Raw genomic sequence first — 144179 nt, 5'->3', positions numbered from 1 at the left:
AAGTCTACAGTGTCTGGGTGGGTGAGTCTCCAAGAGTCTACAAGGTGAACCTGGGTAATGGTGTCCAAAAATTGCTTGTGGGGCTTGTGAGGGGTAAAACGAACAGAGGACTTGCGATCTAAAAAGGGATCAATGATCTGATTACAGTCTCCACCTAATAGGAAATAGTCGTCTTTGTGTTGGATGCATTTTGCAGTAATTGATGGCCAAAAAGAGGAGTCAAAATTTGTAGGACCATAAACATTAAACAGAGTAATTGGAATTGCATTAATAAGCAACTTAGCTAAAATCCAACGACCCTCTTCATCCTTTTCCTCTAGGACCACCTTGCATTTGAGATGTTTGTGAATCAAGATAGCAACACCATTCTTTTTGTGAGAAGCCGGAGAAAATAAGACAGTACCAACCCACAGTCTCTTTAACTTCAGGGATTCAATATCAGAAAGGTGGGTTTCTTGGATAAGGGCAATATCAGGGTTATAAGAGGAGAGGTGGGACAGTACTCGCTGCCGCTTAATAGGATTATTAAAACCTTTCACATTCCATAAAACAACTTTAAAGATCAAAACATATTAAACTGTTCAAAATTGATAAGTGCGAAGCATACTGTACGAGCAATAAGCCAACCATTAAAAGATTAAAAAGAAGAATGGGGGAAGGAGAAGAAAAAGGGGAAAGGGAAGGAAAGAGAGTAAGGGAGGGGAAAGAGGGTCTGCAAAGGGAAGAAAAGGAAGAAAAGAAAGAAGGCATAGAAGACAGTACAAATCCATAAGGATGACTGCAAGAGACATACCTGAAGGGGGAGATACACAAAGGGAGATGGGGAAGTGGTGATGCGTAACAAGACGGGTAGACCAGGATCAGAAGCGTAACCGCACCGAGACCTCACAAAATTACAAAGGATGATACATGATGAGGGGAACAACTGATACATATCTGTATGAGGGAAGAAAGAGAACAATTAATACATAAAGGAACATGTGACACACATCATATAACTATAAGACAGGACATAAGTATTATAGAAATCAAATATTGAGGAGGTCAGTTGAGAGCATGTTTCGACGATATACAAGAAAAAGAAAAAGGACGAATTGACAACGGGAATCAATGAGAAATAACAAGAATATGTAAAAACAAGGAGAGCACTAAGGAAATAAACACGGAAAACAGAGGAACAGCTAAAGACCATTTTCAAGAGTACAACAATATCATTCAGCCACTGTTTGAAGGAGAAGAGTCCATTCCATCGTTGTTATGTAGAAGGATGAAGTTTCGCAGTTCGCCAGGATCTTGAAAGGACCATGTCTTATTTTGATGAGTGACTCTGAAGGTACAGGGGTGAAATAAACCATATTGCGCTCCAAGGGAGCACAAAGAAGGGCGGAGAGCTAGAAATTCCTTACGCCTGGAGGCAGTAGCATTAGAAACGTCTTGGGACAGGTACACTAGTTGACCAAGCCAGGATATCTGCCTCTTGGCCCTTGCCGCCGAAAGAATTGAGAGAAGATCTGTGAACTTCAAAAAGAGAATAATAACACCCCGAGTTTTTGTAGAGGAGGTTGTACGTGCTCCCAGTCTATGAGCCCTTTGGATGCTAATGGATGTGGAAGAGGGCATATCCAGAAGTTTCGGAAGGAAGGAGGTAAAGAAAGTCACTGGATCCTCACCCTCAAGAGTCTCTGGTAAACCATAAATACGAAGGCTGTTCCTCCTATTGCGATTTTCCAAATCCTCCGTATGTTGTTGCAGAGAGAGGACAGTCTTTTCCAATGCTACAATGCGTTGTGTATTGGATTGAACCTCGGGGATTTGCTGTTCAATTGAGGAGATTCGGGCATCCATGGTCTCCCATTTATCTTTTAAAAGTTGCATATCCTTACTCATCTCCTCAATGAAAGGACGCATTGCACGAATCTCTTCCAAAATTAAATCAATGGAGGATGAGGAAGAGGGTTTGTCTGGTGAAGAAGAATCTTGTTTTAGCCATTTGACGGAGGTAGCGGGAGGTGAAGATCTATTGGGCGATGCCTTCCCCGAAAGGGAGCGCTGAGAAGAAGGAGTCGCCATCTTGGAAGGTTGAGTAGATGTAGGTAGGTTAGTGGAAGAGCTCACCGGGGTAACCAAAGAGGGAGTAAAAACAAACTTTGGTTTGCGTAACCTCACCATAGGAAGCCTGCACTCCAATCAATTGAATTAACCACTGTGCTCTGAGGTGCGGCCAAAAGGGCGGGAAACACAAGCCCCTGAAATTAAATTAAGTGTGCATCAAAGGCCCATTCCAGGAAAGCTTAGACCATTGCCAGTATACTGTAAGACGCTTCCAATACACCACAGTGAAACCGCAGCACACTTGAATACACGTGAAGAACTCCAGTAGGAAGATAAATATCAGCGCGTAAAGCCTCCTAAAGAAGAGCTAGTCATTGAGCATCAGGCATCTACAGAAGGAGAATAAGCACCTCAGGAGCAAAAAAGAGCCTTGATTACAATAGGAAAGGCACATTCAGTTGGTGAGGAGGTTCAACATGGAGACTAGAAGTGAGGTAAAGGTAAAGACAAAGCGCAGGGCTTCACAAAGCCAGAGGAGGAAGTTCAGTTCATTTGTGAAAGTAGTGTGCACATAATGAAAACGGGATATATGCTCATAAGTAAAGAGCATTAGTAGAAAAATATGTCCAGTGCACCATAGGTACGTAGAAATGATGCGTGAGGCGTCTGTGTTAGGAGGAAGGAAGACGCAGGCACCATAACAGCATCGCGGGGAGAAAGTCGCAGCTTCCAAATCGGCCGCGGCACTTAGAAAATGGCGGCGTCAGTGCGCAGATAAGAAAAAACGTATCGTAAAGTGAAGTGAAGTGAAGTGGGGCACATGAAGAGTGGCAAGAAGTCCCACATCCTCACCCAAAAATCCAGCGTAGGAAGTTAAGACTCCAACCAGAACATCACGGAGTAGCCGCAGAGGCTGTGGGTCAGCAAAGCCGGCAGCGCTGAGGAGGCAGAGCTCATAAAATGGCGGCGATGTGCTGAAGTGGAATCCTCATCTCGGAATTATGTTGAAAGGCGGCACCTTGGGAGTTGCAAAGCAGCTCACGAAACTCCCCAAGTGCTCCGGTTCCAGAAACAGGATGGCGACATGAGCAGTAAATCCCCTCACCGGGCGAAAACTGCAGCGAGGCGTCTCAGTGCGGCGGAGCTCCACGCCTAGCCAGCCATCTTGCGCGGCACCCAAGCCACGCCCCCCGGAATTATTGTAATTCAATTGTTGTATTTTAATTATAAGACCAGTTATGCCATTTGATATCCCCTCCTCCCTTCCTTTCTACCTCCTCTCCCTTCTCCTGTTCTTCCCCTAATATGAAGTATTTGTATTACATTGTATTTCTATACTGTATTTTCACTGTTGTACTATCTTTATCTTTATATCAAGTAAATTCTCTTTTAAAACTTTTTAAATAAAAACATTGGAAAACCCCCAGCATTCACCTGAGTATGACTCCTCAGCGAGACTCTGCAGAACAAGTGCGGTGGTGAGCCAGAAAATACAAAACATACCATGCCAGGGTGCGGATAACTGCTTTATTCTTTTGTGAGTCGCAACCTTCACAGACCAGCAGTCTAAACATTTGTGCCAGAACTCTCACACCCCTCATATCAGGTAGGGTGTGACAGCAGTCTGTCAAACATGTCGCAAGCACTTGCACGCTAGAGTTAAGGGACCTCTAACAGCTCATTTTAAGCAAGGAGGTGTGCTTGAGTTGAGGGAGTTCTAATACAGGGCTGCTGAACTGGAGACAATGGTCTAATGTGGCATAATGTAGGCAATTGCTTATGTACCAGTAACATACTTAACATAGCTAGAACTATTCGCTTTTTCCATGCTTGCTTCTAATTATGTGTTTCACGGGATGCAAGCACAGAAAATCTTTCCTTTGCTTGCTGCGTACCTCCCATGGCTGATCTTATTTTCAACTGATGTGCAAAAGTTGCTTTCCTGTTTTTTTTAAGTAAAGAAAACAAAAGATACATGGCTAATACAGTGACATCCTTTCACAGAATGCAAGATACATTGGTTCAGTAATGTGTGAGTTAAGTAAAAACGTACTCGTTATTAGCCCGATTGCACCGATCTATTAATTAGATATGGTACAAGCAGATTGCTCAGCAACGCACTCTGATAAAAACTCCATGCGATAGGAAACTGCGGTCCCCAGCACCGCGCATTAATAGACCCTGAAAAGGTGTCTTGAAAGGTCTGTGTCCTACATGTTAATGCGGCCAAGTGCCTGCAGCAGAAAAATAAGCAGCCTTTATTGCCTTCCCGAAAAACACACAGCCAAATTACACATGAAGGAAAGCAGTCCAGAACTTCACACTTGCTCAGCAACGTATTCAACTGACTTTCCAAATACCAATGACATACTTCTAACGTTCTATTCGCCTCAGATTTATGCTCTGCAGGCATCCTGCTTTGAGTAAGCACGGTCAGCAGCCAACCCATTAAGCTAATTGGACCATTGACAGAAATTTTGTAGGGCTTTCATTAAAGGGAAGAGCAACGCGGAAGATACATAAACACATTCATGATTTGGTAGGCATGGGGTGATTAAGGAATTTGCACAGAATTTCAGAATGTTGGGCCGATGGCGGACCTGGTTCCGGTTCCCCAGTTCCAAGCAGCTCTGGCTGTTAGGGCACATCCTCTCCAGAGACGAATGAGAAAAGGTAGAAGAGGTTGAGATTTAAATGACGATCGGGACAGGTACAAATTAGTACAAGGTTGAGGTGCCCACGGAAATGTAGAAGTGCAAAACGACAGGCTGAAAATGGGTCCGAAACAATTGCCAAAAGATGCGACTGGAATGTTGAGGATGGGGTGAGGATTCAGAAGCACAAAGGGTAACTGAAGTGCAATGGAGGAGGAGCCTCGTGCATCTTCACTCTGCAGCCGTTGATCTTGCCTCTAAGTTAGTCGAAACACGGCCTATACCTCTTGCAAACCTCTAGGCATTAGTAAAGGCAATCTGAAATACTGATGGTTCCTTATTAGTGCTACACAGCCGGGCTCATTATATCTTCGAGAACCACGGAGCAGCTCCAACAGCGTCACAAATGTTGCGTCTGTCACCAGCACTTCCCTAGTTCTCTTTCACCAAACCTGTTGCAAAAAGCATTCTCCAACACACACCACCACAGTCGCGGGGGGGGGGGGGGGTTCGCTCGGTGGCCAGGGGTTTAAAAATAAAGTAAGAAAACTTACCTGACCCGCTCCACCTCTGCAGCTGGGGTCCCGCGTTGGCGCCTTCAACGTCTTCTGCCGCTGCGTCACTGGAGTGGCTGGCACCCCCTCTCAGCCAATCAAGATGCTGCTACTGCAGCGCCAGGATTGGCTTGAGCAGCGATGCTCCCTCCCCATTAGGAGACCAGGCTTGCGGCATGAAGCAATCCTCGCTCTCCTAAGGGGAAGGCTAGTGCGCAAGTTCGGACTGGTCATAAAAATAACCAGTCCAAAACCGAACATGCGCACTATTGCTGTCTAGTGCGCTGTCACTCAAACCTTGAGTGCTGCCACAGCCCCACCCCCTTCAGCGTCCGGTCCCTCGTTCTACTTCTGACTCTAAATCCAATCAGGATTCCTGATTGGCATAGCGTCCCAAAGTAGAACGAAGAATGTGTTATTCGCAATTAATTAAAATGATGAATGGTGAGGCCGTGGCATTAGTAGGGGAATGCCCCAACTCCCCAAAGGACCCACCACCACTGGCCTCACGGTCATACGCTGGGCTCACCTGCAACCCACTTCAGCCTCACGGTGGTACAGGGGACTCACCTGCAACCCACCTCAGCCTCCCGTGGTACAGTGAACTGACCAGCAGCCCACCTCAGCCTCACTGTGGTTCAGTGGACCTCCCTGCAGCCTACCTCAGCCTCACAGTGGTACAGTGGACTGCAATGCAGCCCACCTCAGCCTCACAGTGGTACACTGGACTCCCCTGTAGTCCACCTCAGCCTCACGGTGGTATGCTGGACTCCCCTGCAGCCTACCTTAGCCTCACAGTGGTACAGGGGACTCACCTGCAGCCCACCTCAGCCTTACGGTGGTACAGGGGACTCACCTGCAGCCTCCTCAGCCTCATGATGGTACACTGGGCTCTCCTGAAGCCCTCCTCAGCCTCCCAGTGGTACAGTGGACTCTCCTGCAGCCCACCTCCGTCTCACAATGGTACAGGGGACTCACCAGCAGCCCACCACAGCCTCACGGTGGTACAATGTACTCACCTGCAGCCCACCTCTGCATCACGGTGGTAAAGTGGACTCTCTTGCAGCCCACCACAGCCTCACTGTGGTACAGGGGACTCACCTGAAGCCCACCTCAGCCTCATAGTGGTAAAGTGGCCTCACCTGCAGCCCACTTCAGCCTCCTGGTGGTTCTCTGGACTCACCTGCAGCCCTCCTCAGCCTCACGGTGGCACAGTGGACTCTCCTGCAGCCTACCTCTGCCTCACAGTGGTACACTGGACTTACCCGCAGCCTTCCTCAGGCTCATGGTTGTACACTGGACTTACCTGCAGCCCTCCTCAGCCACATGGTCGTACAGTGGACTCACCTGCAGACTACCACAGCCTCAAGGTGGTACGCTGGACTCCCCTGCAGCCCACCTCAGCCTCACGGTAGTACAATGTACTCACCTGCAGCTCACCTTTGCCTCACAGTGGTACAGTGGGCTCAACTGCAGCCCTCTTCAGCCTCACTGTAGTACAGGGGACTCACCTGCAACCCTCCTCGGCCTCACTGTGGTACACTGGAATAAGGCTATCCGCAGGTATTTCATAGCCGTGCACTACTCCTTTGGGTGTTTGTAGACTCCCATGCCGGTGAAGAGCAGCAGCAGGAGGGAAGGTTAAACAAGATGAGTCAGGGCATTATATTAGTCTCAGCCAGGAACAAGGGGGTACATACCGGCTCCACTCTCGATCCAGGTCAGCATGCACCAATAAGTTCTCAGATGCCCAAGTCCAGAAAGAGTTCTGTGAGCTTCAGGGAGTTCCAGGTTACAGTCACAAAAATGGGCACTTGGCAGAGTCCCGAAGCTCAATCCCTGTCACTATCCAAAGCTATCTAGAATCTCACAGGTTCACCCAGTCAGGTTGTGGCCAACTTTCTCTCTTATGAGCAGTGCTTAATGTGTAAAGAAATTAGAGCCAGGGCCCTCATCAGGAGACCACCACAGCTTGCACCACCCTTTCCACTGCCAGTGCTGCCAATGACAGTACCAACACAAGTACTAACCGTCACTCTGCTACAAGTGTGACATTTCAGACTATTCAATGCCCCCAAAGCTATAAGAATGGTTTGGGCAGCTGGTATTAGTTGTTATAATGTACATTGAATTAATGAACAACTATTCTTCTGTTTATCTTTTAATTGCACAATCGACACCTGTGTTAGACTTGGCATCTTTTGTCGTGTTTCCCCTGAGTTTTTGCTTTCTGACCGCCCGGTTTTGACTCTGTTTTTTCTGGTGCAGTGTTTCTGCGCATTTTTCTCACTGCTGATCAGTGGTAAAGTGCAAGTGCTCCTGTGGTAAAATGTGTTATGGATTGGTGTTTCCATGATTGGCCTGTTTGATTTATGTGTCAGTCCCTAGTAAAGTGCACTGCGAGTGCCAGGGCCAGTGAATCAAATGCTGTTGGTAGGCTGCAGCATGGGATTGTGCCACCCACACAAACGGCCCATAAAAGGTAATTCAGACCCGCCATTGAGCAGTCTGCTTGCAGTTTGTAATTGCCATGTCGACTTGGCCAGTGCACACACTTGCCTGTCCCTCACTTTCCCTTTTCTTACATGTCAGCCCCCCATAAGGTAGGCCCAGGGTACACCTGTGGGCGGGTGCAGTGTATGTGAATGGTAGGACATGTCCTGGTGTGTGGCATGTCCTGATAGTGAACTACGGCCAATTTTGTTTTTCGCTGTTGCAGGGATACCTCTTCCCCATAGGACAGAATAGGGATTCTGTTTATAACATCTTATGAACGTAACTGGCCCAGGGAATTAGGTAAGAAAATAAAGTTTAGTATTACTGAACTCAGAATCTAAAGATGCATCTTTTAGTGAAGGTGATTTTTACATTCTGTGTTTGAAAATACCACTTTTAGAAAGTAGGTAACTATTTTCTTGCTCAGTCATCCTGTGTGCCTCTACTGGAATGTGGGTTGCCTGTCTGGGTTTAGGATGACAGAAGATTGGGGAACAGGAGTGGCTCCAGATAGTCCAGGTGGGTCAGGAAAGGACTGAATAGACCTGGGCTGCAATTGGGGAAGGTGGAGGAGATATCTTTGCACCTCAAAGGGCCTGGTCTGCCTCTGACCATGCCGTCTCACCCTCCTGCCAGGAAGTCACACCAAGGAAGTCACACCAAAGAAGGCAGAACTGGTTCTGGCTGGGCACAGACACTGTCTGCCTAAGAGATCAAAGGATTTTGGGATATAAATATTGGGCCCCAGACCCCTGACTTTTAGAACTCTTTTCGATCAAGAAGACTGCCAAGAAGAAGAGCTGGAGAAGCTTTGACAAGGGATTACCACTTTGCTGTGTAGGCCTGCAGTGGTTAGTTCTGTCTTGGGCAGTGAAAGGACTGGACTGAGCTTTCTGCAATCTACTTTTGTGAGTTTCTCCATGGGCTTGAGGTAAAGCTTGCCCCCTGTTCAAGAAGTCTAAGGAACAGCAAAGACTCCAAGCTCTTCTGCCCTCAGCACTGGCGACTGTGTGTTTTGTGCTGCAACAGAGGAAAGAGCAACCAGACGCCGTCTACGACGTCGCTGCTGACTACATGTCCTGAGAGGCACTGCAGAGGGCACCACCGCAATGCCGCACTGCAACACTGGTCTCACCGCCGCCGCCTGCTGACGCCACCACTGAGCCACTGCTCGCACCACGTCCTGTGGGCACTGCACTCCGCCTTGCTTAACGACGACACCTTCTTATCCCCAACAACGCCACTCCATGCCGAAATCTAACCTGCTGCTTGCACCGTGGTTCGAGGGCACCGCTCGAAAGTTACACAACACACCGTCCTCATCCCGCACCGCAGCCCTGGCCTACTGACGCCAGCACCACTGACTCCAGTTCGTCAGCCGACGACAACACTTCAGCCACGGCGACAACGCTACTTGCACCGTGACCTGCCAGCACGTGACGAGCACCGCCTTCACCTAGCACTGCGACCCTGGTCTCACCGATGTCGCCATCTGATGCTGCCACCGAGCCGCTACTCGAACCGCAACCTGAGGGCACCACACACCGTACCGCTGCACTTAACACTGCAGCACCACACGCCTGCCGATGCCAGCGCTCCTAACTTCAACAGAGGGGAGTTCGACCTGCAACGCGTGTGACTTCAAGGGTCTCGACGACTCCTGCACCGACCTCCGGAACCAACGCCTGCGGACGCCGTGCTTTCAGAAGCTCAACGAGAGGTCGCCCACGCCCGGCATTTATAAAAGGTACTGTTTGCGGGTCTTCCTGACACCGTAGCTGGCCCGCTATGCCGCTGTCAGCCAGAATTATTTGGATTTGTTTTCTTACGGTGCCGTGATAGCCCCTAACACAGCTATCAACATCAAGGACTATTTTTTAAGCATATTTTGATAATTGAAGATTTTTAAGCCCTGTATTGTGGATTTATATCGTTTTTGGTCTTGTCTTAAATATATAAAAATATTGGATATTTTTCTAAACTGGTGTGGTGTCCTTTTGTAGTGCTTACACTGTATTACTGTTGGTTATGTGAAAATGCTTTACATACTGGCTTTAAGATAAGCCTGACTGCTCATGCGAAAGCTACCAAGGGGGTGAGCAGGGGTTATTTTAAGAGTTGAACTCCCTTATCCTGACTAGAGTGGTGGTTTCTGTCCAACTTTGGCACATGCCCTAGTCGACCAAAAATCCAATTTCTAACAGCCACCATCTGGCAGCTGTCATAAGTGCCGGTGTTAACAATTAAGTGCTGGTGACGAGCACCTGAAACCACTGGCTCAAATTAAGCACTGGTTATGAGAGGGTCTGGGATACCAGGAGCCTTTGCCTGTGTCAGGGGCTCAGGCTCAACACTCCAAGGCTTCCCTCCAAACTATATCAAAAGAAGAAAGAGTTGGAAGGAAAGGTGGGGTTTGGAGTTGCCCTCAGTGGCTAGCACTTATATTCTCTCCTCCAAATGTCTTTTCACATTGTAGGACAACTTTTCATGATAATTTACAGGCAGTGCTTAATTTGTTAAACAAATAAGTGCCAAGTCTCTCATCGGGAGGCCACTGTATCTTGCACCACTCATTGCCCTGCGAGCACTGCCAGTGACAGTATCAACACACCTACTAATCATCGCAATCCTACAAGTGTGACAATTCGGACTGTCCCAGGCTCCCAACGCTATAAGAATGGCTTGGGTGGCAAGTAATAGTAATTTTTTATATTTTAAATATATTGAATTAACAGTTGACTAATGTTGTGGTCATCTCAAAACTAGCCATACAGTGGCACCTTATGACACTCTGTGACAAGCACTGGTGTCGACAATTAAGTGCAGGTGCCGAGCACCGGACACCACTAGCTAAAATTAAGCACTTGTTGCAGGTACCCTAAAAGGGGTTGGATGTTTACTGATCAGTTCTGCTATCATAACTCATACCCACTAATATGCATGATGAGTTAGACTGGCGATGACCTCACATAGTGCTTCCAATCTTATATTTAGCCCAAAAATAATTACTGAACGTGAGCTGTGCCTTGGAGCATCTGTCACATAGGGAGCTGCTACCAGCCAAGCCTTAGTTCGAGGGGCTAACAGGGACTACCACAGTGTTGGAGTAGAAAAGAAAATAGGCCTATGCACCATAATAAAAGTGGCATCCATTAGAGAATCAGATAGATAAAAAATGTGGCTAGCATTTGCAAATCAGGTCTGTTTTTAACTTGTAAAGACAAGCATGGAAGATTGCATGCATTTGTTCTTGCTGCAGGTAATGTTTGTGGTAATATCACGCAAATCCACAGTAAAAATGGACCAGAATACCATAAACAGGCCCACGAACAGCCACAAACGTGGGCCACACACTGACCCGTTATACCTGCACTACAATCAGGCAGATTGCATTACAGGCCCGTCTGACCAGGGCCGGACTGGGAACCGAAACCGACACTGGCAAGGAGCTCGGCCGGCCCCCTGTGGGGAGAGTGGGGGTGCGGCCGAGCCGGATACGGTCGATTTTGTTACCGGGGGGCAAAAATGCCAACCCCCCTTAACAAAAATTGACCCCCAGAGTCCCAAAACTGGAAACCCACCCTGGCGGCTCACCAGGGAAATGCCTGGTGCCTGCTATGGCCAGTCCGGCCCTGGGTCTGGCCCTGGGATATCTATTTAGGAGTGGGGTGAGCAGATCAACTGGAGCATCTCTTCTTAGGGCCCCCCACCCCCAAAGGTGAACCAAAAGGCACCAATCTTCAATTTGGGGTGTCCCTATGGCTTGAGGAAACATCAGACTGTCATCACAAATCAAAAATCCAGGTGGAAACCCAAGGGGATAAAGTGAAAAAGTCAAGGTTGGGAAATCCAGGAGTGGGGGGCACCTGTCTTTTCAGGGAGTTCTGGCGTTCTAGTGCTGCTGGACTGGACAGGGAGCCCCAGAACTCTGGTGCTTTGTAGCAGAGACAGCTTAGCTTGGTCAGTAAGATTGAAGCATCAGATTTCCCGACCATCACACGGGCATATAACGTTCAATACATTATATGACAAGCAGGGCGCATGAGAAGGACTTAATGGGCAGTGGAAAGGGCGGGAAATATGGATTAATAGGAGAACTAAATTAGAGAAACGCAATATTTTGTAAAATAAACATTTTTCGGGCCCTCAAAACAGAGATTAGAGAGTGTGTGTGTGTTTTTTGTCAGTGTGTGTATTCAAAAATCACATTTGAAATCCAACAGACACCTCACCATACCCGACTGAAAGCACCTGCACCCAATTACTCATCTGAAAATAAAAAATAAAAATTGGGTGGGGTGGAGGGGGTGTTTGGGGGTATTACTCCCGCAAACTACGCCCTGGAGTCAGCCTGCTGCTGCTAAGGAAAGACAGTCCCTGACAGCCAGGAGGGCTGCCCCTCTCGGGCGCAATTTGTGTCAGACTCCGAGGCCTGGTCTTGTGAGTAATAATGGCAGATATATGCTCTGAATTAGATCACTTTATTCCTTCTAACACACACTGCGATAGCAGTTTCTGACAAGTACATTAATATCTCGCAGTGCAGTGACACATTGGAATAAAATCAAAGCGGGAAGAAAGCTTGCTTTTGTCATTTCGGGTCACGGACGAAGAGAGAGCCTGCTGAAGCAGTCAGAAGGAAAGCGTTTTCTTGTGCGTTTGCGTCGCAGGGACTGACAGACACGTCGAGCGTCAGAGAGGCGCGGAGGCAAAAAAAAGAAACATCATTTAACAAAATGAATTACCGAGTCAGTAGGGGTGAGCAAGGCTGCCTAATTGGAAGTATAAAAAGCAGCTCGGTCGGAATCAGTGCTAATATATGAATTATTGATACGGGCGCATTAATATTGTAAGAGCGTTGCGTGCGCTGAACTAAAGCTTTCATGTTCCCAGTTAAATTACACAGAGCGCTGCTTTGCGGGCTCCGGCAGGGCTCGCGCAGACGCGCGTTGATGGTTTAAACTCTTCAATGGATGCGGGGAGGCTTCCGCAAACAGGAAGGAGGCGGGGGGATTACGAGCGGTCTCTTTTAACGCCGGATGGAATCTTAAAGAGCGTCGGGCGGACAGACTAGCGTGGAAATATCACACTATGGGACCTTCCTCTCATCACATGCCTTGTCATTGCTCGCTTTATTTTTATTTAATGCCATTTTGTATAGCGCAAACTTTGCCCGGAGGTGTCAGAGCGCTTTACAATAGAACCAGTTACATTTCATAAGGATTTCTGAGTACATGAGTTACAGAACATATACAAACAGAAAAGCTCTAAATTCACCTAAGAATGATAGTAAGTACAAAAGTCTACTACAGAGACTCGTGGTTAGAGTTACATATATACAAGTTGCAAATTCAGTCAAGATTACATTTTAATGAGTTGAAAGGGTTAGGGTTGGACAAATATAAAATACATATTTACAATTTTCTTTGGTCAAATGCCAGTTTGGCTAGCTGTATTTCAGGCTGGTCCTCTGCTGCTTTAGGCCTGTAGGTGACCTCTTCTTAAATTAGGGGCTTGCTAAATAGTGATAATCTCGTACCCCAGTTGTGGAACATGCGTGCCATGGGCCCTGGGCCCACATGCTACGTAAATGAGTGACACTGACTGAGATGTGGTACTGATAACTGACCCAGGGTACGTGCGCTCGCCCCCTTTTAGTGGCAGGCGCCACTCACTCGTGACGCCTGTGCTGGTTGGGTGTGGGGTGAGTGGGACACCAGCAAAACACTAGAACGAGTCCAGCAGCAGTCCTCAGGACACGGAGACCTCTTTCCTGTGCCAGCCAATCTGGGCACAGCTTGCATCTATGTGGATTTGTATGGTGTGAACCTAGCCGAAAGGCAGCAGAGTGCTGTGCAGTGTCCAAGGTCAAAGGCGCACAGAGGCTGCTAGTAACTGCAGGGGTAGCTGGGTTCTGAGAGTTGACATGCATTGTACTGTGTAGTTATGCAGGGTTCTTCAAAGAGGTGTGAACCCAACTCTTTCCTAAATTGGTGCAGTGCTGGGGCATTCATGATGGAGTCAGGAATGTTGTTCCAGATCCTGGGTGCACGGACGGTAAATGTCTATTGCCTATTTTTTATTTTTTCCACTTTGATGTCTGTAATCTGATTGGTTGCAGGTGTGCAAATACTCATCTTCTCAGCCAGGTAGGCACAGGTGACCATCCTCATCGCTCTCTGGATAAAGATGCTGATTTTGAATATAGTGCAGGCTGACAAGGGGAACCAGTGGAGGTCCATCAGTGTAGGGGTGATGTGGTCTTGCGTTTCAGCGCCATGACGTCCAGGATGCTCTTACTGGGGAGTCTGGAGGCCACGGAGCACTGTACTGCTACCATCCAGATACGCACTGACATCATTACATATGAAATTAAAATGAGCCGAACTGTTTGTTTCAGTTTCAGTGCTTCGGTGCTTGTGGGTCTATCTCGACGAACTATCTCAGCCCCCTTATAGGTCTTTTGTTCCCCATAATAATGGGGGCTTAGTGAGTATTTCTGCCCCCCCTGGGAGTCAGATGGGGCAGTAGCCCCTAATCCGCCTCCCAGGGGGATGGGGGCAGAAAGTACTATAAACACTAGTGTTTTTTTCCTAATTCTCACGGGTGGGGCTGGACTAAAAAGGAAAGAAAGCTTACTAAGCACCAGAGATATGTTTATGAGCCTGCCAGCGAGCGGCCCCATAGGCAAGCATTGCTCACATTTTTAAGGTGAACACATTTTGGCTGATTCTGCCCCCTTGGGGGCAGATCAGTGATATTTTTAGGCAAACCTGCTCCCAAGGGGGGCAGAAAACTACTAGACACTAGCAAAAGTTTGTGTGTGTTTGTGTGTGAGAATTGGAGTTCAGCTGATGTTCTGTGTTTACTGGCATTTGGCTGGCTGTGTGTGAACCTACATTTTGCTGGCGGTGTGTGTGGACTTGTGCTTAGCTGGCAGTGTGTGTGGACTAGCGCTTGGCTGGCAGTGTACATGGATTGTTGCTTGGCTAGCGGTCAGCGTGGATGGCACATGTCTGATGGTGTGTGGGGACTGTCACTTGTCTGGCGATGTGCCTGGGTGGTTCTTATCTGGCGGTGTGCGTGGATGGCGCTTGCATGGATGGTGCTTGGCTGGTGGTATGCATGGACGGCACTTGGCTGGCAGTGTGGCTTGCGTGGATCCTCCCGTGTTTTCTTACCCATAATCCCCAGAAAACCTCAAATTTTGCTAGCAGTTCACACTTTCCTCGCTTTTCGGTGTGGAAATGCTGCTGGATCAGTGCGCTGGCACAAATTTCCCACCATAAATAACAAATGGGGAGAGAGAGAGCAAGGGGGTGGATTTCTTCTCCCAGGTAATATAAATAAACAACCAGAATCCACCTAACTGGGCATTGTGTTCCCTACAATGGTTGGGAGCACAGACTGTGGGGAGCACAAAGTGTTTGTAAAATACCCCTCACACACCAAAAGGACCCTTGGTGCCATGCTTCATCATTGGGGTCTTCACACCCCTCTACGGGATGCGGCATGCTACGACCTACGGCTACGCAGGAGCACTATCTCGTGTTGACTATGTGTGGTGTGTGTGAGGGTTCGGGGTGAGTATGTGGTGAGGTAATATGAGTGAGTGAGTGATTTAAAAAGGTACCTGGCTTGTGGGGTGAATCAGAACTATTTTATTGAGCCCCCAGGCTGGTACTGTTAAAAAGGGTGCAGGTTGAGGTGGTTATGTGATATTAAGCACATCGCCTCTCGGGTGCATCGACATGTTTCGGGGTAAGACCCCTTCTACAGGACAAGGTGCACCACACCCCACCTTACTCACGTTTTTCTAAATAAAAATGATTTTTACACAAAAGTGAAAGTGTAGTGCTGTAATATGCCTACACAGTTCATCAAGTTCTTTGCTAATATGCAATACATCTGTAATGGAAAAAAGGAGAAAAACCACAATGTAGTATGCCACTTCTTGTTTTGTACATAGTGCAGTGACCTGTAACAAATAAGTGGTAAGAGGTCACTAGACGTGAAATTATGTCATCCTACTGGTGCAGGTGACCCTGTAAAAAAGTGGGGATAAATACAACACAAACACACACATAACATAACATAAAGCACACACTCTAGAATTGTACATTCCTTCTGCCTTGTGATTGTAAAAAATCCAGGTCAAAATTCGTTATAGGAGGTGAAGGAGATGAGAATGAAAAAGACATACTTGGTGTTCAATAGTACAATGCCTCATGAGCCTCCGAACGTTGGGGGAGAGTTTGGGTCCACTGGCCCCTAGAAGTAGAAATAATGGATCTGCATTTATAGGTACTTACTTCACGCTGGTTTTAAGAGTTTTTTTGTCTCAGAAACTCTGCTTTTACTCACGGGTTACTGCACTGGTAACGTCCTTCTGCCCCCGAACGTGGCTCCGCTGTGAATGTGGTAGCGCCCCGTCGGGGTAGTATTTATAGTAAAATTTCCCACCACCTAGCATTTCCCTTGGAATGATACCTCACTTGTGTGGGTGCCCAAAGCAGGGAACCTAAAAACTTATCAAATGAAAAACCTCACTTGTGTGGGTGCCCAAAGCAGAGAACCTAAAAACCTGTAAATGTAAAACTGAGGGGAAAACAAAGAATGTCCAGAAGGGCAGTTTTTTTTCATACGTTTTTAGGCTGACACTGCTTTGGACACCCACACGAGTGAGGCATTATTTTTATCGAGGGACTGAGGGGAATGCTGTTTGGTGGGTAATTTGTGCAGCCGCGGTGATCTCACAACCTTCCCACACAGAAATGTGAGGAAAATATGACTTTTTAGCTAAATGTGTGGTTTGCAGGGGATTCTGGGTAGGAAAACGTTGGGGAACCACATATACCACACATCCCTGGACTTCCATGGGTGTGTAGTTTTCAGGAATGTCTGGGTTTGGTATGTTTCTCTAGATAGCCACCGAGCCCCGGACCAAAAACGTAGGTGCCCCCTATCTATGACAAAATAACCTTTTTTTGCAAGGGGGCACCTGAGTTTTTTGTCCCTGACTCATCAACCATCTAGGGAAGCCTAATAAACCCAGACATTTCTGAAAAGTAGACATCCGGGGGATTCCAGGGAGGTGTGACTGGCATGGATCCCCCAACATTTCTTTACCCAGAAAACTCTGCAATTATCCATTTTAGCTGAATGAATCACGTTTTCCTCACAGTTCTGAGTAGGTAAGTTGTAGAATCACCAGGCCATAAAAAATTATTACCACCCAGAATTCCCATCAGTCTCCCGATAGAAAATGCTACCTCACTTGTTTGGGTGAGCCAAAATGTATTGTTGAGACATCAAAATGATATATCACAAAATTACATGGTTTTGCAAGGGGGGCACTGTTAAAATCTAGTTTGCAGTGTCAACATTATCGGCGCCATCTTGTCCCTATTTATGCCCATTCGTGCGCGTAAGCGGCAGCCATTTTGAACGCCATGGCCTCTCTGCCCACTGCCGATAGCCAGCGCGTCTCTCTCTCACTCTCCTAACCTCGCAGGCATCCCCCCCCGCGCGCTGACAGCCCCCGCTCTCACATGCTTGGGCCATAAACCCTTCTCCAGCGCAGCCCTGCCTCGGAACGCCATCCTGTTCCCAGCTCAACACCTCCCTCCATTCCTTTCATGATCCCGTATCCTTTGATAAAACACCCTTTCCTCTGTGCCCGATTGTCCTGCTTGTTCCCAGGCCGCCACCTGGCCCTGCGGATGCTGTTTATTGCCCCCATACAGTAGGAAGCTCCCCCATCAAAGGATCCACGACTGATCAAAGCCCCCACCCCATGAGATCCGATCAACCACATACATTCCGGGAATCGGCGGAATGCCCAGCTGCGTGACAATCATCCCCTGTTGTGACCGGGGTGGGGACTTCTACTGTAAATGTGTGTGGGAACAGGCTTGAAGCGGGGATTCCGAGGAAGTCTTTCCGTACATCAAAGTGATGACAGAGATGTGCTTTATGCAATAAAGCAATAAACTTGTGTATAAGAGGCCAGGCCTCAGAGATGCGGTCAGAGCACCTCGAGAAGATACCCTGTTGTCTGAGTTGACGTGTTCTGCTCCGTCGGAATAAAACTTCTGTTTCCTGCCTTCCAGTCTCCAGCGCCTGCCTCTTTGTTTGTTAGCTTCGAGTGGTATGATAGGCGGTTAGCGCCGGGCAATACTGAAAAAGGTTCTTGATCAACATCTGCCCTACCTTTTTCAACAATTGGCGTCCCATCAGTGACACGTGGATCCAGTGGAAGAGGTCCTGACGACAGAGTGAACAACTGCAACGATCGGGAGAGCTCCTTTCCGATAGACCCTCATCTGACAGCCGATCATCCGAACTTCACTGGTCCTGAACAGACCTCTCTCAAGTGATCTACGGTCCTGACTGGGAACCATCAGGAGTGCCGTGACAGTCACGGAGAATAGAGGACGATCGGGCGCTGGATTTCGAAGACAAGAAACTGTCCATGTGGTCCGGGTAAGGTCGTGTAACACGACAAATTGCGAAATGATTTTTTGATTGTTTGGAAAATACTAGTATTACTCTTCGAATTGTTGGTTCTTTTTGGAGATTCGCTGTCTGCAAACGGAGAAGAATAGATTCTCTCTTCCTTTGCAGGTAGTGAAGGGTAGGTAACGCAGACTTTTGTCCCCGTTGTAACCTGTCGTGCCTATCTTTCTCCCCCACTGATTGATTGTTTGCCCGAACATTGTTGCTCGAGGATTGTTCTCTTGAAATTCTCTCTGTCTACAAACGAGGAAGAATAGAAATATTCTCTCTTCCTTTGCAGATAGTGAGGGGTAGGTAACGCAGACTTTTGTCCCCGTTGTAATCCGTCGTGCCTATTCTTTCTCCCCATTGATTGTTTGATTGACCGGACATTGACTGTTCGATATTGGTTCTTTTGAGGTATTCTCTGCCTGCAAATAACGAAGAATAGAAATATTCTGTCTAGTCTTTGCAAGCAGTGATAAGATAGGTAGTGCAGACTTTTGTCCCCGTTGTAATCCGTCATGCCTATCTTCTCCCCACTGATTGGTAGTTGGTTCAGCCCGGACCGCTTATTAGAGATGAACCATCCAGCTCCACTGGAAGGCACCCCTAACAAGGACATGTTCATGAAGCATGGATTAATTGTCATAGCCTATAGCAAATTATGGCATAAATATACAAAAAAGGATCAGAAAAGTCAGTGGCCACTGATAGGATCCTTTGATGAAAATAAAATAAGCGCGCTAGAAACAGCCCTTTGTAACAACAAGACAACGCCCACTATGCTTGATAGTCTCGGCATGTGGCGCAAAGAAACGGAACAACGTGAAAAGAGAAACGAAATTAGATTAGAGAAAGAGCTACGAAAGGCAGCCCACCTAACTGCTAGGAAATTAGAAGAAGAAATTAAGGAGAGAGAGGAAGCCAAACGGAAACAAGAATCCGAAACATCGAGTCAGTGTCCTGTTAGAACACCTTCTACGCTCTACCCTGAATTACCCTCGAAACAGAGAGCCAACGATGATCTTTTGTTAGGTCCCCCAATCATCTACATGCCCCCTCCATATGCCCCTTCCCAACCTTTAGCGCAGCACCCGTTGCCTCCAAGCACAGGCGAGAGTAGTGCCAGGGCTTCAGTCCACATGGCCTCCGCGCCAGCCGAACCCCTTGTACTAGATACAGCACAAGCGACAATGTTAGATGACCCTGAGGCCCGAAAGACAGATTCCACAAGAACGAACAGGTTAAGCAAAGATGAGCGAGCAGGGATTGACAAGGTAGTAAGGACACTAGTAGCAAGAAAGGAGAGTGAGGAACACATCATGGATATGTTCAACTCATATGCTGGGAGCCACAGACGGCATTTTGTTGTACGATTATGTTATCATGCCCTAAACGCGTATGAGGACCGATATCAAGACAAAGGTCCCGAGAGCCTAATGACTCTGTATAGAAAGGTTGATATCGGGGATGAGGGAGAGTGTGATGTGATGGACCTCCTTGCGCGTACGCTTGAGGTTTTCCGCCACCTCACTGAACAAGGGTTGGAAGCTAAACCTACGACTTCTGTAGCGACCAAACCACGAATAGAGCAAGCTGGCGCCATGATGCCAATAAGAGAGGCTGCCCCCTACTGGGTCCCCCCACGAGGTCAGGGAACACACTATGATGTTAACCACCAAGATGCAAGAGGGAGGGTGGTGTATAACTGGGTCTACTAACCATGGGATCGGCAAGATATTCTGACGTTCCGGAAATCTCTGCCCGATTTACGTAAAAACCCCACTGCCTTCTATACCGAACTAGGTACAGCCCTAGGTTCAACGATTATGACCCTAGCTGACATCGATTTGTTTTTCGGGTTATGTCTGCCAGCTGATGTGTGGAAGCAAATCCCGAAAGTCGACCACCTTGAGCTGTTTGGACATACCTGGTCACAACTCGATGGCATAGATAGACAACGAGAGCCTGGACAGAAGCCTTTGAAATCCATTTTAGAACTCCCAGACAAAATTGTGCAGAAACTAAAAACCCTGATCCCAGAAAAGAAAGTAGACTGGTCGATAGTAACGGCCTGTCGTCAGAAACCCCAGGAAGACGTATCGGAATATTTCTCCCGGTTTGAAACGGTGTTCTCCGACTACAGCGGCCAGAATATGACCACTGCAACCGGACACCATCTGTTTGTCCAGAACTATGTCAAAGGTCTGTCGCAGGAGGTCTCTCAGAAACTGCAGGCTAGCGAGAGTAGTTGGGCGGCCTCCAAACCCGCGGCCATCCTCCAGATGGCCCAATATTATGAGCATCAGAAGAACGAAAATGATAGGGCGACTGAGAAAAAGAAAAAGGACTTGAAGGAGAGGGTGATGATTGCACAGTTGCAAGGGGTGACTGTAGGTCGAGAGCAGTACAAGAGGAATTACCAGACAAATGCCCCTAGGAATCCACCCCCTAAAGACCGTACTCCCGCACCCTATGTTGGACGTAAAGATATTAGCGAAGACCAGTGTGCATTCTGCAAAGGATTCGGACATTAGAAATCCCAGTGTCCGGTTCTGTTGGAGATGAACAAGAATAGGGACCCTAAAGACGTAGCGGGTGGACCGAGAAATAGAGGACAGGGACGAGGGTCCACGAATGAAGCGAATAACGACAGATTAAGCAGACCGAATACATTTGACCGTCCCCGACAGAACCAGTACCAACAGTCTGACTGTGACGACACCCACAACTTCGCATAGGACTGGCTAGGGCAAGGGAGAGATCCAGTTGAGCTCCATGTTGACCAGCAAGGTCCTTATGTCACCGCTAAGGTCCTGGGCACGAAGTCTCCATTTCTGGTAGACACTGGCGCGACACATAGTGCGTTATCTAAACGACTGATTCCAAGGGCACCATTGTCTGGCTCACTTGTAACATCGATAGGTTTCGATGGAACGCCCTCCACTAACCCTTTGTCCACACCGATCTCCTTTGACCTAGAGAACAACACCACTGACACAACGTTTTTGCTTTCTTCCAATACCCCTGACGCCATTATGGGACTTGACCTGCTGAAACATTTCCGAGCTACTATTAGATGTTCACAAGATGGAGTTCGGGTCTTTCTGTACGACAACCCGGCTCTGCACAGACATTGTCCTTCCCGATGCATGTTTTCCATTTCTGACACTGACAAGTCCCTACTTGACACTCTGCCTCCGTATCTGTGGGCCAAGACTGACTCGGACGTAGGACGCATGATGATTGACCCGGTGCACATAACTGTTCGACAGGATGCAATACTCCTGAAACTTCCACAATATCAGATATCACCCGAGGGCGAGAAGGCATTGGTAAAGATTATTCAGTCCCTGATAGATGCAGGAGTGGTAGAAGAAGTAGTTAGCAATGTTTGCAACAGCCCTATCCTACCCATCATAAAGAAACAAGGAGAGGGACATGAGAAAGCATACCGCTTCATCATCGACCTACGAGAGGTCAACAAAGTAGTTGTACCTCAGTACCCCGTGGTCTCAGACATCACCACTATTCTGACTCTGATTCCTTCTACTGCCACCACCTTCACTGTCATTGATCTCAAAAATGCTTTCTTCTCTATCCCCATCCACCCAGACAGCCGATACCTCTTTGGCTTCACCCTAAAAGTCCGCTCATATAGATTCTGTCGAGCACCCCAAGGCTACACAGAAAGCCCCAGCATCTACAGTCAGGCCCTCAAGAGACAACTGGACGAAGTCCAGCTACCCGATGGAGTGGTATTGATACAATACGTCGATGACATCCTTTTGGCGGCCGATACCACTCCACTTGCAGTCACAGCCACCATCCAACTCCTGCACTTCCTTGCTGAAAATGGCCACAAGGTCTCCAAAAAGAAGCTGCAATTCTGCCAAACGCCAGGTCACCTACCTAGGCCATCTTCTGTCCAAAGACGGAAGGAAACTTACTCCCGACCGAATCCAAACCATTCTAGAGACCCCTGTCCCTAAGACCCAAAAACAAGTCCGCTCCCTACTAGGCCTCACTTCCTTCTGCCGACAATGGTTACCGAATTTCAGCCTCATTGTAAAACCACTGCTTTCCCTGCTAGCTAAAGATGTCCCTTTCCCACTCCTGTGGACCCCTGAATGCCAATCCTCCTTCATAGAATTAAGGAATGCCCTTTGTTCAGCCCCTGTTCTAGGAACACCCGATTACACGAAGCCCTTCTCCCTCTACACTCACGAAAGGGAGGGATGTGCTTTGTCTGTCTTGACCCAGTCTATTGGCCCAAAGCAATGACCATGTGCTTACTTCTCTGCCACTCTTGATCCAGTAGCCAGAGCTTTGCCTGCCTCCCTTCGAGCTGTAGCTGCCGCTGCTATCTCTATCCAACAAAGTGAGGGGATCGTACTCTCGAACTCCCTCACGGTGTTAGTACCCCATGCGGTTGACACCCTCCTGAACCAGATTAAGACGAAAAACCGACGAGTGCACGACTGACTGGATACGAATTGACTCTGCTTGCACCCCACATCACCCTGAAGAGATGCACCACCCTGAACCCAGCGACTTTGTTACCCCTACCAGAGAACGATCCCAATGTGTCCTCTGTACATGACTGTGTGACCCTCACGGACGAACAGACTAGGAGTAGGGTCGACCTCAGAGACACAGTTTTTTCCTGACCCCGACGGAGAGCTGTGGGTGGACGGTTCTTGCATCAAACTCCCCGATGGTACCACCTCAGCTGCTTATGCAGTTACCACAGCTCGAACTGTAGTAGAGACAGCTCGCATCACACAACGATCTGCACAGGCAGCAGAACTGATTGCCCTCACACGAGCATGTATCCTGGCAGCAGGAACCACAGCAAACATTTACACCGACAGCCAGTACGCCTTTGGGGTGGTTCACCATTTTGGGCTCCTTTGGAAGGAGAGGGGATTCTTGACCTCACATGGCACCCCTATCTTGCACGGAGATCTAGTCTCCGCCCTAACTGAAGCAGTCCTTCTTCCCAAACAACTTGCAGTAATAAAATGCCAAGCACACAAAAAGGTGACAGACATCATTGGACAGGGGAATGCACTAGCCGACATGACTGCCTGAACCACAGCTGAGAATAGGACGACAACACGCATGTATGTGACCAGGTCACAAGCCGAGAAATGGACAGACGCTAGGGAAACTATTAGGGACATCCAAACGGCCAGCTCACAACACGAATTGACTGAATGGGCACGGGTGGGACTGAAAGACGATGAAGGCTGCTGGTGAACAAAAGACACAAACAAATGGTTGCTACCTGATTCATACCTGATTCCCATACTGACTATGGCACACTCCCCTGCACATATAGGATCAGCCCCTATGACTGAGCTTGTCTCCAAAGTTTGGCACAATGGCAAGATCGCAGACTCCGCCAAACATCTGGTCCAACAATGCCTGATATGCCTGCAACACAACCCTGGGAAAGGAACTGTAGTACCCCGGGGAGGGCTTGGGGATCCCAATCACCCGTTTGAAGTCCTGCAGATGGACTACATCCAGCTAGAAAGATGCCAAGGCCTGAAGTACGTACTTGTTGTGGTGTGCGCATTTAGCAAGTGGGTGGAAGCCTATCCAACCCGTGAAAACACTGCTATGGCCACTGCAAAGGTACTACTAAAGGAATTCTTCCCTCGTTACGGCCTTTGTCGAATTTTGTGGAGCGACAATGGCCCCCACTTCGTAGCCGAAGTTATCCAACTCATCTTGAAGGGGTTGGGTGTAAAACAAAAGTTCCACGCAGTCTTCCACCCCCAATCAGCCGGACTAGTTGAACGACATAACGCCACCTTGAAACTCAAGTTAGCTAAGATAGTGGCTACCACAGGACTGAAATGGCCAGACGCTCTCCCACTGGCATTGCTCTCAATGCGTTCCACCCCCACCAAACACCACTTGACACCTTACGAGGTCGTTTTCGGCCAGCCCAAGAGCGTCTGGTCTGCACCAAAACCGACTTCCATTCATGACATCCCGGACGTCCTAATGCCTGATTACTTTTACCCGTTGACTAAAACACTGTCTGTTATCCACCAACAGGTGCTGCATGCCATTCCCGATGCTTCCAGGGGTCCCGGACACACCATCCAACCTGGGGATTTCGTCCTAATCCGCAACTTCCAGCGTGCCAAGAGTCTGGAACCCCGGTGGACGGGCCCCTGGTAAGTCCTGATCACCACCCGAACAGCTCTTTGAGTGGAAGGAAAGCGCAATTGGGTGCATGCACACCATTGCAAGAAGATAACCTCGACTCTGACGACAACCGAAGACGTGGCCACCCAGGAAGAGCTCCTGAACAAAGACCGACCATCACTGAACTGCTATCCTGATACAGAGACACTTGAAGTAGCAAAATTTCCCGATCCCACTGTGCCGTCCAGAGGAGGGTATAACCTGCGACGAAAGGAGAGAGCTTCGGCTAAGCAGACCATTGACTAAGTCGTAATTCTCAGAACGGTGGCCTAACACTACTAAGGCTGTCAGGAGAGAAGCCAGACGAAGTTTGTGGTACTGCCCACTACCGAGCTCCCTTGAAGATGATGGAAGCGCTCGATAAGAAGATGATGGAAGCACCCGGCACGAAGATGATGGAAGCAACCGGACATCCGAAGATTCGCTACAGAAATCCAAAGACTGACAAAATCCACAGTTCAAAGACTATTGCACTTTTTATCGCCCTTCTCTTTTGCCTCCTCCTCATGACCACCCTCTGGATTGTGGAAGAAAGCGCACCAGCTCATGAGACTTTCCTGACCACTGCAAAGCCTACCACCATGAAGGAACATTATCTGATTTCTCTTTCACCCCAACTCCGAGAAAGACGTAAGGAGTTTTAGAACAACTCCTTTGTGCAACTGCTGCACCAGCACAATCTTGCTACCAATGCCACCAACTGCTGGATCTGTGGGTTGCTACCCCACGCCACTGGACATTCTATACCCTTCATCCCTTCACCCTTCTCAATTCACGGCTCCTGCCTTGCTTGGTTGATCCTCTTGCAAGAACACTACAGGGATAATACCACCTCCAGCAAAACTATGACACGTTTCTTTCATGAGGTCTGGCAGAACAAAACGAAGAAAACTGCTGCACACTTCTGCCCACAGACCTCCAACGATTCTATCCACATGGACATCCCTGTCAAAGAACGGATTGAAATGCAGGTGTTTAACAATCCGACCAGACCCACCTTCTCCTATTTATTTGTTTATTTATTTGTGATTTTGTAACGCGCCAGAATCACACCAGGAGGTGTATCTCCGCGCAGTGCTGTCTGAGAGTGCTAGGAGAGAGAGGCTCTAGTCCTGAAACAGAGTGGTCTTAAGACTCTTCCTGAAGATAGAGTGGCTGATACACTGCCTGAGGGAGAGAGGAAGGCTGTTCCATAGACGTGGGCCCATGACAGAGAGGGCACGTCCTCCCTGTCTGGTCTTGCTAGATCGGGGGATCTGCAGTAACAACTGGTTACTAGAGCGCAGATTGCGTGGGGGGCAATGATGGACACATTTTTCTGCAAGATAGGACGGCCCTAAATTGTGCAGACTTTTGTGCACTACACAGCAGGTCTTAAATTCCACCCGTTTCCGGAAGGCCAGCCAGTGGAGTAGTTTGAGAAGGGGCCTGGGATGGAGTTCTGGGGGGAGCATTAGTCACCAGGTGTGCTGCGGTGTTCTGCACAACTTGGAGCTTGTTTAGTACGCCTTCATTGGCCGCTAGGAGAAGACCGTTACAGTAGTCCAGGCGACTCAATACGAGTGCGAAAATCAAGAGGGAGAGAGAGGACCAGAAAGCTAGTCCAGATCCCCGGTTATATGTTTGTTTATCAAAAGGAGACTAGCTAAAGAGCAGAGGTTAATCTGACATTATTATTATTGTTTTCATAGCGACTCAGTATAGTTTTGCCAATTGGCAGTGGCACCTGTTGGGTGTCTTTGGAAAGCCCTCACCCACCAACCTAGTTGGTGGCATGCTTCATCATCGGGCCCACCCAGTAACACTTAGCGTGTCCCGGGTGTGCTTCGACGCCTGATTACAGCGGAGCAGGTATGTCACTGTGTGTGCGGTGTAGGGTGTTCAGGTATGTGAAGTTTAAAACGGCTTGGCGGATGGTCCCTGGGGTGAGGATACTTTATTAAAAGGGCCTCCGTCAGCGGTTAAAAATAAGGCTGTGGGACGTTAGAGGCGGGTTACGACCTCCTACGTCCTTAGAGTGTCAACATGTTTCAGCCAGTGCCTTATTACTAATCTGGCTTGAGAACCGGTTCTGCGAAGGAGGCACAACAGGTCCCACGCTACTGCTGGCCAGAAATCCTGGCCACTCCTTGCCACTTCAATAACCTTGGAGCAAAAACAAGCCTTGAAAGCGTGATCTTGAGAAGGGAATCCCCCCTCTCACAGTTAGATACACTTTAGGGCGTGTAGACACATAGACTACACTACACAACCCCTATTTTAACCCACACATATTTTACAGTCCTGATGAAAGCCAGATTAGTAATAAGGCACTGGCTGAAACATGTTGACACTCTAAGGACGTAGGAGGTCGTAACCCGCCTCTAACGTCCCACAGCCTTATTTTTAACCGCTGACGGAGGCCCTTTTAATAAAGTATCCTCACCCCAGGGACCATCCGCCAAGCCGTTTTAAACTTTACATACCTGAACACCCTACACCGCACACACAGTGACATACCTGCTCCGCTGTAATCAGGCGTCGAAGCACACCCGGGACACGCTAGGTGTTACTGGGTGGGCCCGATGATGAAGCATGCCACCAACTAGGTTGGTGGGTGAGGGCTTTCCAAAGACACCCAACAGGTGCCACTGCCAATTGGCAAAACTATACTGAGTCGCTATGAAAACAATAATAATAATGTCAGATTAACCTCTGCTCTCTAGCTAGTCTCCTTTTGATAAACAGACTCAATACGAGTGCCTGGACCAAGGTCTTCCTCGAGCTGTCGGGGAGGAGAGGAAACACCTTCCGAAGGAGGCTGATGACATGGAAGCAAGACCCCACCGTAACGTTGACATGGTGTGCAAGAGTGAGGTCGTGGTCAAGGCGGACCCCCAGATTTTTCACCACCTGTTTAGGGGAGGGTGCCTCTCCCAAACTAGTGGGCCACCAGTCAGGGGTCCACAAGATTTTAGCTTCCCCGTAGCTGTTCGTTTCCTATCTCCGGAAACGAACAGCTGCCACCCTGACTGTGGCCCTATCCGTCATCAACGTCACAGGCCTTATGTGCATCGAAGGGCTTGGGACACAGCTGGTAGGCCGCAGCGCTTGCCGCATCACCAGAACTTTGGACTCCACTAATCCACCCTCTTTTGTCTCCTCTCCGAACATGTACTTTGTTTGTGGTACAAAGGCCTACACCTGGCTCCCCAAAGGCTGGGGGGGCACCTGTTACATTGGCTTCATCCTTCCTCCGACCTATGTGGCTCCAGCGAATCACCACAGACAAAAACAAGCCAAGGACATTGAGCAAGCCGACTCCACCGGAGCACAGTTCCTCGATGCAATGAAGGGACTTGTTCCACTCTGGGGCCCGATGGCGAACAGCCGTGCCATCCGACATTTGACCCAGGCAGTCGAAACAACGATGAACATTACAGCTGGCATCCTTGCGAACAATACAGCCGAGCTTCAAGAGGTCCACCTGGTGGCTCTCCAGAACCGCCTTGTTCTAGATGTGGTTCTAGCAGATCGTGGAGGAGCATGCCGCATCATTGGGTCCAGCTGCTGCACATATATACCGGACAATTCACCCTCAGTGTACAAAGCCATCAAACATCTCCACAGGCTTTCCTCAGAAGTTCACCAGGAGCAAGAAGAATGGTCGCTTGGTGGATGGTTCTGGAGTACTGTAAAGAACTGGGGGTGGAGGTTATTTACAATTATACTGATACCTGTTGTTGTGCTATGTGGGTTCTGCCTAGGAATCCAATGCCTGCCGCCTCTGTGTTCACTATGTGCGAATTGTATCTGCTCTAAGACTTTGGACTTAGAAAAAGAACGCATGAGAGCATTGTACGACGTCGAGGTTAGGAACTTGATGAAGATAGATATCGATTAAGACAAGCTGGCTAGATATGTTGAAGAGGGAGGACGGTTAAAATCTAGTTTGCAGCGTCAACATTATCGGCGCCATCTTGTCCCTATTTATGCCCATTCGTGCGCGTAAGCGGCAGCCATTTTGAACGCCATGGCCTCTCTGCCCACTGCCGATAGCCAGCGCGCCTCTCTCTCACTCTCCTAACCTCGCAGGCATCCCCCACCCGCGCGCTGACAGCCCCCGCTCTCACATGCTTGGGCCATAAACCCCTCTCCAGCGCAGCCCTGCCTCGGAACCCCATCCTGTTCCCAGCTCAACACCTCCCTCCATTCCTTTCATGATCCCGTATCCTTTGAGAAAACACCCTTTCCTCTGTGCCCGATTGTCCTGCTTGTTTCCAGGCCGCCACCTGGCCCTGCGGATGCTGTTTATTGCCCCCATACAGTAGGAAGCTCCCTCATCAAAGGATACACGACTGATCAAAGCCCCCACCCCATGAGATCCGATCAACCACATACATGCCGGGAATCGGCGGAATGCCCAGCTGCGTGACAATCATCACCTGTTGTGACCGGGGTGGGGACTTCTACTGTAAATGTGTGTGGGAACGGGCTTGAAGCGGGGATTCCGAGGAAGTCTTTCCGTACATCAAAGTGTTGACAGAGATGTGTTTTATGCAATAAAGCAATAAACTTGTGTATAAGAGGCCAGGCCTCAGAGATGCGGTCAGAGCACCTCAAGAAGATACCCTGTTGTCTGAGTTGACGTGTTCTGCTTCGTCGGAATAAAACTTCTGTTTCCTGGCTTCCAGTCTCCAGAGCCTGCCTCTTTGTTTGATAGCTTCGAGTGGTATGAGAGGCGGTTAGCGCCGGGCAATACTGAAAAAGGTTCTTGATCAACATCGGCCCTACCTTTTTCCACAGCACCTGCATTTTTTATCCCGGCTAGGCAGCCGTCTAGAAAAACCTACCAAACCCAGACATTTCTGAAAAGTATACAGCCAGGGGATTTCAGGGAGGTGTGGATTACGTAGATCCCTCATTTTTTTCTTACCCAGCATCACCTACAAACCTTTAGCTGAACAAAATGATATTTTCCTCACATTTCTGTCTGGGGTCACTGCATCAACACATATTTCCTACCAACCAGCATTCCCCTCAGTCTCCTGAGTACCATGATACCTCACTTGTGAGGTGGGCTAAGGCCAAAAACATAAATATTGAGGTGATAGCAAAGTGTGCTCTAAGCGCTATCAGGTACATGCATCAAAGGATTTAGGAATCGCAAACGGTGCGAATCGCAAAAATTGTCCGTTTGCGATTCCTAAATCACTATTTGGGATGCATCAACAAAAAATTACAAGAAATCGTAATTTTTTGCGATTTCAGAAAATGCGATTGCAATTAAGGAAATGCAATTTGGGATGCCTTAAATGCAATGCATTCAGAAAAGGGGGTGGTGATGAACAGAGTGTCTGAATTAAGCAGACCACTCTTACCCAGTCCAAAGATCCGGGCTTGATCCATCACCGTTATTTATCTCACTGCACCATCCCAGCTCAGAACCTGGCTATATGCAAATCAGTCTGTCCCTGGCCCAGTGCATCATGGGAACAGGGCAGACTAAACTACCAAGCCAATTCTTCACCAGAAAGGAGACAAGTTACCGGGGACCGGTTTCTGGCATTTCAGCCGTCTTCGGCCCGGCTTGCTTGAATCCTGATGGTGCAGTGAGAAAGGGACTCATGTCTGAGTATACCCTGCCACACCTATAGTGGCCAAAATCGATTCAGAAAAGGGGGTGGTGATGAACAGAGTGTCTGAATTAAGCAGACCACTCTTACCCAGTCCAAAGATCCGGGCTTGATCCATCACCGTTATTTATCTCACTGCACCATCCCAGCTCAGAACCTGGCTATATGCAAATCAGTCTGTCCCTGGCCCAGTGCATCATGGGAACAGGGCAGACTAAACAACCAAGCCAATTCTTCACCAGAAAGGAGACAAGCTACCGGGGACCGGTTTCTGGCATTTCAGCCGCCTATAGTGGCCAAAATCGATTCAGAAAAGGGGGTGGTGATGAACAGAGTGTCTGAATTAAGCAGACCACTCTTACCCAGTCCAAAGATCCGGGCTTGATCCATCATTGTTGGTTAATTATTTTGTCCACCATAAGCGTGGAAGGGTATACTCAGATGTGAGTCCCTTGCTCATTGCACCATCAGGATTCAAGCAAGCCAGGCCGAAGACGGCTGTAATGCCAGAAACCGGTCCCCAGAAGCTTGTTTCCTTCCCAGTGAAAGAATTGGCTTTGTAGTTTGGTTTGCCCTGTTCCCATCATGCACTGGGACAGGAACAGACTAATTTGCATATAGCCAGGTTCTGAGCTGGGATGGTGCAGTGAGCTAAAAAACGGTGTTGGATCTAGCCCTGATCTCTTGACTGGGTGAGAGTATTCTGCTTAATTCAGAAACTCTGTCCATCACCACCCCTTGTTGTTTAATTATTTTGTCCACCATAAGCGTGGAAGGGTATACTCAGATGTGAGTCCCTTGCTCATTGCACCATCAGGATTCAAGCAAGCCGGGCCGAAGACGGCTGTAATGCCAGAAACCGGTCCCCGGAAGCTTGTTTCCTTCCCAGTGAAAGAATTGGCTTTGTAGTTTGGTTTGCCCTGTTCCCATCATGCACTGGGACAGGAACAGACTAATTTGCATATAGCCAGGTTCTGAGCTGGGATGGTGCAGTGAGCTAAAAAACGGTGTTGGATCTAGCCCTGATCTCTTGACTGGGTGAGAGTATTCTGCTTAATTCAGAAACTCTGTCCATCACCACCCCTTGTTGTTTAATTATTTTGTCCACCATAAGCGTGGAAGGGTATACTCAGATGTGAGTCCCTTGCTCATTGCACCATCAGGATTCAAGCAAGCCGGGCCGAAGACGGCTGTAATGCCAGAAACCGGTCCCCGGAAGCTTGTTTCCTTCCCAGTGAAAGAATTGGCTTTGTAGTTTGGTTTGCCCTGTTCCCATCATGCACTGGGACAGGAACAGACTAATTTGCATATAGCCAGGTTCTGAGCTGGGATGGTGCAGTGAGCTAAAAAACTGTGTTGGATCTAGCCCTGATCTCTTGACTGGGTGAGAGTATTCTGCTTAATTCAGAAACTCTGTCCATCACCACCCCTTGTTGTTTAATTATTTTGTCCACCATAAGCGTGGAAGGGTATACTCAGATGTGAGTCCCTTGCTCATTGCACCATCAGGATTCAAGCAAGCCGGGCCGAAGACGGCTGTAATGCCAGAAACCGGTCCCCGGAAGCTTGTTTCCTTCCCAGTGATAGAATTGGCTTTGTAGTTTGGTTTGCCCTGTTCCCATCATGCACTGGGACAGGAACAGACTAATTTGCATATAGCCAGGTTCTGAGCTGGGATGGTGCAGTGAGCTAAAAAACGGTGTTGGATCTAGCCCTGATCTCTTGACTGGGTGAGAGTATTCTGCTTAATTCAGAAACTCTGTCCATCACCACCCCTTGTTGTTTAATTATTTTGTCCACCATAAGCGTGGAAGGGTATACTCAGATGTGAGTCCCTTGCTCATTGCACCATCAGGATTCAAGCAAGCCGGGCCGAAGACGGCTGTAATGCCAGAAACCGGTCCCCGGAAGCTTGTTTCCTTCCCAGTGAAAGAATTGGCTTTGTAGTTTGGTTTGCCCTGTTCCCATCATGCACTGGGACAGGAACAGACTAATTTGCATATAGCCAGGCTCTGAGCTGGGATGGTGCAGTGAGCTAAAAAACGGTGTTGGATCTAGCCCTGATCTCTTGACTGGGTGAGAGTATTCTGCTTAATTCAGAAACTCTGTCCATCACCGCCCCTTGTTTAATTAAATGCAATGCATGACACTTAAAAAAATTGCGATTTCGCAATTTGGAGGAAAAAATTACCATGAGGTTGGACCTCATGGTAATTTGCGAAAAATCTGAAAAATGCAATTTTGTGCATCTTTCAAACTGTCATGTTGTGCACACACATGCCCTTAGGGCATGTGTGTGCATAACATATGTGCATGGATTGATTACAGGGGTGCAACAGGGTGTCCTTTGGACACCCCTGCACCCTTGAAATCGCAATCTCAATTTGCGATTAGCTAATTGCGAATCACAAATTGAGATTGTCTTCCCATTCATTCCTATGGGCCTTTTGGCTCGTAGGAATCAATGGCAAGGGATTCCTTAATTGCGATTCGCAAATTGTGAATCACAATTAAGGAAAAATAAGGAAACGGTAAGTAAATTGCGAATTTTTGATGCATTGCCGTTTGCGATTCCTTAATTGCGATTCCTTAATTTTCGCAATTAAGGAATCGCATACGGCAACAATGATGCATGTACCTGTATATTTTTTATATACGTTTTTAGGCGATTCTGCATGTGATACCCAAACAAGTAAGGTATCATTCCCCTCGGTGTCTAGTTTTAAAAAAATTTAAAATGTACAGTTTTGCTAATTTTTCCCTATGTCCCGGCTGAGCTAGGGCCCAAAATCCACAGCTAGCCACATCGCAAAAAAGGGTCAGTTTTTACAGGAAAAAATTGATTTGTCAACATTGTGTTTTGGGCCATTTCCTGTTGCGGGCACTAAGCTTACCCACACAAGTGAGGTGCCATTTTTTATTGCAGGACGTGGGGGTATGCTGGGTTGGTGGAAATTTCTGTCTACCCACAGATTCCTAAACTTTATTTCACAGAAATGTGAGTAAAACATTTTTTTGACAAAAGTTGTGGTTTGCAAGGGATTCTGGGTAAAATAACCTGTTGAGAGCCACACAAGCCACCCCATCCTGGATTTCCCTCCGTGCCTAGTTAAACATACAGGTTTGCTAGGTTTCCCTAAATGCCAGCTGAGCTAGGCCCAAAATCCACAGTTAGCACACATTGGGAAAAAAGGGTACGCTCTCTTTGGAAATATGTGATGTGTCCATGTTGTGTTATGGTCATTTCCTGTCACTGACACAGGGCCTACACATACAAGTGAGGTATAATTTTTATTGGGAGACTTAGGGAAACACAGAATAGTAGAACAAGTGTTATTACCACTTGTCTTTCCATGCATTTCTGCCTTCCAAATGTAAGACTGTGTGTAAGCAAAACAGTCATTTTGAACAATACCCTCTGATTCACATGCTGGTATGAGTATTCACAAATTCAAAGATGCACAAATAACCACTGTTTCTAAACTCAATCTCTTCTTCCGATTTCAGAAATATATAGGTTTCCTTGATACTGATTTTTTCACACTTAACATTTTACCAAATGAATAACCGTATACTAAGTACACCATGGAAAAACTTTGCAAGGTGCAACTCAGTTGTTGGCTCTCTGTACATCGGGTGCTTGGTGAACCTACAAGCCTCATACAACCACACGACTAGAAAAATCCCACACACGTAACAGTATATTGCTTTCAATAATCTCCTCTAGTTAGAAGAAGATACAGATGAAAATATAGGCTATTTTTTCAACTAAATTTCGATATTCTTTTATTTCACCTGTTACATTCCATAAGAAAACCTTGAAGGATCTACACAAATTACCTCTTGCTAAATCCAGAATGTTGTCCACTTTTTAGAAATGTATAGGTTTCCGGTATCCATTATTGGTTTCATACCCATTTCTACCACTAACTGAAAGGAGGTTGAAAGCCCAAAAATAGAAAAATAGGAGAAATAGGCGATGTACCAGTAAAATGTCAAAACTGTGTAGAAAATGTTGGTTTTGTGACAAAAGATTGCCTGTTCCTGAAAGCTGAGAAGATGGTGATTTCAGCACCACAAACCTTTTGTTGGTACCATTTGCAGGGAAGACACCAGATGCTTTTTCTGCAGCACTTTTATCCAATTTTTCTGCAAAAACACAAAATGTAGCTTTATTTTGCATAATTTCTCAGTCCCTTCCAGGGGAATGCACACAACCCTGGTACCTTCAGAAACCTCAGGATGTTGGAAGAAAAGTATGCAAATTTGGCATGGATACCCTGTGTGGACAAAACGTTATGGAGGCCTAAGCGCGAACTACCCTAAATAGTCAAAAAAGAGCATGGCACGTGGTGGTGGGGGGAGGAGGCGGGGGCAGTGGCGGTGTGTCCATTGGGGGCGTTGCCCCACTAGCCATGGACGCACCTGCCAACAAGAACATGGCAATGCATAATTTATTAAAAAAAACGTCCGAACGGTACGGCCGGGAGAAGCCCGACAGAATCTGGCAGCGCATAAGGCAGTGGGCCGTGCTGGGGCGGTGCAAGCAGAATAGCGTTGCTGCGTTGGCCAGTAACTGCGCGCGGCGCGGGCCTGTCAAAATATTAAGGACTCGTGGGTTTCACATGCGCAGTGTGTACTACAGTAACTGTACACACTGCGCATGTGAAATCCAGGAGGCCTCGATATTTTGACTGGCCTGCGCATGCGTACTGTGGTCCGTCCACCCCCCCCCCCCCCCCCCCCCTTAGCACTCAGAGACTAGACAGGCATGCAGTCCCGGCCGCGGTCTCATTAGGGGCAAATAGCAGTCTGCTCGTAAGCCAATCCTGGCGCAGTGGCGCTGTTAATGCTGCGCCAGGATTGGCTGCTGCAGCAGGATGGTGCCACGCGTGGGTTTTGGCTGCTCTGCTGCGGCCTGCACTGCTTGGCCAATCACCGTGCAGCTGGATTCAGTCTTATTCCTGCTTCCCACGCTGCAGTTATGCAGGACGCCATTTCTGCACCAGTCAGACTCGTGTGGTTTTATGAGAAGCTGCGAGTGAAGATTGAAGGAGTCACCAACTTGAAATCTTGAAGCTTTCCCCCATTTCCGACGATGCCCCGCAATCTCACAACGAGCAGAAATGTAAAAAAAAAACACATAGCAGCCCGCCTCCGTGGAGAAACAAGTAAGCAACTCGCTCAGGCCTGGTCTGTTTGAAGTTTTTGCATAAGTTCTGTTTACTGTTGCTTCAACTCTACAGAGGCACTTTAGATTTAATGACACCTGTTCTGTTTTCCATGGCGCAGCAGAGCAATTAATATATTTATTCTTTATGTGCAGGCTTTTGCATTTCGCTTCCGTTTCAGGTCTATGTCATTGGAAATGCTTATAAATTAAATGGGCTGGTGCGGGCAAAATCGGAAACGCGTCTCCTTTTATCACTGGGGAAATAATTAGATTTTTTAAAATCAAAGCACAGAGTTCTCCCCTCTTTCCCTGTTGACAAAACACACTGCTTTGGCGCGCACATGAAACAGGAGGATGGTGTCTGAACCCTTCAGTGCATCTCCCATACTCCTAGTTTTCCTCACAGCCGCTCATGAAGATGGAGATAGATTAAGATTTAAAAAATGAGAATCGAGAGAACATATTTCCCCTTTTGGCTTGTACTGACTTGGGAGCAATTTCAGACCGCGGGTGAAAGATAAATGAAAGCCATGTTTGGCTTTCGAAATTCAAGCGTCTCCCACCTGGATCCGGTCTGTAGCTGCGTTGTATGCAACCCACAACCCTGCTCTGCTCTCACCCTGAGAGCATCATGTTACTCTTGGAGCCGTTAGTGATCTTCTTTATAAAAGCTCTTTTCTTATTTGCAGAATTGCAGGTTTAAATTGTAGCGCAAACTTGACCAGAACGTATTGGAGTACTTTACAAGTTACATTACACAAGAACGCATTTGTGTTTTTTAAGCACGAGGAGATTGTGATCTTCCCAGAATTAATCCTATGATGCTGTTGAACTGATGCTGAGACTTACACCTCGCTCTCTAGTTTCCACAGCTGCAACTCTCTCTATTATCTCATATTTGCCCTGCTCTCATCGGTCTGAGCTACACCCTTCTGGAGGAAGGTGAGGGGTCAGAGGCCTGGACAATACGCTTTCCCACGGTTAACTTCGGAGCAGGATTTCCCACTTTTATTTCCTTCCCTAGTTTAGTTTTTATACATTGGCCTAAACTTTCACAAGCAAAACTGTCTAAAACCATGTGGAAGTCAGCTGAAACAATTTTTAACACATCTTGGCAATGCAGACTGGCATATGTGCATGGTACTGAGAAGACGCCTTCAGTTTGGGCCTGCCCTTGAGGTAAGGGTGCTAACGTTTTAAAAAGTCTATGGTAGTTGCCCCAGCTCTGCGGTGCAAAAAACAAGCAAGGAAAATAGACCCCCATCATCTGTCTTCTCAGTTCAAAAACACCTTTGGGGTGGAGAAGGCCCTTGTGCCACAGTATCTGCTGCACTAATGCTATTTATGTTGCTGCAACCACCACGTGGAGTATTCGCATTTCCAATTTCACAATTGCTTTTTTTGACCTTCTTGCTTATGTCAAGTTTGTTTGGAAATGCACCAATTGCCCACTCTTTGTTCATACTTTTCTCGGGGGAGACCCTGTGGAACACCTTTAGGGCAGTTGGCCTCACTCGCTACTCTCACTCACATGGGACACTCAACCCAAACGTTTACGCCACACCACTTTCAAATGTCACCAGCCGCCACTGGGCGGGGGTAGGAGGCCTGGCAGTGAAGGGGTTAACGTGTTGGCTCAGTAAGCTAAACACTCCTCTTTCACAAAATGCACTGAGCTTGACAGAGACCCAAGGCTGCAAAATGTCACTGTACAGTAAATAAACAGACATACAAACAGGGCTTAAGTTGCAATTTGGTGGTTGGATATGCGGTCAAAAATGTGACAGCTATCCTGTCTCCCTTATTACAAGTGCATTATATCCTATGGCACTTGTGAGCCATCACGCTTGTGATGAAGTACCTATGCGCCAAACTCTAAATCAGGACCCTAACATGGGTATAACTTCAATGATCCCATGCACCTCAAAGGAAAGGTGCATGGAATCTCCTGTGACCATATGGCAGCCGCTCATGAGTAAGAGGAGCTGTGCATTCTTGCTCTGCAGTAATGAAACCACACACTATCTATGTAGCCGGCAGCCAACGTTATCACATACAATGTGTGAAATACAGAAAACTTCCAAAGCATCCTTATGTGGCTGCCAGGAATGAAGCTACCAGTGATGCAGATGGTGCAGTGGCACCAGGGCCCAGAGGGGTGAGGGGGACCAGCATGCCCTGAATCAATAATAGCTATAAAAACAGTTCCACACTTAGTTTCCTTTTCTAATATATTTTCACTTTCTTTTATTTTTCAGTGCCTGCCGGCTGCCTGTTTATCATTACACAAGATACTATAAAATGTGATGACCACAACGGCCGTCATCCAATCACAAACCAGCTCAGCTGTAGCGTAGAGATCTGCTGGCACGCGCGGATGTGGAGTCTGCTGGTAACTGGTCTGCACTGGGTATTGGTTGGTGGCATGGGTTGCAGTTGCACTGACCTATTAGCTGTCTTATCACCATGTGCTTCATTATTCTATTTAAAATCTGTTTCATTATTTTCCATTTCAGTTAAACACAAGCTGTGTTATGTTTTCAAAATAAAGCAATAATTATGCGTGACATGAACGTGCCATGTTCGGCATACTTTAGTTTTTTTTCAGATTCAGAGCACACTGCGGGCAGATAAAGAACAGGATGTGCAATCCATTAGCAATAGGTAGCTCAGTGGGATAGGCACCTACTGTAGAGCTTTGTGTGTGTGAACCCAACAGTGCACAGATTTGAACCTGGACTAAATGAACTCAATTTACATATTTTCCATTATGATAAAATTAGTGTCATTGCCATTAAAAGCAAATACTCCGAGATTCAGGACTTAATCGGCGAGATAAATAGCACTTATTACAAGTTGCACCCTTGAAAATGAGGCATAACCTGCACCAAAAACCACATCTTCAAATATTTGCTGGGCCTATTCCCTTAATAAATGTTGGCAGGTTAGACCTGTCAAAAGTGTTCAAGGGAAAAATCAAAAGATGCAGGGGCAGATTTACAAGCCCCTTGTGCCACTTTTGCGTCATTTTTAACATGGGAAAAGTGACGCAAAAGTGGCGCAAGGGGCTTGTAAATCTGCCCCGCAGCCTTTACTGCACCCGATAATTACAAAGTGTGATAAAGGTTACACCTCTTGTAATTGGAATCCCTGAGCAAACAAGTGTTCGTGTAGAGATCATTAATGAGCAAGGCACTAATAATAAAGGCCTTAGAATGGGCCCTCCTCAACCTTTATTGCATAATTGGGCAATGTAACTTAATTACCTTTGTGATAGCTTTACTTGTTTCAGATTGCTGCTAGAAATCACCATCTTTTGCCTGGTTTTCCACCAGATTTTAGCCTTCTGTAGCTGAAACCATTTTTGTTGGAATTAGGACTCGGTGCAATTTACCTCTGCCAACCAGTGGTAAGGTGTGTTTTCTCTTTCCTTTAAATAATGTAACATTACGATCCACCTGATTGCCGCATTCAATTTACTTATATGTCCTTAGTATATTGAACTACCTATACCAAGGGCTTTTATTTTTTGCTACTAGTGGGCTGCAGCACTCATTGTTTCACCCAGCCAAGTCGCTCCCTAAAGAATGTGTTATAACCTTGTTGACACCGTGGATGCGCTCCTCGCACCATGGTGGAATGTTGGTATGCCAGGATTCGATTTGGTGGGGGGCGCTCGCCCGAGTTCAGTTGAGCGACTGCTGGCTGAAGAGGTGGTGCGCTGATACTGTGTTTGTCGTGAATAAACCTGTTTGAACCAAAATATAATTCCCGACACCTTTCCTCTTCCCAACATAAATGAGCTGATGGTGTTACTCAAAGGAGCCAAATATTTCTCAAAGCTTGACCTTCGTCACGCTTATCATCAGATACGCTTACATGACTCCTCAAAGCACTTGACAGCCTTCATCACCACGGAGGGCATATTTCAGTTTACCAGAATGCCCTTCGGGCTATCTTCGGCTGCAAGTGTTTTTCAGAGGATGATCACAGAAGTCTTCAAAGATCTGAAAAATGTAATCAACTTCCATGATGATATTCTGGTCTTTGGAGATAGTGTGAGCAGTCACAACATAGCTTTGAAAGATGCCCTTGCCAGGATATTGGAGTCAGGTTTGACATTGCGCAGAGAAAAATGTTCCTTTCTTGCAACTGAGGTGGAGTACCTAGGACACTCCATCTCGTCTGATGGTGTTAAACCAAAAAGAGACTTCCTAGCATCCATAAAATTGGCCCCTATTACCATTAATAGAGACCAACTACGTTCATTCATTGGATTAATTGAGTATTATTCAAAGTTTGTGAAAAACTTTGCAAGTAAAACTGAACCCCTTAAGGTACTCATGAGGAAAGGTGTCAACTTTTGTTGGGGAGCTGATCAGCCGGACTGTTTTGATAACATCAAGTTAGAAATATGTAATGCAGGGATTTTGGGTCCTGTTGATGTAAATGCAAAGTCGGTTGTCACTGTAGATGCCAGTGATACTGGCATAGGTGCCGTATTATCACAGAATGATGGCACTTCTGAAAAAACTGTAGCGTTCACTTCTCGCACTTTGACTACCACTGAGCGGCATTACTCTGTCATAGAGAAGGAAACCCTGGCAGCCACATGGGGTGTTGAATATTTCAGGACGTATGTGTGGGGGCGCAGATTTCTGCTGCGCACTGACCACAAACCATTGCTAAAATACTGTCACCTGGTGGAACAGGGAAAGGGTCAGCCAGACTTGCTCGGTTGGCCTCAAGGCCACAGGAATATAATATTAACGTTGAATTCATTTCAGGTTGGCGCAATGTGCAAGCTGATTGTATGTCGCGTCTGCCCTTAGACTGGAAAGATGTAGACAAGAATGGCGTGTCTAAGAGTGAGAGAGAAGAAGCCATCTCCAGTGTTGATGATGTGGTCCAGTGAAGTTGCGGTGTAGTCAGAAAAGAAGAGTGGGCGGAGGCCATGTCCCAAGATGAGGTCCTTAAAGGAGTCCTCAACCTCATTTTGAAGGGCAGGCGTAGGGAGAGCACTTTGCCAATTAGCGTTAGACCCTTCAATGCTGTCATTGACGAATTATCCACTGTCGCAGAACAGGTTATCATGCGCGTTGATAAGATAATTCCCCCTTTCGGAATTCGCAAGCGTCTTTTCAACTTAGCACATGAAGGACACTTGAGCCAGACCATTACAAAAAAAACGCTTGAGGAATGAATTCTGGTGGCCAGGGATGGATAGTGAAGTGGTTGATTGGGTTGAGAGATGCAGGGAATGTCGTGAGAGTGAAAAAAAATTTAACGTGGGACCCCATTCTGTCCCGAGCTCCATCCATGACCCTGGGGTAGTTTGGCACAGCATTTGCCTTGATTTTATCGGACCTATGCCTGGTGTTCACCCCAGTAAGAGATTTGGCATGGTCATAGTAGATGTGCACTCAAGATGGCCTATTGTGCATCTTCTCCCTGAGATAACAACTAAAGTTACTATTAGAGTGCTACGCACCATTTTTTCAAAGAGGAAGGTTATCCCACTGTCCTCATTACGGACAACGGCACCCAACTTACTCCTCATGAAATGAAGGAGTTTCTCAAAGAGTTGTGTATTAAACACTCACTCACCACTTTGTACAATCTGCAATCCAATGGTATTTTAGAAAGGGCCAACCGGATGATTAAAGGAGCTATAAGTTTGGCCCTCACTAATAGTCTTGACATTGATGAAACTTTAAGCGAGCTAGTATGGGCCTATCGCACAACTGAGAATTCCACTACTGGGGTAGTTCCCTTCATTGCCATGCGTGGCAGAAAACATCTTCTGAATTAGTGCCTCCTTGGGTCAGAAAATTACTGGAAGGGAAGAATGTGAGTGGTAGTGGCAAAAGCAGTACCTCCATGAAAGGGAAGAATGTGAGTGATAGTGACAAGAGCAGTACCTCCATGCAGGCATCCTTCAAGGACACACCCGGTAGAAGACCTCACCTAACATTCAAGTGGGTGACTGGGTCAAAGTCAGATCCGGTCGTTGGGTCAAAGGTCTATGTAAGTTTTGTGGTCCTTTCAAGGTTCAGGAGGTGCATCCTTTTTATGTTGTGCTGGCTAATGGAGAGAAATGGAACTTACGTAGAATAGCCAAGTATTGCTCACAAGACAGATCTCCCAAAGCCATTGTCAGAAAGAATTCATGTTCAGGATATATGTTGGCTCATGATCATCAGTTAATCCACAGTGCTCGCCCTGGTGCTGAGACGAGAGCGCCAGGCCTGGTGGTGACAACTTGAGCACTGGCCAAAGATCTATTACGGAAAACCAAGAGTCTCATGGTCCTCAAGGCACTCTACCGTTTCAGAGACCCTTGCGGGTCAGGAAACTTCCTCAACATTTGCATGATTTCATGGTGGGATGACTCCCCGCTTTACGTTTTGCCTCCCTGTTTCTCCCTGTCCTGTTCCTTCCCTCGCTCTCCCATCCTCCCTTCGTTTACAGTCTCTTCATTTGCTCTACCTGCGCGTAGAGGAAAGGGGGGTAAGTTATAACCTTGTTGCCAATGTGGATGCGCTCCTCGCGCCACAGTGCAATGTTGGTATGCCTGGATTCGATTCGGTGGGGGGCGCTCGCCCCAGTTCAGTTGCGAGGCTGCTGGCTGAAGAGGCGGTATGCTGATGCTGTGTTTGTCATGAATAAACCTTTCAAACTTGCTTCCAGTGTCTGCGTCATGTTGTAATCACAACAGAATGTCTCACGCCTGCCATTGCAGCCTGTGGTGTAGTTTTAAACTGCCGTTCTGGCTTGGCATAATTATTCCATTGTCAAGCCTAAACCTTCTCTTTTAATACTTAGAAGCCTTCCCTAAGACAGGCCCTAAAACTCATAGGGCAGTGTGCAGGGTGGTATGTAACTGTTACCACAGATTTTTTACAACGCATACCATTACAACGGATACTATTACAACGCAGGTCATTTTACAACGGATACCTTTACATTGCATTACACTACAACGCACATACTATTACAACGCATACCATTACATCGTAAGTATAATTATAGGTAAATTTATCTTTTTTTTTAAACATTGGGTTTTGGGGTACAGGGGTATTTTTAGGTTTTAGGGTTGGGTTTGGGTTTTGGGGTACAGGGGTATTTTTAGGTTTTAGGGCTGGGTTTGGGTTTTGGGGTACAGGGGTATTTTTAGGTTTTAGGGTTGGGTTTGGGTTTTGGGGCACAGGGGTATTTTTAGGTTTTACGGTTGGGTTTGGGTTTTGGGGTACAGGGGTATTTTTAGGTTTTAGGGTTGGGTTTGAGTTTTGGGGTACATGGTTATTTTTAGGTTTTAGGGTTGGGTTTGAGTTTTGGGGTACAGGGTTATTTTTAGGTTTTAGGTCTGGGTTTGGGTTTTGGGGTACAGGGGTATTTTAGGTTTTAGGGCTGGGTTTGGGTTTTGGGGTACAGGGGTATTTTTAGGTTTTAGGGTTGGGTTTGGGTTTTGGGGTACAGGGGTATTTTTAGGTTTTATGGCTGGGTTTGGGTTTTGGGGTACAGGGGTATTTTTAGGTTTTAGGGTTGGGTTTGGGTTTTGGGGTACAGGGGTATTTTTAGGTTTTAGGGTTGGGTTTGGGTTTTGGGGTACTGGGGTATTTTTAGGTTTTAGGGTTGGGTTTGAGTTTTGGGGTAGAGGGGTATTTTTAACCTATTTTTACAAATAATAAAATTAAAATTAATTTAATTAATAATTTTAATTATAAAATATATAACAAATAATTAAATTAAATAATACATTAATAAATATTAACATTATATTTTAAAATTATTTATTATTATTATATACTTACCTATACTTACGTTGTAATGGTATGCGTTGTAATAGTATCTGCGTTGTAGTGTTTTGCGTTGTAAAGGTATCCGTTGTAAAATGACTTGCGTTGTAAAAAATCCGTTGTAATGGTATGCGTGCTAAAAGTACGCGTTGTAACATCATATATCCGTGCAGGGTATTTGAAAAGTTGGACATTTATTTTTAATCTTTTACATGTCCTGGCAGTGAAAACCCTTCAAAGTAGTTTTTCACAAGGCAGGCCTCCGATAGACTAACACTAGTTTAATTTATTACATGTAATACATGCTAAATCTAGTTTTGGGACATCCAGAGAAATAGTTCTGCCACAAATTTTTTGGGTAATTTCAAAATCCTCTATAACGGTAATGTCAGAATTTAAATTAATATTTTGGAAATACCACTTTTAGTAAGTTGGCATTTCCCTGCCTAAAGTTTCTAGGGCCTTTCTGTGAGTGGCCGGTTGCTCTTGGGCTGGGATGGCTCCCTCACTTGGAAATGTGTATTGGGGCCAAACAGCGGACAAAGAAGCCTGAGTGAAGAGGGGAGTAAGACTTCCTGAGAGGAGGAGCAGTGTCCTGCCCTGATTACACTTCAAAGGATAATGCCCCAGCGCAATTAAAGGAATCTGGTACTAGGCCTGCCCTTGCCTTTTGTCCCATGAGCCAAGATGGAGTAAAGCCCAGGGATGAGGAAAGATCTGGCTAGAACTAGTTTGGGAGTAGACAAAGGTTTGCCGCCTGAACCCACAGACTGGGACAGGGCATATTGATTGAGAATAATTTATAATGCGCAGAACAATAACCCGCAGGTATCAAGGCGCCTAGTAATAATATCAAAAAGTCTGAATCAATCATCATTACACATAGGCCTGCAAGAAAAGGCGGGTTTTTAAGGCACCTCGGAATGTCTGCAGGGAGGGTAGTGACCTAAGATCCAAAGGAAGATCATTCCACCATTTGGGAGCCAAAGTGGAAAAGGCCCTGCCACCCTATTTAGCTCTTCGCACACGAGGGGCTGACAGAAGTAGTTTCCCGGAGGAACGCAGATTCCTTCCAGGGATGTAGTGGGAGATGATAGAACCCACTCCAGAGTCACTGTTTCTTGCAATGGCTCTGTATGTCATGCACAGGACCTTGAACCGTACTCGGTACTCTACAGGAAGCCAGTGCAGCGTTCTTCTGGCCAAGGTGGCCGAGGAGCGCCTAGGAACATCCAGGACAAATCTGGCCGCGGCATTCTGGACTACCTGCAAGCGCTGCAGGAGGGTCTTGTTTAGCCCCGCATACAGCGCATTGCAGTAGTCCAGGCGAGAGCCAATGAGCGCGACAGCTATTTGCTTTCTGGACTGCACAGAAAGATATTTCCTAATCCTTCGCAGGGTATGGATAAGGCCCCAGCAGGTGGACATAGTCCTACTCACCTGTCTGCCCATATCCAGGGCAGGATCTATCATCACCCCAAGATTTTTTGCAGATGTAGTGGGGGAGGGACACACTCCGAGCGAGTCAGGCCACCAGCTAGAAGACCAGATGTTTTCGTTCCCACCAAACACCATCACCTCAGTCTTCTCCCCATTCAGTTTGAGAGAGTTCTGAATCATCCAGTGACCAACCGCCTCCATACAAGATCTAAATTTGGAGACGGTCTGCACGTCTGAATGGGAGAGAGAGACGAGTATTTGGGTGTCATCAGCATAGGAAACTACCTCCATCCCGAAAGTTCTTATTAGTCTGGCCAGTGGGGTCACATAGATGTTGAATAGGGTCGGGCTAAGAGCCGACCCTTGTGGGACCCCACATAGCACAGGCCGGGATGGAGATAGAAACTCACCCATCTTGACTCTTTGTTCCCTCCCAGTGAGGAAGGAGGTCAGGAGATCTAGGGCTGCGCCCTTCACCCCCACATCCCTCAGGCGAGATGAAAGAACTGAGGGAGAGAGGGTATCAAAGGCCGCAGTTAGGTCTAACAGGACCAGGAGGGTGGTCTGACCTCTATCCACTGTCGTGCGGATGTTATCAAGCACGACAGTGAGGGCCGACTCGGTGCTATGTTCCCTCCTGAATCCATGCTGGGAAGAGTCAAGACAACCCGAGCTTTCCACAAAAGCGGCGAGATGCTTATTCAGGTGTACCTCAAGCATCTTCGCAGGGGCGGGAAGCAGCGAGATTGGACGGAAGTTTTTCAGGACTTCCGGGTCAAGGGAGGCCTTCTTTAGCAGAGGTTTTACTACTGCTTTCTTCCATTCCAAGGGGAAGACACCATCTCTTATTGCTAGATTCATGATTTCTAGCAGAGGTGGCAGGAAGGACTCCCTGCACTGCTTGATGATTTTCAGAGGGCAAGTATCTAAAGGGGAACCGGATTTGATCTTATTAAGCAGGGCTTCAAGATCCTGCAGTTCTAGGGGTGGGAAAGAGTCCAAGGTGCCCAGAGGGGAAACATCGAGGGTGGACACATTCGACTGAGCCAGGGCAGTAGGCACACTAATGCAAGCTCTTTGTTTCTCAAGAGCTAAAGAGCATAAAAGTGGCAACCTCAGAACCTAAAGTCATAACTCCTTCACCTGAGAAGTATCGGAACACAGACTGTCCTGATGCATGAAAAAACAAGACTTGGACCTCCTTGTCTTGAACCAAAGCCCACATAAGTGGCTCCAAGGGTCAGCTGGCTGACCTTCTGTTTGGCCTACAGGGACATAACAATCTTCAGATGCCTTTCTGGCTTTCCAGCTGACCAGTACCAACTGGACCTGACCTGGTCCTCTCTGCTGGCTTCTGTGGTAGTGCGTTCTGACCCCCAAGTGCTGTCCTCAAGATCCTGGAGTCAGAGTTCACTTCTCCCTGTCTGGTTTTACGAAGCACATACTTTACATGAACTGATAAACAGCTCAGGTGTTTCCAACTTAGGTCCAGGAAGCCCGATTCAGGTCAGGTTGTCATGGTTAACCCTAACACTGCATAACGGTTCGAATCAGATCTGCTGTCTGAATATTTGTATTTGGAAAACCTTAAAATCTGACACGGAACTGGCTCTCCAGGACCAATGGCACCCCTATGAGGTATCAAAGGGAAAGTATCCACACGTTTCAAGGGTGGGAGTTTATTGACCACAGTCAAACAGCTCTCCCCACTGCATCCAACCATTCAAGACCCTTTGAGGGGACCTATGAGTGAAAGAGGGCATCAACTCCTATTTCCTCATCTGACATATCCCCAGTCCTGCCTCCAGATATGCAGAAACAAATTTGAAAGTAAAATACTTTATTAAAAATAGTGCTGTACATAGGATCGGTTTACTTAACACAACTAGTCCGCACTAACGAGTGCATGCCAGTTGCCTGACTGATTGTGCACTGTTTTCTCGAGCTGTTGTATTTTTAAAAATAGTTTTATCTTAAAAATTGTCATATTGCTTCTAATTTTCATGCTGCCAAGCTTTTAGAAATTTGCTCTGCCCACATACCTGCACATAAAATCTCGCCACTCTCACCTCGCATTTTAGGATTCAGGATTCAGGATCGCTGTGCTTTCTCAGCGCCATCTTGGGGGAGGATAGTTGTTTCACCAGGGTCGCGCTTCAGGGGTTGGGCTCTAGCATTTGCCTGACTATTTAAAACAGGAAATGCAAGCAATCAGCACGCGCGTGCAGCACTCACACGCAGCACGTATGCGCAGCGGGCGCACCGGCGCGCCGGAGGCAAACCCGTCTGCGCCCGTCCGCGCACCGACCGCGCTCAGCCTAAACCGAGGCAGGATACAATATTCTTGGAAAGAGCTACTTTACATTGGTAAGAGGGACATAGGGGGGAACTGCCCACTGCCTGTTGCTAAGGGATTAGACAGAGAGACCTTGAACCGTGGGCTGATTAGCAGCAGATCCCTGATAAAGAACTACCAAGAGGTGTCCAATATGCTAGAGAATATGGATTTAGACATCCTCTTTCTAACATAAACTTGGACCAGCCCGGAAACTCTGGTAGAAACGGCCTTTGCCAGCCCAGCTGGATATAAAATACGTCACAAACTGAGGACTGTTGGGAGAGGAGGGGGGTCGGGTTAATTTTTAAGGAAAGGTGGAATTTTGCACCTCTACAGGTAGATGAAGTTATAGGGATGGAATTGCTAGGCTTCTCACTTCAAGAGGACAAAGGTAGGATACTTACAGGAATGGTCTGGTATAGACCCCCGGGCTTGGATACCCACTATCAAACCCTATTTGACACCATTACCAACTTGAGTATAACCCACTCCAGAATGTTTGTTCTAGGGGATTTTAATTTGTGGGATAGCGACAAGCCAGATAGTCATCTGAGAGACTTAAGGCATACATGCGAGAATTCTAACCTTTATCAATTGGTCCATCAGCCGACTCACTTAGGAGGACATTTCCTAGATCTTCTGTTTGCGAACCAGAATAAGACTAAGGTGGGTGAGGTACTACCTCAAAATTGGACTGACCACTCCCTTATTCACTTTGACATCATGATATCTGGTGTAGAAGTTAGTAATATTCGGCAGGTAACCTACCAAAGAGAAGAGAATGGGACAAATTAGTGAGAAATAGGACCTGCATGCCACCCCCGAACCAGAATCCTTTTGACCCCTCCGTCTCCGTAAAAGAAAACTACCAACATTTTTATGTAGTACCTATTGGCCCCAGAAAAAAGACGTAAAAATAGAAAAAAGACTTCTGCCCCATGGTACAACGAGGAGCTGAAACTGCCACGCGTAGCATGTAAAAAGGCTGAGAGAAAATAGAGGAGGGCCTACTCTGAAACAGATAAAACTAATTTGAGATTATTACAGTTTCAGTATGAGGCGTCTATCGCTAAGGCCAAAGCTAACTTTTTTGCTACATCCATTCTACAAGCACCCAACAGCACAAAAGCACTCTTCAATGTTGTCAGACATCTCTCTAGTCCTGCCTGCATGAGCAACAAGGTGATTGCTACGCAGAAACTTTGTAACGAGATCGCCTCCCATTTTGAAGATAACATTTGAAAAATTGTTGGGGAACTTCAGATCATGGGTTATAGCAATCAGGATGAGTCTCCCAGGAAGGTGCATGAGGGACCTCGGATAGACACCTCCCTGGAATACTTTCAAACATCTACGGAAGAATCCGTTATTCAGCTTGCCCAAAGGGTGTCCTTGGGATCTCCCCTAGACCCCCTCCAACACAAAATTTGGAAAACTTTTGGGCAGGAAACCTTTCCCTGGCTGCGACAGATTTGCTGTCAGTCCCTGGAGGTCGGACAGGTCCTAGAGATATGGAAGCAGGCAGTGGTGACTCCCCTGTTAAAAAAACCTTCTCTGGACCCTACTACTCCAGCGAATTTTAGACCCATATCCCTTCTGCCTTATCCTATTAAGATTCTTGAAAAAACAGTCAGTAAAACTCAGTCATGTTATCTGGAAGAAAATTTGTTGCTGTATAAGGACCAATTTAGTTTTCGTCCAGGACATGGTACGGAGACCGCTCTGGCCTCACTAATGGACAACCTACGAATGCGTGCTGACAATGAGAACTCCTCAGTCCTAGTATTACTGAATATGTCAGCCGCATTCGATACGATGAGCCCTGCAGTGTTAGTGGACGCCCTCCCGACCCGCCTCCGCCTGACCCAAGACTACCTTGCCTTCAGGAAGCAGCTCAAGACCTGGCTGTTCGAGCAGTAGCAGACCCCCCCCCCCCCCATGCGCCTTGAGACCCTCCGGGTGAGTAGTGCGCAATATAAATGTCTTGATTGATTGATTGATTGATTGATTGATTGATTGACAGATTAGTGAGTATAGGGGTAAAAGGACGGGCCTTGCAGTGGCTACCCTCATATCTGTCGGGACGACAACAGGCTGTGTCTCTGACACCTTTTACTTCGGCCAAGTTAATAGTTCGTCATGGAGAACCACAGGGCTCCGCGATCAGCCCTATACTTTTTAATACCTACCTGCGCCCCCTGTTCCCCATGATTAGATCTTTTAGAATTGACCTGATCAACTATGCGGATGACACTCAATTTGGAAGGAAAACAAGCAGTATCTATGGAGACCTTCCAGGAGTGCATGTGTCAGACTGCTAGTTGGCTCAGGGAAATCACCCTACAGTTCAATGGGGGAAAACAGAGGTGGTGTTTTGTCCAGTTACTAGAGTGTCCCGCCCTTTATCGACAGAATTTAGGCTCACCCCTGAGGATGAACCTTTGACCCCTGCCAAAACAGTGCATAACTTGGGGGTCCTGGTGGATGGCAACCTCCAAATGGAGGCACAGGACAATAAATGTAAATGTAAATATCAAGGGATTTGTAGAGTGCACTGCCACCAAGCGGTTTCCTGGCGCTATTACTCATACTGCTGTGGAACCCTTCCTGGCTTTGCCTGTGATGTGTCCACTCCTGGGCACCCCCAGGGTGAAGCCAGGCATCCTAGCGCTGTTGGGGCCGGTGTGGAGGTTAAGCAAGCTACTGCCCAGAGTTGCAGCGTGGGGCCCATGATTAGAATAGGCACTGAGGCAAGAATTGTCAGGTCCAAGGAATTTGAGCCCAAGACCCGCCGAGGCAGGAATTGAACCCTGGTCCCGGGCCAGAACTCTGCATCAGGGTCTGCCTCTCTAACCATTGAGCCACACTCCTCCACCATCTGTGTTTGTCTCTCCCTACTGCGCATGCTACGGAAGATCCTTCTCCTACTACCAATGACTCCCGTTCCTTGGTAGTTAGGAGCATAATCTTAAGTAGACTGGATTATTGCAATTCCCTATATTTAGGAGCACAACAATATATTCTGCAGGGGTTGCAGAGAGTCCAGTCTATGGCAGCAAAGCTGGTGCTTAAGAGACAGCGTCGGTCTTCTACAGCCTTGGCCATGAGTGATCTTCACTGGCTGCCTCCTAAGGAGAGAATATGTTTTAAATCTCTCTGCATTGTATATAAAGCGGTCCATGGCTTGGGACCTGTTCCTCTGCAGGAGAGATTCACCTGGTACAGTCCCGGGAGACAGCTTCGCTGCTCCAGTACTAATTTGATCACGGCCACCAGGTTTAAGAGATCAAGGATGGGAGGCAGAGCTTTTGGTGTGGTGGCGGCCCGCCTTTGGAATGAGTTGCCCCAGAATCTCAGACAGATCAGCACGTCAGGTCAGCCTGAAAACATGGCTGTTCCCTTCGTTAGGAGCAAACATTAGTTCCTCTCTCGGATAGCTATCTCCACCGCTATATTGGCTTTCTTCACTCTAAGCGCCAGGATACCCGTAGGGTGACAGTTTTTTTGCGCTATATAAGTACCCACTTCACTTCACATTGCAGAAAAGTGCATGTTTGTTTGTTTTGCATGAGCTGCTCTCGTTGATGTATTTTGTTTGTTTTCAAATCAGCTGCATACCATGGTCTCAGTCCATGTGTGCAAATACAGCTTAAATCTCTTGCTTCCTCAAATTTTAACATTACAAGAAGAAGAAGAATTTATTGTTCAGTTAATTAAAACTTACAATATGACACAAATAAATCGCCATATAACCCATCGTGAATAAATAACATTTGAAAAACCACCCTAAAACAGCTCTAACCTTCATGATGTATTCAAAGCAACAGTACAAGATTATGAGCTAAACGTTCATTACCATGTCAACAATATAAACTTAACGGTTCAAAGACAGACATTCTCCTCCTTGGTCAGAAGGGGCTGTCCCTTTCACAGAACATCTGGCCCCCCCTGCCTGGGTGCGCCTCCAGACCCGAAGTCCGAGATTAAAAGTCTGGGTATTTGGCTCGAAAGAGATCTGTCCTTCACGACACAAGCCAAAAAAGTTGCCGGAACATGCTTTGGGCTTCTCAAGTCGATCAGAAAGATTCTGCCATTACTTCCTGCCACCTCTCAAAAACTGTTAATCCAAGGCCTTATCTTATCAAGGCTGGATTACAGCAACACCATCTACCTAGGCGCCCCTGAGGCAACCCTGAACAAATTACAAAGGATACAGAATGCCGCAGCCCGGATCCTCACCAATACCCCTGCCAGAGCTTCGGCCAAACCAGCCTTGAAGATTCTCCACTGGCTCCTGGTGAGAGAGCGAGTGAAATTCAAGGCCCTATGTCTGGCTCACAGACTTCTACAAAACAAAGGCCCCCCTATTTTAAGAAAATGTATCAGACCATACAAACCCCCAAGATCCTTAAGATCCGACCAGTAACATCTTATCATCATCCCTAGAGTCAAATTCAAATTCAAATCAAGCTTTATTCGGTTTTTAAGTTTAAAACCATAAAAGCAGCAGAGAAAAAAAAAAAAAAAAAAATACATGCATACATAAAAGGCACAATAATTAATTGCAGGTTTAAAAGAGGGAAAATAAATTTGACCATTTAAAACAAACTAGAATCAGTCTTGTGCAGAATAAAAGCGCATGGTACACAGGAACCCCCTTTCAACGGATTTTATAGTTCAATACTCTGGGGCCAGGATAAAAGTCAAACAAGTCACAAATACAAATAGGGCCATCTCCAGTTTTGGGCTGAGAGGATCTTAGGTAGGGGACAATGTTCCTGTGTTTGAATTTAATCAAAATCAGATCTCCTGGACAGTTTTTGGGCAACGTACCCAACCATCCTACCCTCCTGACGCTTACAATTCTGCCATCTAGGTCAGGTGGCAGCGGTCTATTGTTATTGAGCCAGAAGATGGCTTTGTTCAGCAGGTCCTGGTTTGTTTCAAATTTGCCCTGTCTAAGCTCTGGCACCCCAGAGAGAACAGTCACGTAAGGGGCGGCTTCAGGGGGTAGGTTGATACGATGCCTTCTTTCATGAAGAATCCTAGGTGCTATTAAAGAGACATGAGTCGATTTAGAAGTAATATTACATCTTTTTGGGATGGGTTTGCTAGTAGAGGGATCAATTGGTGGTGTTTTTCTGTGTTCTGTAGGCTTAGGTTTCTCATGGTTGGTGGAGGGCGTATAACATAAAGGAGAAGCAGTGTTTGCATTTGATGGATTAATCCTTTGTACTATTTTTTCCACGCTGGACAACCTTTCTCCCAGGTCCTGAATTTTTGAGACCAGGGGTGATAGGGCCGCGTTCAGCAATCGTTCAATGTGGGCCAGTAGGATGGATTGGAAGGGGGAATCAGAATCATTTGATGTGGCCCCCACCTTCTGTGGCGTTGAAATAGCGGGGGTGATGAGGGGCTACAGGACATTTTATCATCATTAGCTGGAATCTCCTCAAAGTTCGTTTTGGTAATTAGGGCCCGTGGCAGCGTGTTAGCTTGGGTGGGAATCATTACAGGCGATAAAGATAGTTCCTGGGGAGTGCTATTTATAAGGTCAGTATTTCTGCCAGATGTGGGTGGAGTTGATATGTTAGGGGCGTAGCTTGTGCCACACAAGGCATTCAGATCCTCCCAGATAGACATATTGATAGGACTGCAAGAGCACCAAAATAGACACTGGACGGGTCAGGGACAAATGACAATTGGAAGCAAAAGGGTTAGTTGTTTTCTGTACCTGCTTCTATGAAGGGGCCAAGTGGGGTGGCCCGTCCCGTCCTCCTCGGGTCCTCTGAGGGCCACAGAGGGCCCGCCCTTTGCCCGGGCTTAGCCCGGCGCCCGCCCGCGCGCGCGTCCTGCGGGCCCGGAAGTGATGGCTGACTTAAATAGGCTCCGGTAGCCAGGGGGTGTGGCCGCCGCCTCCCGAGTCCTCCCGCTGGCTCCAGGTGCGTCCTAGCACTTCTGTGTGCACGCACTGCGCCTCCCGCGAAGCGGGAGACGCGAGGTCTGTTTTGTTTTCCCCCGGTAGCAAGGGGGTGTGGCCGCCGCCTCCCGAGTCCTCCCGCTGGCTCCAGGTGCGTCCTAGCACTTCTGTGTGCTCGCGCTGCGCCTCCCGCGAAGCGGGAGACGCGAGGTCTGTTTTGTTTTCCCCCGGTAGCAAGGGGGTGTGGCCGCCGCCTCCCGAGTCCTCCCGCTGGCTCCAGGTGCGTCCTAGTACTTCTGTGTGCTCGCGCTGCGCCTCCCGCGAAGCGGGAGACACGAGGTCTGTTTTGCTTTCCCCTGGTAGCAAGGGGGTGTGGCCGCCACCTCTCGAGTCCTCCCGCTGGCTCCAGGTGCGTCCTAGCACTTCTGTGTGCTCGCGCTGCGCCTCCCGCGAAGCGGGAGACGCGAGGTCTGTTTTGTTTTCCCCCGGTAGCAAGGGGGTGTGGCCGCCGCCTCCCGAGTCCTCCCGCTGGCTCCAGGTGCGTCCTAGCACTTCTGTGTGCTCGCGCTGCGCCTCCCGCAAAGCGGGAGACGCGAGGTCTGTTTTGTTTTCCCCCGGTAGCAAGGGGGTGTGGCCGCCGCCTCCCGAGTCCTCCCGTTGGCTCCAGGTGCGTCCTAGCACTTCTGTGTGCTCGCGCTGCGCCTCCCGCGAAGCGGGAGACGCGAGGTCTGTTTTGTTTTCCCCTGGTAGCAAGGGGGTGTGGCCGCCGCCTCCCGAGTCCTCCCGCTGGCTCCAGGTGCGTCCTAGCACTTCTGTGTTCTCGCGCTGCGCCTTCCGCGAAGCGGGAGACGCGAGGTCTGTTTTGTTTTCCCCCGGTAGCAAGGGGGTGTGGCCGCCGCCTCCCGAGTCCTCCCGCTGGCTCCAGGTGCGTCCTAGCACTTCTGTGTGCTCGCGCTGCGCCTCCCGCAAAGCGGGAAACGCGAGGTCTGTTTTGTTTTCCCCCGGTAGCAAGGGGGTGTGGCCGCCGCCTCCCGAGTCCTCCCGCTGGCTCCAGGTGCGTCCTAGCACTTCTGTGTGCTCGCGCTGCGCCTCCCCCTAGAGTCAAGAAGGCACGCACAGGTGGAAGACGCTTCTCTGTCCACACTGCACGCCTTTGGAACGCGCTACCCCGCGATCTTAGAACAGAACAAGACTATCTCCAATTCAGGAAGCGGTTGAAGACTCATCTCTTTCCCTAAATGCTGACCCCCCCCCCCCCCCCCCCCCTGTCCCCACTGACCTGCAGTTGTATGGATCTTAGCGCTGGGATACTCAAGGGTGACTACGCGCTTTATAAAATTTAATAATAATAATAATAAAATTGTAAAGGCAGTTCTTTGTTTTCTAGTACTTTTGCATTAATAAATGTGCCATTACTTTTGTCAACAAATCATGTATTTAACAGTCAGTAAAAACAATGTGAAAGTGTGTGTTGTTGAAATAAATAATGCAATTAGTGCTCTGCAAGTAATATTTCTACTGCTACACATTTATGTAAAATCATGTTATGAATTTATATTTTTTGTTTGCCCAGAACATTATAAAAAAAAGTGCTATTTTAGGAAGAAGGAACTCATAACCATATTCTTCGTAGGGTTTCAGACTCTTTTGCTTGTTGCTTAGAGAGGACTAGATGCTTGTGTTTCTTTCTAGACACACAGGCCTATTTATAATTAATTGGAATAATTTCCAAATGTGCTGTGGCCACTTTATTTCATAAAGACACATGGCATTGTAAATTATTTGGATTTTTTAATGCTAATTCCCATCACTCCAATGACTTTTGCTTTATGTACTGGTGCACTATTTGAATAAATCTACAAATACTGAGAACTGAAAAAGGTCTTGTTGGGCAGGTTCTGTCAATGTAAAGGAGGGGAGAGTGGACATATGCAGGACTGGGTGCATTGGAGACTTGTAGAGGTCAATGATGCTGATCACGTGACCTTTAGTCTCTTCCAGGTTGCACATTTTCGTTCTGATACCCCCTATAGATGTCGAAATACTATTGTTCCGCCCCTATATATGCAGAAAATTAAAAAATTGAGTCTAAGGTGAATTACTCAAATTTGTATTCATTGGCTGTTTATAACATCAACAAGCTCCATGCCGATGCTGGGGGAGGGGGCAGTTCAAGTTGACAGAGGAGTTATAAGGCAGCCACCCGCACTCGGTGCTGTGTGGGGCGGAGGGACACAGTCCAGTGCTAAGGAAGTGTGAATCTCCCTCCTGATAAGGGAGGTGGGATCACTCATCACGACCCCTGGGCACGGAGCCTTTTCCTCAGTTTTACATCAGAGCTGATTGCCAGTTTCACAGTCAGGATGGAATATTTTCCATTAAGGGTTTTTTAAGCAGAGGGCAGGAAGCGCTCATTAGTAAATGCCGTCTGGTAATAGCTTCCTCCATCCAGTGATTAGTAATAGCTGTCAGACACGCAGTCACCGCTGGGCCCAATACACTTCCGGATTTTGGGGCTGGCTCATACTTGCTCCCTTCTCTTGTCTGCAGTGTGCGTTTTATTCCTGTTTCCGGTGTCTCCATCTCCTACCTGCCCAACTCTGCTCTGTATTTTCCTATGTTTGTATGGCTGCATAGGACCATGTGAAACTAGCTACAGATCCCTGCAGCGCTGGACAAGAGCACAGAGGCGGTGCTTAATTTGTACAGGAGTGAGTGGCAGTGCCCAGTGATCTGCTCAGAAGCCTGCAGCCGGTGCTGTTAAATGTGGGTGCTCAGCGAATCCACCTCATGATGCTTTAATCCCCCACCAGACACTCCTGGTCCTTTATCTCACTCTTACAAGTTCCTGCTTTCTCCCTTAGTGACTGTTTTTGGGTCTTTTCTTTCCCATGTGTCTGTTATTCTCTCTCTTGCTCTGTGTCAGTGTCTGGCCAGCAACAACAAGTTCTGGTCCCCAAAATGAGTTGCGGCAGCCACTGGATGAAATTATGCACTGGAGTGAGGGAAGGGAGGACACAGCCTTAGTAGGAATGGTTCCCACAGGAGAGAGGAAAAGGATGTGGGATGAAGCTTACAGGGAGGGTCAAAGCAGCAAGGGAGTAGCAGAGCGCGTCCATGAGAGGGGATGCCCTGTGGAGGAGTGTGGTGTCAGGTGTTACGGTCAGTTGTCTCATCCTTGTTCTGCAGCTTTATTTCTCCAGAGTGTCAGAGTTCTATATTCCTGTGGGTGGTGTTCTGAGATATTGATTGGACATCTCTGCCAAGTCCAGTGTGGTTTATGTGAAATGTATCAAAGATTAAACAATTGCAGCCTTTCATCATCATTAAGTTGATGATAAAGTACTCACTCCACTGGAGAACTTGTGGTTCTTTGGAAGACGCTGCTTTCACTCGGGGGCTGTGTTTTGCGGAGGTTGCTTATCCTTCTCTTTGAAGCTCCTGCAGCCACAAATGTAACTCTCTGTGATAATGTGCTGTGTGTGCCACAGGATCTGGGAATCATTAGAACCGGTGCCCACAGGAAAATGTGCCGGCAAACCACCAATTAGATGGTATTTTAATTGAATTTATATAGGATGTACTAACCCTGATGAGGCCTAGAAGCCCATTTCTTAGGTATAAGTAGCACGTTCTAAATTGCTGTAACCTTTACATTTATATGTGCTTTAAGCCAAGCTGCAATCTTCTCCGGAACTCAAAGTTAGTGGCTAATCCAGCGGTTACTGTTTGCTATTGAAATTGGTCTTATGCTCTTAAAGAGACCATTTATGCATTTACTCCTGTGTTTGTGTGGTGGACTTCATTAGTAGGAATTAGTCGATCATTAGTGGAGGTGTTTGTGAGTTTAGGCAGATAGTTGGTGGGATTTGTAGACGAGCTAGGGAGCCTCACACTGGACTCCATTTACTCCTCCAGTGACCGCATCAAATACAGCTATACTGACCTTGTCTGACCACTACATCATCCATTTCAACATCACCAGTTCCTGGACCACTACCCGAACACTACACAGTGCCCCTCATCCCAGAGGAGCAAATTCTCAAAGACCACTTGGACCAAATCCCTCAAAACCACCCAACAAGATTCCTCCAAAGACATAGACCACAACATCGGACACTTTAACAACTGGATCGTGAACAGCACAGACAGAATCGCCTCCATCAGCATCAACAGCCACAAAAGAGCCACCGAACAAGCAACCTGGAGCACTGACCATCAAATGCCGCTGCAAACAACTGGAAAGGAAGTGGCACAGTAGCAAAGACACCACAGACAGGACCTCTTTCAAAGCATCCCTCAACATCTACCACAAACAGCTACCAGAGACAAGGAAAACAGCACAAGCTATGTGCATCAAAACCAGCTCCAACAACAGCAATGAAGTTTCAGAATTGTAAGCAAATTCTCCTACACTGCGGCCACAGCAAGCTGCATTACACCCTCCCAGGAAATCTGCAACAACCTAACTAAATTCTTCCACATCAAGATCAGCAAGATCTACAAGAACTTCAAACAGCAGCCCAAACCCACTCACTTCTTCAATCAAACAATCAACTGGACTACCACCTCAGGAAACAGCTCACCCCCAAGGAAACAACCTCCATCAATCATCAAACTAGGAGTCACGAAGATCAGGCTCAAACTTACCTTCCTTTTTAACACATCTATAGCCATAAGCACCTTCCACAAGGACTGAAAGCATGCAGAAGTCAATGCTCTACAGAGGAAACTTTCAGCACACCGTAGCAAACCCAGCAACTACTGATCCATCTCTCTGCTCCCATTTCCGGCCAAGGTTCCACAGAAGGGAATCATCCAACAACTCACCAAGCACCTGGAACAGAACCACTGGTTCCCACCACACTCATCACAAGGCTGCACTGCATCGGCATTCCCGGAGCCAAACTCAAATGGATCACCTTCTTCCTGATCAGAAGAATACAGAAAGTCTGTCTACCCCCTTTCACCTCACAACCCAAAGAAATCACCTGTGGGTTACGTCAAGGCTCATACCTTAGCCAAACCCTCTTCAACACCTACATGACTCCACTGGCCAACATCATCAGATCTCATGGGCTCAACATCATCTCTTATGATTACAACACACAGCTCATCCTCTCTGAGTATTCCACCACCACCAGGATCAATTTCTGCAAATGGATGACCAGCGCCGCCAACTGGATGAGGAACAACTGCCTGAAGCTCAACTCGGACAAAACGTAGAGACACTTCAGAAACAACAGTTCCACCTGGGACGACTAATGGTGGCCAGCTGGCATGGGCACAGCACCCTCCATATCCATCCATGCCTGAAACCTCGGCATCAGACTAGACAGCTAGGTAACCATGACATCCCAGGTCAATGCCGTATCCTCCTCCTGCTACTTCATCCTGCACATGCTGCGTAAAATCTTCAAATGGCTCCACAGAGCTCAATACGCATTGTCACTCAAGCCCTCATCACCAGCCGACTGGACTACGGCAATGCCCTCTGCTCTGGAACCGCTGCCCACCTTCTCCATAGACTTCAGGTCATTCAGAATGCATCTGACAGATTCGTAATTGACCTTCCCTGATGGAACCACATCACCCCTCACCTCAAGGAACTCCACTGGCTCCCAATGCTGAAGAGAGGCCTGTTCAAGCTACTAACCCACACATACAAAGCCCTCCACAACTATGTCCCCGTCTACATCAACCACCGCCTGAACTTCCACCAGCTTACTGGACACCTCCACTCCGCCATCACCCTCCATATTCACTGATGCATAAGCGGTGGACGCTCCTTAATCTACATTGCAGCAAAGGCGTGTAACGACTTCCTCCTACATCGCAGACCTTCTCTTCTCTACTAGAGTTCCTGAAATCATTGAAGACCTGGCTCTTTAACTGAACCTATCAGTGCCCGGAATAACCCCCCGGCTGACAAGTAGCACTCTAGAAATCGACTGATTGATTCATTCATTGATTGACTTGGGCATTGCTAGGGTGCAGGGTATGACTTTCAAAGGAGGAGAGGTTGTGAACGTTGAGGAGATGCGAAGATGAGATGTAGCCAAAGATATGTGCGCAATATGCAGAAATACAATAACAGAGATTAATGCAAACATACACATGACTTAACAGGAGGTTATACTCAGAAAGTAGGCATGTAGAGGATAGAAAGTAAGGAGAGGGTCACTCAATGAAAAACGAGAGGCAACATTTGAAAGTTTTGCATCAAGGTAAGAATTCTGCTGCAGGGTTTTAGGAACTTAGACTAAACCTTTGAGGTAGCATTCAAAACTGTAAAACTCTAGAAAGAAATATCATTATTATGCATGTGAGATAGTACTATTTTAGGTACTTTTTGAAAGGCCCTAGAACTAGAACCAGGAGAATAATCTTCTACAGCCAAGCAACTTCTAGAACACAGTTTCAGCAAGGACAGCTGATCAGCTCAGGAGTTGGAAGTGTAGAAGTAAAGTATGGATGCATGTGTAGCAAATTAGCAGGAGCTTTAGCATGCGTTTGACTGAAACAGTAAACTTATGATCAAAGAAACTTGAGGAATATACAGGGCAAGTCATGCACACATTGGACAGGAGACTACCCAAATGCTTTAGCAGATGTCTTATGATGTTTACCCATAAAGTTTGCCTCACAGTATTAATTATCAAAGCAAAGTGGGCTACATTTGGATGTCCCTGGTTTAGCATGGACAACGAGCGGGTGAGGATAGCTCACCATAAAGTGGTAGTGTATTCTCTGCATTACTGTAGTTTTAGGAGACCCAGATACAGAAGTGAGGAGGATGAGACCAAGCTACCTATAGAAATTCCATGTGGTCTATTCTTTAAGAAGGATCTGCAGATAAACCTCCCTGAGCACTGTCATTTGGAGGATGGCAAGGGTGAGGTGGGATATATGGGTTTGTAGTCCCTTTCACATGCGTGGATGCTCCGGGGGTCATGTGCAGTTGGTGATATGGGGATATGGATGAATGAGGTTTATATAAAAATATGACATCAAGATTTTCTGTACCTTGCACTTTTGTGGGGTGCAAATGAATGGTTGGGTTGAGTATGAAGTGGATGTTATCGAGAATTTAAATTAAGATGTACAATTTATTATGGCGGTGCGGTTTTTCGTTGATACATGGTTGAATTGATGAATTTTATAGGTTGTTATAGGAATTGATGGAGTGGTTATTTGAGTCAATGCAGCTCTGACCTGACAGCATTAAATGGTGTTTGAATACGGAGAGGACAAAATTGTGGTGTACAATTGATTATAGTGGTGCAATAGGTTGGTTAATCTATATCCTTACAGTGTTTCAATTTTTTTATTAGGTGTCCATGATGTGGTATGCCTATTCCTAAATATGAGGATTTGGGTAGAAGATATCAATATTTGGAATTATTAATTGAAGAAATATATTTTTGGAAAGAAAGAAAAGAAGGCTACAAGTCACCACCTTATCTAAATAATATAGTGCCCACTGAACCTCTAATACATCATTGTGGTAATTGAATTCGAATGGTATGTGGCAATAACTCTATGTATTCATGAGAAATATAAGTATAATAATCAAGAATGGACAGTAAAACGATTATTGTATTTTACATCAAATCTTATTGGATGATAACAATACTCAGATTTACTCTAATAACACAAGTGGATAATCAGGATGTACATATTATTGCTGCTGCTCTTTACTCTTCTATAATTTTGAAGAGCTGGAGTAGTGATGCGTTTGAATTGTTCTTTTGTTAGGACGGCACACTTTGGATATTAATGATCTTTGTTGTTTAATGTGGTTTTAACCCTTTAAGTGCTGCCGTCGGCCAACGGTCGTTGCGAGCACTACCTTGCCAGTGCTACGCACGACCGTTGGCCGACGGGGCCGCACCCATTATTCGAACGTTCAGCACTGGGCGCTGAACGTTCGACGCTGCTAAGGTGTTAATTTATTGCATTTTTGTAGGTGAGGTATTTAATGGACATAAGGCTCATCACTTGCCATGGGGTTTCAGTAGAGTGCAAAGATGTTGTTTTTATGTAATTATTATATATGTATTGTATGTATTATATTGTATTGAAGGCCTGAAGAAGCTCACCGCTGTGAATGAAACACTTTGGCTGAGGCGACAACAATCTAAATACAAAGAACGAAAGTATCAACGTTTTTGGGAATATGGGATAAAAATGTAACAAGGAGCTCGGGCAACTTGTTTGCATTTTATTACTTTTGGGGGGAACTTCTATATTTATAAATTTGAATTATCTTCAGAGCAGTAGTACCTCAAAGCGGCGGACACCGCTAGGGTGTGTACCACATATATTTTAAGGGGGTGGGTGGTGAGATGTTCTACCTGCCGTTTTTTGTGCTTGTGTGAGGTGTGGGACTGCAGTTTCTGTTTTTCATGGACAGGAAGTTTCTAGGCCTGGCCTGTCCTTTGCCTGTCCCTGATTGGGGCTTCATTGTGCCAATGGTGTGGTCGCACCAGCTTGGAGTTAGTACTAGTGTGTTCTGCTGTGAGAAACATCACTTAACACAAAGGCTGCATCTGCAGGGCAGCTTGAGAAAGATACGAGAAAAAAACATTAAATAAATGAAATTGCTGAGAAATGTGACAGGGTCCATTTTAACTACCTCCAGAAAGATACATTTTAGAAACAGAAAAATGCCTCCAGGAGACCTGGGACACCGAAACATTCATGCATTAGTAACTGTCATCAGGAAGCAGGGATTTGTTTGTGTGACTAATATTGCAATTGTTCATTGTGTCAATCCATCTGAATGTGGCAGTTCCTAAGTGGCAGAGGGGATGGCAGTTTATGGCTGATGATGTGAACGAACAAGCAGCTTCAGCACCCTTAGGTGTAGGTGAGACTTGTTTGCTTCTGCTGTGTCTCCACGTGAAGCGGTTGCTCCTGCCCACCTCCCGACCTACAAGCGCTACTGTGGTATCGTAGCGCTGCCTATCCACTGCCATTTTCATTTTTGATTCAGCGCCCAGTTTCCAGCGTAGCGCTCCGCATTGCGTAGTTCATTGCTGGTATTTGGTCCTGTGTGCATTGCGCTGCTTACTCTCGTTTACCATTGCTTTCAGGGCTTTACAATATTAATTGTTGACCTGTGTTCATAGCGCTGCTGTTTGAGACCTCGCATTTGTTTGTTTGGATTTGCATTGCCCTCGCATAGCGTCCTGTTGTTGTTATTGAGCCCACCATTTTGTTGTGCCTGCAGCCCGTCCCTCCCCCTTCGCTACCGCCTCCCAGCTCCCCCTCCCACCCACGAATCACTAGGAACAACTCGACTGAGGAGCCTCTGTGACCTGCTGAACTCCACGTGAAGCGGTTGCTCCTGCCCACCTCCCGACCTACAAGCGCTACTGTGGTATCGTAGCGCTGCCTATCCACTGCCATTTTCATTTTTGATTCAGCGCCCAGTTTCCAGCGTAGCGCTCCGCATTGCGTAGTTCATTGCTGGTATTTGGTCCTGTGTGCATTGCGCTGCTTACTCTCGTTTACCATTGCTTTCAGGGCTTTACAATATTAATTGTTGACCTGTGTTCATAGCGCTGCTGTTTGAGACCTCGCATTTGTTTGTTTGGATTTGCATTGCCCTCGCATAGCGTCCTGTTGTTGTTATTGAGCCCACCATTTTGTTGTGCCTGCAGCCCGTCCCTCCCCCTTCGCTACCGCCTCCCAGCTCCCCCTCCCACGCTCCACCCCCCTCCACTTCCCAACTTATGTCAGTAGGACCTACGCGCAGCGTTAACGCGCAGCGGTCGCGCCCCAGTCGCGCCGAAGGTGCGACAAAGGTAAGCCCGTCTACGCCCGTCCGCGCCTGGACCGCGCCCAGCGCCAGACCCCCTGGTCCCCGTCCCACCCACCCCACCCGCATTACATACGACGCCTCTACCCTCTCAGCCCTAAACCCCGGTCGACTCCCCAACTGCGCCCAAGCCGCTCCTGGACACACCCATGGACCCTTCACATGCAACTCCTGCAAGTTTGACGGCACCAAGACCAACTCCTCATCCACTAACACCAAACAGAGACCTGACACCAACGACCTAAAATGCATCCTGCTCAACACCCGCTCGGTCCACAGACACGCCATCGACCTCTGGAATCTACTAGACACCATCTCTCCGGACGTCGCCTTCCTAACAGAAACATGGATGAACGCCTCCTCAGCCCCAGACATCACCATCGCCATCCCGGAAGGCTACAAAATCATCCGAAAAGACCGCACCAAGCAAACAGGAGGAGGCATCGCTATCGTCCACAAGAATTCCATCCGCATCTCAACCAGCTCTGACGCCAACCTTGCTAGCGCCGAACACCTTCACTTCCAGATCCACACCGACCCCAAGACCACACTCAGAGGCACCCTCCTCTACAGGCCACCAGGACCCCGTGCACAATTCTGTGAAGACATCACTGACTTTATCACCCCACACGCCCTCCCCTCCGAGGACTACATTCTATTGGGAGACCTCAATTTTCACCTGGAAAAGAGCATCGACTGCAACACCACCAACCTTCTGGACAATCTCGCCAACATCGGACTCAAACAACTTGTTAATACCCCCACCCACATTGCAGGGCACACACTCGACCCCATCTTCACCTCCAGCAAACATATCTCCTTCAGTCACACCACTGCTCTTCACTGGACGGACCACAGCTGCGTTCACTTTGTCTACAAAAAGACCACTACCCACAACCACCCACAACCTACTCTGCGAAGAAACTGGAACAAAATCACCATCGACCAGATCTCCTCATCGCTTCTTCAAAACCCCCCTGCCCACTCTTCGAACACCAACCAAGCAGCCATTAACCTCACTCAATGGCTAACCAACTGCGCCGACATCCTAGCACCCCTGAAAAAACGTCAAAGCAAACTTGGCAACAAAAACGCCCCTTGGTTAAACGATGATCTTAAGAAATCCAAGAAACTCTGTCGCTCCCTTGAGAAGGCCTGGAAAAAAGACCCAAACACCAGCACTAGGGATGCCTTAAAAAACGCCACCCGCATATACCACCAACTGATCCGGACTGCCAAGAAAGCCGCCTTCAAAGACCGACTTGACAACAACGCACACAACAGCAAGGAACTATTCAACATCGTCAAAGAGTTTACCAACCCCACTGCCAACTCCAACGACATCACTCCCTCTCAAGCCCTTTGCGACTCCTTAGCTTTGTTCTTCCACGACTAAATTGCAGATATCCACAACAGCTTCGACTACCAACCCGGAGACCAGCCCACCCAACCTTCTGCCGTACCTTCACCCCCCTTGAACATCCTTAATGACTGGAACCCAATCTCCACTGAGGACACCATCCGCCTGATGAACTCCATCCACTCAGGATCCCCCACAGACCCTTGCCCTCATCACATCTTCAACAAAGCTGACTCCGTCTTCGCACCCCACCTTCGAGATGTCATCAACTGCTCCCTCAACTCCGCCACCTTCCCGGAAAGCTGGAAACACGCCGAACTCAGCGCCCTTCTGAAAAACCCACAGCGGACCCCACCGAACTCAAAAACTACCGCCCCATCTCGCTTCTTCCATTCCCGGCCAAAGTCATCGAGAAAGCTGTCAACAACCAGCTCGCCGCCTTCCTCGAAACCAACAAATCCCTCGACTCATCACAGTCCGGCTTCCGAGCCAAACACAGCACTGAGACCGCACTCATCGCAGCAACAGACGACATTCGAACTCTACTGGACAATGGAGACACAGTCGCCCTCATCCTCCTCGACCTCTCCGCAGCCTTCGACACAGTCTGTCATAACACCCTGTTACACCGCCTCAGAAACATCGGAATCCAAGGAAAAGCACTGGAATGGATTACCTCGTTCCTTGCCGGAAGAACCCAGAGAGTCCGCCTCCCACCATTCAAGTCAGAGGCCCCTGAAGTAATTTGCGGCGTGCCACAAGGATCATCACTCAGTCCCACCCTCTTCAACGTATACATGAGCCCCCTCGCGACCATCGCACGCCAACACAACCTCAACATCATCTCCTACGCTGATGACACTCAACTGATCCTCTCTCTCACCAAAGACCCTAACACCGCCAAAACCAACCTGCATGAAGGAATGAAAGAAGTAGCCGAGTGGATGAAGCACAGCCGTCTGAAACTGAATTCCGACAAAACTGAAGTCCTTATCTTAGGCACCTCCCCCTCTGCCTGGGACGACTCTTGGTGGCCAGAGTCCCTCGGAAAAGCACCCATCCCGACGGACCATGCACGGAACCTGGGCGTCATTCTGGACTCCTCACTCTCGATGACCAGACAAGTCAATGCCGTTTCATCTTCTTGCTTCAACATTCTTCGCATGCTCAATAAAACATTTCGCTGGATCCCCACCGAAACCAGAAAAACGGTCACCCACGCACTGGTTACAAGCTGACTGGACTACGGAAACACCCTATACGCCGGTACCACCGCAAAACTTCAGAAAAAACTCCAACACATCCAGAACGCTTCAGCCAGACTCATACTAGACATCCCGCGCAATGACCACATTTCTGGTCACCTGAAAAGCCTCCACTGGCTCCCCGTCAATAAGAGGATAACATTCCGCCTCCTAACCCACGCACACAAAGCCCTCTACGAACTTGGACCCGAATGCCTCAACACACGACTTTCCTTCTACACCCCCTCCCGCCAACTACGCTCCTCCAACCAAACCCTGGCTGCTGTACCTCGCATCATCAAAACCACCATGGGAGGAAGATCCTTCTCCTACCTGGCGGCTAAAACCTGGAACTCACTTCCCATTCACCTTCGCCTCACTCAAAACCACCTAGCTTTCAGAAAACAACTTAAAACCTGGATATTCGACAAATAATTCCCCACCCCTCCCTAAGCGCCTTGAGACCCTCTGGGTATGTAGCGCGCTATATACATTTCTGAATTGAATTGAATTGAATTACTGATTCATGTGTCAGTGTCAAGCATCGGGTAGGCAAGAGCCGAGAGGCAACAAGAATGTGTGTGCCAAGTCCTACTTCTATCTCCATGCATGTGTGCAGTTGTTGTACTGTTGTGTTGGGGTGTTTTTGATACCGTGTTTCTAAGGGGTCTATTTACTAAGATTTAACGCTGTGTTTGCATCACAAAAGTGACACAAAATCTTTTCACTAATATAATTAGCGCTCACAAGTAGCGCAAAGCAGCGCATAGTGCTGCTTTGCGTTACTTAGCACTAAGGGGGCGTACCATGGGTGGTGCATGGGCATTCCCATGAAACCACCAAAGCTTTCTTACGCTAAGCCCTATTTACTTAAAAAAGTAGACAGGGTTTAGCATGAGAAAATAGGACTCTTTTTAAATAGGCACTATGGAGGAGAGATGCCTTCCTTTCTCCTTTTTTACAACTTTGTATGTGTGCAGCACTTAAAGTTAGTCTAATCATGGTATTTTGTACTGGAAGATTTCCCTTCCAGTAAAAAACCTATGATGGACTCAAGGAGATACCCTTGCACAATGGTGTAAAGGTGTGTCTGTGGCGCACGCCAGCATATTTCTGTACCGGCGTCATTGAGAGTGGAGGAGAGTGCAATATTTCTGTAAATATGGTGCTCTCCTGCTCTTGCCTTCTCACGCAGTGCAGAACCGCATTTGAGACTGCTACACTGCGCTCTGTGAGAATCTAGTAAATCTGCCCCTAAGACCCAGATTTCCAAACAAGGCATGAAACGCAACGCAAGGAGGGAGCAAGAGAGTGCCATATTCATAGAGATAGGACTCTCTCCTCCCCACCCCCTAGCGCCGGACCTTATTTAAGCTGGCTGCGCCAAGCACACACCTTTGCGCCATAGCACAAGTGTGCATGCCTGAGTGTAACATAGGTTTTTGTACAGGAAGTGCATTGTTTCTGTACAAAATACTATACTTAGACACACTTTAGAACTTTTCCTACATTGTATGTGTGCTGTACAGTGCAGCACCCATGAAAAGTCATAAAAGAAATGAGAACTAAAAACATTTCCCCTCTTAACGCCTCCTTTTAAATGGTGTTAACTTTTTATGCTAAAACCTGTCTACTATTGTTTGTAGATAGGATTTTGCATCAAAAGGCATGGGTGGTAGCATAGGAACGGCCGTGTACTACCCATGTAACGTCCCTTTGTCACAGTGCATTGCGCTGCTTTGTGTTACTTTCAGGGTACTTTCCAGTGCAAAACAAGTTATGAGCTGTAAAGTAAATTGGGAAAAAACTTTTTGTGTTGGTTACTGTCACTTTTGTGACACTAACCAAGTGCAAAATGTTAGTAAATCTACTCCATTGTGTACTAAAGGACATTGTGATTTTGGGATGAAAGGGTGGAGCGGGTCGTGCATAAGTATGCAGAAAACTTTATAATTCTAGATTGTATGGTGATAATAAATGACCTTACTGCAATGTCTGTTTACAGCTATGATCACTGCATTGCGTGACTAAAAATGACCTTACTGCATTGTGTGTGTAAAAATTAAATCATGGTGTTGCGTGGTCTGGCTGACACACTTATGCTTGTTTTACAGCACGTGCAGAACATATGGAACCAGCTCATGCTGCTTGTCTTCAATCAAAGGGTCAGAGAAAACTTGTGATTAAGCATGGTAGCGTATAACCAGCAGTGTGTGAAAGGGAGCGCACACACAGATAGGTGTGAGTAGTGTGTGCAGAGACTACTTCAATGCATAGCTGCCAAGGTTTCAGTTTGCCTACTTGTGACATTTTCATGATTTCAGTCAGTGGTTAAATTGTAATAGTAATAATAATAATAATCCACATTTATAAAGCGCAAACAATCACCCGTAAGGGTCTCTAGGCTCTGGGGGCTGTTGGGAAGATTAAGCAAACTATTGCCCAGAGTCACATAGTGCTGGGCTAGCCTGCCACTGGAGCCAGGGATCGAACTGTGATCCCCCGATTCCAGCGTCAGTCACCCTGGCCGCGGCGCCACACCTCTCCTCTGTAAAAAACATAAGTACTGAGGCTCTCGTCAAGAGGGATCTTGCACCAGCCCATTTCACCCGTTAGAGCGGCCTGAAACAAAACCAACTATTAACCATGAAAGTGGGGAAAGGATGTTGGGTAATAGTCAGTCCTGCCGACTTTGGAGCTGGTGAACCGATTCGAGACTCTCAGTGTCGGCTCAACATCCTGTGATTCTGGGCAAATCACTTAATCTTCCCGTGCCTACCAGAAATGTGTTGTTAACTGGTGCTCATAAAAGTGCTGGTGTTGATGATTAAGTGCCGGTGCTAAGCCCCGGAAACCACGCCTCAAATGATGCACTGATTTCAGTGTAATTCTGAGTGACATTCAACGACTATGAGTGACAGTGTCTCCCGAAGCCAAGGCTTTTGACCTCGAAAATCAAGTGAGGAGGTCACAGGGAAGCACTCATTTTAGCTGAGTAGTGTATTGAATCATGCTTGGAAATTTAAAGCTAGAGTTTAAAGATAGATGGCCAGATTCACAAAGGTAAAGTTGACCAAAAGATTAACTAAGACTGAAAGTCTAACTTTACTACTTTACGGTATTCACAAAGGTAAAGTTTGACCAAAACTCTAACATAGACCAAAAGTCTAACTTTACTCAGAGTAACTTACCTTTGTGAATACCAAAAAGTAGTGAAGTTAGACTTTTGGCCTGAGATAGACTGATGCTATTCTCTGGGAGCACACCCATAGTCTTGAACTCTCTCTCCCAGACATCAGTGTACTGTTTGCTTATGGTATATTTAAAAAAAAAAATGAAAATATCTGTGGTTTCAGTGACAGTTCAGTCTTCAAGAGTCACATGTTATGGTAACTCATGATTCTAATGACCAGTATACTCCTTTAATATCTGTGTTGTATGTGTGTATGTTTTTTTAATTTTACTAAAGGTCGAGTGAACTGAGGAAAACAAAACCTGAATTCGGAACCCCGACTTTGCCCTGATGAATTTGCGGAAGTAATAGCAATGAAACATGTCGGCATCATTCGAACCATTTTTAAATTTGGACTACTTGCAGCAGCAGAATAAAGTTATTACAGCCAGCAAGTGGTTCCACTTTTTAGCAGCGGTGGCCATTTCTCGCTGTGTGGCCATTGCAGGGGTTTAGGTGCACACACTCACTTTATTACCTTTGATGTAGTTGAGTGGATAGTTAGTTTGTTCATATACACAACACTTTTTATGAGTTGGTATCTCACCTTCACAATTACTTTGTTGTTTTTCTCTGTTTTGTCACTACAAGGAGAGAGCGACCAATGATGAGAAGTGGGTAAACTGGCAATCTCATGCCAGGACCCCCTCGGGTGTTACTACTGTGAGGCGCTTTCTCTTTGTTTTCACATTTTTTCACTCTTCTTTCACCTGTGGGAATTAGATTAGATCGTAGTAAATTTTGTAGTATATACACCACGACCTGCAGACTAGTGTTAAGTAAACACATTGAGTGTTAGAGTATGACTGCGCATCTCTGCTCCAGGTCTTTTTGACGTGTTGGTGTCTGTTGGAGGAGGTACTTATTGTTGAACACTGTTTGAGTGGGGGGCTGCCTCCTCCTTCTTAGTGCTTTCCCCCTTGAGCTCCTTTTGCTTGTTATAAAAGTCCAAAATTAGACCAGAACGCATGGAAAGGGCATGTTTGTGACCAATTTTAGTTTCCTGCAGAAGTATTATGGCCCCCTTGAGTCCAATACTGTAATCCAACATCTTTTTACGTTTCACTGGTGATTTACATCTTTATTTATTTTTATTTAAAATCTTTATTTCGGCAAAATAGCCATAAAAGACACATATGTATACATACATAAAGCAAAAGAACAGTCAATTACGCACATCAATTCATAAAAGATTCTTGTGTTTTTCTTTTAAAAATAAAGTGCAAAAGTCAAAATCCATCAGTCTCCCTATAACATGGTTCATTTAACATAATTCATTTAGCATAATTCATTTGGCAGCAGGAGTGGAATAAAAACGGACCTCCTTAATGTATCTGACCCAATTTCTCAAAGCATTTGACCCAATTTCTTTCGTGTAAAGAACACTGAATGTAGGAATCTGCTGATACTAAATACAATGAACTGGGCAGTATTTGTTTTAACAACCCTATATGCTGTGAGACAATTTCTAGTTCCCAGGAGAACACACATAGGTTTTAGCCATTTTTTCCGGGCTTTCGCGTACGCTTTGCATACGAAAAGCATGTGAACTTCGTTCTCCATACAGGAAACTAAACACATAGGACATATTCTATTGCTGTTTACATCTTTAGCATTGAGAGAGACAATCCTCGGGTCAGGCATTTTGAAAGGTAATGTTGGGTCAAAACATTAGCTGGGTCGTTGTCGCCCAGAACAAATGGCCATAAAATGAGAAATACTGCAATTAAAACATACCATGCCAATGGTGTAAGGGGCAAAGAAAAAGGATAATAAAGAAATTAGTAAATAGAATAAAAAAATAGAAAACAATGTAAACACAAACAAACATCTTCAAGACATCCCTGAAAGCAGAGACGACAAATTCCTAAGGACGAGGTACAATCCTAGGCGGCTGTAGTAGCAGCCGCACGCTGATGGAAATAGAGCAAACCCCCATGCCGAAAGTTTCCAACAAAATCACATCGATAAAAAAAGGCAAATCGATATATAGGCAGAATGGTATAAAGTTAAAAATGATCAAACAAAAATGAGCTCCCACCTTAAACTAAAAACATATTGAATGGAAGGGATTGTCGAACTGCGCAGAAGTAATCAAGTTAATAAACAAATATAGATAACGGTATTTGTACTTAACCCCTTCGATGCTGATGACGAGCTCAGCTCGTCATCAGCCACGGTGGTCGTGTGCTGATGACGAGCTGAGCTCGTCATGTAAAGCTACTTTTGTAAATTTCCCGCACACAGCGGGAAAAGCCGCCGCAGCGATGCGGTTAAACCATTAGCAAGAAAGGGAGAATTACATAAATACAGTGATAAAAAAAAAGTTATCTATTGCAAAACAGATAAATAATCATCTATATCATGCCATAGAAAGAGAAAAGAGAGAAGAGAAGAAGAGGAACAAACCTTTTCCTTTCCCACCTCTCCGCTCCACTGCAAAATGCAATAAAAAACCCACAAAAACCACATATCTATATTTGGGGAAAAAAGAGAAGAAAACCCATCAATTATGGAATAATCCACCACTGAGCAACTGAAGTCCACAAGAGATCAAAGAAAGAGAAATAATATCATTGATAAATGCAAAAGGAATGACCACACCAGAAATGAAGGATACATCAGTTCAGCTCAGCAAATATCAAAGTTGAGAGTAATTTGAGGATCCCGCAGCATCATTCTCCCCCATTTGAAACTCATAGGTAGTATCCAATAAGTGACAAGTTCTGCAGGTTCATCAATGATTTGCGGTTTACCCTTGTAAACAATCCTGCACCGAGAGGGGCCTGCAACAGAAAAAAGCATGTTCTTTTCGCCTACCTACTTCTCTGTGCAAGAAATCCCTTCCTATTACCACTGTGTCTCTTGTAAAGTCTTGGGAAATGGGAATCTTAGTTCCTTGCCAAGAGATTCCTCTGGATGTGTTCACTTGTGCAAGTGTAGTCTCTGCGTGATGACGACATAAGGGTTTAAAAAAACTTGACGAGGGGTTGTGAAATGTTTAGGTTCTGAAGGGGGTGTTTGGTAGGCACCTTGCTTAATCTCCACAACGGCCCCAACAGCGCTGGGAGACCTGGCTTCAACTTGGGGGTGCCCAGGAGTGGACATTCCACAGGGAAAAAACAGGAAGGGTCCCTAAGCGGTATACGGACGCGCTGCGACACCTCCGTTGGAGGTAGCTGTGAGCTTTACAAATGGCATTTACATTTACATATTTCAAATTCTCTATGGAATGATATTTGAAAGGTGGCTGGGACCCAGGACTACAAAAACGCAACCAAAGATATAGCTTTCTGTTCCACACCCTCAGGGAGGTCAAAAATCCCAAGAGTGCCATGCCTGGTATGATCACCCATGTAGGTGATATCTCTTTTGAGAGCGGATACAACCTAATTGACTTTTTGAGGGTGTTTCTCATGGGCCATTGAGTGATCGTCTACATTGCTTATTTTGCCTTCAGCATGATTAAGCCTGATGTTTGAGTCTCTCATGTCTTTCCTGATAGCCATCACGTCCACTTGAAGGAGATCCATATTGGTTTTGGTGCTTTGCACAACGTCATGCACATCGTTTAGCTCAGATAGAATGCCTTCTATTGCAACAAAATCTCCAAGTTTACCCTTGACAGGGGAGTAAGGAAATGGGGGATCTTGTTTAGTGTGTTTGAATTTCCCTTAGACTCTTTGGAGTCCACCATGGTGTAAGAAGCAGCAACGGTGGGCAAGATGGGGTACAAAACCATAGCACCGCTCCAGGGGGCCAGAAACAATGAAATGGCTATGGGTCAAAGCCGTAGACAATAAGTAACATTTCCCCTATGTTTAACGAGCACTCAGAAAATATATATACCATTTAGTGAAACAGTTTGTATAAGGATCGGAAGAGCACTCCCAAAGGGCGTATGGTAAATATATTGAGAGGTAGGAGCATCTAAAAAGCACATTGAAATAAGATCAGGCAAGAGGAGCATATAAAATGTTGTAGAGTTCATGTAGTCATTGCCATTAAAAAAGGTAGACTTTAGTGCAAACAACAAGCCTGTAGGACATCTCTATCAAGCCCATAAAAGGGAAAAAGAACTCCATGGTATGCAGATTATTTATAAGTGTAGCTCGATAGCCATCAAATTATGAGAGAGGATGTGACGTGAATGCAGGCAGACCACAACTAACCCATTCCAAAAATTAGCATCAATCTGCTCCTATGATTAATCTCCACGATTCAGCATAGATAATGCGGCAGCTAAACAAACAAAAAGTTTGGGGGACGCCATCTTGAAGTCGCCCGACCACAAAGCATTGGATTGCAAACGTCATGAAATGGCGCTCTCCGGGCCCACAGCACGGTGCAAGTCACTCAACAGTATCCTCATCAGCTCCCCCCTCGGACAAGACCATCAAAGGGGTTGCATCACAGATTTAAATTTAAAGACTTCTATGCGGTGGAGTTTCAAGGGAACTCACAGGAGCAGCACTCAAACCAGGCCACCAAGAGCAACACAATTTCTAAGCTGGTGTTTACCATTTTTTTACACTTTATGTATTTTTCCTCCTATCTGGGACATTTGTTAGAAGACACTTGGCATATTTCATATGCACTCAGTGCAGGATGGCACCCTGGCTACTGGGAGAAGTCACCCTTTCTTCGAACAATCAAGAAGGGGACAAAATAGATTGTCTCATCGTCCAGTCCTTGATATTACATATCTCATGGTACCCACTTTTCAGATATGTATTTTGCTTTAGTGTGTAATTTGGTCTTCGCTGGGTTAACTCAGTTTGTTTTGTACTTTATGTAACCTCTCTTTATTACCTGAAACTGACAACTTGTATTTTTGTAAAGCACTCTCCAACCCACTGTGTCTAATTGATGCCATTATACAGAAAACTGCTAATAACTAAATGAAACAAAGATTATCCACAGAATCATTCTTAACACAGACTGCATTTGAAGACACATTACCTTTACTCACAGGGGAGCAGCTCCAAGGGCTTGTTTGGGGTGTTATACCCCCTAAAATGTATTCTTTAGTATATAGTAGGATACAAGTGCTTTCAGTTGGATAATATGAAATGTCTGTCAGACTTCACCTAGAATTTTTAAATGCCCAGACTGACAAAAACACACACTCTCTCCTATGTTTTGAAGGCCTTCAAAAATGTTGATTAGCTTAAAGGAGTTTGTTTTTTAGGTGCCACCTAACAATCCTCCCTCCTCTCTCTTTCCACCGCCCCTTCAGCCCCCCTCATGTTCTGCTTCTCATATAATGTGCTTTAACAAGATGTCTCAGTGTTATTGTTGGAAAATCTGACGCTCACATCCCCCCCATCATACCGACCAAGCTACGCCTTTGCTTACTCAGTCAAGAGGGGAACCCCTCCTACACTGTACAGTGGCCTAATAGGTCATAAGTAACTCTGTGCTTTAAAATGAGTCATCTGCACATTCCATATAGTGAGAGGAACTTCAATAGAGTTTTTGGGAAAAGAAATTATGATATTCCAGTTTTATTATTTTGGAAATGTTTTGAGTTTTTTAGGAGTCTACATACTTCTATGCCTAAAACCTTGGGTGTATTTCAATTTCAATAAAGCTTTATTCGACTTTTAGTTGCAAAATTATAAAAGCATACAATGTTTCATTTATTTACAATGGATAAAATATGCAAGTTAAAACGTAATTAAAAATTCCATATTCCAATATAAAATAAAATGGGAACGAGCTAAAAAGTCACAGTATACAATTTCATTATGTTTTTACAGATTCATCTAAATCCCTTTACTGGACATGCTAAAAACAGTCACATTGGAATCGTCCTTCCGTTAGAGTTATTGCAACTTTTAGTACTTAATTGAGAAAGTTTGTTACAACAATAAAAGATGGGATAAAATAAAGGGGGGATAATTTTAAGGAGTTGGTTAGACAGCAGCGTTCAGCAGCAAAGAAAGGGATTACATACAAACTCATTATCCCACATAGTCATTCTAAATTATTTCTGTGGCGAACAATACACTTCAGAAAACTGGCAATTAGTATAGCAAGTCGTTCTCCCTCCAGAAATTGTGAAAGAGAAAAGCAGGGCGGCATCTGTTGAACCCCTGTTGCTTTAAAAACGGTAGAAGCCACTTTATTCTAGACTCTCTATAGAACTTACAGAAAAAAATGATGTGTATTGTAGACTGGTTGGATATGTCATCACACGGACAGGGAGGGAGATCTTTTGCCCAGTTGTTTTTCATTGGAAATGAAACTAATCGGTGGTAAAAGTTCAGCCAAAACCGTACCAAAAGAAAACGTTCATAACTGGTAGTGTTATAGGATAGGATTAGGTTGAATGGCAAAGGTAGTTTGGATAGCCAGGGCGTGTCTAACTGTTGGTGTCATGACCTCTCTTGTAAGCCGCAATTCTTCAAGATGGTTAAGGCATTTAACCTGGAAATCCTTCTTTGTTACCTCCCGGACCAGGAGGGGATCATGATAGAATTTTTCCCATCCTATGTCAGCCAGAAACCTTCTCACGTATGATAACCATCTGGATCTGTGTGCATTCTCCAGGGTCATACAATCTGAAATTATCATCTGCGAGAAGGTGGCTTTGTCTGACGTCCAAATGGGACGCCACAATAAAAGAGGTTGGATTCCAGCCATATCCGAGACATGGGGGAGTCCCAACTCTGAATGACAAGAAAAAGTGGCCGTACTCTTTGGAGCCGATAGGAGGTACCGTGTGAAAACATTTTCCACCCTCTGTAGAGCGTCTGTTGGTACATGTCCCTTGGGTGTAAATTACTTGCAAGCATTGACATGAAGGGCAGATTTATGATATTGTAACACAGTGCATCACTGCAAGTCATATTGCTACGCTGCACTGAGTGACAGTTAAATGTCAGGAATGCGCTGTATTTAAAATACAGAGCATTCCTGCATTTTCCCCTGCGCCTGTAACCTTTTAGCTGCCTAGTGCTAACACAGGCACCTTTGCACCACGGAGCCACCGTTGTATGCAGGATTGTTTGTGTGCAAAAAGGGGCACCTTCCGGCACAATAGCTATCCGGAAAGGCATATTCCTCTGTCTGTGTGCTGCAGAACGCCCGTGGAACGCCTCCTTAGTGCACAGTGAGGCATTGCAGCGTTTAGCACTGCAGTGTTTACTCCAGATTTGTAAAGCCGGTTAGGGCCACACTAAGTGGCCTTGTGTGGCTCCAAAATTTATTTGGCAAATTTATTGCCAGGATTAGCAGTAAGAATGTTGTAGCTCTCCCAGCTAAAAATAATTCTGCCTCCTGGAATACACTGTATATATAAAAAACAATATCCCAACTGGTATAATTTGTAGACAATTAATAAAGATATGCATGTAGCATTATCAAGCGAGAAACAAGGACACTCTATATATTTATCATATGTGCTGAAGGCATCATTTACTTCAAATTAATCTCAAAGGATTGAGCAAGTACAATTACAGTTAATATCAGCATTGCAATTTACAATTCAAATAGAACAACCCAAAGTTGTACAAGGTGCACGAGTGAAGAGGTGAATAGCACTACGGCGACACATGTGACAGAGTGATCAGCGTGTGCATAAATATATACAGTGAATAAAAACAGAGTGGTTTTGAAATAATTTAAATTAGTCAATTTCCGTTTGTCAAACTTTACGAAAACCACTGTGTAACGGGCGCCTAAAGTCTTGCTGATAAGTCGACGGCGTTTCGATCCGTAGAATTTAGGATCATCTTCAGGACAGGGTGGGTTGATGGCAGTGCATATATAACATTTGGTAGGCCATGAGGGGGAGGCCGGAACGCAGGAGTATTCCTCTTGAACTGGGACAGGTGCAGGATTCCTCCAATGTTGAAGGCAGTAAAGTAGCGTGTCACTCTGATGGTCTTTTGTATGATGTACGAAGCGAGGTGGCAAGGGAACGGGATTATTCCCGGTAATATCGTAGTCCGCGGTATTGAAAGTAATCAATCAGGCGAGATCCGTGTGGACTGGAGAATTAATCTTTTCCCAAAAGCTGGATAGCGCAAATGAATCGCTTTCAGGGAATACACAACATTCGCTGAAAAAAGCAGGCTTTCACGGTTTTATCAATAAATTCCTGCCATAATTAGGTATTATCCTAATGCTGTTGCTTTACCCACCTCATGAAACCATGCCTGTGTCTGTGTTCCAGGTTTTTTTGTCCTCATTCACCTCAAGTTTTAATTACTTATACCCTTGCCGTTTCACTGCAAGAGAGAGACCATAAACCCCCGGAAGAGGGAAGGCATTGGGTTAAGACACCATCCTCCTTCCGGTCCATCTCTCTCAGAACGCTCGATCTTATGGCGGCTGCATAAAGAGTAGTTGGGGGCCCTTGCAGCAGTAAGACAGAGAGTTATGCGGGTGTAATCATTGGACAGAGGGTTCCTCTTGTTATCTTTTCACCAATTCATTAATTTCAATTGACCCCTGCCCAATTCTGTAACATACCCTAGAATCTTTTTAACTTCCTGGGCCCATTCCCTAACAAGTCCATTCTCGACATATAAAACATGGACTCTACCCATTCTGAATGCTGCAGTGGGGTTTCTCTTACCCAGTGTCGGCATATCTCTCATCTAGCAAGTAATATTGCATAGAACAACAGATCTCTAACAGCTCCAATTACACCTTCCATCACACCCAAAAAAAATTGTGAAAGGCTTACCTTTATTTGTATCCCCAATATACCTGAGAGTGTCTATTCTACTTCCTCCCAAAATCTTTGTCTCTGTTCACTGATGAAACATGTGTACATCAGTTGCTTTTTCCAAACCACACTTTGCACAGGCCGTCGGTTCTCCTTTCCCCATTTTTGACAGCTTCTCAGGTGTTATATATGCCCTATGAAGTGAAAAGAGGGTTCCAGGGCTGCGCACAGGAAGTGGAAGGGGGTTCTCGCGGACAGACTAAAAAGGAAGAAGCCGGACGTCAGCCATTTTATTTTTTCTGAGAAACCCATAAACAATAGTTTATGGATGCTTATCACTTCCTGGCATGTAATTTGGGAAATGTTGATGTTTTTTGGGCAGAGAGGCTTCCAATAACGACTTCCATGGAACATTGCATAGGCAGAGGCGAGCCTGAACAGAGCCGTTTAGTGCTCTTTATATTACCCGCCTCCATCCATCATGCAGCAATTGCGCCCCCACCTCCCACCCCACGGAAGAATGTCAGCAAATATTTCACTTTCCCGCGCCATAACATATTTCAGAGCGATTACCTGCAAAATATATTTGCATTTAAATAGCAGAAAATGTATTGCTTGGAAGTGAACCGGGTCTGGTGCCCCTGCCAGCTGTATTTTACATCAGCAGTTTTAATGCCTTACTGATGCTTTCCGCACCTCTGGGAATCTGTCCCCGTTTCGATTTCTTTTTTGCACAATGGTTTGTATGCTCAGCTGAGCTTTGTTTGTTCAACGCGTGCGTGGCAGAATAACTAAAAGATGCATTGCATTTTTTGCAAAACAAGAACATATAACATTCTCACCGTATTTCAATTGCTGATATTCCATAATGTAATCCATGTGGTATGAATGTATTAATAAAGTCATTGTTAATATTTTACTGACCACAGAAATAAAGTATACAAATTAAAAACTAAAAGTGTGAACCACAGTAATAAAGCTGCAGCGAAAATATGTGTTTCAGAATTTTTACCTAACAGAAATATTTGGTTGTGGAGACTTTCTGATGGTTTTTATATTTACAATCCACTGGTGTGAATGAATACATTTTTAGTTTATAGTTTTTACATTTATAGTTGTGCATGGAATTTCCATTATCCATGTTGTTAAGTACATTGTGGACGATGCTTAGGGTAAAAAAATAGAATCCACTAAGTCCAAATCTATGGTACTGTAAAAGGTAGGGCCGATTTCGACCGATAACCCTTCAGTATTGCCCGGCGTTAGACGCCTCTCATACCACTCGAGATTATCAAACAAAGAGGCAGGTGCTGGAGACTGGAAGGCAGGAAACAGAAGTTTTTTCCGACGGAGCAGAACACATCAAACAGACAACAGGGTATCTTCTCGAGGTGCTCTAACCGCATCTCTGAGGCCTGGCCTCTTACACACAGGTTTATGGCTTTATTACATGAAACACGTCTTTGTCAACACTTTAATGTACGGAAAGACATCCTCAGAATCCCCGCTTCAAGCCCGTTCTCACACACATTTACAGTAGAAGTCCCCACCCCAATCTCAGTAGGTGATGACTGTCGCGCAGCTGGACATTCCGCCGGTTCCTGGAATGTGTGCGACTGATCGGATCTCATGGGGTGGTGGCTTTGATCAGTTGTAGATCCTTAGAAGAGGGCAGCTTCCTACTGTATGGGGGCAATAAACTCCATCCGCAGGGCCAGGTGGTGGCCAGGGATCGAGCCGGACAATCGGGCACAGAGGAAAGAGGGTTTATCAAAGGATGCGTGATCATGAAAGGGATGGAGGGAGGTGTTAGCTGGGTACGGGATGTGGCTCCGAGGCAGGGTCGCGCTGAAGGGGAGGTTTATGGCCCAAGCATGTGAGAGCGGGGGCTGTCAGCGTGCTGGGGATGCTTGCGAGGTCAGAGGGAGAGAGAGAGAGAGACGCGCTGGCTATCGGCAGTGGGCAGAGATGCCATGACATTCAAAATGGCTGCTACTTACGTGCACATATGAGCCTGAAAAGGGACAAGATGGCGCAGATAATGTTGATGTCGCAAACTAGATTTTAACAGTCCTCCCTTTTCAACATATCTAGCCAGCTTGTCAATCTATATCTATCCCCATTATATTTCGAATTTCAACTTCATACAAAGATTTCATGCGTTCAGCTTCAAAGTCCAGAGTCTTGGGGCAGATACAGTTAGCACAAAGTGAGCACAGGGGTGGCAAGCATTGAACACCCAGGCAGAATCCACATATTACGACAATCGGTATCAATACGATCATAAACAACCTCCACGCCCAGTCCTTTACAGCACTCCAGAACCAACTCCCAAGCGACCATTCTTCTTGTTCCTGATGAACTTCTGAGGAAAGTCTGTGGAGGTGTTCAATGGCTTTGTAAACTGAGGGTGAATTATCCGGTATGTAGGTGCAACAGCTGGACCCAATGATACGGCATGCTCCTCCACGATCCGCTAGAACCACATCTAGAACAAGGCGGTTCTGAAGAGCCACCAGACGGACCGCCTGAAGCTCGGCTGTATTGTTTGTGAGGATGCCAGCTGTAATGTTCATTGTCGTTTCAACTGCCTGGGTCAAATGTCGGATGGCACGGCTGTTCGCCATCGGACCCCAGAGTGGAACAAGTCCCTTCAATGCGTCCAGGAACTGTGCTCCGGTGGAGTCGGCTTGCTCAATGTCTTTCGCTCGCTTTTGTCGGTGATGGTGTGCTGGAGCCACATAGGTCGGAGGAAAGATGAAGGCAATGTAACAGGTACCCCCCCCCAGCCTTTGGGGAGCCAGGTGTAGGCTTTCGTACCACAAACAAAGTACATGTTCAGAGAGGTGACAAAGGAGGGCGGATCAGTTGAGTCCAAAGTTCTGGTGATGCGACAAGCACTGTGGCCTACCAGCTGTGTCCCAAGGCCTTCGATGCATACAAGGCCCGAGACATTGACGACAGATAGGGCCACAGCCAGGGTGGCAGCTGTTCGCTTCCGGAGGTAGGAAAAAGTGGGTCTGGCTGGGTTGTTGAACACCTGCATTTCAATCCGTTCTTTGGCAGGGATGTCCATATGAATAGAGGCGTTGGATGTCAGAGTGCAAAAGGGAGCAGCAGTTCTTCCTGTTTTGTTCTGCCAGACCCCATGATAAAAGTGTGCCATAGTTCTGCTGGAAGTGGCATTGTCCCTGTAACTCTCTTGCAGGAGGATCAGCCAAGCAAGGCAGGAACCATGAACGGAGAAAGGTGAAGGGATGAAGGGGATGGAATGTCCAGTGGCATGTGGTAACAACCCACAGATCCAGCAATTTGTAGCATTGGCGGCAAGGTTGTGTTGGTGCAGCAACTGCACGAAGGAGTTGTTCCAGAACTCCTTACGTCTTTCTCGGAGTTGAGGTGAAAGAGAGACCAGGTAGTGTTCTTTCATGGTAGTAGGCTGTGCAGTAGTCAGAAATGTCTTGTGAGCTGGTGCGCTCTCTTCCACGATCCAGAGGGTGGTCATGAGGAGGAGCCAAAAGAGAAGGGTGATAAAGAGAGCAATAGTCTTTGAGCTGTGTATTTTGTCAGTCTTTGGGTTTCTGTAGTGGGTCTTCGGATGTCCGGTTGCTTCCATCATGTTCGTGTCGGGTGCTTCCATCATCTTCGTATCGGGCGCTTTCATCATCTTCAAGGGGCTCGGTAGCAGGCAGAACCACAAACTTCGTTTGGCTTCTCTCCTGGCAGCCTTAGTAGTGTTAGGCCACCGCTCTGAGAATTGTAACTTAGTCAGTGGTCTGCTTAGCCGAAGCTCCCTCCTTTCGTCGCAGGTTATACCCTTCTCTGGATGGCACAGTGGGATCGGGGAATTCTGCCAGTTCAAGTGTCTCTTTATCAGGGTAACAGCTCAGGGATGGTCGATCTTTGTTCAGGAGCTCTTCTTGGGTAGCCACATCCTCGGTCGTCGTCAGGGTTGAGGAGATCTTCTTGCAGTGGTGTGCATGCAGCCAATTCTTCTTCCCTTCCACTCGAAGAGCTGTTCGGGTGGTGATCAAGACTTGCCAGGGGCACGTCCACCGGGGTTCCAGACTCTTTGCACGCTGGAAGTTCTGGATCAGTATATAATCCCCGGGTTGGATGTCGTGTCCGGGACGTCGTGAATGGATGTCGGTTTTGGTGCGGACCAAATGCTCATAGGTCGGCCGAAAACGACTTTGTAAGGGGGCAAATGGTGTTTGGTGGGGGTGGAATGCATTGATAGCAATGCCAGTGGGAGAGCGTCTGGCCATTTCAGTCCTGTGGTAGCCACTATCTTAGCTAGTTTGAGCTTCAGTGTGGCATTATGTCGCTCAACTAGTCCAGCAGATTGGGGGTGGAAGACTGCGTGGAATTTCTGTTTTACACCCAACCCCTTCAAGATGAGTTGGATAACCTCGGCTATGAAGTGGGGGCCATTGTCGTTCCACAAAATTCGACAAAGGCCATAGCGAGGGAAGAATTCTTTCGGTAATACCTTTGCAGTGGTAATGGCAGTGTTATCGCGAGTTGGATAGGCTTCCACCCACTTGCTAAATGCGCACACGACAACAAGTACATATTTCAGACCTTGGCATCTTTCTAGTTGGATGTAGTCCATCTGTAGGACTTCAAATGGATGATTGGGGACCCCAAACCCTCCCCGGGGTACTACAGTTCCTTTCCCAGGGTTGTGTTGCAGGCATATCAGACATTGTTGGACCAGACGTTTAGCTGAGTCTGTAATCTTGTCATTGTGCCAAACTTTGGAGACAAGTTCGGCCATAGGGGCAGATCCTATGTGTGCAGGGGAGTGTGCCATGGTCAGTATGGGGATCAGGTATGAATTGGGTAGCAACCATTTGTTTGTGTCTTTTGTCCGCCAGCAGCCTTCATCGTCTTTCAATCCCACCCGTGCCCATTCAATCAATTTGTGTGGTGAGCTGGCCATCTGGATATCCCTAATAGTTTCCCTAGCGTCCGTCCATATTTCTGCTTGGGACTTGGTCACATACATGCGTGTCGTTGTCCTATTCTCGGCTGTGGTTCGGGCAGTGATGTCGGCCAGTGCATTCCCCTGCCCAATGATGTCTGTCACCTTTTTGTGTGCCTGGCATTTGATTACTGCAAGTCACTTGGGAAGGAGGACCGCTTCAGTCAGGGCAGAGACTAGATCTCCGTGTAGGATGGGGGTGCCGTGTGAGGTCAGGAATCCCCTCTCCTTCCACAAGAGTCCGAAATGATGAACCACCCCGAAGGCGTACTGGCTGTCGGTGTAAATATTTGCTGTGGTTCCTGCTGCTAGGATACACGCTCGTGTGAGGGCAATCAGTTCTGCTGCCTGTGCAGATCGTTGTGTGATGCGGGCTGTCTCTGCTACAGTTCGGGCTGTGGTAACTGCATAAGCAGCTGAGGTGGTGCCGTCGGGGAGTTTGATGCAAGAGCCGTCCACCCACAGCTCTCCATCAGGGTCTGGGAAGGCAGTGTCTCGGAGATCAACCCTACTCCTAGTCTGTTCATCCGTGAGGGTCACACAGTCATGTATAGGGAAAGCATTGGGGTCGTTTTCAGGTAGGGGCAACAGAGTGGCTAGATTCAGTGTGGTGCATCTTTTCAGTGTGATATGGGGTGCAAGCAGAGTCAGTTCGTACCCAGTCAGTCGTGCACTAGTCAAGTGTTGCGTCTTAGTCTGGTTCCGGAGAGTGTCGACCGCATGGGGTACTAACACTGTGAGGGGGTTCGAGAGCACGATTCCCTCACTTTGTCAGATAGAGATAGCAGCGGCAGCTACAGCTCGAAGGCAGGCAGGCAAAGCTCTGGCTACGGGGTCAAGAGTGGCAGAGAAGTAAGCACATGGGCGTTGCTTGGGGCCAATGGACTTGGTCAGGACAGACAAAGCGCACCCCTCCCTTTCGTGAGTGTAGAGGGAGAAGGGCTTTTTGTAATCAGGGGTTCCTAGGACAGGGGCTGAGCAGAGGGCATCCCGTAGTTCTTTGAAGGAGGATTGGCATTCAGGGGTCCAAGGGAGCGGGAAGGGGACATCTTTAGCCAGCAGGAAAAGTAGAGGTTTCACAATGAGGCTGAAATTTGGCAACCACTGTCGGCAGAAGGAGGTGAGGCCTACCAGGGAGCGGACTTGTTTCTGGGTCTTGGGGACAGGGGTTTCTAGAATGATCTGAATTCGATCGGGTGTAAGCTTTCTCCCATCTTTGGACAAGAGGTGGCCTAGATAAATGACCTGGGGTTGGCAGAATTGCAACTTCTTCTTGGAGACCTTGTGGTCATTTTCCGTGAGGAAGTGCAGGAGTTGGATGGTGGCTGTGACTGCAAGTGGAGTGGTGTCGGTCGCCAAAAGGATATCATCGACGTACTGAATCAACACCACTCCATCGGGTAACTGGACTGTGTCCAGCTGTCTCTTGAGGGCCTGGCTATAGATGCTGGGACTTTCAGTGTAGCCTTGGGGTGCTCGACAGAATCTATATGAGCGGGCTTTTAAGGTGAAGCCAAAGAGGTATCGGCTGTCTAGGTGGATGGGGATAGAGAAGAATGCGTTCTTGAGGCCGATTACAGTGAAAGTGGTGGCAGTGGAAGGAATCAGAGTCAGAATAGTGGTGATGTCTGAAACTACGGGGTACTGAGGCACAACTACTTTGTTGACCTCTCGTAAGTCGATGATGAAGCGGTACGTTTTCTCATCTCCCTCACCCTGCTTCTTTACAATGGGTAGGATAGGGCTGTTGCAAACATTGCTAACTACTTCCTCTACCACTCCTGCATCTATCAGGCACTGGATAATCTTTACCAATGCCTTCTTGCCCTCGGGCGATATCCGATATTGTGGAAGTTTTGGGAGCATTGCGTCCTGTCGAACAGTTATGTGCACTAGGTCGATCATCATGCGTCCTACGTCTGAGTCAGTCTTGGCCCACAGATATGGAGGTAGAGTGTCAAGCAGGGACAGGTTGGCATCAGTGATGGAAAACATGCGTCGGGTGGGACAAAGTCTGAGCAGAGTTGGGTTGTCGTACAAAAAGACTCGAACTCCGTCTTGCGAACACCTAATAGTAGCTCGGAAATGCTTCAGTAAGTCAAGTCCCATAATGGCATCGGGGGTGTTGGATGAGAGTAAAAACGTTGTGTCAGTGGTGTTATTTTCCAAGTCAAAGGAGACCGGTGTGGACAAGGGATTAGTGGAGGGCGTTCCATCGAAACCTATCGATGTTACATGTGTGCCAGACAAGGGTGCCCTTGGAATTAGTTGTTTAGATAACGCACCAGTGTCTACCAAAAATGGAGACTTCGTACCCAGGACCTTAGCGGTGACATAAGGACCTTGCTGGTCAACATAGAGCTCGACTGGATCCCTCCCTTGCCCTTGGCAGTCCTATGCGAAGTCGTGGGTGTCGTCGCAGTCAGACTGTTGGTACTGGTTCTGTCGGGGACGGTCAAATGTGTTTGGTCTGCCTGGCCTGTCGTTGTTGGTGTCGTTTTTGGACCCTCGTCCCTGTCCTCTATTTCTAGGCCCACCCGCTACATCTCTTGTGTCCCTATTTTTGTTCATTTCTAACAGGACTGGACACTGGGATTTCCAATGGCCAAACCCTTTGCAGAATGCACACTGGTTCTCGTCGATGTCTTTACGTCCAGCATAGGGTGCGGGTGTATGGTCTTTAGGGGGTGGATTTCTAGGAGCATTCGACTGGTAATTTCCCTTGTACTGTTCTCTTCCTATAGTCACCCCCTGTAACTGTGCGATCATCACCCTTTCCTTCAGATCCTTTTTCTTTTTCCCAGTCGACCTATCATTCTCGTTCTTCTGATGCTCATAATACTGGGCCATCTGAAGGATAGCCGCAGGCTTGGAGGCCGCCCAACTACTCTCCCTAGTCTGTAGTTTCTGTGAGACCTCCTGTGACGGACCTTTAACATAATTCTGGACAAACAGATGATATCCGGTTGCAGTGGTCATGTCCTGGCCACTGTTTTCGGAAAACAACGTTTCAAACCGGGAGAAGTATTCCGATACGTCTTCCTGGGGTTTCTGGCGGCAGGCCGTTACTATCGACCAGTCTGATGTGTTTTATCTAGGAACCCGATCAATATTGTGACCTTATGCCCCTATACGGCTATAATCAATAAATATCCCTATAATGGCATAAAAATCAGAGCAATATTTCAGTAACTCGCCTCTGCAGTCCATGACACAGCAGAAGCTACTTCCTTAGATTCCTAGAAAGCACACCGAGTTTTTTCGACACACCAAACCCCCAGCAACCTGGGACAGCCCCGCCTGCTTTGTTTTGATTAGTAATAGAACTCCTGCGAGCACTGTAAGAACGACCAGTTCTTAGTGACATCTTTATTGACGTCTTATGTCCAAACTTACCTCAAACTCGGCACCTTTCAGGTATAAATATACCAACGTTGCCTTAAGCAAACACACAGTGGTGGTGAATACTGGAGCAGAACAGCTGTCCCCTTGCAGAGAGCCCAGCAGATGCGAGAAGCCCACGGACGCTGCCCCTCCTCTTTGACGCGCTGAGAAAGACGCTGTCTTTTCTCCTGCCGAGAAAATCCAGCTCCGGCATTTCCAGCCTACCCTTGCGGGTGACTGGGATATCGGGTCCTGAGAGGGAGATACCAGACCTCCTACATTCTATTCCAGAGGTACGGTGCTGACTAAACCCTTAGAGAGAATTCTTGAATCAAACTCTTGGCAAAACCAACTTAACTTAAACTGTTACTTACTTACACCCTCCCACATATTAGGCTTAGGTCAGGTACACCGGGGTAGGCATAGTTAGAAGCACCAGTTGAGGTCGTTAGCCAATGTATATATGTATGTATATATTTTATTCATTTTTACTATCTTATGGCTAAGAAACCAAATCAATGCTTTTACAGTATTATTTCGTAATACTCCTTTTACTATACGCACTTTTTGTTATAAAGAGTCTTGCAATTGTGGCAATTCATTTCTCTTGCATGAGAAGAAAGACTGCTCAATAAATAATACCTTTTATTGAAAACGCCCGTCTCTCTATTCTCTGCACCCTGGTGAAATTAAATCTGCACAACTGACTGAGTGAAATAGCTGTCTATTGTTTCACACGACTCTAGAGATTGACTCTTATTCTGGGGAGCAAAGTTGTCATGTTTATGGGGTTGTCGGAAGCTGAATCCCTTCTTTTCTGTGCCAGGGAAGCTGATCACTTCCTATTCAGTCAAGAAAGTTTCCAGTGACCTCTGAGCTAGCTGGCGCAAACCTAAATTAAGTCTAACATAGTCAGTAGAGACCTAGAAGACCTCAGTCCTACGTCTACACTGCTGTTTATGTTATTCCAATGCGCAGGGCCTATAGGGAAAATAGGAACTATACTACATGACGCCCAACGTTTGTTAAGGCGCTAAAACTAACGCAAGACGTTAGAGTAACTCAGTCGTGCTTTTTCACACAGACCCTTTCTCCCGTAAATACTCCAATGGACGTCTGGAGTGGGTGAACGGTTAAAATCCGCCGGAACTTAGTAGGAAGAGATTCCTATGTAGAGTTTCTGGTTTATTCAACGTTGAAGGATACAGTGTTCCAAAATATTGTGCACCTAATCTTTGTTCCCTTGAAAACTGCTCTGCAAACCTTCATTAATACAATGTCAGAACATGGCGAAAACAAAGAAACAAATGAAACCGCAGTAGATGCGAATCATTGCGGTTTCGATGTTACAGGGATTAATGAACCGGGTGCAATTATCATCCCGGCAAACATAAGAAAAACTATAACTTTAAAACTTATAGAAAACGGACTGACAGCACGAGGTGGTACAGTCATTTTCGTGATAGAGGCACACGAATATCGGCAGACAGAGGTATTCTATTCATGGATAAACTTTCCAGCGGCAAACGCTACAACACACGAGTTCCACTATTACAAAATAGAGGAACCAGCGGAAGAATACACTCCTTTCGAGGAGATTGAAATCCCATTAAAATACCAAGAGCACCTGCTCTGGTTTAAAGGCGCCCTAAAACATAATGATCACATTACCAGGCTCGGTCCACTAGGTAGACCAGGAGCAACGTGGCCGGTACTAGCCAGCTACACACCACATCCAGACATTGCTAAAATGTCAAAAGAAGAACTTTTAGCACAGCTAAAATTATTATTTAAAATACACAGACAGTTAGTCCAATATGTAATGCGGACTGCAACAGTCCAAACAGCTGTTAATATTCCACAGCTAACCCCTCATCAGGGGAACACAAATAAAATTACACCACAGAACATACAATCATGTCTTGGAAAAACACCCCCAAAACGGGAAAAAATTCCATTCTGGCTAGCACAGAAAATAACTCAAATAGAGGCAGTATTCCCGAATACTACCCCTATTGAGAAATACAGAATTCTGACTATCTGCCTTCCAATGGGGGTCGTACCACATGTGGAGGACTGTGACACTTGGGGCACAGTCTTTGCTTCCATTTACACAAAAACACATGGTGTTCCGTCAATGGCGGTAATACCAGATGTGCTAAAACAAATTCAGAATGAATACGGTCCAGAACCTGCTTTAACTTCAAGCAGGTCTCGGCTATATTACTAGCCAACATAAAAGGAGAAGCAGCATCTGTGGCGATCCGCCAGAAATTGAAAGAAACAGATATAACAGATCAACCAATTGAACTTGCCAGAATCATAGAAAAATGCTATGAAGAATTAGGTAGGGATAGTTTGGGTGGGAAACCAGTAAAACCCCAACTACTTGAAAATCCTGAAAAATTATTTATTAAAAATAATCTAAACACTCCTTAAAAGATCTGGGATGGAAATAAACAATCCACTCCCAAAGAAAAAGTTTTCCAGTCCAGAGGAAGGTCTCCTCGGCGGAGAGAAAGAACTCCGAATCGAGAACACCAGTCTCCCCAGAGGGAGCACTCTGAGAAAAGATATAACCTTAGAAATAGGGATAACTTGAAAAAACCTGATAGATATCAAAGTATTGATACACGCCCCTCTCGATCTTTTTTGCAGAAATCGGAAAGAAGAGGATGGTCAGAACCAAGGGAAGAGCACACCAAGTCCAAAGACAAGGAACCTGCTCAAAGTAAAAAATTACAATTTCCAAGAAAGAAGGTAGCCAGTATTAGAGTAATCGAACATGCCGAGAATACTGAGGACACAGCTGAAAAACGGAGAGTGGGCACAGACAATGCTAGACAGCGCAGCAGCAATCAGCATAGCTCGCAAGAATCTGATGAATCATCTGGAGACAATGGACACGAATGAATACATTCAAGTAGAAACTGCAGATACCAGAGTTAGCGAACCTCATAAGATATACGAAATACCACTGCGTATAGAGGGAGATAAGACTAGGAAAATAAGGGGTCTATTTTGGGATAACCTCTCAAAAGGCTATGACATCCTGTTAGCCGAGAAAGATTGGCCCCCAGAGTTTGTCAGGGAGTGCCCTCATGGCGAAGAAATGATTATGCCTGCCTTCTCAAATCATATTCCTATTCACACTAAATACATATATGCAAGAAAATGGGCAGTAGCTCAAGCACCTGCATTATATAAAAATCATGTAGGATGGGATGAGGACTCTCCTCCTCACAAAATCCAGTTAAAATGTCAACCAACTGCACAAAGGCAGTACCCAATTAAGCAAGAAGCTAAAAAACAGGTCAGGGAGATTTTAGATGAACTTGAATACCAAGGGGTGACTGAAACTTGCACCTCTCAAATGAATAATCCTTTGTTTCCTGTCTCCAAACCAGACGATTCGTATCGTCTAGTCTTGGACTACAGACATCTTAACTCATGTTGCAAAACATTTGCGGTACAAAATTCGCACAGTGCGGCACTAATGAATAACATAGTTCGCAAAAAATACAAAACAACATTAGACATATCTAATGGGTTCTTTTGTCAAAATATTGCACCAGAAAGCAGGTACTTGACCGCTTTCTCAATAATGGGGTTACAGAAAAACTTCTGCAGGCTCCCACAGGGATTCAAGAACAGCCCAGGACTATTCTCAGCCAGAGTAACAGAGTGACTACAAATGTATGATGATGAGGCATTATCTTATGTCGATGACATTTATCTCACAGACGACGACTTGGATACTCACTTGAAATGAGTGAACACCATAATACTTGGGTTCGCAGCAGAGGGTTACAAATTCAACTTTAAAAAGTCACGAATTGCCCATCTAACAGTCCTATTTTTAGGTTACGAATTATCAAGTGAAGGTAAAAGCCTAGCAGATAACTTCTTAGAGAAGTGCGCTGTACTCCAAGCACCAAAAACGCTGAAGAACTTACAATCGATTCTAGGCTTCCTGAATTTCGGAAGAACTTACATTCTAAATTATGCAGAGAGAATTAAACCTCTCTATGAATTAATAAAACCTGATTTTAAACCAATCAACTGGACTCAAACACAAACAGAAATTTTGAGATCACTGCAAGCAGACATGTTAGCTAAACCAAAATTAGAAACACGTGATAATACACGCAACCTTGTAATCCGGGTCATCCCAGGAAGATGCAGATTCACGTACCTGACCTCTAATGAGGGAGAAACGGTACAAATAGTTTACAAATCACATTTGTACACACAAACAGAAAAAACATTCAGTCTCATAGAAAATACTGTAAAGGCAGTTCAAACTGTTACAGCAAGAGAACGAGCCCTAGCCCAAGGCAAAAGAATAACTGTTTTCACAGCAGAATCAGCCTTCGAGGCCCTATTAAGCCCAGTACATCTAAAGACAGTGGCACTAGATCCGAAATGGATACAGTGGGAAAATTCTCTTGCTTCAGAAGACGTGACATACTATTTTGTCCCGAACATGAAAAAACGGAATGATTTAAAATATGACAAAGAATATCCTCTGCCAATCGAAATTCTGCCTCTAGAACAGTACTCTTGTATAATCTAAACAGACAGATTTGTACAGCATTACAATGTAGATGATAAATCCTACGATGCAGCCTGCGGGATTGTTAAAGGTCGCTGGCTCTGCGGTAAATTCAGACCGAAAATAACAAAAACTGAATCACTGAGAAAATGTTCGGCTCAGCGAGCTGAAATCAGATCTTTAAAGATGGCGCTTGAAAATGCCGAACGTGAATTCCCGACACTAATCGTGTACGATTCGCATTTTTGCGTCAATTCTTACAATAATGATTTGCAGAACTGGGTTCAAAATGATTACAAAGATGACACAGGTGCCACAATCAAGCATAAAATGCTTTGGAAACAAGTAGTTCTTTTACGGAAAGAACTACAAAAGACTCACGTGATACACACTCTGAGTCATCAACGCGATGGCGTTCACGTTGCAGGGAATTCATTGGCTAATACAGCCACAGCTGAAGCAACTAAACCGGCTTCCGTAGCCACAAAAAAGCGTTCAGAAAAATACATAGACGGAGAAACCATGCTGGCGGTAAAAACGTCTTCAAAAGGCAACTGTGCAGCACTACCTGTGAACTATCCACTCAATTATACATACGTAATTGATGCAAACTCCATTCCTTTTGCTCGAATCCCTGGAGTGGGGGATAGGGTGATTCCAAACAAGAACCGGAGATTCTTATTGATAGCAGCGCACATATGGGTGAAGGTCCGAGGCACAAACAGATGAAGGAATCTCTAACAGAATTACAATCAGAATATTGGTGGCCAGGGATGAGCCTGCAACATTATAAATTTGCAAAGAGCTGTCCAGACTGCAACAGAGACCGCATTAACGAGTCAACCGGAGTAATGCCATGGCCATGAAATCCAGCGTCCTATTAATTTATTTTTTAAGACTATATTCACTTAAAAATGTGGCCCCAGCGCTCGGCTGACGCCAGAACTGTTATAAAAGATTTGTGAGTCTTTATCGGCACATACGCAATTGCCATGCTTCATTCTGACCAGGGTCCTGCTTTTAGCTCTTGAGCTTATAAGGAGGCCATGACCAGCATGGGCATTGGGTTGCGGTTCTCTTGTCCCTTCCATCCTGAGGGAAACGGGGTAGTGGATAGAAAAAACTGAGACATAAAGCAATCTACAACGGCAAAGGTATTAGGTTCGGGTGATGGGTGGGTCCAGCATTTAACATAGTCTTAACAACTTGCCAAGAAATTCTCTAAAAGGTTTCAGCCCGTACGAACTATTGTTCGGAACTAGATTGTATGTTCAGGACTTAGATAGTCATACTTCAGTGGTAGAAGATAAGAAAAAATGCTTTGACATCAAAGATCGTTTGGCTGTTTACAGGACTTAAATGAAACAAGAAAAGCCCTGAGCAACATAAAGTTAAAGCAACAGCCAACAACCACTGAAGACACACCACCTGTCCCAGCAAGACCTGTCTGGATTCCAAAGATTGGGGATCTGGTCAGAGAAAAAATAGCGGAGAAGAAGGAATTTGGGCCTTCTTACAGAAAAGCAGTACCTGTCTTAGCAATCAACGGAACAAGATCAGTAGTACTACCGCCCCTTGCTGGTAAAAAGGAGAACCAAGTTGTATCCATCGACCTGGTAAAACCACAATCATGTGGCCTATAATAAATAGTAAGCCCAGTGGACTCCCAAGAAGTAACAGAATACCCAAATTTGCTAGTATCCAAGAGGTTCAAACTGAAAGTCTAATCACATTTGATAAACCTGCAGTGCACAAAGAAGGACTATGCAACAATGCCATGGAACTCGTGCCTCTTGAAACCCAAATTGAAACACTTTGTCATGAAACACCAGTCTACAATGATGTAGCATCAGAATATGCTAATGAAAGGCAAATTGAGAAAACAATTCCAACAATTGACAGAACTGCATCTGGCTACTTCATCAATTTCGATAACTTTTCTGAAGATTAAAGCGACCCTGAAGTGACGCCAGCAATAAAGACTTTTAAAGAAAAAGCAACAGTACTCTTTCATCAACTCAAAGAAACCTATCTTACTTCTCCATGATTAGAATTTTGGATTGGGCTAGGTGTATTTTTCCTCCTGCTTTGGCTCATCATGGTACTTTGTTTGGGAAAATTCATTGAGGGAAAATACAGTACAATGGATACAGCAAGTCAGAACATCAACTTAGTTCTGAAGCCTCACAAGTCATCTCACATCGAGAAAAGAGAACTATCATCACTGAATGTCACAGCCATTCCAATACCCGGCGGGATAGTTTGGGACAAAACAGATTACGAAATATATGGCCCGGTCGAACTCTTGAAATATCCTCATCAGTTTAAGGTTTCATTAAGTGACTTTGTAAAACCAAGTACATTCTCTGATGATTTGGACTTTGAAAGCATAAATAATATGATGTCAGATTTAGTATTGTCAGCAAAATTTACAGAACATGATTATTTACAAGGTTCGTCGAATTATGAACAGATGTATTGCTATACCCACTTTGCAGACCACTATTTGCATAAATCTGCTCAACCTAGAAATGTTTTTAAATATAATCAATGGGAACATTGTACTACTCCACCTAAAAGCAGTTCAAAAACATTCTATGAGAAATTCCAATACTTCTCAGGGTTTAACACAAGTGATGCAGAAACACTTTATTATAAACTGTTAGATAAAACACGGACAAAAACCATGCTGACAAATACTAAATTGATATATTCAGAAGCATTTTATGAAAAATCGATTACATTTGGTTTTGATTTTTGGAAAAACAACATTGAAACAAAAACCATCTGGGGTACAAAAGATTGGCAGGTACAAGGCCTAGAAGCATTATTTCGAGCCTGCATGATCCCAGAACAAATAATGTTCTTGAATGACACAATTCAACAAACGACCTGTCTTGGCCTAGCCAAGATTAAAGACCTTAACAAACCGTCTATTCCAAAGCCAATACCTGAAAATGCAACCACAGATATTGAAGTAGACGTATCCCAAATTTTAAATGAAAACAGAACACATCCTGATTGGAAAAAGTGGTTAATCTGGCCTACAGACACGAATAACTGTCACGACAGATTCCTGAACAAAATACAGGGGTTAAAAATGACCAGACCAGACCCTAGATACTCCCAGAGACAACATCCAGGGATAGTAACAACATACAGTGTAGGGAAACTATGCCTTGAATGGCTACAAACACCAGCACGGCACACCTGCAACACAAATAGAGCCATTCTTTAGACAACTTTCTAACGGGAGTTACGTTCTAATAACGGATCACAGCTGTTGTGGCTTGGTGCCAGGGAAAGCATATCTCTTAAGCGTCAGTTCCATGGTCACTTGCTGTATGCAAGCATTGTATCCAAATGGCCCTGGAGATTCAGTGGCTCCGATTTGGCCTCCGTTGAATATCTCTTCTATATGAATTGATACTTTAAGCAGAATGAAGTCTGTGCTTTTACAGACAACAGTGCCCATCACGTCATCAAAAGAGACGTATGATCTCCAAGTTGCAAGGACAACTGCAGAGATACATACACTTTTATCAACAAATTGCCCCGTACATTTCGTAGAAATGTTAAGCCAAATCCTAAATTTGTCGAATGCCAGTGGTATCTCAAATGTATTTAAGACAATTTTTTAGGGACTGTTAACACCCTTTGAAGCAGTCCTGGGCATCTTTCCCAATTTTGTCCATTCGGTCTTTGGCGGCCTACCACTACTTTTGGGACTCGTAGCGGGGATTTTATTTTTGACCCTCCTGCTCCGATATGGCAAGCCAAAACGCAGACATGACTCCGGCAAAGATGGAAGAAACGATCCTAGCAATACGCTACCGGGACTGCATAACTAAAGTCCTTGGATTAGCCCGGCTAAGAGATCTGAATATGACCTGGTTTCTTTCATTCAGACCTATATGGCAGACCTGCATCTTACCTGTGCTTCGATGTATGCTATGCGGAGAGGAATGCGTGTTAGACACCTGTCTTGCACTACAATCAGCAGTACCAATGGATATCGATACTTTGCTAAGTCCAGTAACGGCTCATGCATCGTGTTGTCCCCAGCGGTTACCAATCCTGATGACGGCATTCATTGAGACTCCTGCGCTACGATTAGGTGGTGGCAGTGAAGCAAGAAATGAAAGCAACATCACCCAGGTACGACCCTCTGTGAGCATTGCTGATCCTGAAATCGATGATAGCAATCTTTCTCACATCTGCCAAGTTACAGCATTATCGAACTTGGTCGAACTGTCACCTGAATATGTAGACCAATTCTTTGGGAGTCTGTCTGAAATGATGTTCTCTCCTGAACAGAAACAATAACTTTTTGGAAAACAATCCGGCACACATCGTTCCCATGAACTCTGAATTCGGCCTTTGGCTTTGATAAAATAGAGCTACTGAAAAACGTTTGGAACTATTTTTGCCCCGCTCACCATGAAATTATTTTGTTTCCAAAAAATTTCAAAATATTTACCTTTTTCTGGCACACGTACTTTCCTTAAAGTAGAACTATTCATAAAGAACAGAGCTTCTATTTTTAGTACATCTAGAGACAAAATATTACCTCAGCCTCTAGCACATTTTACAGCAATTGTATTTATATGTGATGAAATAGTCTTGCCCTTCTTTTCTGTATTGAGAGACATTTCATGTGTAATTTTTCGCACAATCGTTCAACTGAATATATATGCAAATTTCTTTTGAATGATTACTCTGCTTAAAACGTACAGTACCTATTATCATTTTCATGTATTTCGTATACACCATTTCAAATGCAAAATGTATTTTGGGGTGGGTAGGAATACACATGCATCTTATTGCTTACGTTTTTAGTAATAGATGGACATAAAATCGTGGAGTGGGTGATGTGTTTTATCTAGGAACCCGATCAATATTGTGACCTTATGCCCCTATACGGCTATAATCAATAACTATCCCTATAATGGCATAAAATTCAGAGCCATATTTCAGTAACTCGCCTCTGCAGTCCATGACACAGCAGAAGCTACTTCCTTAGATTCCTAGAGAGCACACCGAGTTCTTTCGACACACCAAACCCCCAGCAACCTGGGAAAGCCCCGCTTGCTTTGTTTTGATTAGTAAAAGAACTCCTGAGAGAACTGTAAGAACGACCAGTTCTTAGTGACATCTTTATTGACGTCCTATGTCCAAAACGTACGTCAAACTCAGCACCTTTCAGGTATAAATATACCAACGTTGCCTTAAGCAAACACACGGTGGTGGTGAATACTGGAGCAGAACAGCTGTCCCCTTGCAGAGAGCCCAGCAGATGCGAGAAGCCCACGGACGCTGCCCCTCCTCTTTGACGCGCTGAGAAAGACGCTGTCTTTTCTCCTGCCGAGAAAATCCAGCTCTGGCGTTTCCAGTCTACCCTTGCTGGTGACTGGGATATCGGGTCCTACTCCTGAGAGGGAGATACCAGACCTCCTACATTCTATTCCAAAGGTACGGTGCTGACTAAACCCTTGGAGAGAATTCTTGAATCAAACTCTTGGCAAAACCAACTTAACTTAAACTGCTACCTACTTACTCCCTCCCACGTATTAGGCTTAGGTCAGGTACACCGGGGTAGGCGTAGTTAGAAGCACCAGTTGAGGTCGTTAGCCAATGTATATATGTATGTATATATTTTATTCATTTTTACTATCTTATGGCTAAGAAACCATATCAATGCTTTCACAGTATTATTTCGTAATACTCCTTTTACTATACGCACTTTTCGTTATAACAAGTCTTGCAATTGTGGCAATTCATTTCTCTTGCATGAGAAGGAAGACTGCTCATTAAATAATACCTTTTATTGAAAACGCCCGTCTCTCTATTCTCTGCACCCTGGTGAAATTAAATCTGCACAACTGACTGAGTGAAATAGCTGTCTATTGTTTCACACGACTCTAGAGATTGAATCTTATTCTGGGGAGCAAAGTTGTCATGTTTATGCGGTTGTCGGAAGCTGAATCCCTTCTTGTCTGAACCAGGGAAGCTGATCACTTCCTATTCAGTCAAGAAAGTTTCCAGTGACCTCTGAGCTAGCTGCCATAAACCTAAATTAAGTCTAACATAGTCAGTAGAGACCTAGAAGACCTCAGTCCTACGTCTACACTGCTGTTTATGTTATTCCAATGCGCAGGGCCTATAGGGAAAGTAGGAACTACACTACAAGTCCACCTTCTTTTCCGAGATATGGGTTTTCAATTTCTGGACAATCTTGTCTGGAAGTTCTAAAATGGATTTCAAAGTTTCTGCCCAGGCTCTCGTTGTCTGTCTATGCCATTGAGTTGTGACCAGGTATGTCCAAACAGCTCAAGGTGGTCGACTTTCCGGATTTGCTTCCACACATCAGCTGGCAGACATAACCCGAAAAACAAATCAATGTCAGCTAGGGTCATGATCATTGAACCTAAGGCTGCACCTAATTCAGTATAAAAGGCAGTGGGGTTCTTTCGTAAATCGGGTAGGTATTTTCGGAACGTCAGGATATCTTGTCGATCCCATGGTTGGTAGACCCAGTTATAAACTACCCTCCCTCTTGCATCTTGGTGGTTAATGTCATCCTACGTTCCCTGTCCTCGTGGGGGGATCCAGTAGGGAGTGGCCTCCTTTATAGGCATCATTGTGTCAGTTTTTTCTGTTCGGGGTTCGGTCACTACAGGAGTCATAGTTTTAGCTTCTAACCTCTATTCAGTGAGGTGGTGGAAAACTTCATGCGTACGCGTGAAGAGATCCGTCACATCACACTCGCCTTCATCCCCTATGTCGACCTTCCTATACAGAGTCGTTAGGCTTTCAGGACCTTTGTCTTGGTATCGGTCCTCATAGGCATTGAGGGTGTGATAACAAAATCGCACAACAAAGTGTCGTCTGTGGCTATCGGCATATGAATTGTACATATCCGTTACGTATTCCTCGCTCTCCTTCCGTTCCACCAGTGTCCTTACAATCTTATCGATCCCTGCTCGCTCATCCTTGCTCAACCTGTTCATTCTAGTGGAATCTTTCTTTCGGGTCTCAGGGTTGTCTAATGTTGCTGCTTGCGCTGTATTGAGTACGAGGGGTTCGGCTGGCGCGGAGGCCGTGAGGACCGAGGCCCTGGCACTATTCTCACCTGTGTTTGGGGGCTGCGGGTGCTGTACTAAGGGTTGGGAAGGGGCGTATGGAGAGGGCATGTAGATGATTGGAGGACCCGGTAATCATCATTCGCTCGTTGTTTCGAGGGTAACTCAGGGTAGAGCGTAGAGGGAGTTCTAACCGGACACTGGCCCGATGTTTCGGACTCCTGCTTCTGTTTGGCTTCCTCTCTCTCCTTTATCTCTTCCTCTAATTTTTTGGCAGCTAGGTGAGCTGCTTTTCGTAGCTCTTTCTCTAATCTAACTTTGTTTCTCTTTTGCCGAGACTATCAAGCATAGTGGGCGTTGTCTTGTTGTTACGAAGGGCTGTTTCCAGCCCGTTTATTTTATCATCATCGAAGGATCCTATCAGTCGCCACTGACTTTCCAGATCCTTTCTCGTATACTTGTGCCATAGCTTGCTATAGGTTACAGCGACTAGTCCATACTTGGTGAACATGTCCTTATTAGGGGTGCCTTCCAGTGGAGCTGGATGGTTCATCTCTAATAAGCGGTCCGGGCTGAACCAACTACCAATCAGTGGGGAGAAGATAGGCATGACAGATTACAAAGGGGGACAAAGGTCCGCACTACCTATCCTTCACTACTTGCAAAGACTAGACAGAATATTTCTATTCTACGTTATTTGCAAACATAGAATATCTCAAAGAACCAACTTCGAACAATCAATGTTCGGACAATCAATCAATCAGTGGGGAGAAAAATAGGCACGACAGATTACAACGGGGGACAAAAGTCCGCGTTACCTACCCTTCACTATCTGCAAAGGAAGAGAGAATATTTTTATTCTTCCCCGTTTGCAGGCAGAGAATATCTCAAAAGAAAAACAATCGAAGAGCAATACTAGTATTTTCCAAACAATCAAACAATTGTTTCGCAATTTGTCGTGTTACACGACCTTACCCAGACCGCATGGACAGTTTCTCCTCTTAAGCTTCCAGCGCCCGATCATCCTCTATTCTCCGTAATTGCCACGGCACTCCTGATGGTTCCCAGTCAGGACCGTAGATCACTTGAGAGAGGTCTGCTCGGAACCGGTGAAGTTCGGATGATCGGCTGCCAGACGAGGGTCTATCGGGCAGGTGCACTCCCGATCGTTGCAGTCATTCACTCTGTCGTCAGGACCTCTCCCACTGGATCCACGTGTCGCTGATGGGCCCCACGTTTGGGACGCCAATTGTAAAAGGTAGGGCCGATTTCGATCGATAACCCTTCAGTATTGCCCGGCGTTAGCCGCCTCTCATACCACTCAAGATGATCAAACAAAGAGACAGGCGCGGGAGACTGGAAGGCAGGAAACAGAAGTTTATTCAGACGGAGCAGAACACATCAAATCAGACAACAGGGTATCTTCTCGAGGTGCTCTAACCGCATCTCTAAGGCCTGGCCTCTTAAACACAGGTTTATGGCTTTATTACATGAAACACGTCTTTGTCAACACTTTAATGTAAGGAAAGACATCCTCAGAATCCCCGCTTCAAGCCCGCTTCAAGCCCGTTCCCACACACATTTACAGTAGAAGTCCCCACCCCGATCTCAGTAGGTGTTGACTGTCGCGCAGCAGGACATTCCGCCGGTTCCTGGAATGTGTGCGACTGATCGGATCTCATGGGGTGGGGGGTTTGATCAGTTGTAGATCCTTTGAAGAGGGCAGCTTCCTACTGTATGGGGGCAATAAACTGCATCCGCAGGGCCAGGTGGTGGCCTGGGATCGAGCCGGACAATCGGGCACAGAGGAAAGGGGGTTTATCAAAGGATGCGTGATCATGAAAGGGATGGAGGGAGGTGTTAGCTGGGTACGGGATGTGGCTCCAAGGCAGGGTCGCCCTGAAGGGGAGGTTTATGGCCCAAGCATGTGAGAGCGGGGGCTGTCAGCGTGCGGGGGATGCTTGCGAGGTCAGAGGGAGAGAGAGAGAGAGACGCGCTGGCTATCGGCAGTGGGCAGAGAGGCCATGGCATTCAAAATGGCAGCTACATACGCGCACATATGAGCCTGAAAAGGGACAAGATGGCGCCGATAATGTTGATGTCGCAAACTAGATTTTAACAGTACAGATTTTTCATTGGAAATCACAGATTTCTTAATGAACACAGATCTCACAACACTGATTTCTAGAAAATACCTATAGATTTTTCTGTTTCTGCTTATGGAATATTTTTCTCTCTATACTTATAGGTGAGAATGGCACAGCATCGTGACAAAAGATGGAGGGATGGCCGAAGCCATGGAGCCAGGCAGGCACTCTAGTGGCAGGCAGCAGTACTGCGGGCACTGATTGGTTGGGTAGCTTCATGGGAATGGCTGAGGTGCGCTGGGCACCCGCACAGGGAGTCTTAAGGATGGCACAGAGCTTAAGTAACTCACATATTGTCAGGCCACATACATACATATAGGCCTTGATTACTAGCTCTATTTTAACTTCCCATCCCTGAGCAAACCTGATTTTACACAGAGATCAGACGAATTTCAGATTGTGTGATAACTAATCTAGCCCTGTCTGTCTCCTGATCTTGGACTTAAACCCTAAAAAACAGGCAAGCATACAGGAGTTGATGTTTAAAATGCCCACTCCGCATGTTACGTCTGACTTCCGAGTGAAAACGTGAAATAATAGGTAGTTACTTCAAGTGGTAAACACTGTGCCTTGGGGCAATGCTGCCTCCATGTGGAACCGTGGCTGAAGAGGGACTGAGGAAAGGTGTTTTTGATAATCAGGGCTCGAGTCGGGGTACCACGCAGGTGGACGGCGTCCCTCCACTTATTTTACTGGGACCTCGATAACTGGAGCAAATGAAGCCACACATTCACTTTTTGGCCTCTCTGGGGCGAGATCGGAGCCCATTCAGAACGCTACTCACGCGCTGGCTTCTCAGATGCAATCGCCTCTAAGGGGTGAGCGAGGGAAGGCAATGAGTCTGATAGCGCAAGCTACCTTTTGTGACGTCACTTCCTGTTGTGACGTCAGCATCCCCCCACTTCTTTTTTTTAGGACTTGTGCCCTGGATAACATCCTCTGGATGCAACACACACAAAGAGGGGTTGAGGGAGATGGGTGTGAGGAAGACAGACATTAAGGGCCTACAGTACCCTGTGTGACCGCATTTCCTGTGTGTCTGACCTGGTGTGCCAATTCCTGTGCGTCCCCATTCCCTGTGTATCTGAGCTGTTCTGTTGTGCAGCGTCCTGTGTGTCCCAATTCCCTGTGTGGTAGCACTAGTGCCTGGCATGCTGAGAGTTAATGATGATGTCATAGATTGTCGCTTTGAGTGTATTGAGTGGAATCCTGTAAATACTTACAGATGGTGGTGTGAGGAAGCCCTGATTAGAGATATAGATCTAATGTAGTGCCCCGAAGCCTAAAATGTAATATAGAAAAGACTTCATCTACCTCACTGGCTCTTAACTTACCTTTGAAGAACATTTGTCAAGGCTTAACACATTGGCAACAATATTCATTTAAGAAGAAGCGCGTGTCCATGTGCTGGTTTCCAGCTATTGAAGAGTGAAGAAAGACTGCGAGTTATCAGGCTGTTTACACAATAGAGGAGTTGTAGAACTGTTCTGGGGCGCTAATAAAGAGCAGATTTAAGTGGTGCTGTTTAAAGAGAAGAAGCAATCGATTGAAAGGGTGTTATTCCCTGTGTGCTTTACGCAAAAAAGGAAAGTATACATGAGGGTGGTAGTATAAAGTTTCCTAAATATAGGTATGTAATTTTGCATGTTCCAGGGGTGTGATAAAGTTTGGGAAGGGTATAAAGTGTTACTGTTTTATAAGCATTATGTAACACAAATCCTGTAGATCTTTGTTGACTCTTTGCCAAGTACAGGTGTTAACCAACTTGACAATTCTGAGCAGAAGCAACCAGCAGGCTATGACCCTTGCTCCCCCTCAAATTACCTGCACATAATGCATAAAAGATATGGAACAATGCCTGAGACTCTCAGACACATTTATTTATTGTGGTTGTGAGTTCTTTCAGCTTTTCAACACAAATGTGCATACACAAGAGGTCCACACAGGCATTTTTAAAATGTTTCATTTCAATCCAGGCTCCATAAGCAGGAAATTAAAGAAAAAAATAGCAGAAATCAGGAAAATCACGGTGATTAGAAAATATTAATATCATGAACGTTGGCTCCATGTTTTATAATGTGAAATGTTACCTTCCCTGCCTGGCTAATCTGTAAGTTTTAAAAGTATGAGAATAGGGAGGCCAATATTTAAATTAAGTCAGCACACATTTGTATCCAAACTTCATTAATCACCCCAGTTTGCAGGTCTGTTTGCGATCGAAGTCTGTGTTGAGGCGCTGTGGTGTAGGATAGAAGTCTGTGTTAAGGCGCCGTGGTACAGGATAGAAGTCTGTGTTAAGGCGCCGTGGTGCAGGATAGAAGTCTGTGTTAAGGCGCTGTGGTGCAGGATAGAAGTCTGTGTTAAGGCGCCGTGGTGCAGGATAGAAGTCTGTGTTAAGGTGCTGTGGTGCAGGATAGTAGTCTGTGTTAAGGCGCTGTGGTGCAGGATAGAAGTCTGTGTTAAGGCGCTGTGGTGCAGGATAGAAGTCTGTGTTAAGGTGCTGGGGTGCAGGATTGAAGTCTGTGTTAAGGCGCTGTGGTGCAGGATAGAAGTCTGTGTTAAGGCGCTGTGGTGCAGGATAGAAGTCTGTGTTAAGGTGCTGGGGTGCAGGATTGAAGTCTGTGTTAAGGTGCTGTGGTGCAGGATAGAAGTCTGTGTTAAGGCGCTGTAGTGCAGGATAGAAGTCTGTGTTAAGACGCCGTGGTGCAGGATAGAAGTCTGTGTTAAGGCGCTGTGGTGCAGGATAGAAGTCTATGTTAAGACGCCGTGGTACAGGATAGAAGTCTGTGTTAATGCACCGTGGTGCAGGATAGAAGTCTGTGCTAAGGTGCTGTGGTGCAGGATAGAAGCCTGTGTTAAGGTGCTGTGGTGCAGGACTGAAGTCTGTGTTAAGGCGCTATGGTGCAGGATAGAAGTCTATGTTAAGACGCCATGGTGCAGGATAGAAGTCTGTGTTAAAGCAACGTGGTGCAGGATAGAAGTCTGTGTTAAGGCGCTGTGGTGCAGGATAGAAGTCTATGTAAAGACGCCGTGGTACAGGATAGAAGTCTGTGTTAAAGCACCGTGGTGCAGGATAGAAGTCTGTGTTAAGGTGCTGTGGTGCAGGATAAAAGCCTGTGTTAAGGTGCTGTGGGGCAGGATAGAAGTCTGTGTTAAGGCGCTGTGGTGCAGGATAGAAGTCTGTGTTAAGGCACCGTGGTGCAGGATAGAAGTCTGTGTTAAGGCGCTGTGGTGCAGGATAGAAGTCTGTGTTAAGGTGCAGGATTGAAGTCTGTGTTAAGGCGCTGTGGTGCAGGATAGAAGTCTGTGTTAAGGCGCTGTGGTGCAGGATAGAAGTCTGTGTTAAGGTGCCGTGGTGCAGGATAGAAGTCTGTGTTAAGGCGCTGTGGTGCAGGATAGAAGTCTGTGTTAAGGTGCTGGGGTGCAGGATTGAACTCTGTGTTAAGGCGCTGTGGTGCAGGATAGAAGTCTGTGTTAAGGCGCCGTGGTGCAGGATAGAAGTCTGTGTTAAGGTGCTGGGGTGCCGGATTGAAGTCTGTGTTAAGGTGCTGTGGTGCAGGATAGAAGTCTGTGTTAAGGCGCTGTAGTGCAGGATAAAAGTCTGTGTTAAGACGCCGTGGTGCAGGATAGAAGTCTGTGTTAAGGCGCTGTGGTGCAGGATAGAAGTCTATGTTAAGACGCCATGGTGCAGGATAGAAGTCTGTGTTAAAGCACCGTGGTGCAGGATAGAAGTCTGTGTTAAGGCGCTGTGGTGCAGGATAGAAGTCTATGTTAAGACGCCGTGGTACAGGATAGAAGTCTGTGTTAAAGCACCGTGGTGCAGGATAGAAGTCTGTGTTAAGGTGCTGTGGTGCAGGATAGAAGCCTGTGTTAACGTGCTGTGGTGCAGGACTGAAGTCTGTGTTAAGGCGCTATGGTGCAGGATAGAAGTCTATGTTAAGGCACCATGGTGCAGGATAGAAGTCTGTGTTAAGGCACTGTGGTGCAGGATAGAAGTCTGTGTTAAGGCGCTGTGGTGCAGGATAGAAGCCTCTGTTAAGGTGCTATGGTGCAGGATAGAAGTTGGTGTTAAAGCACCATGGGGCAGGATAGAAGTCTGTGTTAAGGCACTGTGGTGCAGGATAGAAGTTGGTGTTAAAGCACCATGGTGCAGGATAGAAGTCTGTGTTAAGGTACTGTGGTGCAGGATAGAAGTCTGTGTTAACGCAATGGTGCAGGATAGAAGTCTGTGTTAAGGCACTGTGGTGCAGGATAGAATTCTGTGTTAAGGCACTATGGTGCAGGATAGAAGTCTGTGTTAATGCGCTGTTGTGCAACATAGAAGTCTGTGTTAAGGAGCTGTGGTGCAGGATAGAATTCTGTGTTAAGGCGCCGTGGTGCAGGATAAAAGTCTGTGTTAAGGCGCGGTGGTGCAGGATAGAAGTCTGTGTGAAGGCGCTGTGGTGCAGGATAGAAGTCTGGGTTAAGGCGATTTGGTACAGGATCGAAGTCCGTGTTAAAGCACCATGGTGCAGGATAGAAGTCTGTGTTTAAGGTGCTGTGGTGCAGGATAGAAGTCTGTGTTAAGGCACCATGGTGCAGTATAGAAGTCTGTGTTAAGGCGCCGTGGTGGAAGATAGAATTCTGTGTTAAGGTACTGTGGTGCATGATAGAAGTCTCTGTTAAGGCGCTATGGTGCAGGATAGAAGTCTGTGTTAAGGTGCTGTGGGGCAGGATTGAAGTCTGTGTTAAGGCACTGTGGTGCAGGATAGAAGTCTGTGTTAAGGCGCTATGGTGCCTGGCTCATCACTCAGCCCAACCCTCTTTAATATCTACATGAGCCTCCTCACCACCATCGCACATAAACACAACCTCAACATCATCTCATACGCCGACGATACCCAGCTGATACTCTCCCTCACCAAAGACCCAGCCACCACCAAACTCAACGTCCAGGAAGTAATGAAAAACGTCGCGGAATGGATGAAACTCAGCTGTCTGAAACTGATCTCAGACAAGACGGAGGTCCTCATCCTCGGACCATCCCCATCCGCCTGGGACGACTCCTGGTGGCCCGCAGAACTAGGCACCGCACCGGCACCCACTGACCATGCACGCAACCTGGGATTCATCCTGGACTCCTCTCTCACGATGACCAAGCAAGTCAACGTCATCTTATCTTCATGCTTCCACACCCTGCGCATGCTCCGTAAGATCTTCCGCTGGATCCCTACCGGAACTAGAAAGACGGTCACCCAGGCCCTCGTCACTAGCCGACTTGACTACGGGAACGCCCTTTACGTAGGAACCACAATCAAACTTCAGAAAAGACTCCAACACATACAGAACGCATCTGCACGACTCGTTCTCGACATCCTCCGTCACAGTCACATATCAGCCCTCCTGAGAAACCTGCACTGGCTCCCCGTCAACTAAAGGATCACGTTCAGGCTCCTCACCCACGCACACAAAGCGCTCCACGACATAGGCCCCAAATACCTCAACAATCGCCTCAGGTTCTACACTCCAACACGCAAACTCTGCTCCGCCAGCCTCGCCCTCGCCACCATCCCACGGATCTGCAGAATCACCGCTGGAGGAAGATCATTCCCTGCCCGCCCACCTACGTCTGACCCAGGACCACCTCACATTTAGGAAACACCTCAAGAACTGGCTTTTCGAGCAGCAGCAGCACTCCTTCTCCACCCCCCCCCCCTCCCCCAGCGCCTTGAGACCCTCACGGGTGAGTAGCGCACTCTACAAGTGTATTGATTGATTGATTGATATTATGGGACAAAATGTCCCAGGGGCCCTTGAATGCTCCACTCGGAGCCATGCTGCGCTGCTGTCTGGAATGTCGAAGTTCCGCACTCTCACAGAGCAGGATGCAAACAGTTTTATATACCATTCAAAGTGTTTATTTTGAGATTAATACATCTTGAGATTATGGTGTAAATTGAGAGAAACAACTTGATAATTCTCTTGCACATTTGTCTCAAAGGCTAATGCTATTATGCTTTCTTCTAAGCACATCTATTAAAATGTCGAAATGTATATATGAACTAGAAGCATATCAAAGAGGCAAAACATTTAACATAGGTATGTACATTGATGCACAGTAATGAAAATAAATGCATCAGCTATTCCAAATGAAAGGCAACTGATAACTGCCCTAAGCAGGTAAGCAAATGCACAATATATGGAGCCTCATAAAAGACATAAGAGGCAATATATATGACAGGATTACCACCTATCTTCAGGTTGGGAAATGTGGTTGGTGACTTGGCACATCTTTTACATGTTCTGTTGTGAGCCCAAGTTAAGATGAATATGTAAATAATAATATCTTTATTTTATATGGTCATTTATAACCTTTACAATATGCAAAAAAGAACAATCCATGGTATGAAATAGACACATCCTAAATAGTATAAAAACAAGTTATAAATAAGTACATAAAATACCAAATTGATTTTCAGAGTCTTCAGATAAGAGCAGCAGTGTAACAGTCCTAAGGGGGAGCAGGAGGGTAAGTGTAGCCGCCAGTTGCTTGTCAAACCGGACTTCTCCTGGGGAGTCACCGAAGGGCCCAAACCTTTTATATTTGAGATGGATACATGTTGTCAGATGAATGAATATGTTCATTTTCCGAGGTGATGCATGTGATGTGTGCATGTTTCAGGTTTGTGTGGCAGGAAGGAAAGGACGTATCTTGCAGGATATTGGTATATGGAAGATGTTAGCAAACATCTGTTGCAATTTCAGAATGAGTTCTGACGTTTGCGTTGAATACCAGAGCAAATCGCATGGTGTTGTATGCGAATGGTACTGAAGCAGGGCAGAAAGGAAGATAGACCTCTTTGCACATTGTAGAAATTGTGTAAGAATCCAGATGTGTTGATCGTCTGGCGATTTTGTACAAGTTCAGATTTGTGTGTTACATAAAGAGATCACAGGCAAGTTCTAAATTTGCCTATGTAAAAAGTTGCGGACATCTGTGAGCTGTGTTCATGAAATTTACATTTGTGACATGCCTATGTAAGTATGAGGCGGTTGTATGGTATTCAACCGAAGATGCTTGTGTGTTGAGATGACTTGTGTTGAAGTAATGAACTTCCCAGCACTCCTTGTTTCATGAATTTTTTCACTCAGTAATATTTTTTGTTTTACTATTTTTACTGTCTTTGTTACTTTATGTGTACAATTGTGGCCCCCCTACTGATCACTGGGTACTTCTCGAAATAAGGTTTGATTATCTCTGACTGGGAACATGTGTTCTTTCTGATTGCACCATGTTCCAGAGTCCAATGACTAATTGGTTTTATCATGAAAAAACAAGGAAAGGGAGGGAGAGTATCACAGATGGATTCGTACTCCCTAAACAAGTTACATAAACAACGAGAATCCACCTAGTAATGTATGGAAAGTGTTCCTCACAATGGTGTGGAGCACTTAGTGTTTCTTAAAATACCCCTCACACACCAAAAGGACCCTTGGTGTCATGCTTCATCATAGGGTTCTTCGCACCCCTCTACGGGATGCGGCGTGCTGCGACCTACGACTACGCGGGAGCACTTATAATAGACTATGTATGGTGCATGTGAGGATTTAATATGTGAGTGAGTGGTGGGATGAGTGAAAAATTAAAAAGTACCTGGCTCGTAGGACTCTGAAAAAGTTTTTATTTGGTCCCCGGGCTGGTGCTATTAAAAGAAGTGAAGTGTGAGGTGTTTAATGTAGTGATAATGTACATCACCTCAAAGTGTACGTCGACATGTTCGGAGACTGAGCTCCTTCTTCAGGACAGGGTGCACAACTTCCCCACCTTACTCACGTTTCACTACACAAAAGAATAATGTGTAATTACAAAAAAGTGGATAATTATATATATGTGTATAAATTATAGGTTACAATGTACCTACAGCGGTAATGCTCAAGAAAATGCGAATAGCAGTATCTGAGGAAAAAAATGAGGAGAAAACAATTGGTAAACCTCAGGAAGACATTATTATTCAGGTGCAGTCACCTAGAAAAATTGTTGTGGGGGTTAAAAAACTGTCTGTGAAAGTTTTTACCCTGTAAAAAAGAGACAGATACAAGACATACTAACATTAAACAGAAAACACACACTCTATTCCAGCAGTGGCGAAAAGTGCAGAGGAGAAAGGAAAAGGTATTATAGTCATACTTGTCTTTACAATGTTGTAAGCATCATGAGCCTCAAGAACGTCTGGGGTGATAATTGCCAATCTGCAATCTAAAAAAATGCAGTAGTAAACAGAGCGGTTTACTCACTTCCAGTTTGTTGTTTTGTAAAATCACTCGGTGTCATACTCACTAAGTGCTCCACCCCATAGTGAGGCACACTTATTGCTTTTATCCACATGCGCACTGCCGGCTCGCCTAAGGTGTGCTGCGGGCTGTGGGGCATGACAAGGGAGGGGCCGGTTGGGGTAATAGTAAACTCAGACATACAACGAAACGGAGGAAAGTACGTTCCTCCGTTCTGTCGTATGTCCGAGTTTACTACCACCAACCCTGCCCCTCCCCTGCCCCCCACCACAGCCCCGCAGCATGCCCCATGTGATCCGCTACTGCACATGCTTCAGTTGTTCATGATACGTGTATAATCAGAGTATTGGGGCCCACCAGGAGGGGAGGGGGGGAAGCACTGACTACAGACACAAAATTCAGGTGTGACAAAGGCCGCTTTATTGGAAGCAGGTGCACCTCACAAAACCCAAAGCCTTGGCATGTGCCGCACACAACTATACCTCAATAAATACAAACCACCTAAAAAAAAAACACCCCCACCCCTAAATGGTTCCCCACAAGTAGCAACATAAACACAACATCCCAGCTGCAACATGCCTCATTACCTAACTAACCGTAACTTGCATCTGTACTCCGCACCCCCTGCCAACCAAAACCTAGGCCTTCTACAATTACCCCCTTTCCACTAGGAGAACCGCCAATTGAAAGCCGCCTAGCGACTTTCGACCCCCCCATAGGAACCCTGCCCCCTCGGATATCTGCACACCCCCAATGCCAAATCAATCTCCTCCTTCAACTGGACAATGTACAGTTCCATCCCATATCGAGATAGGTGGACCCCGTACACTGCCCCGTACCTCAGCTCAGGATGCTCCATCCTACCCACACCTTCCTTTGCACAGAACTCCTTCATCTCCCTGTTGATCTTACGCCTCGTCCTGTCAATGGCCCCTGGTCACTCAGCCCCCCCCCCGGCTAATCCTCCTGGGAATGAACTCGGACCAAATCATGTGACACCCTGCCCATCTCCTCCGTATCTCCAATAAGTCCTGCTTCATTTGCTTAACCAGTGCCAACCCTTTGCACAGTACCAGGTCATTCTCCCCCAAATGAATGACCACCACATCAGGACACACCCCTCTGAACCACATTATTCAAAACCGGCATCAACTCGTGCAAACGCATTCTCCCTTTTCCCCGACAATGACAGCGAAACAATCTTTCATCCAGTTCCAAATTAAGCTTCCGATGTTTGTCCCACTCAGCCCTCTCTGCTCGTTTGACAAAGGAGCGTCCCACAATGTAAATGTCCAACACCGCCGCAGCTGGCCCCGCCACAGCACCTGCAAAGACACACATGTAGGAGGGTGACAAACTGTCACGTCAGTGCGCCCCGTATACCCCCCGCAACCTGAATTACGTCCTGTAGCAATCCGACATCCACCGCCCCAACCGCTTGATGTCATCCTTCCCCCATCCTCTCCGTGCCGCCTCTGTCGCCACCCCAATGCGAAAGGAATGTGTCCCAAAAGCCTTTGAGTCCTCACCCATAGACCGCAGGGCGTGCCGCAGGACCCACAATACCTGAGCCGCCGTCACCCTGCCTCTGTCTCTGCGACCAAAAACCTCCCCCCCAACGTACTCCATCCGGCTGCCAACCGTCGACCCCACGTCGCGGGACACACTCCCTCCGAACTCCCCGGCCCCAACACCACCCATGTCCCCTCCTCCCCCGTTGATCCCCCTTTTGGGCCCAACAATTCCGACACCCGAAAGGCTCCAAAAAACAACCATGACATGAGTGCCGAAAACCAGTCCGTCTCCCCCGTCTCGACACACCGACGGCAATGTAGATAACAGACCCCCCAGCATGTCCTTCGTAATGGGCCTCCACTGGCACTCCCAAGCTCCCCTCTCCCTCGCCCAACCTTCCAACAGGCTCGCCCCAACTCTCCTGCCGACGGCGGATAGCCCCTCCACAGCTTCCAGATGAACGCCACCGCCGACAATTTACCCGCGATCTTCACCCTCGACAAACCTTTGTCCATCAAAGCCAGCATGAACAGCACCACCTGTTCCTCCCATTGCCATGTATTCCCTTGCCTTATCGCACCTGACCACTGAAATTCCTCCCACGCCTGAACATACGCCTTCCAGGTGGACGCTGCCACCGACGCCCTCACCAGTTGAACGACCCGGCGTCTCCCACCGACCATAGCTCTAGCGGAACCGGCGTCTTGTCCTCCTCCGCCTCCATGGCTAGCCCATGGAACGTCTGCCACTGTGAACGAGACAAAGCATCAGCAATGTCATGGTCCACCCCAGCGACGTGTCGTGCCTGAAATAATATGTCATTCTCCAAGCAGCGCAGTACAAACACTCTCATTAGTTTCAAAACCTGCGGGTCCCTGGCCGACTGCCTGTTCACCACCTGCACCACAGACATATTGTCCACCTCGAACAGCACCCGCTTGTGAGCCAACTCGTGCGCCCACACCGTGACCGCCACCACCAGCGGAAACACCAAGAACGTAATACTGCGGCCCCCCACCTGCCGATGCAGCGGCCACTGCTCCGCACACCACCCACCCGCCCAGTACAGGCCGAAGCCTCCAACCCCCGCCGCATCCGAATACATCATAACGTCACATTCCTAATCCTCCGGGGGCGCCATGGGTACCCCATTGAACCGTCCCAGGAACGCCCGGCACATCCTTAAATCCTCATTCATCCCAGCCGACAAGCGCAAGTGATCGTGTATCAAAGTCAATCCTGACAGCGCTAAACCCAGCTGCCGGCAAAACGTACGCCCCGCCCGCACCACGCGGCACGCAAAGTTCAGATGCCCCAACAGGACTTGCACCTCCTACACCGTCACCTTCCTTTTGTCCAGCATGCCGCTCACCAATGCCAACAACGCCGACCTCTTGTCCTCTGGTAGGCGTGCTTCCATGGCCGGTGAGTCAAGCTCTATACCAAGAAAGGACAACACCGTACTGGGACCGTGCGTCTTCTCTGGCACCAGGGGAACACCGAAATAACCCATCAGGTCCGTAAAACTGTCCAGCTGTCGCTGGTAGTCCGTCGAAGCGGTCCTCCCCACCAGAAAGAAGTTGTCCAGATAGTGTGTCACCGTCTCAGAGCCTGTGCGACTGGAAAAAGCCCACTGCAGAAAGGAACTGAAAAGCTCAAACAACGCACAAGAGATAGAGCGCCCCATGGGGAGCGCTTTGTCGACAAAAATGCACCCATCAAACTGAATCCCCAACAACTGGTGATCCTCCGGGTGTACCGGGAGCAGCCGGAACGCCGACTTAATGTCGCACTTTGCCATCATGGCGCCCTGCCCGACCGCCGACACGAGTTTCCGCGCCACGTCCACGGACAAGTACGACACCGACGCAAGGTCTGCCGAAATGAAATCATTCACCGACGACCCATCCGGCCACGACAAGTGCTGAATCGGCCGGAACTGCCCCGGCTCTTTCTTGGGCACCACTCCGATCGGGGAGATAATCAGGTTCGGCAACGGCGGTTCCATGAAGGGGCCCACCATTTGGCCCTCCTTCACCTCCTTGAACAGCTTCTCTCGCACCACCCCCGTGTGAGCATTGACCGACTTCAGATTTTCCATCCAGCATGCAATCCGTGGACCCTCATACCCCAACCGGAAACCCTCCCTGAAGCCCCGTCGCAAAATGGCTGCATCCTCCGCCCGCGGGTAGGCTGCCAACAACGGCTCCATCCGATCCAACCTAACCGGTGTATGAGCTTTTCCCCATGGCTCCCGCTCCCCCTTTCCCACCCCCCCGCCCCCCCCCCCGGACTGACTCCCTGCCGCCGCGGGCTGCTGTCCCGGGGGACCTCCGACTCCCCAGCAGCGCACCACCGGGTGTCTCCTCCCACACTTGGAGCGCTTGTGCCAAAAATGGCACACCTGCTGCCGCATGCACCCTTGTTGGAATCCCAGTGGCCCCGACCGTGTTCTGACTGGCCCTCTCCGAAAAGGGGGCCAGCGCGAGGGCAATTGCTGCCCGTGTAAATGGTGTGGCCGAACTTTGCCCTGCCCATCGTCTGTTGGTACAAATCGGAGACAAGTACCCCCCACTGCGCATCCGGGTCCGACGCCATCCGTGCCCAAAACTCCTCATCATAATGTGACCAGGTGTAGCCGCCGTACGTCACCTGCGCCCTCCGGACCACATCCATGTATTTGAACAACGCAATAGACCTGTCTGGATATTTCTTGCAGAATACGCTAGCGTATATTAAGAACGCCGCCGACCAATTGTCAATCGTCAGCGGGACCTGGGGGCGCCTGGCCCACTCTTGTTCCTCCTCCTTTGACCCTTCCTTCGATGTCAGCTCCCTATGGAGGAGCTTCAAAATCTCGACATATTCGCCCTTCCATATTTTCTCCATCATAGCCAGGGACAAATGTGCCCCTAGCGGCTTGGTCACCCCCATGTAAGGGAGCTTGCGCACCGGGACTACGCAACTCTCCTTCCCCACAGCGGCCATCCTGACGGTTTGCGTACTTCCCGCCGCTGCACCCCGGTCGGTGCCTGTGCCGGTCCTCCCAGCCCCTGCCCCCCTCGACGCCCCCGCCCCATCCGGGCCCACCCCCATGTCCTTCACATAGCGTCTTTTCACCAGCTGCACCAAGTCCTCCCCACCAGTATCCGTACCCACTGACACCTGCGCGCAGCGCTTCCTGCCTGAACCACACCCTGCTCCGTCCCAATTCTTACCTGGCATCAAGGACGGCGTCCGAACTGGATCCCGCTGCCTAACCAGTGGAGCTTGGGGAACCGTCACTCTGGGCGCATCCTGTCGTGGGCGTACCTGCAACATACTTCCAACAACATTACTCATCTCCTCCTCCCGAATCTCCCCCTCCTCCGACTCCCCCGCACAGCCGCCCTCAATGGACTCCAGCCGGCTCAACCCCGCCTTCTCCCTACACACTCTCATCAACGGATTCAAATCCACACTCTCCCTCCGTCCTTCCGCTGCACATGAACCTGAAGCTTGTTCCATAGCATCAAAACGCACACCCCCTCCCCCGGCGGCCGTCTCCACCTTTCGGGGTGGGGCCGGCAGGGCTCCTTCACCTGCCGTCCAACATGCTCCAAAGCTGTGTCCCTCGTTGGAGCATGACCGCCCGTACAAGACAGACCCGGCCCATCCCCTCGGTCGACTGGAGCAGCATGATGCTCTCCCGAGCGCCTTGCCAACATCTCCTGCCAAGGGAAAAAAGTGGAGTCCAGCATACTGTGGAAAATTTGGCCCCCTTCCCCACCAAAATCGCCACTCACCCCCACCTCCTCTGCAATCTCCACCCCCGTCCCACTGAGTGCCCCACCCTCCTTGCCGGCCGCTCCTGCCACCCCCCAACCCCAACCCCATCCCTCCCCCCAAGTCCGACCGCTGCGGCCCCCTCACCCCACCCCATCCCCCTTCCCCCATACGGTGCCCCTCCCCCCACAACATGCCCCCAAACCCCACCCCGCCTCACTCCGCCCTCCCACTGCTGCCCAATCACTCGCCTCAGCCTCCCGGCACCACTCCCCCCTTCCCCTCCACCGCCACCCACAACCCCCACATGCGACCCCTCCCCACTCCCACATCCCCTCTCCCCCAGTGCCACCCTTGGCGACGGCAACCTGCTCGGCCCAACCATACTCTCCTCCCCCCATACGACGACCCCCAATCCAGCTCGCTTCCCCCGCCTCCTGCACCCCCATTGCCCCCCCCTCACCTTCCATGTCTGACTCCTCAATCAGTACCGGGGACCCCACCCCCCCATTCCCCCCAACCCCCATTCCCCCAACCCACGCTCTCCTCCCTCTGCCTCCCCCCATCCCTGCTCCCGAGCACCCCCCAACTCGTCCACCTGGCCCCCTCCCTGTGGCACTGGGGCTTCCTCTCCACCAACGCTGCTCCTCCCTGCCTCCTCCCCCAGCCTCGCCCACAAACTCCAGCGCTGGCTGGCCTCTCGCACCTTTCCTCCCCCGCTTCCGTGACACTCGCGGTGCCTGGCTCTGCCGCCCGCTCCCCGCCGCCCTCCCGCCCCTCTCCCCCTCGCCACGCGCCCTCCGCAGCCACGACCGCTGGGACACGCATGCCAGAACAGCCACCACGGCGCCGCTCGCGCAGGAGATCCATGCGGCTCGCCTCGCCCAACAGTCTCAATGCCTCCGCCACCCGGGGATCAGACGCCATCGCCATGCCGCAATATGACACACCTCCAATATCCGCTGCCACAACGTACCACCGAGAACTCCAACAAAGCCAGACACCAGCCCCAGACACCAGGTACGCACCGTGCTCCTCGGATTCCTCCAACCGGCAAGTCAGGCTCCGCAACAACCCACCACTAACCAGCCTACACCCGACTCAAAAAAACACGCGCCCACCCCTCCACCGGCTGCTGTGTCACTGCCACCAAAATGGTGGTCTGCAACACAACATGGCCCAGCCCAACCAGCCCAACCCCAGCCCACAGCAAGCCCAAAAAACGCCCACTGCAAACCCAAGCATCCCAAAAAAAACCGTGCTGCTGTCCACTCTCTCCCCCCCCCCCCCCTCCAGGGCCCAAAATCCCCCGGGGGCGGCAGGCTTCCCGGTGGTCGGCCACCCCCCCCCCCCCCAAAAGCCCCATTATCTGCTTATTAATTTGTTTAGAGATTTATTCACAATTACTACGGTGAATAGAAATTCTATTTCTTCTGGATCATATTCCTTAATCCATTGTTATAATCAGTCTTTGTTCAACTCTCCAACTACTTCTCCTGTGGCTACAGTGCCACTCTTGCTGTGCTTCTTTAATGTCATATTTATTTTGCAGGGTACATTTCCTCAAATCATAAGGGAAAACGCAAAAGGGTTGTAACCATTCAGCCTGCTGTACTTTGAACGATCACTTCAGGGCCACTTCATCCATTTCCAGCCTCCTGTGTTTTCTTCATTATGTTAAATAGATACATTGGTTCCCATGAGGGCGTTGGGAAATGAGAGCAGTCTGTCCCCACCACAATACTGAAGAACCTGCAGTAAAGTGGGAAGAATGGTGTGAATATTCCATGAACTACGTATCCACATTCGATGATGAAGATGAGGAGTGATCGCCTGAAAAGAGGAAACAAATATAACTGCATTGTTTGGGAGCTGAGGGTCTAAATATGTGCAATCAGATTAATAAAAAAGTACATGCAGAGGGTCAAAGTGCTGTGTATGCTAACACCCTTGAAGACTTGGACAATTACTACAAACCCACTGTATGTGTTGCGGTGGATCGCTTGAATCTATAGAGAATGACGTGTCCGTGCTAAAAATGTTAGCCCTCACATGTCATTTTGGAAACCTGCATGATGAGCTCATAAGGGACCAGATAGTAATGGGAGCTGCCAACTCAAATATTCAAGACTCCTTGTGGGCTAAAGGTGAAAAACCACTGCAGGATGTGATTTACAGTGTCAAAAGAGCTGAGCGGATGGAAAGGTGTACAAAGGCTATACTTTCTGAAAACAAGATAAAATAGGAGGACTCAGTGGTTGTAGCCAAAATAAGTGGCATCAAATCATCTCAAGCAATATTCAAGAAAAAGCTCAAGGAGAAGACAGAGAGGCATTTGTTAAAGGCACTGCGCCACAGAGCATCACTTTTAAGGACGCTCTGATGGCACAATGTCCTGCTCCATATTAACGCCGCTTTGTAAATATCATATCCTTTCATGCAGCTATTTGCAGGAATGGGGCGTGCAATAGATGTTAGTGTGGTCGTTCTACCGCAACACCAGGTGCTTTATGGCACTGCCCCAGATTTACACGGATCTGTAAACCTGAGGCAGCGTAAAAAACTAATGCCACTGAAAAGCAGTTGTTAGACTGACGCAATGAGGAGAAAGACTTTCATTTCTCCTTGTTTTTGCTCTTTCTATGTGTGCTGCATCATGCAGCACACATAGAAGGAGCAAATAATCTTTTATAGTTGTTTATGTGCAAGAAGGTGTTTCTTTCTGAACAAAACAATCATCTCTGCAACACAGACACCCTTGCCATGGTGCAAGGGTGCCTGAGTTGAAGGGAATCATGCCTGCAATGCAGGCACCCTAGCATCATGGAACAAGCGTGTCTGTGTTGGCGCTAGGCAGCTTTCTTTTAGTGCCAGCACAAGGGAAAACTCAGGGGTGTGCCATAATCTTGTGAATACTGTGCATACCTATATTTTTTATATGATGCAGCGTGGCATTGCTCACATGTTTGCAGCACTGAGCCGTTACTTTATGAGCGTGTCCCACGGACAGAGTGGAGAAGTAGTGTGAAGAATTCGACCCCAAGGAAATGTTATAGGTTACTTGGCTATTCACTGGAAATGCAAAGCAAGCATTCAGAAAAGTCCCAATTGTGGCATAATAGGACATTTCCAGAAAGTTTCCCAGAGGAAGTCAGGGTGCAAAGGTGGACGAGGAAGGGCAAGTCAACTCAGAGTCGTCTGATGATTCAGATATTAGTATGTGTGTTCTGAATATTGATGATGTACAAGTAGTTAATATAGAAACAGGAGTAAATGGTAATAGGTAGAAATATACGTGTGAGATGTCTATTGGTGTGATATACATTTCTATAGTGGTGGAATCTGGCTCACCTTATACTACAGTAAACAAGGATTTATGAGGTGAGAAATTTGCTCATGCATTGGGACAAGAGTTGGTGCAATCTGATATCACACTTAAAACATTCACTGGCAATCCCATTGAGATCTTTGGTTACAGAAAGCTTAAGTTCTTGTTTAAAAACAGAGAAACAATGGGCACATTGTGTGTATCAGCTACTGGTCCTTCTGTACTGGATTGGAGGGATCAAGGCAAGTTAGGAATAACCTTGAATCCAAACGGTCCATAACTTGTTTTGATTGTACAACCATAAGAAGAAAGTGGGTTGCAAATTTCAAGGAAGTTCCACATTGTGTTTACAGGTAGTATAGAGAAGCTAAGGGGGTTCAACATAAGAGCCAACTAAAGGCTTCTGCCAAACCCTGTTTTAACAAAGTTAGGAACATTCTCTTTTCCCTAAAAGATGAGGTGGGAATTCAACTGGAAGAACTACAAAAAGCTGCGGTGATACAACAGGTTGAATATTCAGAGTGGGGGGCACCTTGGTGGTTGCTAAAAAAGCAAATGTCAAATTACGATTAAGTATTGACTTACGCCACCTGAATAAAAAAATTCTGGTAGACCAGTATCCCCTAGCAAGAATCAATGAGATGTTAGCCCTCAACAAGAATGGAAAGTGTTTTTCCTCTATTGATCTTAAAGCCGTCTATCACCAGTTATTGTTGCATCCGGATATCAGGAACCTCACCACTTTCGTTATGCCATTTGAGTGCTATAGGTTCAACAGAGTACCTTTAGGCCTAGCCTCAGTTGCGGCTATGTTCCTAAGGTTAATGCATATGATCTTTAAGGGAATCAAGAACCTTCTAATCTTCCAAGATGAAATCTTGGTGATAGGGAGAGCATGACCAGAGATTGCTGCAGGTACTCAATATTCGGTAAAAAAGGCATAACTGCTGAATTCAGCAAATGCAAATTTGCAAAGTAACAGGTTATGTATCTGGGGCATGAAATTACAGGGGAAGGGATAAAACCAAAAAAAGAATTGTCAAATGCCATCAGAGAGGTGCCGGGCCCCAAAAACAAGAATGATTTACTTTCCGTTCACTAACTCCCACTGATGAAAAATACTCAGCTATAGAATGAGAAGCACTCGCCTGCATGTGGGATTTAGATCACTTCTGCCAATTTATTTTGGGCAAAAAATTAACCTTGCATAGTGACCGTAAACCCCTTACCAGAGTGTTAACCTCTAAGGGATTGTATGCTGCATCTCCCCGACTATACAAACAAAAAGGGATCTCTAGCAGGATGTATATAAAAGGAATTTGGAAAGAGGCCAACATTTTATTCGAAACCTCTGGCGGAAAAACTCGCCTAATGTAATTCCATCATTTTAATTCATATAGGGTGCATTGCTTACATTTTTAGAGGTATTGCTGCACCAAAGTCAAAAAGGACACTGACTGCAAAATTAATTTCTTATTCAAGCCATTTACTTATTTCAAAAGTACTTTGTCAACTTTGCAATTTTTCAAAGATAAACATGAAACCTACAGGGTTATAGACCTAAAAACCTGCTGTGGGATGCAATTAATTTGAGTTATGTATTAGTTGGTCTATCACAAGTTGACGTTTCTACCTTGAGACAGTTTTCCATTGTTTTTGCCATAACACTGGCACATTATCCTTCATTGCAATTACTTAGTTCACCTATGTTCAAAGCATTATTTTCTTATTTAATTTTGTCAGAAACTTGCACAATTAGCTGATATGTGTCATTGTCTTTCAATTTGTTGTTACTCATCATATGTTTTGAAAAACTGCGAGGGGGCACAACGGCGATACAACTAATAAGTCAGGTTTATCAAGCCTCGCAAGGCCACCTTGCGTGGCTTGATTAACGCATGGATTTTGGTGCATTCCCAGATTTACCATTACAGGTAGACTTGGGAATGTATCAAAATGCTAAGCCTGCCCAGGTGAGGTGTAACGAGGAGAAATATTTTATTTCCCCTTGTTTTTTCTTCTTTCTATTTCATTGTGCAGCACATATTGAAAGAGGACAATTCCTCAGTTGATTGTTTTTGTGCAGGAACCTTACTGCACAAAAACAGTTCTGTCTGCAAAGCAGGCTCCTTGGCACCACGGTACAAGAGTCCCTGCATTAGGACTAAGCAGCATGCCGTGTGCCAGTGCAAGGAAAGAGCAGGAATTCACTGTATCATGCTAAATACAGTGCAATCCTGCCCTTCCACACTGCGTAAACCAATGATAAATCTGCCCCTTAAAGGACAGCCCAGAAAAACCTGAAGTATGACTGTTGCTGTTTGGGCCTAGGGGAGATATGGGTAGGCACTCTAAAGTAGCCACATTTTTTAATCTGTACTTCTGAATGAGGATCAAAGATCTGAACAGTATGTCAGAGGATGCACAGCTATGGGTGTAGCCAATATTATTGGAAAGTTCAATATGGTAGGGTGCTCTCACAGGAAGGGTGTCCGTCCTGAACGCTATCAATAATAGAAATAGTCATGCATACATGCATGTGAATGCATCCCTGTATAGAGGCACTCCGCAGCGTTCAACAAGAAGACTCCCAAACAATGTTCATTAACTTTTTCCAGATTTATGTAAGTTTTTCAATGACTTTAGATATTGGCAGCATATCATATGTGTGGTACGATCATCATAACATCATTTTAGATGATTACACGTGTGACTTTAACTCCAATGCATTTCGGGCATGGTGGCCCTTTTTCAAGGAGTTCTAAAAATGAAGAGGATATTGCAATCAATGTACACAAATCATGCACTACAGGCAGTAGATCCTTTTCTCGTCAAGCTCCTGCTTTTTTGGAATGAACTTCCTTGGCAACTTAACTTTGTATGGTCACAGATCATAAGCAGTTTCTGAGGAAGCCACAAACCTGGCTCTTTTGACTGCTTCCCTCCCCCCTGTAAATTGTCTTCTTTCCCCTTCACCATTTTCTTCGCTAGCGCTTTGAGACCCTTGGGTGAAATGTGCGCTTAAATGAAAAACTTATGACTTAAATGGGAAAACATACATGCTCGTTCAGTGTAAGAGAGTAGTACCAATGATATCCAGCATGCTGCACACCTTATACCTTGTTCACCTCCACCTCCATCACACCACAAACAACGCGCAAAAGGATTAATGATTGATTCTAAATAGTAGCTTCTGTATTTTTAAGTTTAGATTTCGTTTTAGGAATAACACTTGCAGTAGCCATCCATTAAGAACAGTAGATGTGGCACAGACAAGTACAAACTCCAACTTTCTGACTGATTGAACAAGTGAGGTATGGAAACATTTTTTAGAAACTAAGTTTAACTTTCATACCATGTTAATGCTGCATCTGCTGTTTTCATTAGTGGCACTTAGGGATATACAGTTGTACATTTGAGAAAATCCTCAACTTTAGAAAAAAACACTCAGGGAAATCAAGGTTTGCCAGTTACTTGCCAGAGTCTATGGACTGATAATGCCCCCAGCAGCAGGCTGTAATGCCACGTTCAAAGTCTCATTCTAGGCTAGAAAGAGGCTGGCCCTGCAGAACACACCATAAAATATGTACAGGGATAAACCAAAGTGGTTCTGCTAAAGGTGAAAATCACCACGTAAACCAAAGACATCTTCAGTGTTGAAGAATTACCTGAAGCAGTAATAGACGCCCGGTGCTGTTCAGGGCTACCCTACAGAACACATCTGGGGCCGTATTACAAATTATCATTGTTTGTGCCCGGCGCACCTTTCAAAAGGTGCGCCGGGTGCAAACAATGATAATATGCCCTAATATGGTAAATGTGCTGCCCCCAGGGTAGCCGCAAACTCAGGCTGCCCCCTGGGCAGCGCAGTCATGTGAAAACACGAGTCAGCTGCTCCGTGTTTTCACTGTCCAGGCAGCAGCCGCCTGCACTTTCAAAGAGTATTAGAGATCCCCTTGCAGGCAGGTGCAGTCAGTGAGGACACCTGCTTGCATGGGGATGTCTGGGTGGTCCATGGAAGCCCCTTTAACCCAGCAGAGGTCTACTTTTTAAATGTCGCACTGTCAGTGCGCCTCCTGAGGACTTCTTTGACTCTGCGCCCCTGTCTGTGATATGCGTGTGCACGGAGTCAAAGAAACTCCCTTATTTGCATAGGGCCCACCCCTATGCAATTAAGGGAACACCCCCTCCAGGTAGCGCTTGTGCATTCAGCGAGCCAGCCCTATCAGGATTATAGAAGGGGGCGCACAAGCGTCTGCGCCCCCTTCTATAATACCTAAATACCCCGGGGGTGCGCAATGCAGGTGCAGACACCCGTTGCGTCCCCGGGGCACCTTCTGTAAAACGGCCCCTGAAATCAACCCTAGGTAAGCATTTGTTATCACCCTTCTGATTTGCATATGCAGATCATCTGAACGAAGAGGGGAACTGCAGGTTCTACGTCTGGGAAGGGATTGAAAATGAGTACAATTTCTATGGTATTCTTTAAAAATGTACAACCAAGGAAAGACCTCCTGTTAAGAGAGGTCACATCCTCTAAAGCACTGAATGCTGGAAAAGTAACAGTCTGTGCTGACCCATTGTTTTAAGGAGTCAATATTTCAATGCCCATGTATAAGGGACTCAGCCCTGATGAGGCACAATGATACTGTCTCATTTATATGCAACACAGCCCCAGTGAGGCGGTCTGCTGATAGATCTATATATGTGAAGCATCCCTGATGAGGTAAGCTATCTTCCCACACGGTCTCATTAATATGTAAAACAGCCCCAATGAGATGTTCTGCAGATATCTCTATATTTGTAAAACATCCATGATGAGGCATGCAGGTACGGCACCATTAACATATGCAGCTGCCTGATGCGACCTGCAGGTAATGCCACTCCTATTTGCACCACAATAATAATAATAAGCAGACTAAATGACCCATCACAGCAAAGACCAGCCTACAGATGCACTGAGTGGAATAACCAAGGGGCATATTATCAAGGACCGGTGTTAAAATTATCACCGTTTTATCAGCAGGAAACTGCCGATAAAACTGCGATAATGCGCTTGATAATACGCCCTTGTTAATTCCCATGGAAGCCCATGTTCCGGTGTTAACATGGGCTTCTATGGGAATTAACAAGGGCGTATTATCAAGCCCATTATCGCCGTTTTATCAGCAGTTTCCTGCCGATACACCTGCGATAATTTTAACACCGGTTCTTGATGATATGCCCCCAAGTTTTCAGATTGCGTTTAAACCAGGGCTCATCTTTCATAGCCTGTAGGTTCGAGGGGAGGGCATTCCAAGCAGTGGCAGCACAATAGGAAAAAAAGAGGCACCTCCCCATCCTTTCCTCTTGATTGATGGAACCACCACAAGTTTGGTGCCAGATACGCGATGGGTTCTAGCAGGATGATACAGAGTGAGCCTCTTGGCCAAATACAAAGGGAAGTCTGATGCAAGGCCCTATGGGCCAAAGTGAGGCCTTTACACTGTATCCTCTCTTTAGCCGGCAGCCAGTGAAGCTCCCTGAGGTGATGGTGACTATGTGCCCCTCTGGGGACTTTCAATAAGAGCCGTGCAACAGCATTCTGTACCTGGATGGGATTTACTCCTGCCCTTAAAAGTCACACATCTCTGGCCGTTTCCAAGTGGCAAGAGTTGCAAGAGGAGTTAGTTAATGCCCACCAACCCACCCTGAAAGCAAACCACATCGTGCAATACTCACTGTACCACTGGCATGGGAGTTCTCCTGTATAACATTACACAACCCTGGGAAGTGTTATGCATGATTGAAAGGGTTTACGACTTCAAGGTCAGCCTTTATGAATTTTTTCAATCATAAACCTAGCCATGTGTGCATGTAAGCCAAACCTACATGCACAAAAGGCATTGTACATGGTATGCACCTGTTACAACGCATTTTTTACTCCGCACTACCACTACAACGCAGGCATTACAACGCATACCGTTACAACGCATTGCGCTGGGTGGCGCTCTAGGATAAGAGGTAAGTTTAATTTACTATCCAACACCTTCCCTAGGGTCCACGGGGACTGGAGTTAGAATAGTAAATTATACTTACCACTATCCAGCACCCCAAAGCGCTATGCGTTGTAGCGGTATGCGTTGTAAATACCGCGTTGTAATGGTATGCGGAGTAAAAGTATGCGCTGTAACGACATACATCCATTGTACATTGGCCATAGATACAGACTACTATTGTAAAGAATGAAGGAGGCTAGCTGAGGGTGTAGAGAGAGGGTACGGAAGGTCACAGTATACAAGGATCCCCATGACTTCTCTCTGCAACACATCACATGTATCTATGTATATGTAAGGCAGCCAAGGTCACACATGACGACAACTTATCATTAATAAATAAAGCATCCCCAATGAGATATACGGCTAAGGTCCACATACAAATATAGTGGCCATAATGACATATGTTAGTAAGTAAAGCAGTAGAATGAGATATGCTAGTGTCAATGATGAGGCATTCTGGTACTCCCCTGTTAAAATGGATATAATATTTCCATAGTTGCAGCTAGCCAAAAGGCAGTAGAACACTGTACATGGTTGTGTATGAGTGACCCCCATATTTTGTGGATGGATGCTGGTTTTTGCTTATCCGAAAGTAGACCCATTGCATGTACAGTTAAATGTCACCTATGGACTACAACCCATTGTGCTATTCACTAGTGTGACAACAAACAAGACTCCAGGATCAGTTGACTCACATTGTAGCCTGACTGCTGCAGTTTAAAAACTTGAACCCAACCTCTCAAAATAAACCCTTTTGATCGGTAAAGAGTAACATTTCAAGTAATAATTAGTTACCTCTATGTAGGCCTATGCAGAGTGCATGGGATAGAAAAACAGGCCAGGTGGACATTTAAAGTTAACAGGTCCTTAGAGTGACTAGCACTCAAATCTTTTTTCATTGTTGGAAGGCTGGCCCACCCATACAGAAACACTGAGAGAAATAATAAACATTAATTTTGATGTCTTGAGCTACAGACCAGCCCGAAAAATAATTCAAGGACTTTCTGTAATATTTATTAAAAGCTCAACATATTGATGAAGTTAGACTTTTAGTAAATGTCAAGGAAAATTGACTTTTAGAAAGTTACTGTTTCCTGACTGAAGCCTTTGAAGGCTAATTTGCATTTGCCCCCAGCTATCATACAGCTGGTCATTAGCCCTAGTGAGATGTGAAAATTGCTTCCAGAGCATAGACAATGGCCTGGGTGTTGGGCGGAGTTTTGCGGCTTTGGCAAAATGATCAGTTAGTCTGTGTCCAGGAACTTAATTGAATTAAAACAGGAGTGCCCTGTCACACACAGATGTAGCTCACATCTGCACAGGCCTTCTCTTGGGTGCCTGCCCATTCAGGCAGGCACCAACACCAGTGAGGGAAGAACTGACCCCAAGACAGGTTTAAAGTGACTGAGGAAGGGACTGCTCACTACTTTGGCCCTATTTCTGGGTGGGCACACTGGCGCTCCACAATGGCAGAAGTGTTTTTCCATCTTTAGTGAGTGAGGGGCTCTTTAGTATTGTTTGCAGTAGGACACATATGAACCGCTGCAAAAATGGGTAGGGTTGCATTTGAGAATATTTACCCTTTTGGTTAGAAAGATGCCAGGAGCCAGTATCGTCCTCAGGCTAGCACCATGCATAAATGTGGACCCCCTAGACACTTTCTTCAGAACAAAAGACAGACTGTATTATCTGTTTGAAGCCTGTGAAGGGACCTGAACTACTGTACCTGTACCCACATGTATCCATGACAAAGAAGTAGACTCCATGGATCAGTAGGTGTCTTACTGGTTAGTTACAGGATTTTAATAAACTGCAAGAGGTAATTTCCCTGAAGAGCCCTGCTGCCCACTTAAAACTGGGCCTTCACTGGACCCTGCTAGTGGAACCTGCTTAAGTGAGTCTTGGCCACATGTGCTGTTCCTGAGGTCCTGGGATCCTTGGCTGGATCTAAGTGTACTTCTGCAACCAGCTCTGAAAACCCAGGACTTAGAGCCATTTTAGACTTGAAGACCCCCGGTAGACCGAAACAAACCTTCCAAGCTGAACTGCCCAAGGCATGCTGCTGCTCGACTGAAGAAACAGGTTTTCACCACTCCGAGCTACTCGGCAGCAGAAAATCCAATCCAGCTGGACCTCACTAAGAATGTATACAGCCTTGTGGAGCCCTCTTCAGATACAGCTCGCAGCCCTGCCCCGCTGGGGGATTCCGAGCTCCAAAAAAGAAACCAAGGGCCTGATTTTGAGTTTGGCGGACAGAATGCGTACAATCAACAGCCAAGTTTAGAGATGTCCATCAACCCAGCAAACATCTCCTGCAATTCCAGAAATCGCTGTGACAATAGTTCCTATAAATGCAATGCAAGTTTGGCGGATGCACTGTCAGCATGACAGAGCGGTAAGTCAAACTTTCACATTTTTTTATTTTCAAAAACAATACCCCAAAGTGGCATTATGCTTTTGAAAATTAATTTAAAACAATTATCCCTACTCCATGGGACTTTCTCCCATAGTGTGGGGGTAGTTTAAATGTTTTTGCTTTCACATGCCGTTGTGTTTTGTATGACAGTATGTGAAAGCAGAAATTGGCAATGTGTTCACTCACTGTAAATAGGGCGTCTAATAGTGGTCTCCGCCCTCTCCATACTGAAGTTCTGCCTTACTCTGAATGAGTCTAAAACAGCCTATAAATCCCCAAAAATAAATCATGACCAGGCGAAGGTGCCAAAAGTATCGGAATGGCGAGAGGTCTTACCTGGGTGCGAAATTTCAATTTTCCCGTTTGGAGCTTTTCCTACCAAAATAAATAGCTTCACTGGGACCTTTTCCAATGCATGTCCAACATTGTAGGACCCCCCTCATATATAGCCTACTGCCTTACCCTGAAGGATTCTGACTTTGAGAAAAAGACTAAGGGCCTGACGAGATCTTTGTGGCTGGGTTGCTCCGTCACAGCATTGACGGATATTCTGGCCTTCGAAAAATAAATTCCATCAAATCCTATGGGATTTATATTTCAGTAGACAGGATATCATCACCATTGTGACTGAGGTATCCATCAGCCAAGATCTAAATCAAATGGATAAGTTCATCTCTAACCGGGCCCAATCTGTTTGGTGTAGCCAACCCACGCTTCATCACGGTCGGCCTGAAATCATGGCTAGTTCCTGCCCTGCAGTGACCAGTTGACTCTCATTGGCACATAGTGCTTTTTGGTGGTATTTTCATCTAAAACTTTATAACAATGTATTTTATTCTCTACTTTCATAGATTGCAGTGCAGTTTGTATTGTGTTATGTTTTTGGCTTTTTTTTATTGTTTTGGTACTTGCTTTGAAATTTTTTTTAAATTTCAGCCTATTTGCTCTGTGCTGTAGCTACCGGGGTTGAGCTCAGGTTTAAATTTCCGGTGACTTTACTGGAAACAACAATATAGTGACACACTTACTTGTGATCATCCACCCCAATTAAAAATTCACTTCCTCACAATGGTCAAAATGTAAAACTGCCATGACAAGATGCACTGGGATTGTCACTTTATAAATATAGAAGGCCTTCTGAGAAGGGTCAGCGCTGTTGCATTAAAAGTAAGTCACTCCACAAGCAGGGTTTTTTTGTCCTTTATGGCATGTCCACATATATTGGCATTAAAAAAAAACTAAGGCTGGCTGTGGAATGCAGTCACCATACAAGTTTAGCAGACCAGCTAACTATCTGTCTTTAGGAGATATAGAAACTCTGGCATCAAGGCCTACTAAGATTATGCTCTACGCCTATTAAGAGCAAACTGACATGCTGAGAAAGGCAGACACTGTTTCAAAACAAATATACTTGCCCTCTTAGGATGTGCTCTTATTTTCCTTTATATCTGTAGCTACTCATCAAAAATGGCCTGTGTTGTTTTTTTAAAGTATAGCTGCCCAGATACAACTGCACTGGCATCACAAGCAAAGCTGAGAAGTGGCAATTCTAATATTTTGGTGACATATTGATCCCTTCAGTCCACTCCTGCTCCTACCACTCCGGTACAGGGATGTCTGGAGTGAGTTTTATCATCTCCATCATTTGTACAGAGAAATGGTGGAGGAGGTGTTCCTCTTTAAGATTATCCCTGAAAGGGGATTGAGGTTGATGACAGCCTTCACACTAAGGGCCTGATTCTGATGCGGGTTGGAAAGCTTCCCGACCGAATCGGTTTGGAAATGGTTTCCGACCAACTCAGATCGGGAGAGTCCGACCTACGGAGTATGATGCATCTGGATGCTTCCAGATACGTTTTGTTTGGACTCCCATTGACTTCAATGGGAGCATATGTTCCTAACCGCATCATAATTGGGCCCTGCATCGGGAAGACATGTTCTCGATCCGATTTGGAAGGAGCAAATGCTATTAGGAGGCCTTCCTAACCGCATCAGAATCAGGCCCTAGGTATCAGGGTTTAGCCTGTTGCGCCTACCTGACTGTTGAAAAACTATGATTCCCATGAGTCTTCGCGATCGCTACTCTATTTAAGTGTGGGCGGGGCGAGCTGACATTGTACATGATTCTGGTTTGGTGTTTGTCGGGAGATTTCCTTTGCTCTCGTATTCCGGTCGTGGATGAGGTTCCCGTTACTTCCACCGGACCGCGCTGATGTGTGGCGTCCTGTTTCTTGAAGGTACTGTTTTCTGTTGCACCCCGGTCCAGCGGGCAAGTTCTGGTGAACTGTGTGGTTCGCTCCTTTGGGGAGTTAGACAGTCTGGATGCTCTGTTGGTTTAATTAAAGGGGGAGCCTGTTGCGGGACATTACTATTGAGTATTTCTATGTGCCGAGTGTGAGCGGAATGCAGTGGGGGCTTCCACGCATTACCATTGCGAAGAGGTTGAGGAATACTAATATGCACCTGGATTATAAGTGCCAAAGCGGAAAGCAGTAGTGACCGGAACTACGCTTTACCTTGTTTGGAGGTTGAAAGTTGGGATTTGTGAATATTAGTCAAAGCGGAAGATAGTGGTAAGAAGCACTACGTCTTACCGTATTTAGGCTAATCAACAAGGGATATTTGGATGTATTAAATGGATGAAGGAATCCGTGAGACACCTATGACTTTATCGTAAATACAGGAAGGGATTAAGAGAATTGTGGATACATTTCTCTACTTGTTTCTGAGAGAATATTATGTCAAGACTTGATTGACAACTCTGGCGAAAAAGAGTTTCCCATTTATTGTTTGGATATCTATAGTTAGAGGGTGCGTTTATAGGATACATGCACACATTATACATATACACTCGAATACACATATCAGTGAAAGTATTTATGTGTTTTTGCGCATCCCTGCAGAAGCAGGAGACATTAAGAGCATGGTTCAGGTGAATAACTAGACATTAGTGAGAATGAAATGTGAGTAGCAGGATTTGTGTCTGTCATAACCTGGTGTGTTTTTTTCTCTTGCAGCTTCCCTTCCCCGCTGTCCCCTTCCTTTCCTTCCCTCGCCCGATCGCTCGAACACCCTGTATATTTATATATGTCAGTGTGTTGGTGAGATCCGGAGGTGGAACATAATTGCTACAATTGGATCGTGCGGAGTGCGTCCTGACACTAGGTGGTAATGCTTTCCTAACAGCATCAGAACTAGGCCCATAGAGTCAGTATCCTTGGATGCAATTTCTTTAACCTGATTGCTGTGTTATGACCTGTCAAATGTGCAACATATTTTCCTTATTTTCTTACTTTCTCCTTTCTCCCTTAGCCTTTCTCCTGGGCCTTGCTTTTATCTCCATTACTTATGGTGAACACCATCTCTTCATGGTTCAAACCTTTTTGAGCCTCTACCTATAAACATTTTGAGCCTCTACCTATAACCACTACTTGGAGCAAACCTCTGCATATGTTTTTAATGATCTTTGATTTTTGAACATGTTTGAATATTTAATGAATGTTCTTCCAGGTCCTTTGACTTGTAAGCACATTTATGTGAAAATTGTGTTTTAAAATACAGTATTTGATCCATGACTTCCAACATTTTCTCCGGAGGAGAGCCTTGCACCTTGTCCTCCTTAAAGAAGTGGGACTCACTCGCTTCACTCTCTGAAATTCAGGGGAAGTATTAGCCTTACTCCTTTCAAACAATACCAGCCGCTACTTCAACTGGGATTGCTGCTGTTGCTTATCCAAAAAATCCTGTCACTCAATGAAAGCAAATTGTCCAAGAAGGACAGAACTTTTGGTAAAAAGATGTGCTTACATGATGATGGAGCAGGGTTAGTAAATGAGAACCAGCTGACACTTTTTGAGATTATGAATGTAAATTGGGCAGCAAGGTTACCACAGTCTGCTTCCTTGAAATACACTGTTTTGGAGTTTGTCTGTAATGCTGAAGTGGAACATATTAAAGTACTAGCTTAACTGGAAATGTTCTGCTCAGGGACCAGCTAAAATGTAAAATATAGAAAATAAAGTCAGGCGCGAAAAAGGAGCTTAAAGCTCAAATCCGTGACCAAGCACGAGTGAATAAAAATACATCAACCAGCGGAATTAAATGTTGTATGGGAACTGCACAATTTAAAGAAGCATTGGTAAAGGCAATAGGTCTTGGCAGCAAAGAGTAGGGGTGTGCAAAATTCTCGGAATTGGCTTTCTCATTATTCCACGAAATTTCAGGAAAATTAAGTGAAATTATGGGTACATTTATGAAATGTAAATACATTACATTCAACACTATATCTTAAATCAAAATGGATCCTTGTGTCTATTTTGTACATGAGAACCCATGATGGGCTAAAAGTTAGGGCAAAACACACAAGTACCTCGAATGGCAGCTGCTTGCATATCAGACAATAATGTTTCCGGCTGCAGTGGCACTGGAGCCCAGAGGCTTGGGCGACCAGGGAACCCTGATTACTGCTGTATTTCACAGTTCAGATTATGACCAGAGGGCATATTTCCCTCGTTGCATTAAGACCCATGAGTCACTGGCTGCTTCATTCTCATGGATAAACTTGGGTTCAATTTCCTATTTAGGGCCATTTACCTTTTTCATCTCAAAGTTGCCCTTGATTGTGACTAGTGTGTGCGCACTCATGGTCATTCTTGAACTAGAAATATATTGTGAATGTCATATTGTGGATCTTATATTGTGGTGCTTTTTGAGAAGTTGTGCTGGTCTCACCCCTTAGACAACTAAGGCCAATAAAACCAGCATCAATAGGGGGCCAGCCTGCCAGAAGATCGCAGGATGCCTGAAATGTAAATGTTTGCAGCTGTATACATATGATGTGTGTAAGAAAATGGGTTACTGGTTGTGGGGGGTGAAACCATACTCCAGCACCAACCACAATTCTCTATTAGAGGGAAGTCACCAACCCCTAAATTAGCCTGTGCTCAACCCTCTGGTAGCTTGGCACAGATCAGTCAGGCTTAACTTAAAGGCAAGGTGTAAAGCATTTATGCAGCACTTCACACAGCAATAAAGTAAACATACAGTACAAGAAAAATCCTGCACCAATGTCGAACTACAGAGTAAAACTTAATAAATACTTTAAGACCAACACAACAAAAATCCAATCAGTATAACCAGAGATATGCAATTTTAAATGTAGAAGTTAAAATAGTGTCTAAAAGCACAAAGCGCCAACTGTGGTTATCTTATTGCGCTGTACCAGGACAAAGGCACAAGTTCAGGCTGACTGCGATGGAGTGTGGGCCGGCTACAGGAACCCACTTAGGCCTGCTGAACAAGAGCACCTTAAATTCTGGTTACGGAGCAATGTGAGGTCCCGCGTCAAGGATGTGTGGTGAAATAGTTCCGGTGCTGAGTTGTGCAAGGTGATGCGTCATGCTGTGTCAGTTCTGCTGTGACCATAGATGGACTGGCGGAGCACCTTCAGAGTGCACACGACTTCATTGGGTTTAACACAAGATGCCACAACAGACAGAAGTTGCAATCAAGGCACAAGGTACTCTTTATCAGTTTAGCAACAAGATGGAGATACATGACCTCTGCCTTTACAGCAGCATCTTCATCACGTACATCAACACAAAGCTATGTCTACATACTCATGTCGTCAGAGAGAAGATCGGTGAAAATACCTGAGAAGTTAAGTGCTTTTGACAACACCAAGCAGTATTTGCCCTGGATAGTGGCTCTTAATTGAACATAGTGGGATTTAAAAATTTGCAACAATGATGTACAATCAGGCACTAGAAACATACAACAGATACACATATGCGTGAGTCTTAGAAAACCTGATAATTTGCCAAAGAAAATTCACAATACACTTTCATCACCGTTGCTCGGGTTAGGGACAGGAATCTAGAACATCACATTATAGAGATACGCAATTGAACGTCTCTGCTGAAATAAAGAAGTTTCCCACAACAGTACTAAAAGTTAACAATTGCACAATTTATGCAAGGAATATATTGTGCCCAGAGGAGTTCCAAAGCCCAAAGGGGCATATTTACAGGCCCCTGTTGCCACAGGAACGTCACTTTTAAGGACGTTCCTGTGGTGATACGGGCAAAGCCTTATTTACAAGGCATTGTTAAGCCACTTAACATGGCTTCACGCTGCCTTGTAAATAGGGCTCTCTATCACGCTATACTTAGTGTGAAAGGGATGGGCAATGGGTGTTTCAGTGGGCATTCCGCCGCAACAACATTAATTTTAATGCTGCACCCTATTTACAAGAGAGCGTAAATAGAAGGCAGCTCCAAAATTAACCTTGCTAAATGAGGAGAAATGCTTTATTTCTCCTCGTTTGTGCTGTTTCTAACGTCCAGATTCATCATGGTCCCGTTTTGCGAGTCCTTAATAGCGAATATTAAGGAATCGCTATTAAGGACTCACAAACGGGATTCATGTAGGAATCGCAATAGAATTTGCGATTCCTACTGATTCCTTATTTGCGATTAGCTAATTGCTAATCGCAAATAAGGAATAACTCCCCATTCATTCCTATGGGCCTAGAGGCCCATAGGAATGAATGGGGAGTCATTCCTTATTTGCGATTAGCAATTAGCTAATCGCAAATAAGGAAGTGATTCCAAGGGTGCCAGGGGTGTCTAAAGGACACCCTGTAGCACCCCTGTAATGCAATCTACATTGGTGTTGCGCACACACATGTCCAAAGGACATGTGTGTGTGTAACATGCAACTTAGAAAAATGCTTTTAAAAGCATTTTTCTAAGTTTACGCTATTTACCACGAGGTTTGACCTTGGTAAATAACGGCCAATAATTGCGATTTCGCAATTTTTAAATGGATCATGAATTGCATTTAAGGAATCTCAAATAGAGATTCCTTAAATGCAATTCCTCGCAAATGTGCGAATTCTTAATTAGCGACTTTTGCATTTGGGATGATGAATCCCAAATGCAAAAATTGCACTCGCAAAGGGCCAGATTCTCAGAATCTGGCCCTTAGCGAGTGCAATTTAGCTTGATGAATAAGCCTGTAAGTGTACTGCATTGTGAAGCACAAACAGCAAAATGCCGTGCATGATTGATTATGTGCAGGAAGGTCCCTCTTCCTGTACATAAACAATCATTTTAAAAATGATGAGTTGCAACGTCTATGATCGCTGCATAAAGAAGCACACATAGAATTTACACATCACCATTTAAGATTGTTTATTTGCAGAAAGGGACACCTTCTTGCATATAAGCTATCATTCCCCCCCAAACACAGGCCCCCTTGCACTATAGTGCAAGGTGACTGCTTTGGCGTTAGGTATCTGAAATAAGCGCAAGCGCAGGGGGAAACGCAGGGCTGCACCATATTGCTGTAAATACGGTGCAGCCTTGCGTTTCAAAAGTGGCAGAGTGCGGTATTAAGCCAAGAAGGCTAACGCTGCGCTCCGTTACTTCTTTGTAAATATGCCTCAAAATGCTCACAGAAAGTAAAATATCGGATCTGCTGGGTTCTGTGCAGGCAGTGTCAAGACCACTTCTATGCCTAGGATTATTTGTGTGCACTACAAAATAAACACTTGCAGCCATCAAAATGACAATTCCTGTCCTAAGTGTAAAACTGCCCACTTAATGTCTACCAATCATTGTCAAAGCAGAGAAAATGGACTCTTGTCCATCAATAACATGCTGCTCGCTTGTTCAGTGAGTCAACAAACATCCTCTCACCTATTTAATGGAATAAGAGGAAAATGAAGGGCAGCAGAGTGCAGCTGCACATTGATGAAGCCATCAGACCCGTGGGGAACTATTATTGCCCGAAAATAAACCATTATTTCTATTTGTGACTCTCATTCAGTAGGAGGATATTCTCATCAGTAGATGCTTAAGCTTGATTGTGCAAAGCAATAAAATACTTATGTTGCTTATAGGTTGCATTCATAAAGCTGCTCCTGTTTTTTCACAAATAATTTTTAATGAGTCGAAATCAGTGTCATCTTAAGGATTTTGGGGGCCCCGGGCAAGAAATATTTAGGAGGCCCCTATATGGAACAAATGTGAATGTTATTATCCGCTTTTTTGCTAATTCAATGCCAAGCAATAATGAAATGTACATTATTAGCTACTTCCAGAAAGACACAGAAGTCATTTGTCTTCCAATAGCCATTCTAGATATCTTTACATAATGCCCTCATGAATGCTTTTTAGAACGGCTTTAACCCGTTGTGTGTGTTGGCGTTTGCTCAGGACGGCCGGGGGCCGTCCGAACGCCGCTGATTCCCCTGCACGAATACCGCACCTGTGCGGAAGAATTAATTAGTGGGCGGAGTTTGGGCGGCCCCTGGCTGTCCTCCGCACACGCCTACCGTGACGTAGGACGGCCGGGGGTTGTCCTGAGCACGCAAGGGGTTACGCCCCCCCTAATTAAATTCCTGCACCGCTGCGGAATTAGGGCCGCAAGGAAAGGGTTAAGGCAGCGGGTGGAAGAGGCAGCAGCTCTGTGAACCTCGTCCCATCTAGTCCACACTGGCCTGTCCTCTCTGTTCCCACCTTTTCCCTACAGTGTTTCAGTTGTCCTGGCCGTAGCATGTTCGAGAAACTGTTCAATGCAGACCCACTGGACCAACTGCCATTTTATGTTTCCAAAATAAATGACCCATAGCAGGTGTTTGTCTTTTGGGTACCGCAAATCGACTCCCCCTGACACTGAGAGTTTTGTCCCAACGCGTGGGAGCCATTGATATTTGTATCAGTCTGGGGCAGCCATGCTGTGCATCTTGGCTTTGGGCAGGAAAAGAACATGCTGGGCAGCCTTGTATTGCATATTGGACAGTGGGCCTACAGCATCCGGTGAGTCCAAAAGTACATTGTTTACATCCTCCTATGACAAATCTTAAATATCTGACGTCAGCATTGCTGCATCACTAGCAACTATGGGGTATATATACGAGCCCCCTGTGCCACCGGATTGATGCTCCGGTGGAGCAAATAACAAAATTGTATCTATGAAGCCACGCAAAGCCACTCTCTGTGATAGATATTGAGTAAGGTGATGCTGCGCAAAGAGCTGTGTTGGCTTACTCTGCACTCGGGAGGCGTTCCATGGGTGTTGCAGGGGGTTTTCCCATGCAACACCCATGAATTTTAACCCTTCCCCAGATTTTCGAGAGCATGTATACCTGGGGAAGCTGAAAAACATATGCCTCCCGAGGTGAGGCTTAACAAGGTGAAATAACTTTATTTCTCTCCCGTTTTTTCTCTCTCTAGAAAGAGAACAACTCCTCTTAGGATTGTTCCTGTGAAGGAAGGTGCTCCTTCCTGCACAAAAACAATCCTGCTCAAAACACAGGCACCCTCTCACCATGGTGCAAGAGTGCCTGCGATGGTGCTAGGCTGCCGAACCGCGCCAGCACAGGGAGAAAGGACAGAGTCACACTGCATTGCATGAATAAGTGCATTCCTACCCTTTCACTTTCGCATAGGGCAGCGCGGCAAGCTGAATTGCAGGGCTGCCGGACGCCAATTCTCCACAAATGAGAGTCTATATTTCAAGGGTAAACGCTTTGAGCATTCACAAGACAAAGGGAACAGATTGTGCCAGCTTCACTGCTTTCAAAATGTGTCATCATGTGCAGCTTGAAATCTGGCAGGTGTACTCAGGGAGCGAAGATGGTGAACGCGCCATCTTACACTTGCCTGTCTTCTGCACTATGGGCCATTTTTTGTAAGTTTGCCCTGTGTGAATGAATAGGCAAATGCATGTTTTCCCATTTTTTTGCTTGTCTGATATATAAAGGCAGAATTTGAGCTCACATCAGGTAACATGCAAACATCTGCACACATATACCCACACATCAACAGACATGCAGGTACCCATGCAAGTACTAAGCAGAGAAGCAAGCATACAGGCGTACATGCAGAATGCCAGACATATGTAAAGGCCCCTATGCCACCCTTTCATAATCACACACACAAGAATGCAGGCAACTGGTAAAAGTGCAGAAAGAGAAATAGGATAAGACAGAAAACAGGGATACTCAGTTAGGACGTCACTCCTTTACATTCCTTGACCCTAAGCTCTGGAACTCTCTGCTGGAACGTCTGACATCCTGCACCTTGCTGCTCTCTTTTTGCATACTACTAAAGATGTGGCTGTTTTGAATCCATATGAGCTGGGAGAAATTGTATCTGTTGCTAAAAGCTCTGGGAATCCCCCAGTGGGTTGCTGTTCACGCAATATAAGCATTTTAACATAACTTAGGGCCAGATGTAGGTAAATGCATGTTTGCGATTCCTTAATAGCGATTTTTAGGGAATCGCTATTAAGGAATCGCAAAATGCCATGTAGGTAGGAATTGCAATATTTTTTGTGATTCCTTAATATTCCTTAATCATGAATCGCAAATTGCGATTCGCAATTAAGGAATAACTTCCTATTCATTCATATGGGCCAAAAGGCCCAAAGGAATGAATAGGATTTGCTTCTGCAATTTGGGAGTCACCAAGAGGTACTCACAAATTGCGGGCGCAATTTCTAGGGTACCAGTGATCCAAATGGACACCCTGTTGCTCCCCTGAAATGTGCATGTGTGCACATGTGGTGCACATAAATTATGGAAACGCTCTCCTTCTTCACACCCAGAAGCGTCTCATAACGAAGCTGCAATCCATCCAAAACGCGGCTGCTAGGATTCTTTTAAACATTCCTCGCCGCAAATCCACCACTTCTGGCATTCGTCAGCTCCACTGGCTGAGAGTTGAGAGCCGCATTAAATTCAAGGCCCTCTGCATCGCATATAAGGCAGTATATGGCATAGGACCCAGGTTCCTGACCGAAGCTTTTCAGCTGTATATTCCCAGAAGGCAATTAAGATCGGCCAACACCAGTCTCCTCCCTGTGCCACGTACAAGAACGGCCACCTGGGGAGACAGGCGCTTTCTTGTGGCCACTCCAAAACTCTGGAATCTTCTGCCACTTGCCATTAAAACTGCCCCGAACCTGATGAGCTTCCGCAGGCTCTTAAAAACATGGTTGTTTAACCAGTAAGAGGTTGTTTAACCAGTAAGAGGATGGCTGACTCCAGTAGCTCCACAGTGCCGAGACACCCCAGGGTATTTGTTGCGCTATAAAAATTACGTAAATAAATAAATAAATAAATAAATAAATAAATAAATAAATAAATTCCCTAATGGCATGAATGTGTGCCACATGGCTCTTAAAAAAAAGCAAAAAAGTGTTTTTTCAAAGAAAATCGCTAATTACCACCAACTTGAAGTTGGTGGTAATTAGTGATTCCTTAAGGCTAAAGTCCATTTTGTTTTGTGCTACTTACATTGCATTTAAGGAATCGCAATTTGCGATTCCTTAAATGTAAGAGCAAGATAAGGAATAGCAATTTTGCGATTCCTTATTTTGCTAGTAGCTTTCAACTTACCTACATTGCTCGCTGCCAAATAGCAATCGCAAACGCTGAAATTCTGCAAATTTCAGCGTTAGCGCTCGCTATTTGGCCACCTACATCTGGCCCATAGTGGTTTGTCTAACGACAATGAGAGACATTCCTTAGTATCTGGACATAACATTCCTGCATTTAGCTGTAACCGTGAATGGATGTACCTTAGTGATAGCTCTGTGTAATCTTCTCTGTATTCCTGAAACTAAACATTCAAAAGATGAGTACCCTAAATATATGATCATCAACAATTCTCTCTATGAGTTAGATGACTGGCTCCAGCTTTGTCACTGTGTGTTCTCCACGGATCATGAGTTAATGGCCCTTTAGAACTTGGCGCACAGGATAGTCCATCAAAATGAGGCAGCTATCCCATCTGCCCTGTTGTAAGTGCCAGACTGTATATTACACTTTTAATACGGCAGATGAGACATGCACCCCATTTGAAATTGAAATCCTGGCTGCCAAATTCTAAATTAGTCCCACAGCTTCCAGCTGATTCATGTGCCTCAGCAAAGTATTACACTTAAAAATAATATCCTCCAACTCCTAACTGGCAGCTCTCATAAGTATTACTGAAACCCTAAATACTTTTTGAATAATTTCTGACTGAAGAATCCTTCCTGTTTTGCCACAGGCTAACCTTAAATGTAAACAACACTACACTCTTTAGAAATGTTCAAGTTAAGTGTTCAAAAAAGTTCCAAGTTTGTTATCACAACATGACTCAGCTTTCATAACACTCTTGTAAGAAATTGAGCTATTGATTGAGAGGGGTGGAAGTTCCACTAAGGCAATAATCACAGTCCTTGTCAGGGTGAATCACAAAAAGACACACATTTAACTTGTGGTTAACCTTCTAGTAGCTTGCTAGAAAGCAGTAAGGCTTAATGTCGACGCAATGCAAAGATTTCATGCCGTACACAAACTGTAATAACGTAAACATACAAAAGATTTATAATCTCAAACCAATTTATGAAAAAATAAAATGACACCAAGATAAATTAAATTTAATCAGTAGAACCAGAGTTATGAATAACAATTTCTTTTAGTGAAAACTTGTGCCTAAAAGATCAAAGCACTAACTGCGAATACCTGACTGCACGAGACCAGGGCAATATCAAAAGTTATGGCGATGGAGTGTGGTTCGGATACAAGGGGTGGATTGGGCCTAGTCTTGGGCTACCTCTGACCTTGGAACAAATTTCAAGAAAAGGTTCTGGAGAAGGTAGATTGTCAGTGGAGCAAGGCAGCAAGCTGTAGCCATGAGGAGGTGGTCAACGACAAGGAGCCTCTGGACGAAGTCGCGGTGAAGCCGTTGATGATGGAGGGAAAAGCTCTTTGTGGGAAATGCTGAATTCGAAGGGCCAGGTGGTGGTTGTCATCAATGGGATGCCGACCATTGCGGAGTCTGGTGAAGCTTTTTACCATCAGCCTGATACCACTGTTGGGAGATCAAGTTTTAAGATGAAGTAGAAAAGGAGAATGAGGGTGAAGGAGAGGAGGCTAAAGGGCCAGAAGAGACTTCTACATGAAGTGCAGCATCACTTGTGTTGTCCAGGGCTAGGAGCAGTGTGTCCTTTCACAGTTCGTCTCTGCCAGATCTGGAGGACAGATAGGCTGAGAGGACCTTGAACTTGTAGCTGTCTATCCCTGCCCTTGAGAAAGAAAAGTTGACCTTGGCTGCTGAGCAGACAAAGGCAACAGCAACCCTTGCACTAGAGGAGAAAAGGATTCTTAGAAATCTAAAACCATCTCTTCCTCAAGACGACTTCAAGCAGGTTGTTCAAGCGTTTGTCCTGCCACGGCTATACCTTGGTAGCGCTATGCTCTGTTGCATCCGCAAATATACCTTGGCCCCGTTCGGGGCTTCTTTGAATGCCCCTGCCAGACTGATCACTGATACAAAAAAAATTAACACATCCCCGGCCCTAAGATCTCTGAATTGGTTACACTACGAAGCAAGAAAACAACTAAAGATTGCTTGTTTGATGTACGAAGCCCTCAATTTCAAAACTCCTAGTTACCTGGCTCATAAAATAGAACTATCAGCAGGGGGTAGACCATCAAGAAGTGCAAATTATCTCCTACTGAAACCTCAGACCTTTCGCAAAAAGAAAACGAGGCTCAGAGCCTTCTCTGGCTTGGCACTCTCTTTCACAGGAAATCCGCAGAATCCCCTACACAGGTGCTTTCAAACATGAAGTAAAAATAATCCTAATGAACAAGTTCTTGCCTTAAATGGCCATGTTTCGTCTGCTTTCTAAATGTCCTTGACTACACTCTTTTTTGGCCTAACAACTGTAATGTTCATGGTTGTCTGTCATACCCTACTAAGTAATGCTTGTTCTCATCCTTGTGCATTGTTATTAGTTCATTTTGTTATCCTCTGTTACCCCCTCTGCAATGTCCCCTTTACTTTGTTCTTCTCTTCCTTTATGTGGAGCGCTCTGATACCCTTATGGGTCTAGTTTGCACTATACAAAACGTTTGAAATAAAAATAAATAAATAAATATGGAGCATTCCTGCCCTTTCCCTGTAATGCAGCACATCAAGGTGACCTGCTGCGTTGCATTACCTTGCTTTGCCAAGAATAAGGCCCCAGGTTTTTTGATTCAGCTCTGCGTGTTCCTGAAAGCTGTTAAAGATGGTGACTTTACCACAATAAACCGTTAGTTAATGCTGTTTTTATGAAAAACACCAGGCACCCAGAAAACTTTTTCCCTATTTTTCCCCCAAAACTCAAAATTGAGCTATATTTTGGCTATTTTCTCGTTCTCCTCCAGGGGAATCCACAAACTCAGGCCACATTTAGAATCCCCAGGATTATGGAAAAAAAGGACACAAATTCAGAGAGGATACATTTTGTGAACAAAACGTTATGGAGACCTGAGCACAAACTACACCAAATAACTAAAAAAGGGCTCAGCTAAGGGGGGGAAAAGGCCAAGCAGTTAAGGTTTTAATCCACCACCAGACACTCTCTGAATTGGGCCTTGTGTTGTTTTCCCTCTCTTGCGAAATATATTTGATGGGGAAAATAAGTTGTAGTCCCCAAACATTTGTGCTGGTGCCCCCGCCCAGCTCAAATAAAGGCACCAGCACATATAAAGCACTGCATGTCTCTGAATCTCTCCTTTACAATTCTTTTTATTTTATTTTTAAGTCTTCATATTTTCAGAAAGATTGTGGTTAGTTCATGCACATGCCCATGGCCTACAGAATGCTCACTGAGGACTTTCATGGTGTAAAATTTGTGAAGTTGTGTGAGACGTAGTTAAAAAAAATACAAATATTGCTATCAATGAAATCTTTCTGTTATCAGCCAGCCATTGTGTTAAGGTGGTTGTGGGCCAAGACATCCAACTCCAGCTTTACTATGATTTTGCTTCAGGGTTATGTTATGTTATGTTATACCAATTTATAACGCGCACAGATACTCAACAGAGTGTCCCGGCGTGAACTTGGGAAAAGGAACCACAAACCAAAGCACTATTGAAAGAGAAGGGTTTTTAGCTTTTTTTAAAAGATCACAGAATCTTGAATACTGCGCAACGCCAAGGGTTGTATCACTTTGGTGGTGCAGCCCGATCAAAATAATTTTTGCCACTTACTAAGCCAGGCAAAGCCACTTTGTGTGGCTTTGGGTGGTTTTGGCTAATGTTTTGCTTTTTCACTTATTGACTAACTGGAACATTTCCCTTAGTACTATGTAGGTTCCTGCAACTTCATTTTAACAGCAATCCTAAGAAATGTGAGTTTGAGAAAGAGGAGACTGAGTACCTTTGATTGAAGGTGAATGCATCTGCTGTATCCATTGACCCAAACAAAGTAGAAAAAACGCTGTTATGGGCAACGTACTACAATGTTGTTGATTTAACTAGTGACATTATCCATTTCTTAAAGATAGAAAACAGGAGCAGGCGTCTTTTTGGATGCTCAATCTGAAAAGTATTTATTGTGCTCAAGACAATGTACACCTAAGCTCCAATCTGTGCCATCCTCTCATGTCTTAGAAGCACATCATAGAGTCTTAGATTTCTTAAGTTCAGAAAGAAATTTATTTCAGGGAAGAAGAGAGGGACAAGGTGTCAATACAAAGTACAATAAAAAATAGAAAATACAAGCAAATCAGTAAGCAATGGGCATAATACAGTTATAAACATAATGAAAGCTAATCATAAGTATCAAGACTAAATAGAATAAAAACCACGGTTATAGAGAAAAAATTATATAAAAGGAAGTACATACAATTGATGTTGTAAAAGAAACGGAATGCGGGGGGCATTCAAGGAGGCTTGAGAACTTCTTGATGTGAGGGCTGTGGATGAAACGAACGTTTAGCACATACATCAAGATAACGCGTAACAGGGAGCCATAAGTCTGTGCGTTTTGCTGCCATGTGGGCAGGAAAAACAAAAGCAGTATCCAATCTATGATTATGGCAAACATTATACCACCATGCTTTAAAAGAAATGTTAGAAAAATTCTTCCAGTTGACTGCGATTTGCTGAATCGCAACAGCTAATAATAAGTCAATAATCCGAGTGTTAAGATCAGCATCTTCCCAGCAAGGAGAGAGGCTTCCTAAAAAAACATTAGTATAAGAGAAAGGAATGCAAGTATGAAACATTACATTAATTTGGACCCAAACCTGCAACCAGAAGTCATGAAAAGATTTACATAAGAATAACATATGAAACAAAGTCGCCTGCGGAGAGGAACAAGACCAGCAAATGTGTGGAGCGGTAGAAAAGCGCTTATGAAGATCGAATGGCGTGAAGAGAAGCCTGTTGTAAATGAAGAACAGGGTTTGTGTCAAGGTTGCTGCTCTAGAGGATTTGCGAATCTTATTCCAAATCTTATCCCATAAAGGGATGGGCCAGGATGTACCAAAATCTTGTTCCCAGCATTCCTTCACCTTAGATTTGGGTCTAATAGAGTCTTTAGTGTGAAGGTATTTGTAAATGAAGGAAGCTTTGGGAGTGGTGCGCAGGAAAGAATGGAGTAATGTGGCGTGGGTAGGAGAAGAAGTAGGGGAAGGTGCATGCAAGAGACGGGTGTAAGTTATCATTGCAGCCTCTTTAAGAAGAAGATATTTGTGAGTAAAAGAAACAGGCAAGCCATAGGTGGTGTGAAGGGTAGGGAAGGGTGTGAAAGTTGAATGTGAGAACAGTTTGGAAACCCAGATTAGCCCTCTATGCCGCCAAGACTTCCAATAAAAGGGCCTATGACGTATCAAGAGGGAAGTGTTGTGCCAAATAGTGGAAACAAGAAACTCAACAATAGTCATGGGAGGATCAGGAGAGGAAGAGTGAAGCAATTTAACAGTGAATTTGTGAATGGGAGTAGGAATAGAGGACGGTTTGCGGAGGAGAAAGAAAGATACTCAGCAAGGGAGAAAGGGGAAAGGAAGAGACGCTCAAGTTTAGCCCATAAAGGACAAGGGGAAGTCGGGTCTTGAACCAGAGGGAAGCCTGCCGCAGCAGATTTGCCTTATGATAGACTGGGAAATCTGGAAAGTTGACTCCGCCCTCTGATTTGGGACGAATAAGTCGAGCAAGGGACATTCTAGGTTTTTTGTTGCTCCAGAGAAAAGATGTCAAAATTGAGATAATTCTCTTGAAAAATTTAGAGGGGATGGAGACAGGAATATTAGAAATAGTGTAGAGGACTATGGGAGACAGCATCATTTTAATTGTATCAAGGCGGCTCCACCATGATAAGTAAAGGGGATGCCATCTAGATGTTGATTGAGTGGAGAAGTGTGGCTCAGGGGTTAGAGGCGGCAGACCCGGAATCTGAGAACGGCCCTGGACCAGGGTTCAATTCCCCGCCTCGGCGGGTCTTGGGCTCAAAAATTCCACGGACTCGATAATTCTTGCTCCGGTGCCTTCTCGACTCACGGGTTCACACTCTGGGCAATAGCTTGCTTAATCTCCACAACGGCCCCTCGCGGCGGGATGCCTGGCTTTCACATTGTGGATACCCTGCCGGGGTTATCTCACAGGGGAATACCAGGACGGGTTCCCTAAGCAAGCGCCGGGAAACCCACTGCGGGTAGCTGTGCGCTATATAAGCTCAAATACATTTACATTTACATGTTGTCTGATAGGTTTTGAATGCATTTATTCAAACAGAGGGAGACCGTGTCTGAAATAGAAGGGGTAATATAAAGGCCAAGATATTTAATGTGGGAGGAGCTCCATGTAAAGTGGGAGGCACTAAAATCAGGCTTAAATGTGAACTTCGTCAAGGGCAGAATCTCACACTTGTCATTATTAAGCTTGTAACCAGATATCTGGGAATAATCTTGTACTTCAGCAAGAAAGGCAGGAATGGATTCAGTAGGGTTGGAAATAAAAAGTAAAATGTCATCCGCATACGCGGCAAGCTTAACTTGAGAATCTAAAGCATGAAAGCCATGAATATTAGGGTTTTGACAGAGTTTGGATAAAAAAGGTTCTAAGGCCAGGTTAAAAAGAAAAGGGGATAGGGGACATCCTTGACGCACACCTCTACCTAAATCAAAAAAGGAGGAGACTAGGCCATTGGCGCAAACCGCCGCACGGGGATTGGAGTACAATAAAGAAACCAAAGAGATAAATTTAGGACCAAAACCAAACCATTTAAGGGTATGAAACAAATAGGTCCATTCAACCCTATCAAAAGCTTTCTGAGCATCTAGGGCGATTGCTGCAAGGTCATCAGGTAATTTATGAAATTTTGATAAAACATTAAACAAAAGTCTAGTATTATCCGTGATAAATCGGCCCCTGACGAAGCCTGATTGTTTCTCGCCCAAGAGATCTGGAAGTAAGAGGTCAAGACGTGCTGCGAGTGATTTAGCAAATATCTTGTAGTCAATATTGACCAAGGAAATGGGCCTATAGTTCTTACAGTGTTGCGCATCTTTCCCCTCCTTTGGTATGAGGCATATATGGGCGTCGGAAAAAGAACCTGAAGAGGCACCTAAGGCAAGAAATGAATACAATAAAGAGTGTAGTTTTGGGATGAGGTATTTTGAAAAATGTATGAAAAACTCAACAGTAAGACCATCTGGTCCAGGGGCTTTGTCTTTTTTCAGAGTCTGGAGTGCTAGAAGTAATTCATGCTGGGAAATATCTAATTCTAAAGGAGAAAGGTCAAGAGGGAAATTGTCAGGTTTGTGTATGGTAGAAAAGAAATGATCTAGAGATTGGGTAGAGGGTTGAGTTTCAGAAGAGTACAAAGTTTTGTAAAAAGAGGAAAATTCGGTGAGTATGTCTGCATCTTTATGTTGAAGATTAGATTGAGCATCATATATGGATTCAATATTCAATTTGTTGTGTTTAATTTTCAAATAGTTAGCTAAGATTTTCCCGGCCCTATTTCTACCACCATAGAATTTTGCACCGGATTTCAATAAATAAAGGGAACGCATCCTCTGTGGATTTTTTGTTGAACTTCATTTTGGCATTAACGAGGGCTGTTAGACTGTCTTGTGAGTGAGAAGTAAAGTAGGCATGCTCCAATTTCTTGATATCATGGAGAAGATCCCCTGTAAATTTGCGGGCAATTCTTTGTTTTTTTGCAACATATCCAATTATAAAAACTCTAGCTGAAGCCTTAAAGGCATACCAGATAGTAGATTTGGGGATGGAGGGAGTATCATTGAACAGAAAATGTTCATTGAAGAATTCAATAAAGGAAGCAGTAAATTTGGGATCCAACAAAAGAGCGTTATTAAAGCGCCATCTTTTTGGTCCAACAGGTTTAGGGAGTATGTCAATATGAACTATGGTAGGACCATGATCTGAAAGCAAAATTGGACCAATGTCAGCAATGGTAAGAGTTTGGGCAATATTATGAGTAACAAAAATATAATCAATTCAGGACTGGGAATGATGGCATGGGGAATAGAAAGTAAATTCTCTTGTTGTTGGGTTACACAAGCGCCAGGCGTCAATGAGTTTATGTTGAGAGATAGCTTGGGTAAAGAGCTTGTGAGGTTTATTTGGAACATAGGGAGATTTAGAGTTTCGGTCAATGAAGGGATCAAGGGGTTGATTACAATCACCTGCTAAGATAAAGTTATTGTCAGCAAATCTGGTGATATGATGGGAAAAGTCATGCCAAAAAGCAGGTTTGCCACCAGTGGGAGCATAGACATTGAGA

Source organism: Lissotriton vulgaris, chromosome 8 (genome assembly GCF_964263255.1).
Source record: "Lissotriton vulgaris chromosome 8, aLisVul1.2, whole genome shotgun sequence".
Classification (NCBI taxonomy): domain Eukaryota; kingdom Metazoa; phylum Chordata; class Amphibia; order Caudata; family Salamandridae; genus Lissotriton; species Lissotriton vulgaris.
The sequence above is the reverse complement of the archived record's forward strand: the minus strand, read 5'-3'. Positions refer to the sequence as shown.